The 144,179-nt window shown below is 30.5% G+C and overlaps 1 protein-coding gene across 1 annotated transcript; it reads left to right on the top strand.

The window, feature by feature from the left end:
• The first annotated feature begins 43,437 nt into the window (after positions 1–43,437).
• Positions 43,438–120,075, top strand: LOC129234365 (cell adhesion molecule DSCAM-like). Its single transcript, XM_054868358.1, has 30 exons — positions 43,438–43,549; positions 43,661–43,936; positions 45,217–45,333; positions 49,534–49,695; positions 51,814–52,095; positions 54,472–54,588; positions 55,218–55,388; positions 56,291–56,575; positions 57,569–57,688; positions 60,370–60,531; positions 63,669–63,947; positions 66,688–66,804; positions 69,619–69,786; positions 72,068–72,349; positions 74,262–74,381; positions 74,907–75,053; positions 77,014–77,298; positions 79,851–79,970; positions 85,117–85,263; positions 91,939–92,086; positions 93,991–94,139; positions 101,048–101,179; positions 104,351–104,512; positions 109,292–109,362; positions 110,833–111,073; positions 111,673–111,768; positions 114,415–114,597; positions 116,025–116,192; positions 117,036–117,241; positions 119,995–120,075. Exons 1-30 carry the CDS (start codon positions 43,438–43,440, stop codon positions 120,073–120,075), a joined length of 5,106 nt encoding a protein of 1,701 aa, XP_054724333.1.
• Positions 120,076–144,179: the final 24,104 nt, after the last annotated feature.

Raw genomic sequence — 144,179 nt, 5'->3', positions numbered from 1 at the left:
ATTTTACATATTGGCATCTTTCCTGTCTCTATCAAGTTTGCAATAAAATTTTAACGTCAAAAAATATCATGGACGCTTGCCTTACATTTTCCATATTTTCATTTATAATTTTTTAACTATGACGTTCTCAGACGAAGTTTAAAATTGTAATAAGGCAAACATTTCAAAAAAAAATGGTACTAACATGTTTTGGATGCACATGAATTTCCTTGTCCAGTGTTTGCTAATCTAACATCGATTACACATAATTTATGAAGTATATGTACTTAAATTATTTCCAATAAATTTAATCTAAACAGATGTGGCAGAATATAATGCACAACAAATTACTCTGAAGTCATAGTTTACACATATTCAATGCCTTAAGCAGCTAGAATGCAAACAATGACGGGAAAGAATACCATTGCTAAACTATCCATTCTTAGAAAATTTTCCTTTTTTATTGAATATTGAATCCTTATTTATTGACTATTCCTTTTTTATTGATTAAAATGTTTAAATACATTTCTACGGGTATTAAAAAAGAAAAAATTCTTTTCATTTCAGTTTTGCCAGTTCATTCAAATAAATAAATAAATAAATATATAAATAAAATATTTTTGAACTGAAGTTCAACCATAGTTTAAACTTTAAAAAATGATTGACTGTAGAGGTCAAAAAATCATTTTTTTCATATATAAGTTTACGTCTTTCACCGCAAAAAGGGTACCTTGTACCTTCGACACTCGCGGATACAGTCCATTTGCCTTTATTTTTCTTCTAAAATATTGTTTTTTATGCACTTTAGAGGAGCTCGTACAGCAAACAAAATAGTTTTTCAGTTTTTATATATTCAAAATATTTAATTTAAGAGTTCTCAAGTGACACAGAGTTCATGTTGCTATGATTAAAAGTAAATAAATTTAAATATTAATAGCATAATTTCACTTTCACAAACGCGATTTTCACAAACTTTCATTTTAAAAGACTCGTGTTCATCTTTCATTACTTTGTTTTAAAATGTATTATAATTTTTACCAACAAACGTGAGAAGTTTGTATTTTTAATTAGTTTTACGTTTAAAACATGGTTAAAAAAATCTTGGATTACAATGAATGTCAAATGTAAATTTTATTTTTGAGATTTTTTTTAAATGTCTGTGTACTGCTCCTCTACAAAATTTGTTAATCAACATTCTTCAGTTACAATTATGTAACAGTTTTTTTTAAGTAACATATTCTACAGCATTTAAAAAAATGTTAATAATTAAAATCTATTGAAAAAGGTAACTGAATATGTTTTAACGAACAAGGCTTGTCATTGTTTAATCTGAAGAAGAGGTTTGTAAGGGAATGAATCAATTAAAGATGTTATATTTTTGCACTAGTTATACTCTCTCACTACGGGAAACATTTTTAAAAACTAAGGGGTAGAAACCGTCCATTTCTCATTAATGAAAAGTTAACCTTATTTCCGCTACGTGGCGCAACTAGCACTCTTCTGAATAACAGACGCTACAATGTCATTTCATAATGTTTGCGTTTCCTGGTGATGTAAATGTTACCTCACATACTTTTCATGAACTTTTTTTGTTTAATCAAAGTTTAGAGGAAATATAGTAAAAATGCCCAAATCAATCATTGATGCATTGATAATATTTTTAATGCTTTCTATGTCCTATTTTCAAATGATCTCCTCTTCATCCGCAAGTAAGTAAAGTACCATCATATAATTGTAATGATCTCAAATCATCATGGAATAGAAATTATGCATCAGTGTATGTATGTATGTGCAGTTATTCAATTACAATACACGTGCTCTGTCTTTCAACTTTCATTTCGAGTACATGAGTGTGTGTTTGTGCAATCGCTATCGCCAAAAAAGTTTTATAGCAGAGATCTGAAACTGCATTTTGAAAACATTTTCCTTACCGACAACTTTTTAAATTTCCCACTTTTTCCGAAAATACTTTCTTTACAAAATGAAAAAAGAAAAAAAAAGTATGCTATGTGTGTATTTTAGTTTGCACATGTATTATATGAAACGCTGTGCTTAATATAAATATCAATATATGCAGTAAAAATAATAATTAGTTTGTGTATTTAGAAATAAAAGCATAGGTATAAATTAGTAGTACTTCTTATTAATGACTATTTTAATTATAAGCCAATAAAAGCTTTTTCACAGAAATTTATTAATGGAGCAAAAAGTTTCACGGGCAAACAGATCTTTAAAGGTCAATTTTTTGTATATATACCTTACTATTTTTCAATTGGCACATTAGAAAATCACCGTTTAATCACTTCATCTAATACTACTAATAATAGCATTGTAGACCGTAGCGCAATGACCAATCATAGTAATGAAGCTCATCTAAGTAATTGAAAACCTATGAATACAAATTTTATTGCCGCTTCAAAACACCAAGAAAGCAGTGTACAGCCTTACAGTCGCAAACATCTTATTCCTGGTGTTGAGCTCAAACAAATGTTAGTTATAGGGACTTGATGGACTTGATCCTGACATATATGATTGTACTTACACACTTCTTTTTAACGTTTACTAGAGTGATTAATATTGATTCTTAATAACAAATTATGCAAAAGCTAAATATATGTTTCTGATGCACAGTATGTCTAGACAATAAAAGTTGCATTTGTTCTTTAAATACAATATAGAAAATATTCTGTTATTGTTAATTTCAATGCAATAAACAAAAATATGATTTTTTTTGGACATTGAAAACATATTGTTATTATTTACTTAGTTAAATATGTGAAATATCTATAATTTACCTAACTAGAAAATATAAAACTATAAGTTATATCCCATATAAGCATTTAGCAGTTATTTGAGTGGAAAGGAGCAAGATAGCAAGGTTTATGCAAGAAATACTATGCTGCTAGTGGTAATATTAAAAAAATAAAATACATATTTAACTAAATTGAACGAAAATAATTGTAAGTAGAAATAAATGTTTATCTTTCTCACCTCAGTAGATCAAATGGTTAAGGAAAGAATGATAAACTACGAGCTATTTTTAAAAGCTGAAAAATTTGAATAAAAAATACTATCAGTTTCGAAGTGGTAGCTTGAAGATGAATATATTTCAAATTCATTTGAAACCAAAAGTGCATCTAGAAGTGAACAACTATACAGTAAAAATCGCGGATAAACCGCAAAAAGGCTAAAATGAGGGACAAATAAGGTAAATATTGTCGTTCCTCAAAAATTAGCTGTATTGATGACACGTTCCTCGAACAGTGAAAATATATACAGTATAGCAAATGTTCTGTATTTTTGTGCATCAAAACTTAACATCAGTAGAGAACAAGTGTAAGAACGATGAAGAAATCTTAAGAAATAAATAAAATAAAAAGAGAGATTAAATTTGTAATGTTTCGACCAGGGAAAAAACAGCAATTAGTGTTCTATTTTTTCTGCAATGATTCGTTTCCTGATTGTTGATTGACTCACGGATAATCGACCCGTATATTATCGAGAGTTTACAGTATGTCCAATTCGATTGTCTTAGTCGATATGATAAAATATATAATTAATTTCGTCTTTTTGTGGGTTAATTATTCAAAATTAACCTTTTTTTTTAAAGCCTTGCTTTCTTTTTTTAAAAAAAACTGTTCGAAATGTAGGAAAAATCAAATCGGCATTTTTAAGATAAAAAAATAATGTTGCTGAACCTTATAAAAAGAAAGAAAAAAAAACCGGCCTTTTTCATTTCCAAAGAAATTAGAACTTAATCATTGTTAAGCTAAAACAATAATGTTGTTTTGTAGGTGAGCCACCAAAAATACAGCCTTTTCAATTTCCACCCAAATTAGAAATTAATGAGAAAACAAGTGCCGTATGCACGTTGAGAAGAGGCGAACCACCTTATGTTTTCCAATGGTATAAAGATGGACAAGAAATCAGTAAAGGGAAAGGCATTTCCATTCAAACTAGTAGTCATGTGTCAGTTTTGATGGTAGATCCTGTATCCCAAGCAGTGGCTGGTAATTACACATGTGTTGTCAGCAGTTCAGATGGAATGGATTCATACTCTTCTGTATTGACAGTCACAGGTAAGTAAAAATGTTATACTTAAAAGATATAGTGGTTCACGGACTGAAAGGGAACATAATTGTGCTTTTCTCTAATGTTTATGTATAATAAATGAATACGAAAAAAACACCTATGGATTTACTTATTTAGAACTACTTAAGATAATGGTGAGTTGAACGTTGTCATGAAAAAAGATCATTTAAAAAAAAAATTCCCAGAACGTAATCGCGTTTGAAAAACCACCTCGGGCAATTGGGGGGCGGGGAATTACTAGGGGGATAAGACAATTTGAGGGAGTAAAGTATTTTTTTTTATCAAAGCAGCATCCAAGAATGAACTACAAAAAAAAGCAATTTGTGAAGAAAATAATCTTTAGATAAGTTCCAAAAAAAAGTAATAAATTTTTTAACTGATATTTACATTTTATGAGAGTGGCGCATTATCTTATTGTTTGGTAAGAGTATCGTGAAGTTTAGAAAATTCCTTGATAGGAGATTAAATGTATTGTAAGGCGTTAAGTATTTATGTGAACGTGTTTAACAAGAATAACTCAACTTTAGTTATTTCTTTAAATCGCTATATTTCTATGTTTATACTTTTTAATGATATTTAGTTGGATTTTTACTCCATTAATTTTAAAAGCTTTTTTCATCTGTAAATGGAACATGTTTTTTTTCCTACGAAGAATCATTTATTAAATTGAAATTTTGATATTTTAAGCGTTATTCAGAGCTCTCATATCATCCACACTTAACATAGCAGCAGAAGAGCATTTGACCCTGTCTATGACCCTGTCATAGCTGGTAAAGAATCACAACTGGAAAACTGGAAAATGTCGAAATTTTAAGTGATTTTTATGTATAGTCAAGTTTGAACGACAACAGGGGGGGGGGGCGTGGACCGAAAAAGAGATCTGTCGAATGCTTAAACTCCGGTTTTAGTTCTATTAAGATTAACAACTGGAGGTCCAATGGAGGTCAAAAGGAGAGCAGCCTGACTGAATTTTTTAAAAAAGGCCAAGGTCACAAGCGGTTGTTGTTCACAAGCGCTATGATGATGAAACAGTTGCAATTGCAAAATAAAATTTATCTGAATACTCATTCATTGCGTTATTATTTAAATACTCTTAATGTTATTTATAAACTTACCTCATGTTTGCGGTATTTTAGTTCAGACTTAATTCGACAGATAGGCATAATTAACACTAACTTAACATTTTTTTTATTTGGTATTCCTGCATATAAGCCTTAGTATTTATAACAATTCTCTGGAAAAAAATGATGGGATACCTCAATGTTTTCAAAGTAGGCTAATAAAAAACATTCTATGAAAAAATTTGAAAAGCTAAAGCGTTAGTTAAAAAGAACTTTAACTTACTCATCAAATAAAAATCTTTACATTGCATGCCACATTAATATATTATTTATGTTATTCAATAATCGCTCAACGAATCCTTGAATCAACTACAGTTTTTCTTCTGAAAATTTGACTCAGTATTAAATCTGTAAGGACAAATAGTATAATCTTACTGCCTGATCAATATTTTATTGTGGAAAAAAATCGACCATTTTAATGCATTATTTTCTTATATTGCATAAATACCTATTTCATACAAGTAAAATCATAATCATTTTCACAGCATCTCCTGTGTGGATCTTAGAACCAGCTGATGTGGAAACAATTGTAGGTAAAAAAATATCCATTGGCTGCGCTGCATCTGGATATCCTCATCCAAAAGTACAGTGGAAGAAACTAGGTAATTTTTTTCTCATCAATTCAAATACTTTTCTTACCCTCTCTTCTTTATCCTAAAAAAATAAATTCAAGTGAAACATATAATTTAACAATATTTCTTAAATTCGTGCAACACTTTCTGTTTAGTTATGAATTTTTGGCTTAGTTATAATTACTATTTTATAGTTATACCCTAGAAGAACTACCAATACAAGAAAAAAATATTAACGGCTCGGTCTGTTTTGAATAGTGATTTTTAAAATTAGAAGTCTTAAGCCGTGTGTGGTTCTAATTTCTAACAATAATGATGCTTCGCTTTTGAAATGTTATTTGTTGATTTTTTTGGCTTTGAAAACATGTGTTGAATTTCAGAGTCCCCTTTTCGATGAACAATTCAGTTTTTTAGTTTCATATACATTAAAATGACATTTCTCTGCAGAAAATATAATATTACTTAAAAAACCGATTAGTTTGTCTATGATTTTAAAATTTTTTTATCACAAATTAAGAAGAATTAAAATGTAAAACAGAGTAGAAAAAAAGAAAAAAATGTACTCTTAAAATTCCTCTCCTTTTCCTTTTCTTTCGCTATTTCCATACATTTACTTTCTGTATAAAAAGTACACAACCTACTATTACAAACAAAGAATTATATTTAAAAAAAAAAGATTCTGTTTTTGAAAAACGGTTTTGAAAAGCAATGCATAAATTAACACTTGAGAAACCTGTCTTTGTACCCTTCAAAAAATTTCATGATCTTATTTTAACACTGAAAATCTGAATTTATAGCAATAAGTAAACATCTATAAAATAATATATTAAAACTTATAACGAACATAAGTAAGCTTAATAGTCGCAAGGTATCCGGAAAAGGACATGTCTGCACGCCCCTTGGCGAGTTTTCCCCGTTTTGTATTAATTTTCTGTGATAGATGTAGATGCATATGTGCATCAATGAATGACTTGCAGAAGTGGCAAATACAACAGTTAAATTTATGGCATTATGATTTTTATGCACTAGATAACTATGTTAACAAAACATTACTTATAATAATTATAATAGAAAATACAGACAAATAAACCCCATTAGCTTTGAAGTTTTAAGCGAAAACCTCTAACCTTTAACTTCAGAGTTGAAATTAAGTTGATTTATGGCAAAAAATAAGAAAAGTGATTTACAGTTTTTTAAATAATGGATTTATCTATTTTAGGAGATAGTGTTGTTCCTGATTTCAAATCGTTGGATTACACTCGGAACAACACGTTAACATTCAACGCTATTACAGAATTTCATGATGGCAAATACTCATGCATTGCACACAACGGCATAGGAGAAAGTTTGGAGAAGGAAATTACGATTTTAGTACATGGTAAGACACAAGCATTGTAAGAAATATTACTGGCTCTTTTTTCTCTACATAATTCTTACAATTACTCTCTAACTCTTAAAACTATGGCTAATGCTTTTAATGTTGTTTGATTTCGTTTTATCAAATATTTTTTTGCAATTAAGTAAGCAAATCTATAAACATATTTTCAAATTCCTCTAAACTCCCTTCCTTCCTATAAACATATTTCAATATTATCTTTGCTGTATATGTTGCACTGGGGTGAAATACTGTTTGGAGTAATGTGACGCGATTTTTTTACGTTAGCAGTTTGATCGAAAGATAACTTTAAGAAATTAAGTGAGGGAGACGTCATATTAATCAAGATTAGTTCAAAAGAAATAATCTTGGAAATTTTACTTCAAATGTGCTTATAATGAAACAATATCTAACAAAAGCAGTCATACTCAACTATTTTTATCCATACAGCGTACAATTACGAATACACCTTCCATGCTGTATCATATTCAGATTTATTATCGAAGTAAAACCTTTTACGTTAAAGCCGTTGAATAGAACAGTTGTTTTTACAAAAAAATAGAAGTACTGACACAGTATTCATTACATTTCCATTTAAAAGAGTCTTTCTTTCAGTAAAATTTTGGTGTACGTTTGATTTGATGTAAAATTAGCTGTGCGTCTACTGATATACGTACTTAATAAAGAATACTTGCTAATTTAATTATTAGTGTGCTAAAAATTAAACTTACGTGTGAACCAAGTTAAAGATTTTTATGTTTTAAAGACTAAGCTGAAGTCAACAAAAGAACTGGTATCGACTTTATTCACTCATCAAGTTCAATAGTCGTATTTAAACCGCAAAAAAGGTGGTTTTTCTCTATAGACATAGTTTCGTTTCGCTATGCCCTAAAACTTTAATGTTTTCAGTGTAAGTTTTTTTTTTACTGTTCAGGTAAGAAGAAACTGGAATTGGTTTTGGCTCTTTTTAAATAAAGTGAACTAAAGATGAACTATAAGCAGAAAAAAGTGATAAGTGCGTGCATCTGAGCAGAAGAACATCATTTGTTGGGGCCGTCTCTCATTAGATTACACTAGCTATATTTTTTGGGGATGAAATACACGAGATTCTGCAACCGTCGTATTTCGTGGTGACAAACTTCATTTATTGTTTCCTTAGACTTATATCCGACATATGCTCTGATTTAAATCAGTTTAATTTCAAAAATACTATTTTTGGTGGCTTATCTTGAGAAAATGATAGATTTCTCAAACTTAAATTCTTTTGATCAGTAGAGTAGATGAAAAATTAACAATTAACAAATTATATATAAATATTACCGAAAAAAATATTTTATGCAGATAACTAGTAATGCTATGCGAATAAAATGTAAAAATAAATGCAGCATTTAAAAATGATTTGTAATTTTATGATAAACAGAAAAGGTAATTGTTCTCTATAAAGGTAAATGAACTCTATAACAATGGAAACTAGTTCTATAATTTACATTGATTAGCTTTTTAGCAAAATTACAGCCGTTTACTGTAATACGTGTGATATACGTTTCATAAATGTTACCAATGTAACACCAAACGCTGTTTCGTGTTTAGCTCTACGTATTATGCTAAATATTTCACTTTAGTCATGTTGCAAGAACATCTTGTTACACTATTTAAAATAGTTATCTATGCTATGATTTCTGAAATACGTTATTTTGTTGCAGATTTATCGATATAGAAAACAGCTTTTTTGTGTGTATTTTAAACAAACACAATCAAATTAATTTCTCAGTCCGCAACATACTCTAAGACGAACCGAAGCAGTGTTGATAATAAAAAATGGGATTTATCAGTATTCTTAAAGTTTTTAAAGTGAGAACTAGTTAGTTTCAATAATTAGCTTAGTTTCATGAACTGTAATTTCTACGCTTTTCAAGTAACTCCTTTTACCTATTATTACAGGACTGATTCCATTTGTCGCCTATATGTGGCGCTACTGGTTATGCCAACCTTGAATGGTGTTTTGTCGTCTGTTTTTTTTCCTGTGTGTACTAAACTCTGTCTTTGTGTTTTAGTGATAACTTGACTTTAAAACTGGTACAGTGAAAATAATCACGTAAATGTATCTTACATAAAGCATAACTTTCTATTTGAGCTGAGTAAAATGTATTAAAATAAGAATAATTGTCAAAGCAACGCAAAAGGAAAGACGCTATGCTGATTCGTTTGTGGAACTACAAGGGGAAGTACACGGATATTTCGCATTTTTATTTTAAAAGCGGATTGATCCTTCTGTTCATCGAAGCGGTTTATTGCAATGGTAAGTAAATGCTTTATAATTTGTCAGTAATTATTTTGTGATAAATTAAAGTATTTTCAAAAGTTATGTATCCTTCTGTGATTGGTAAAACATTGCTTTTACATAAAAACTGATAAAAATTTCAATTAGAGAAAATATCCGACTATCTAACAAGTTCACATATAATCTAAAAAAAACTATTTTCATAACTTATCGAGCTTCTAATTTTAAGCTTGTAATTAAAACTGAAACCGTTCGTATTTGATGCAGTGTTAAGAGATTAATGTAAAAAATTCAAATATGTTTTTTATTACTTTTATTATAATTAGATCGTATGAGGTAAGCCCTTCTAGAAAATAAAAATAATTTCCTTACATCTGAATCACAAGGTTTTTAAAATTCTTCCTGCATTACTGCAGTTTTTCCTCCGCTGATCTTTTTAAAAAATCAAACGTGACCGTTAATGTAACTTTTGCAGTCATACTTACACTTTTTTTTCTTTTTGAGAAGAAAAATAAAAGCACAGAACATTAAAAGCTTATGATTATATTACGAGTATTATTTCCATATTTTTTTGTTAGGTCTAAGTTAGTTAGAGCTGCATTTAATTTAAGTAAGCAATTTAAATTTGGACGTTATAAGGTTATTTTTCTTAACTGAAGCGATTTACTGAAACAATTGATGCGTTAAAGTAAACTGCTTTTTTGGAGTTGTAACAGAATTAAAAACCATACTTTTATAAACAGCTTCTCCACAACTGCGCAATGCTTTCCCAAACGAAAATTTACACTAAATGTTTAGAATATAATTTTTTAGCTATCTTAACTAGTAAAAGGTTTTTTTAATAAGTCCTACTTAGCGTCGTTATGCAATAATTTAATATGCCACATTTTCATATATTTTAGAAGGTCCAAAAATACAACCTGTTCAAGTTACTCAAATGGTAAAAATTGGCGACAAAATCAACATTCCTTGCATGGTTACAAGAGGCCAGTCTCCTTTCAAGTTTAAGTGGCACAGAAATTCGGAGGTGCTTAAAAGCGGAAGAAATATAGAAATAATTGAAAGCAACGATTTTTCCAGGCTAATCATAAATCCTGTCACAGACAAATCTTCTGGAAATTATACTTGCACTGTGAGCAGCAAACATGGATTTGATAGTTTTTCAGCGTTTCTGACTGTGAAAGGTAATATGCTTTTTCTGATAAAGTTTTTTGTTTTAAGAAATTAAAATGATCATTCAAAAAAAATTAAATATGTTAAGCTAAAAGAATTATATCAACTTCAGTAAACTGCATAAAAGCACATTTATTACCAAAAACATTAGCGAATTCAATTGCAAAGCTTTACTTAGTTTTGCGTGATATGTTGCATTAAAAAAAGGCAACATTTTGTGGCTATATTCCACGTGAAAATTCTGACATTGTTAGAATAACTTGTTTAAATCTGTTAGATCTTAAATTAATAATGTTTGAAAAAAACTAAAACTAAAATAAAAGGGTAAATTTTTATTAAAGAAATCATGTAACCAAATAACTGCCTTTTATGATTAATGAACTTAGTGTAGTGACAGAAAAGTCTTCAAGTCAATGTTAGAATTTAAAATTTGATCTGAAGAGTGCTTATTACAATATGAAGGGTACAGGGGAAAAACCGCGTCAGTCAGCTTTTACAAGAAAACGAAATAATAATGCCGTCTAATGGTTTCTAAAGTGTAATTTTTTCATAGTATATGTTCGAAAACAGGTGGTACTGGGGGGAAAAGACCATCAGTCAAACATTAAAATGAGTTTTTCACGTAATTACCTTTTTTTTTGACTGTCGGGGTTTCCCACCTGTACCCTTCATATGATGTTACTTATATGAAAGAGAACTAAAATTTCTTTCAGGTAAAATCAATTAATGATTTTTAGCTTAATCGTTTTAATAAAAGACGATTAAGCTAATTAGGATTAATAAAACTATCAATGAAAACATTGATCCAACTAAAATCTTGTTCAGATTGTTTCTTAAAAGTTCTCAAGTCAATGAGAGCAAAAACTTATAAGTCTTGTGAACAAAAACTTAAAGAGAACCTAAAAGTCTTATGCACACAATCATTCAATTGCTTTCTTACCACAGTGTTGGCATTCATTTAAGAAACATCATAAACTTATAATTGGGAGTCTTATAATGGGAAATAAATATTTCATTGTTTTTTATGATTAATTGTTGGTAACTAAAAGCACCATATTTTGACAAAACAAAATACGTGAGCATTTTTGACTAACCAAAAGTATTTTCTTTTTTTTTTAATTAACGCTGAGATTTAAGAAAAAATATTTTTATCTATTCATCAGAACAACTTCTCTAATATTTTTATTCCCAATTAAAACTCATAAAGAAAAAGAATATTAATTTAGAAATGTGTGGTCGAAGGCTAGCTTATATTTTTATATAGTACTTTATTTTTAGTGTCTCAGAATTGGAAAATACAATCAGTAATGTTTTGTTCCAAACAAAAACTTTCAATTTTGAACTAGTTTAGAGGCAATATGAAGAAATATTATGATTGAACTATAAAATGATTGAATTTAATCGTGTTTGCTCGTTACAATAATTTTTTTTTCAAGTTAATAAACTAAATTAACCTTTTCTATAAAAGAAAAAAAAATCGCTAATTTGAAACCTACGTCCAATAATTTTAATTATCATTTACAGATTAACCCGGTAGAACTCGCATCGGGTCTCTGAGGCCTGGTCATTACAAAACTACGCTGCCAAAAATCACCTCTTCAACGGAAATGAATGAGATTCACAGTAGCTGCGTTCAAGGTGACCTACATAATGACCACATGCTTTTCAGGAATGTACATTCCCCCTTTCCTTCAGAAAATTCCGGTTCGGTCCTCAGAGGCTCGGAGCGAGCGCTCTCGCTTTTCATTTCAGATTGTGAATGTAAAGAAGAGATTGTGAAATGCATCGCTATTTAAGCTACAAAGAGGAAATGAAGAAGTTGCAGTCCTTGTTAGTTGAGGTTTCAACTTATGAGGTTTCAACTTAATTACCTCCCTTAATGAAGATGATGAAGAAGAAATTGACACAGAACAGTATAGCCATCATCAGTCATGCTCAGAAGAAGATTTATATTCATGCATCTTAAAACTTTCTTAAACCTTAGCATATTTTAGAGGCTACTTATCTATTTATAATTCAATGTTGAAAACACAATTTTTTTTCTATTTTGCAAACTCAATTTACTGGAACAACCACTCCGGGCCTACGGATCCCCCCGCGAGCTTTCGTGTGACGAAAAGTACCGCGAGTTCTCCCGGGTTAATACCCTAACTCTAAGTACTTTTGAGACAAAATTATTACTAGGGGATGCAATACCGGACCAAAAATGCAATACCGGTATTCGGTATTTTTAAAACGTGATACCGGAAGACTGGTATTAATACCGGTATTAGAAATTTTTTAGAAAAAGGAAATTTATCAAAAAACATATTGTTTCGTTGCTAAATTTCATAGTTTTGTGTAAAAAGTGCATTAATTATGAAAATTTATTGTGAACAAATAAATATAAAATACAGGAACAACAATTATAATAAAAAATCAATATTGGTAAGAAACAAGGCATCTTTTTTAATTTTCACAAGGAATGAAACTCACTTAGTCTACAAATTTCCTACAGTTGAAAAACTCGGAATTCACGCTGGTAGGTAGTACTGTTAATAATGTGTGATACATCGTTTCTCAAAGTCCTTCATTTTCTAATAATTCGGTCTCTTGAGTGCTGATTCAGAATACGTGATTTTTTTTTTGTGTGTGTTTTTCTTTTGTAGTGTGTGTAGTATTATTTTCTTTTTAAATTTATATCTAGTTGTAATTTCTCTTCGACAGGCGGTTCTTTTTAAATCTTAACATTAACTTCAACGATTTCCTCTTGATTAGGTGCTCGCTAATAAGTAGGGTTCGTGGTTTGCTATTACCTTTTTAGTAGGAATTTTATGATGAATTCAACTAAATTTGGTTATTTTGTTAGTTTTTTTTAATTCGTTTATGTTTTCTTTACAAAATTCTTTCAAATATGTCAATCTCTGAACTTATTTTCCAGTTCACTATGCTATTATAGCCATTTTGAAGGCACTATGTAATTGCCAAATATTATCTCGCCAAGTTTTATACAACTAAATAGTAAGACTGCAGTACACCAACACCAAGGACAACAAATTACAATTTGTTATACATACAAGAAAAGATTTTTCTCGAAATTTAGTACAGTTGAGGTAAATAATTAAAAAATGTATCATAAAATATTGCTGCAATTTACTATCCGTTGAATAAATTATTCATAGAGCACAAATACATTTGTACTTAAACTTGAAATTAACTTTTGAAAACAGGCAATCAGTTTTGATTATTTTGTTAGAGAAACAAGTGAATGATCGAAGAAGCGGTAAAAATAAGAATTTGGCATTGTCACCAATATAGGGGGCAAGTGGGGACTCAAGCCCTTCCCCCTTTAGATCTTAGAACTTCCTTGCTTTTAGTGTTTTTTCCCCTGCAAAAATGTAAAACCAGTTCTTTTCCAGCCTTTAATGATGAAGTTATTAAAAATGTCAAATTTTTAAACTCTAATCTGTTCTGAAATCGGTTTCCATGTGGAAAAAATCCTGATAAGCCATGGGGAAGATCTCTGAGCGCCCCCTAAAATTTTGCTTATGGGCGCCCATGAAATGTGGTGCACATAAACGCACAAAAATACGATTCACCCTTCCGTCTATTGATGAAAATATATCATTATATACTCATTCCGCTACTTTTGTTTACAGATCGGCGATGAGTTTGTGCTATTAAAACTAGTGATGTGCCGGATCGTTAAAAAAGTAGATCCGTGGATACGGATACGGATCCGGATCATTAGTGTCAAGATCCACGAATACGGATACGGATCTCAAATAATAATTTTTTTTACCCAATTTAACTATCTAAGTGTAAAATTTGTTACGGAAGGTATTCCCGTCAGAATAATAGCAGTTTCTTCAAAAAATATCAACTGCGGCAAAAATTTAATCAAGACTATGATTTACTCTTTAACGAAATCTCCGTTAAAAATGAGGGAGTTGGAAGGAATGGGTCACCGCTGCATTAATGCTTAGATGGAATGTGAAAAATTATTTCTAGCTTACTCGGTAGATGTACGATACAGGAGCAAGAGTAAAGCTGCTACTGGACAGGCTAGAAATAAATTTTCCCATTTTATTTCAGCATAAATGCAGCGCTGACCCATTCCACCGAACTTCTCCGACCGACGAAATACACAGCCGGGAACACCTTTACAAACAGTAAATAGAGAATCTATTCTCACTTTTTTAAAGGATGCCGAGAAAAACAAAAATGAAGAATAACAAATCCCAAATCAATAACAAAAACTTATATTAAATTAAAAATTAAAAAAACAAAACATGTCCCAGAGAGCTGCCCTCATATTAAGATGAATTTCGCGGGTCAGAACACACATTTATTAACAAATATGAACTGACATCAGGTAAAATTTGTAAATTATTGAGCTTTTTCTCCTTATCTTCCGACTATGGCTCCTACTGTATACAGAGTGCGGAGAAAGTTCCCACAATTTTATTAGATATTTCAATAGGCTGTAACTAACACATAATTCAACAAATCAACAAGTCAAAGCAATAAAAACTCTTTATTGAAACAATACTAATAACATTAAACAAAAAATTTTAACAATTGTTCAAAATTGGCTCCTTGGGCTTCAATACATTTACGGAGTCGCAGTCTGAAATTGCCGACGATGCTCGCGCACTCATCCACCGTTATCTGATTCCAGTTACGCCTCAGAGCCGTTTTGAGCATGTCGACCGAGGTGTATCGTTTTCCCGAGATTTTTTCCTCCGATTGACCACACCGAATAATCTAGCGGATTGAGATCCGGTGATTTAGGGGGCCAAACATTCGTGCCCCAAAAACCTGGAAACAGATCTTCGTAGATGGCAATCGTCGATCTGGCCGAATACGCAGGAGCCCAGTCTTGTCGGAGTCTGAATCCATCTTGGCCAAAGTGTTTTGTTGCCCATGGCCTCAGTACATCGCATTGAACCCGAAACTGATAGCTCGCAGCATTAATTTTGACGTTTCTGTCAATGAAAACAAGCGGCGTCTTCCCAGTGGCACTTATGCCAGCCCAGTCCATTACGGAGCCTGGAAAGTGACTGTGTCCAATGATTTTTGCAGCAGTGGTCTTCTTCTAACCCTTCTTAAGCAGAAGGCGATGATTTTGACGGTTATGTGTGGGCTCGATGGTGAAGATCTTCTCATCGGTAAACAGAAACCTTCAAAAGGCGAGCACCAGCGGTCAAGCGAAGCATCCGTCGAGCTTTTATATATCTTTTCTACTTCATTGTGTCATTGAGGAAGTGGAGGCGATTGATCTTGTAAGAATGAAGTCCCAACTTGTTTTTCACAATGGTTCGGACGCTTTTTTCGCTGATCTCCAGTTCTTTGGCCATCTTTCGCATTGAGCGCTCTGGATTGCGGCGGATGCGACAGCGGATCTTCTGCACATTCGCTGGAGTCGTTGCAGTTTTTGGACGACCACTCCGTGGACGGTCGGCAGTCCCTCCAGTCTCCTTGTAGCATTTCACAGCGTCATAGACTGTTTTACTCTTGAATCCAGTCGTTCGAATAATTTCGGTTGTTTTCATACCCTTCTTGTGTAATCCAACGAGAGTAACACGCACATTTTCACGATTCATAGCTCACTAACTCAATGAACTAACAAAGAACAAATGATTAAACCTCAAATACTTTTAATGCCAATATACAATATGTGCCAAATAAATCGCCAACATACGATTTTAACGCAAAAAAAACCGTTTTAAACAAAATTGTGGGAACTTTCTCCGCACCCTGCATAAGTTGGAAGTTTCAAATAAATATCAAACGCAGAAAATTTCGTTCTTTCATTTAGGTCCAACATTTTTAACGTACGGGTAAATTTTTACTACCATAATTGTGAAAAACGTTAAATCGGTTTTAATCAATACCTCCGGTAATTAAAGTTCTACAAAAACGAGGTCAAGCTAAGAACACTTTTGATCCAGTCACCTTTTGAACAAAAAATGAACTATCAAAATCGGTTCATCTGTTTAGGAGCTACGATGGCGCAAAAAGACACACTGATACACACTTTTAAAACTTATATTCCCTTCCTTTTTGCAATGGGGGGGGGAGGGTACAAATTGGCTTCTGAAATGATACCTTATAATTTAAATACTGAATAAAACCTAAATTAAACGGAATTTAAGAGTCTTTTATTTAAATCTTTAAAATTTTTTAGAATGGAAATGATCCGTATAAGATCCGTTAAAAAAGTAACGGATACGGATACGGATACAGATCTTTATTTTTCCCTCGGATATCTGCGGATACGGATACGGATATCCGGAACATCACTAATTAAAACATCATTTTTACAGCGCTAGATTGAGTTTGGTACTGATTGATTTTAGTCGAAAAACAAATGTGTATGCCAATTAGCAGTAGATACGTAATAAACTAAAAACTCATTTATTAAAAAATTTCATTATTTTCAGCTAATACCGGTACTTTACCTCAGCAAATACCGGTATTTCGAAATTGAAAAATAGCTCAAAATACTGGTATTCGGTATACCAGTATTGCAATCACTAGTTATTACTAATTGATTTCAGGGAAGTATATTAGTGGTATTGTACCAAATAGGCATATGCTTATTTTCTTGGACTTCAGATGCAAAAATTATTTACTTACTTGTGCATATTTTGTGCAAGTTGAAAAGAATTATTGCTTTCAGCTCCACCTTCGTGGGTAAAGGAACCAACAGACATTGACACAATCGAAGGAAAAATGGCAACATTGCATTGTTCAGCAGAAGGATCTCCGGCGCCTAAAATACAATGGAAACGAATAGGTATTAATACGTTAGCTTTTAATACTTTTGTTTCATGAGTGATTCCAAATTTACATGCTGATTTTATGCCCTGAAGAGGTTATTTTGCCTTTCAAATTATTTGATGCATAGGTGCTACTTTTAACGTATACCTTATTATGTATTACAAATACTTTAAGTTTTAAGCAGAACTTTTATTCTTTGCTTTAAAAAATTAGAAATCCCTACTTGTCCTTTCTACACTTCAAGGACCAATTAACTTAAAACACACTGTTAAGTAACACACCATTCTAATTTTAATGTGCAAATAGTTATGATATTAATAAAAACATTGAAAATGCATCACTAAATAAATGGAATCTACTGTTAGTGTTTTTTCAGCTAAATTTTTCCTGAAAACATTGTGTGTCCCAGGTTTGTGTAAGCTCTTTTAGGATTACATGTACAAACTTTCAATTATAGTCAATAGAAGGAACTAAGATAGCATTAAAAGTTAACCAGTGATTCAGTTACACGAGTCACTTAAAACGCCCGTAAGTAATGAGATTAAATGAGATGAATTGCATGTTGAATTGCATGTTTTTAAAGGGAGATTTTGTTTTCTGTAACCTCTGTTAGAAATAGTTGATCGCTCTCTCATAACATTTTTGAAAAGTTAATAATAAATTAAGTGATGTCTGTACTGCGTTTTAAAATCTTAAATCAAAGATGCATGTTCTCCGAATTTGCTTGTTTTTTACTTAAAATATTAAATTACTTCACGTTAACATAAGATTCATAGAGGTTACAATGTGTAACATATCTAATAGAAATTATTTAAGATTTGACCAAAAAGAATGAACAAAAAAGAAAACTCAATGTCCAAAAGGGACATTATTATATCCTTTAGTTGGGGCAAATCTAACCTGGCAGCATTGAGTTGGCTACGCACATCCTTATCACATCATTAGGACGCTTACAGTTTATCCCAAATATAGAGTACTCTTTTCAAAATTATGAATCACATAATCAATTTTTCACCTTACAATGTTGTAAGAAATATTTAATCCTACTTTTGGCAAATAACATTTAAGAGTTTAAAACTTACAACGGCTTTGTATTCAAGATCACCTAATATTTAGTAAGCTTTTGAATTGTAAGCATTATGGTGGGGTTTATATTAAAATTAAATTTTTACTTTCTTAATCTTGAAGATTAAAAAAAAAAGCTTAAAATTTCAAAAGAATTAACCTTGAATAGGAGTACCTCGTGAAATCTTAACCAATTATTTTACTTAATTCCCTTCATAGCATGATTTTGCTAGAAATTACTTTTCCATGCGTATAATTAAAAATAGTTGATTTTCTTGTAGGTGAGACAAGACAAAATAACTTAATGTCTACAGTAAATGGAACATTAGTTTTCAATCCAGCCAACAAGCAGGATGAAGGATCTTATGTATGTGAAGCTACAAATGATGTTTCCGCTTCTATTGAAAAAGCTGTCATAGTAATAGTCCATGGTATGAATATTAAAGCTCTGGTTTTTAAAACCAAACATATTATGCATAATAAATTGAATTCCTCCTATTTTACGTTAAAGTCATATGAATACAAATGGGGAAAATGCAGTGATAAATGCAAACAAACATTTACAAGAAAATATAAAGGATATTTGTTTATTTCTTGTTTCGGATAACGTTGTACATATTTGCCGCACTTTCATTTAAAAAGCACTCGAGATAATTTTACGTGACTTTTCTTTCATAAAAAAAGGATAGAAATCAATTACTAATGTACAGATTACTACACGGAAGATGCATTACTTCTAGCATCTTTCTCAAGAACATAAAATTATCCATGTTATATAAGTAGTATATATTTTAAGTGCATGTTTCTTACAATCATTAAAAATGTTTTCACAAATATTCTTCTTAACCAAAAATTTGCTTTGTCTTTTTTCTTTGTATTTTTACTCTCCGTAATTTAAAATAGAAAATAATCGGTTATTTTTGAAAGCGTAACGAAAATGTTAGTGCATTTGATAAATAATAATACATAGACTACTCTGTAATGTATGTAAAATATGCTGTTGTTGTTGTTGTTGTCGCGTCTAATGACGTGCAGACAGCGAAAGGTTTAGATGTCTCCAAAAGTCTTGATAACAAGATCTGCTAATTCTGGAGCCCGATGGCTGCACAGGATTTCAATTGGTGGTACTCCAAGTTGGAGGAGGGAGCGAATAATGGCCTGACAATTAAAAACATGATCCGGGGTGAGTTGTAAATGGGGACAGTGCTTGCAGATGGGATAGGATTTATTATTAGTTGGTAATATCTTCATGTCCTTGAAATATCCAGTGCGTAGCCTAGCAGTTGTAGAAGAGAGGTTTCTTGGGCAGTGAAGGTCGGGGATTGTTGCCTTGCTGAAAAGCTGATCGTAGATCCTTCGCCTGGCAACAGCATACACGTCTGTAAGTAATATGCTGTGAAACACTGATTTGACTTTATAAAAGCACTTGTAACAACGGATCATACAATTGCTATAAAGCACTGAAATAAATTCCTAGTGCTTCAAAAATTATTACGTACTTGCGTTTGTTCATCGAAAAATTTACGAAAAGATTGCGATATTTTTCTGCTTATATTTTTCAATGAAAATAACCTTTACCGTCAGAAATTTAAAAACGAAATAATGAGATTGTTACTGAAATTGTATACGAAATTATAAAGTTATATGAAACATTATGTATTTTCATGTATGAAAAATTAATGTAGTGTGTTTTTTGTGTACTGGAATATTTTAGCCTGAAGGGTTTTTTTTGTCGTATGAAAAATTCCCGACATTGAAAGTTTATTTATTACGACATAAAACGGATTACCAACAATTTCTGTAACTTAAAAAATGTAACAATTTGATGTAAGTATTTTTGAGTTTTTACTATAATAGTGTTTTGTGATTTATGACGACAGAGATTTTTAGTTATTAATATTTACTAAACGTTAAGAATTTTGTGTTTCAACGGTACTCATTCATTTGTTGTTAGTGTAAATTTTGCATCAGTTGTAAGTTACTTACAGATAATGATAAAACTTGATCTAAAAATTAACTTATGATCTTCATGTCTTCATTTTGTACAAACATCCCTTGTAATAAAATATTTTGTATTTTATTTTAGCAGTTTATTCTACCCTTTTGTATAGTTTTAGTGTCAAATATAGAAAATATTTTCAAGAAAAAATACTTACAAAACCACTGGAATGACGTACAACAATAACTTCTTTCACTGCTCTGATTTTTAAAATGTTTTTTCTTTTAAGCAATACATTTTTTACTTATTATTTCTGTTTGGTAAAACTGATTGCTGACCAAATTATACTTAGAAAAAGCTTCTTTCGAAAGTCCAAAGAAAGCTTCATAATTGTACCAATGTGTGGCGCTGGTAGTTCACCGCTGTACTGCTAACCTGAACCGTGTTTAAATCCCAATAATACATTAAGTCGCGCGTCACATAGATTCTGGTATGTTTTTACAGCACTATGTAAACGTCATAGCTCATTTAAAAGTTATGACGAAGAATTTGATTTTATTGTATTAGATTTCGAGATCTTAATTTGTATATGTTAAGATATTTTTACGTGTTATAAAAAATATTTCAGTTTATTTGGATCAACATGCTTTTCGCTTGTATGACCATGATCATCTTCACCCTTTCTGCTGCGAATGGTAAGTGATCCTGTTAAACTGTTTTTTTTTTCTAAAATCATGAACTAATTCATTGTGCATTACCGTAAACAGGTCGTTATGCAGTGCTTTGGATGAGGCACCAAAAAATAGTTATTACTGACTTTTTATAAATTACGTAGCGTATCTAATATTGAAGTATGTTTGAACTATTGGGTTAAATTTCAAAGTGATTTTTTCTGAAAAACATTATTGAGTACGTTTCTATGATTCGCTTTCCTGGAATTTTATCAACTATTTTTTATGTGCCGTTATAAATAAGTAGCACTTTGTATGAATTTTGTAATAATGTATAAACAAGACAAGATTAAATAGAGACTAGAGTTTGATTGTAAGATATTTTCTCGAAAGTTATTTTGCATATCATTCAAAATTGCAGTTCTTTAATGCACCATACCTTTATGTATTCATTAGTAGATAAAGAATAACACCTTACTTCCAAATTCACGCAGCCTCTAAACACTATATGATGTATTTTAAAAAGACGGAAGATCATTTCAGGCTATAGTATTTTAACTATCATATTTTGATTTTTAAAAATGAGCTGATTAGTCAGTAAACATAATCATTTTCATGTTAAATATATTAATTACCTTATTCCACAAATATTCATTGACCAAGGCAAAAAAAAAAAAGGTTTTGTGTTATATATTCATGCATAATAAAGAATATTTCTCAGAAAAATTGCTCTGAGAAATTTTTGGGAATCAAAATTTTCAAACTGCTTCTACGCTATTGAAATGAATGAATTTTATAAAGCAATAAATGAAGCAGACATTAGCCATTACATTAATGAATATATCTCTGATGTATGCATAAGCTCTCTTCTGAATACTAACAGCTATGTATATTCCTTTTTAGAGTCACCAAAAATTCAACCTTTTCAATTCCCACAAAACATTCAAATAGGTGATAAAACTATTATAACATGCACGATAATGCGAGGTGGATCTCCAATATCATATAAGTGGTACAGGAATGGTAACCTCTTGAAAAGTAGCAGTACAGTGACCATCAAAATGGACGATAAGTTCTCCAACATAGATTTTGATCCAGTAACAGAATCATCAGTTGGGAACTATACTTGTGTTGCAAGTGGACCGAATGGAATGGACAGCTTTTCAGCTGTTTTAACAGTCAAAGGTAACACTCTTATCCTTTCCAACTGAATCATTATTAATTAGTTCTATCAATATATTTTCCTTCGTTTTAAAACATTCCTTCTGGCTAAGTATCAGTATGCAAAAAATGTATGTAATCCCGATTATGAGAACTGAAATTATTTTTAGAGTATATGTTTTAAAAAGTAAAGTATATTAGAAGCATTTATAAATTTATATTAATATTAAGACATTTGTAGCCTTTTCATACTCTTAAACTATTATAAGAATACACATTTTATTATGCATTTCTGAATGATCATGACTGGTGTTGCACTACTGCAAAAGTTTTCAAACATTAGATTTAGTTCAAATGTGTATTTGTTCATATAAGTAAGCATAGCTTAATTTACGCGGTAGGCCAAACATGCGTTAAACTTGAAACGTATCTGTACTGCTAATTTGAGGACTACTAGTTTAATGAATTTGGTAACATTTGAACGTTGCATATATCCTAATATTCATATACCGCATATCTTTTCGGGTGACTTTTTTGTATGTGGGTGACTGTAGATAATGGTTTTTCAAAGAGCGTTTTCTAAGCTACCTAATCTGTCCTAATATCTGCCGATTCTGCTTTTTGATTGTTAATTTTGTTTTTAATGTTTACAAACTAATTCAAGGCTGTATTAAAGCAAGCATAGGATTTTGTATTTTGGACATTTGAAAATTTTCAAACAAAAAAGGTTTTTGAATCTTTCGTTGATTCAAGTCATGTCATGAGTTTAAAATGTCTTTTTTAAAGTGTTTTTCCTTTACATACTTGTTCAAAACCGTTTTTAAACAATCACACAAACTAGAAATATTCAGATCATATTAGCGATAAATAAGCGATAAGCTATTTTATCTCTTGGGCAATGTTTTTATGATACAAATTATATTAAAACTAGTATAACCAATAAATAAATATGCGCAATCATATTAAAACGAGAATGAATTCGGCTTTTTAAAATAAAAGTAGATAGCGGGTAATTACATTTTAAACTTCAAAAAGTTTTCCTTAAATAAATTTGAAAATGTTAAAACTTTGAAACAAAACATAAACAATATTTTTTAATTCTAAAGATTATTTCTATGAGCTAGGCTCAGAATTTGCAGATATTTCTAAAATCTTTCGGCTTTGGTTAGTTCTAAAGCTGCTAATTAAATTCAAATTAAAAACTTGAGAGCTAAATTGTCAAAAAGCTTTATTCGAATAGCTTTTATTATACTGCCAATATTTCATCTTCTCTTTTAAACCAGAAATCATACACTTATTTTATCCATTTTTAGGGTGCCAAGATTATATAAATAATATTTTTTAAAAGTATTAGTATTTAAAAAAACGTACACACAGCATAATAAATTTGGAGAATTAAATTTCTAAATATTAATTTGAAAATTACAAAGGAAAATAGTAAAAAGAAATACATGTAGATATTCATTACGTTATTTCTATTAAAATTCAAAACAAAGTTCTGAGACTAATTAATGCAATATAAGCTATAGCTTCAAGGTAATTGTGTACTTACCATAAAAACGATTTTAGGAATTTGGTTTCGCGAAAAATTTCAGCATTTTCACTAGTTCACAGGTAAGGATATAATTTTTGCTACATTTTTAATATTGTTAAAAAAATAGGTTCCAAATAATTCATAACTATTGTCTCCATCAGACTTTAGAATTTTGTTTATGAGAAATGCAATTTCACAAAATTTCTTCTTATTTATACTGCACCATGTCTAGGGATTTTAAAGTCATTGAGAAGCTATCGCCTTGATTATAAGTTCCTACATGTGTTGGTTAGACGCAGAAGGTAGTACAGAAGCATTTGTTTGTTTTTTGCTTATTTATACGTATTTAAAACTTCTTCTGAAAACTGATACTTTTACTAACTTTGAAATCTGAGCTATGTTCCAAATAAAGAAGAAGCCCAGAAAGGGATCAAATTTAATTCTAAGATTCAGGGATTGGTATTTGGGTCATTCCATATGAAATGAGAAAAATAGCAAAAGGGGTGGCCACGTGGTAACAGATTTTTTATAAAATTTGATGTAAAGACTCATTTTATGCACATATGAAAGTATCTAAAATATTTTAGCTAAATATTTTTTATTTTAGTAGTTACATGCAATTGAAAACTGCCCAAATTGAATTACATTCACTCAAACGCTAAATGACGCATTTTTAAAGCCTTGTATTTTATTAACTAAATGTAAACATAAAAGTTATACTTTGTTGTAATCTATGGAGTAGGGCAATTCTTCTGTTTGTAGTAACTTGTTAAAAGTTATGATAGTTAACTTTTACCGAGCTTTAAAAACTGAAAATATATTTTAGTTTTCTCAAAGTTAAACATTTTATTTTTTAATCTCAAGCTTTAAGAAACGCCTTAAAATAGCTATTTGCTTTATTTTCTTGAGATTTTGTGCTTTCCTTACGTCGTTTTTTCACTTTAATCATATTGTAGCACAAAGCTCATTTGATCATCTTTCATTAAACTTAAAATCTGGTTAGCGTCAGGATGATGGCTTTAGGTTGGAAGGGGAGAGTTTAAAGTTGGGAAAATGATTTACAGTTAACACTCGATAACTCGAAGTTCAAGGAGACCGGCTAAACCGCTCGACTTATTGGTAGTTCAAGCAATGAGAAGTTTCCACAACTGCGTCAAGGGTTTGGGACCCGATGAAAAGTTCGAGATAAAAAATATTCTGGTTATAATCTTCGAGTTATCGAGATTTGACTGATGATTGATGAGTAACTTAGTAATAATTGAATTAATTATGTTGAAAAGAGATTAAAGTATTTTTTCATATAAAAATAGTTAAGGATAGTTAAGTGCATTCGGTCTCCTCATATTTAAACGGTACTGATGGAAAAAGTTACCTTGTATTTGTAAAAATTGTGAATGCATTGTGAAAGCAGAAATGTGATAAATGAATTAGCCGGTAGGTGTAAGCACCTATCAATAAACCTTTCAATGTCATCGGCAAAAGATCGAATATTTTCGCTGAATTTCCGGTGAAAATCTATGTTCTCCAATATTAGTACTTCACGAATACGTATATATGGTCACAGAAATATTCAGAATAAAATTACATAAGTCAGCTGTCATGTTAAGAAACTCAATTATAAGCAAAAAATTATTAGGAACAAGTTTTGCTAGTAGAGATTTCTCTGCAGAAATATTTATTTTAAAATTAATGAAATTCGTTATATGTATTATTGCATTTCAGTCAAGTATTCTTGTTTTTGATATTCAATAAAACTTTTTTTATTTCTAAAAAATTGACAATTGAAGATTTCTAAACTTATACAATTCTAATAACTAAACTTTCAGCTCCACCATCATGGGTAAAAGAACCCCACGATATTGAAGCGATAGAAGGAGAAAGTGTTCGAATTATTTGCACAGCTACGGGAACACCAAACCCCAAGATAACATTCAGAAGACTAGGTATTTTAATTTTTTGCGTTTATGTTTTAATTCAAAAGAGAAAACTGAAGCAATAATATACCTAATATTTCTATGCAATGCTTTTAGATTATTCTTTTATTTTAAATTTTGTTTATTTTATTTTATTAAAATTCCTAAGGGTTACTCATATTAGCGTTACATGTTCAGCCTTGATTGGCTTCCCTAAGGTAAGGTATACTTCTAAAAATATTCAAAGTATTCAATGCAGCTCAAAGAATTAAAGAATAATACTCAATTATACAGTTTTGAATTTATTTCTAAAACATATTTTTAGAAGTTATAATGACAATTTTTCAATATTTTATTTTGAAATCAATGAACTTGATCAAGGAGAGAAATTTTTAATTAATTAAAAACTTTTGGTTGTGCTTCCACGTTTTTCGCTTTTTACCTCTAATATCTGATACTTAATTTTTACAATATTACGCATAGATGAAAAATAGATAGTAGAAAACACAAGCGTAAATAAGGACAAGTGCACTGCAAAAAATAATTGTTGTTTTTAAAGTAATATACTGTATTTTCCTACAGTTTAATACTGCTTTGCTAAATAACAGAGAAAAACTGTAAAACTGTTTTAAATTGCGCAAAACGATGCGCAAAAAGTGTTTCCTTTCATACGGGAAGATAAACGAATGAATTCCAGCTATCGATAGCCATGTTAGTAAATTTTCGGGGGTGTGCTGAGACAGGACTGATCAGCTGTAATTCAAGTTAAAGGTAAGTAATAGTTATATTATTCATTCCCTTTTCCTCAAAATGTAGTTTTCTTTATCATCGATAATGTATGTAAAATAATAGTGTGTATTTTGAAATCATAATTCGTATTCCAATATTCGTTGATGTTGACTTTGCAGTTTCTTTTAGTTGCTAAGTTGTAGCGATTGCTTTATAGCAAAAATCCGAGTAGTTGTTGTGATCTTGAATATTTTACTGCACGTATGATAGTTTTAGACTTTGTTTACGATTATATTTTGTGTTATATAGGATGTGAGTACTTAAAATTTAAATTCTTATGTTTTCTAGTAAATTTTTAGCGTATCGCGATTGACTTCTTTTTTTTTTCTTTTTCTTTCTTATGTTCAGTTTTAAATTCTTTAACAGTTTGCATTTAAATAATTTACTGATAAACTTTACGCTATAGCATAAATAGCTTTTATATCCTGTACATAATTCGATGAATAAAATGTAAATAAATAAAAAAACAACGTAACCGAGAGACATGCAAACAGTATCAAGTTTACTGATATTTTTTGTTGAAGAATTTGCCCCTCTGGAAATACAATACTCTGATGTCTGAACGACTCAAAATTCTCTGAAATCTCGAGCCAGTTTTCACACTTATCAAACAAAACTAAAATAACAATAATTAAAAAAATCATCAATGAAGCACTCAAAAAAAAAAAAATAATAAATAAATAAATAAATAAATAATAATAAAAATAAGCATTTTTAGATACAAACACGAAACCCTTGTGTTTTAAAAGTTTTATATTTGCGTCAGTAGGAAATTAAAATTTTACTTCAGGAAAAATGCACTTGTATCATTGAAACTTGTGAACCTAAAAATAATTTTAGAAACTAGATTCAAAGACACTTGATGGGAGGTCACGGGAAGTCTCTATGACCTCCCCAAAAATTGCCATATTGGGAAAATTTTGTCTTGCGATTCGGCAAATTTGGGGACAATTGTAATGTTGCAATTTTTGAATTCTCGAATGTCCAAAATTTATTAGATATTGTACTTAATTCTGCGTACTTAATGTGTGCATGCACCAGTATTTTATTAATCGGCAAGCATGTAAGTTCCGTTCGACAAATTGAGATTATACGCCTTCCAATATATTTCAGTTCAGGCCGTGCCTGGCTATATTTTATAACTTTCAGCTTTTCATTTCTGATCTGGCAGTGTTGCGTTCTCGTCAAAATTACAGTTTTTCAATTTAAAGTAGAAAATTTACATTATTATGCATTGTTTGTCATAGTTTGACATCATCTACTTTTCTGAATGATCATGAAGGACATGATCATTCAGAAAAGTAGATTCTCGAGAACTACAGTAGAATTTGAAACTCTTGTAACCTTGAACTCGTCAGTTTCCTTACATTTTAACTTTAAGAACCCTTTGAGTCTTAAAGTTTGGCGTCAACGTGTTTATGCTGAAGAAAAAAACTATATTATAAAGACTGAAAAGTGTGATTCTGTACTTCACTGTCTTTCACTCTATATAAAAAGTAAAAATATGTCAGAGTGTTATCCGTGTAAAATGGAAAAATCGGGGAATTTCGTTTAAACCTGTAACGGAGATTCAAACCAAAAGCCGGGTAAGATCTTTCGCATTTAAATGCGATGGGTTCCTTAGCAATTGAGTTCTTTAGGGGGAAGGGGATTATTTTCACAATAATAGACAATTTTTCAAAAAAGTGAGGTTTTCGAATATTTTGTCAGGTTTCAAAAAAAAGAACAGAGATTTGCGGGAAAGATCCGATTACGGAAAGGAAATTCTGAACTCCCGGTTTCAAATTTACCTTAGCGACCAAAGCATAAGAATCGAAAAATACAACAAATCCTCCAGTTAACAAAGTAGCGTCATAGAACACTATAACTCAACATTAATGAATGGAATTAGGACACTTTCAAATTAATCGGGTTTGCTTAAGCAGTTTTTAGCCGAAGCAGCTAGTTGCTTCCACTACTTACGGACTAGAGCGGTTTTAAAAAGAAAAACCAAAACCTTTTTTGAGCTATTTGAGGGAAGAAAGCCATCTATTAAACACTCTCGTGTTTTTTGACTGTATTTCGTATATTTTAATTCCAAAACAGAAAATAAACAAATTGGATATGGAAGCTAAACAGGTAGTCATGGTAGGATATGCGTTTCATACGAAAGGTTATAGAATTTGGGATCCCGAAAATAGCGAAGTGACAGAAACTCTGAATGTTTAATTCGATGAAAATAAATTCTGGTCGGGGGGGGGGGGGGGGAACGGGAAACAGAGATATACAGTTTTATTTCACTTCTGAGTAAATCTGAAGTAGAAGATGAATATCCTGAAAATCATAAAATAGCATTTTGTGAGAATTAAATGGGTTAAAGAAATACCAAGGCAAAGTATATAATGACATGACGATTCTAAAGTCCGAATCGCGAAGTCGAGGTTTATTGTTCTGAAAATAACATTGAATATGACCCAAAATATTTTGATTACACTTGTGATGATAATTCAAGAAAAGTATCAGATTCTGATGAAGATAGGGGGGATAATTCACGTAAGCTAGAAGCTAACATTTCCGAAGATGTAATTCTTTCAAATTTGAAACAAAGTTTGAGAACGCCAGAAAGTGAAGATTGGCAAAACGCAACGGAACAGATGAGAAGAACGAAATAATGCGCTTCAGGGCTTGACTGGTAATTTTAGGTAACTACCAGCTATGGGGGGGGGGATACTTTTCTCAAGTGTTCTCTCCAGTAATTTCTTTTCCTTTGGTTGAGGCTTTCTTTTCAATTTTTGTGTAGAAGCTACATTGGGTCCATTTCCAAGCAGATGTTTGCAATGCGTATCTATATGCGGATTTAAAGGAGGAGATTTGTGAGACAACCGAAGGGTTTGACGATCCCTGAAATCTAAATTTTGTCTGTAAATTGAATAAATCATTGTTATTCTGATACAGATTACGCCTCAAATCACGACGACTGGATTCCAATGCCGGGGGGGGGGGGCGCTTGAAGTGTTTTTGGATAGGGTACGAATAATATGGTGTACATTCAAACAAAAATGCGTAGCACTGTCAACGATGGAAGCGGAGTATATTTCCATTAGTGAACAATCTATGGAAGTTATGTGGATCAAAAAAATTTTTAATGAATTAATTGGCCACAAAAAGAGTTCAGAATTTTAGATTGATTAATAGTACTTTGCACTGTGACAATCTAGTTGCGATCGATTTTTCCAGTTCTGCAATAGAGAATTGCAGAACTAAGCAGATTAATGTGGGGTACCATTTCCTAAGGAATTCGGTTGACAAAAATGAATTTGAAATAAAATTTGTTGAGAAACTAAAAATAATTTAGCTGATTGTTTCACAAAACCTTCTGTAGGGAAAATTTACGTAAAGCTTGAATTGCAATGACATATTTTTCTAGATTTTTTTTTTCTGAAATGTTTCAATTATTCCATTATGTTTAAGCTTTAATTTGTGCACACAATCGGATAGCCTATAATATATTTTTTATTCATTTCTTGTAGGATTTCATTTTTTGCGTGTGCTGGCTTGCCAAGAAGGGGGGTATTTGCTAGCGAATATTTTGTTCCTGTCACTCCAGCGCACGGAAAAAAAATGTAGTTGATTTCATTTTGAATTTATGCCCGGTGATATGGTTGCGGTTTGGTATTTCGGAAAAATTTAAACTATAAATTTCATTCTAGCCGCCTGAATTTACTTCATTTAAATTTATTCACTAATGCAATATCATTTCTTTCAGTTTAGTGGTGTGCAAATGTAAAGAACTATGTAACTTGTGACCAGAACTGAATGGCAGTCCTTATCAAGATGGCAGTTCGCATTTGTATTCCGCTTGGAATTTCAAAGAAGCCTTTAGTCTGAACGATGTTGCTATGATTCACTTTGTGATATGAATGCCGGCAACGGAAAACGGAAGTTTTTAAATATGTCTTTTCATTTATATTTTTGTGTTTTCGGATGTAATTTGTAATCACCAATGCTTTTGAGTTTTTAGAGCGTTCTTAGCCACTAAAGCCTATCCTACATTCTGCGTGCCGTATTGGGCCCCTGAAACTGATTTTTGTGGCCCGTTGCCAGGTTCTATGTTACAATCAAGAACTATATATTGGAACAAGATAAACTAAATTTTATTTTGTTTTGATTGAAATGTGATCGGTCATACAATTCATTTAAGGCTGAATTTTTTTAGTTTGTAATTTAATATTAGATTTTACGGGTAGTTGAATATTATCACTTCAAGAATCACCGGAATACAGAAATTTCTGTGGCAAGAGCTAAATTAGACGTACATTTCTTTCATTATTTTTTTAAAATTTTCCAGTAAATTTTGAAACACTGATTCTTTGTTTTTACATGTTATTAAAATCGAAGGAACCAAAACAGCATGCTAAAAGTACGATGTATTACAGCGTATGAAACTTTCTTCGTATATTCGGACTTGTGACACTTATCAAACAAAATTATAGATTATTTTTATTGTAATGTAAATAAAAAGCAGTTATTTTGCAAATGTGAGCATATTTAAATTTACAGTTAAAAGAGATGCGGTCTTCTGGCAAGCATTTCCAAGAAGGGTAGCATTGTTTACAGCAAGGACGGCGGGCCAAATGTGGACTTACAATTTCTTAATGATTAGAACTGGCAGTATCAGATTTAATCTTTTTTTTGACATGTTTGTCGATTTATTCTTTTGTTAAAAACTTTCAACTTTTCTGATCCATTTTCATTTTTTACTGAATTGACTTTAACTAAGTCATCTTGATTTTGGGAATATAGAATTGTTTCTTCCGAGTTTCAGGTAAATTCTGAAAAACTTAAAGATAAATTGTCTAAATCCTATCAAAAGAAGTAGCACTTAAAAAAAAAAGCCGCTGGCGGATTAAATGGGGATATCGATAGCTGTTAAAAACGGGGGGGGGGGGGCGTCCACATTTTAAAAGACATAAAATATAAATGAAACATCTTAAATTATGCTTAAATATTAAGACAGATATAAGATAGAATGCTCTTACGGTATTATTTTATTTCAACTCAAATGATTTTTTTATGCAGTTCCTTAGTACTTAGAAAAAAAGCTCCAAAAAATTTAATTTAAACAATATAATAACACAATTGTGGAATAAAATATATGAAAAAAAAATATTTTAAAAAATTACAAGTAAAATATTTCATATTAAGTACAGAAATCTAAATTATTTTACATCACACATTGTTTCATATTCAGATTTCTAATAATGGGCAGCTGTCGAAGAAAAAGAATATGAAGCTGGTATCAGTTGAACATAGCTCGAGCTGTTAACAAGTGTTGGAATGGAATATGAGTTAAAGAAAAAGAAAGAAAAAACATCTACGGTTTTCAGTGCTACTATAGCAACTCGGGGAGGGGGGGGGGGGCTAAAAGAGGCTAGATGCAGTATTCATTGTTTTAAATGAATACCTCAATATTTCCCAATTGGTTGTCCTAAACGTCGACCTTGCTCCATTTTCTAAAAAAATAATTCTCTACCGCATCCTAATTATTGCTTTGAAGTAAACATATTGCAATCCAATAATCTGGAGCCTATTACAAGAAGAAACTAGTTTCAAGTTTTATTATGCTTAAGATATATATTCTCCCGATCACCAATCACTTCAGTTATCCGATCGAAAAAAATAAATATTACTCTTAATCAACGGTCTCCTATGTATTACAAAATCCTTCAAAACTACCGAAAGTTAGAAGGATTTTTTTTAAATTGTATTTCAGAAACCAGTATAAGTGCATTTCTTGACATGGAAGATAAAATGTAAGATTATGTTCTTTCTTTTTTCTTTTTTGAGTTCTTATGTAAAGTATTCAGATTAGGTCTATTTCAATTAGACACTAATAAACCACCGTTTCAATTGCGTAGTTTCCAAATTGCTGCACAGCATTTTTTTTTCTCCTTAAAACAACATATTTAACGCTTAACTGGTTCCTGAAATAAACGATTCAATTACAATTTAGGTATATGTTAAGCGGTTTCAAGATAAAAGCAACTCCCAAGGCAATCTTAATTTCAGATCATTCATAGTCATAATTTTAATTATTTTAGGGCGTATTTTTATACCTACGTAATTTGATTTTTCCATGAATGTTTTTTGGTGTCCACAAGTTTTATGAGATTCTAACAATTTTTATTTTGACAGATGCTTTCATGATATAAGGCCTAATGATGGCTCCTAAGTCGGCAAAGATGTCACAAAGAAGAATCAAGTTTGTATTGTAAAAATATTGGCCTTGAAAAAATTAGCATTCGGTTTTAAATGAATTTCTGCAATTTCACTGTAAAAACTACTAATCGATATTTATAGGTGATGTATACGAAATAAAATAATTTGGCAATTTTTAATGGTGTGAATGTTTCATTTTTTCTCATAGAAACCGTATGACATAATATAAAGTTATATAATTTTTGGAGTAGTAAAACCAATTTTTAACTTTAATACTAGTACTCATAAACCTGCAGATTTTATTATACCGAGTGAAAAATTGTTTCTGTTTAATAGCTCTGGAATTGTAAATCGTCACATATTTATAGTTTTCATCTATGTATATTTTAAAAGGTTAATAGGATAAAGTATTATCTAATCTATAATAATCAGTTTAGAATAAAAACCATTCTGTGCAGTCTAAATGCTGTATACTGCACATATGGTGTGAAATAAAATTAGTTTGTTACTAGTATTTCTCAAATAAAGTAGATCCAAATGCAACTTATAACATTAAAAAAAGAAGAAAACTATGAAAATATTCTGTTTTACCATAAAAGAAAAATAAATGCATATAATTGCATGCATCAAGTTGAAATAAACTTAAAGGTTTAATGGATTGCATATTGCAAAACATTTCTCACGTTATGCTGCACATTTTAGCATTACAATAATGCTGGAAGTGAAAAAAAGTACTTTTAGTGAAGATACGATTTTAGTATTTTCAGTTATATATAAAAAACCTTTCTCATTTTTACTACCTCCATGGATCAAAAAGTTTTGTATTATGAAAAAGCTATAACTTCTTAAAATAAAGCTTCAGACCATATTTTGCAATTTCCTTCAATTTGTAAATTTTTAAGTCTGCAATAGAGCTGAAAGTTTTTTGTAGAAATGAAAATGCACCACTTTTTCTTCTTTAACATGTGTTTATAAAATATTGAGATGGGGCATTGATTTATTTTGTGTACAGGGAAATTAATATCAATAAAATATATATTTAGCAGCAGTTAACTATTTTTATGTAAAAGTGTTTTATATTTCTTTATTTGTCGCTTTTCATAGCCTAAAACATTATTTTTGTTGTTGAAAAACTTAAGAAAAGGAACAGATTTCGTATGTAGGCTGATTTATACAACGTACATATTGACTCAATTGCTTTACTTTTCGATATTGTTCTTCAGCTGTAAAAGCAGTGATTTCGGCTATGAAAAAAAACGATAGGGTGAAAAAACCCTTTTGCATAAAAATTGATAACTTCATTTTATGGTTTACTGCTGTTAATTTTACTGTACAAATCATTTATAAAACCGTATACTACTGCTGCTTTTATGGCACAATTCAGTTGATTCCGCAGCATAATACTGCGAACTTTACAGTTTGATACTGTTAATTTTGCAGGGCAATTCCGTTACAAAACAGTATATAACTGTTAATTTTACATATTATCTCTGTTAAATTTACAGTTCAAGTCATTCCTAAAACAGTATATTACTGCTGATTTTACAGTTTGATACTGTAAGTTTTACAGGGCAGTTTTATTAAAAAGCAGTATATTACTGATAATTTTACAGTTTGATACTGTAAGTTTTACAGGGCAGTTCTATTAAAAAGCAGTATATTACTGCTAATTTTACAGTTTATCGCTGTAAATTTCACAGTAAAAGTCAGTTATAAAACAGTATATTACTGCAAATTTTACAGTTTAGAATTGTAATTTTTGCAGTTTTTCTTTGGAATGCGAGCTGCCAGTATTTTACTGTAAAAACAACAGCTTTTTTTTTGCAGTGTGCTTATAAAAATATAATCAAGATTATATGAGTGAAAAGTATTAAGTGATTGTTTCTACAATTCCCATTTTAGTGCATACGTTTCTACATAATTTATTTTTCTTGTTTTGATGTTAACTCTAAGTTATATTTTTTTTAGATCAAAAAGATATAATAGTTCAGGAAGTTGAGAATGGCACGATGCATCTGAAACTCACCCAAAAGCAGCAGGAAGGAAAATATATTTGTTTAGCGGACAATGGCATTGGCATATCCATCCAGAAGATATTCAATATAGTTGTTTTTGGTAACTTTTTAACATGTTTAGATATTTATATAATTAGCTAGACATTTTTTAAAACAACTATTATATCTGCATGTGTGTCCCCATTGTAGTCTATGGTATAACACAATGTCGTACAGTATACCACGATAGTCGGAATGTGTGTAGCGAGGTACCTGTTTAAAATGTTATGTACTATTAACAACAATTTTTGTATCTCGTAATGTTGGCATATTAATTCCTTACTGCGAACTGTATTTATTGTGTAACTAGTTAAATATTACAATTAATTAAAAACCCCTGCACTTAAAAAGAATGCCTTTTTTGTGAAGAAATGAATGGTTACCTTACACTTTCTGTATCTCACTATTTTAAAGTCTCTTATTGTAATCCCGTTAAATATAGCTTTCGATAGTGTAGTAAGATCCGTCTAAGGGAAACACGATAAGGAGAAAACGCCGTATATAAGGAAAGGAAAATAAGAACATTCGATTAACAATTGTTCTTTGCAGTCGTCATGTTTTACAAACGCTGGTTGTGTGAACCAGAAAATGTAAACAAGCTTTACTAATGATTTTCTCGAGTTCGTCTGTCACTTTATCTTTTACGCTCTTCAACTATGAATGGTTTATGTTTGAATAACAATTTTTGTCCAAAATTTAATCTTTGTTCCCCTTGAGTCACGTTTTGTCTAAAAGAAGTAGACGTAAGAATTAGCGAAAATAATTAATTACTTGAAAACTGATTTAAACTTTTATTTTAAAGTAAATTGATTTTACGTATCTTAAACAACATTACATCTTAAAAAATGCATGATGTCAATATTTTTTTACTGTATCTGCAATTCAGTATATTTTTTTTTTATATAGCAAAAACTGAAAACCCTTAGTACGACTCATGTGTCCCGTTTTATGACGCATTTTCTGACTGATATTTGCTTAATTTAAAGCATAAAGCTTTCAGAATGTAGTGAAAACGTAATTAAACTACATACGTAGCAACTATGAGTATAATGAACGGATCATTTGTTTGTCTTGTGTTTTGTCATTGAAATTTTGTTATTGACCGAAATCACGCTCAGTTATTTATTAGTAATACAAAATTATTTAAATACGTGTAATACAAACACTAACGAACTCATAATTACTCATGATTAACGAACTCATAATAATTAAAGAACTCAGTAAATTATATTTTTCAGGTAATCTATGTACTCCTGTCTTGCGGCTCTCCCTTAAACGTATTTGTTTAGTATTTGGAAACGACAGAATTTCGAACATTGTAATAAAAAAATATCTGTATTAAAACATTTTTGCACCACAAGAAGAAAAGCTCGTATCTTGATGGCTTTCGTCGTCACGCCAAAGATATTTTATTTTTATAGGGTCTTTTAGTGCATTTATTAAACATTGCTGCACTGAACCATTTCAGAAGTAAAACAGTCTATTTTGCTTATTATTTAGTAATATTGGAAATTTCAGCGTAAATCATAATAATCTACGTACATAACAAGTGTAAGTTATCTGCTTAGTTGTTTCTGTAACTGAATAATTGACTTATTCAGTATTTATCAACTTTGTTGTATCAGGATATAACAAGGGTCAAAAGGAAATGACGTAGCTATCATAACAATGCAAATGTCTACAGCCTACAACATTTCTCCAAAATTTTCGCGTAGATTCTTACACGACAAACGGTTTGTCGTATTTATTTCAACGGAATTGTATTGAGGCATTTTCTTTCTTTTTAGTTTTTTACTTGCACAAAAAGAATTTACCTCGAAACTTTTACGAAAAAAACACTTCAAATAAGTGGTTAAGAAAAACAATAAAATACATACAAAGAGATAAATGTCAAAACGAATAAAATTTTACAATAACATTGATTAACACCGTATTTTTCTTTTTACATTATTTTTAAATATTATCTATTAACTACCTTTTGAGTACGAAAACTTGGGAACACCCGGTTGCGTTATAACGAGTATGAATTAAAAGATAGTACTTTGAATTTTCGTGTTTTACATTTTTTTTTTTTTGCATTCATTATCATCAGAGTATATGTATTTTCTTCAGGAATGTAACCTAAACTTGATACAATGTTACGAAAAGTAAGGTGACTCATTTAGCCGCAACTGCGATAAAAAATGTACTTTATGTTCTACAATAGATTTTTAGGATTAATTTGTTTCATATTTTGTCCCAAGCGTGGCGCTAGTTGTTCATCTCTTATTGTGCTATGTATCTGACTGTTAGCGTTACGCGTATGCAATATGCACTGTACGAGTGTACATACCTTGAGAATCTTGAACATTATTTCTGCTATTTACTGATTTAGTAGGATAAGCTTAAGACTATTCAACACGCAGCAGAATAGCTTACAGATATATCAATGATATGAAGAAGATGCACTTGTGGCAATACCTTTCAGTAAGACTCTTCCTGTTTATTTACGTGCAATTTCCCACAGTTGCTTCAAACGGTAAGTTTTGATTCAAACTTCTAATAATTTAAGCTCTTTTTATTTCATGAGCTAAAATACATCTATGTAGATATATTTTGTAATGCCTTACATTTTGCGTTTCAATAAAACTACAAATTTGATCATTCTCTTTTTAATTTCGTTGCATATCTGCAATCTATTATGTTGGTATTTCCCCATATACAGTTTTAGTTAATACTTCGTTGCTCAAAAACAAAGTGCATTTTAGTAACTATGTGCTAAAGGTTTGATTGTAGAAAAAAAAATATCGTTGCTTGTTTGAGCACTGTTTTAAATTGGATACCGTTCTTAACTACAAGGAATTTTTTGGTGGAATTCAACTATATAGTAGCATCGTTCTGGAAATTTCTATCAAAATAGAAAAATTTATTTTTTTTAAAATAAACTGAATAAAATATGGATACCTTTTTTGTAAATTTCCTAATGTCTTGTATTAAAGTGTAACATGTTTGTGTATTCAACGTTTGTTTATACTTTATCTTAGAATCCTCCCTCGTGATAAATCGTAGATTCTTAAAAAAAATAAATTAATTAATAACTAAAAAAAATATTTCCCAAACACGATTTGAACGTCTCAAACGTTCCAAAAATCAACAAGGCATCAAATGAAAAAATATGGAATATATTTCAAAATTTAATCGTCATCTTTAAGACAATATTTAGGTCACCCTGTATTGTTGACGTTTGTCTGCTTTCATTGCACACGCAGAAATACACACAAACACTTTGTTTAATATTACATGCATATTTTTTGACTGAAAAGTTTTTCTATAGAAAAATTTGTACAAATATTTTTAAAAAAAAATATTTTCTTTTTCTTTTGACTCAAATTTATTTGTCTATTCGTGCCTGTTAAAATGTTTTTATTAGAACTTAAGAATGCAAGCAAATGTTAATTTAGTATCTTTTTTCTTTTATTTTTTATTTTTTTTTTAAGATTAGGTTTCTGTGTTTTAAGACTAGTCAGTAACGTAAAAATCAATTTCTGCATTTTCATCTTTAACTTAAAAAAATCCTTTTGTGCAGTTTTATTTTTACTCATCGAGATTATTGTCACTAGTCATATATTTTGCAGATTCGCCAAAGATTCAACCGTTTCAGTTCCCTCCTCAACTAAAAGTAGAAGACATGGCAAGTATCACATGCGCTGTAACAAGGGGAAAACCACCTCTGAGATTTATTTGGCTAAAGGATGGAATTTCTTTAAAAAAAGGTTCCTCAATCAATATCATTTCAAATAAAATGCTCTCCAATTTAGTGATTGATTATGTTGACGAAACATCTGTTGGCAATTACACATGTTTAGTAAGCAACAACAGCGGTGAAGACAACTACACAGCGTATTTAAGCGTAAAAAGTAAGCAACTTTTTTTCCTTTAAAAGCTCATGGGTTCGTACTCTTTTCTTTATCATCCAAAATTTGCATAAAAGTGGTCTAAAATTTAGAGGGCAAACTGCTCCACAGTACTTTGCATGAATTATTAATCTAGAAAATAATCCATGTAAAGTTTCTGAAAGTTATAACACGGTTTTAGTTGTAATTAGCCTCAAGACCCATCTATTTTTTGTCAGCTTGTTGTAACTGCTTCTTTCTCTCCAGAGTGAAATACATATTTTTATCAATGATTTTTTTATATATTTAGTCGAATCGTCTTTTTACTATTTTGACGAATTTTCTTCAAAGTGTCTTCCATATTGTAGATTTATTTAAATTGACTATTAACAAACCAGAGCATTCACTCGTTCTATTTTATGCATGAATTTAGAAAGGTTAGCCTCTCTGCAAGAAACTTTCCTGTTTTTTTCCAGATGCATTACGGACAAAAATAAGGCAAATTAGCTGCCCATTATTTTAATGGAACGTTTCTGATTTTTTAAAGAGAGTGCAATATAAATGGGCCTAAAGAGAAGAGTGTCTGAAGAGGAGTATCCGTGTTTGAGGAAGTAAATATTGGCAAATTTTTACTCTATTTGACTTCTAAGCTTTGACGCAAAAATTGCTCTCCAACTTGGCTATTTTTCGCCTAATTGCACACACTATGTGACATATTTTCCGTTTAAAGTATGAAAAAATCTACTTGAGATAAACATTAATTTGTTCAGAAAAAACGAGCGAAAATCAATTTATAGCATTCATTTACAATTAAGAAACAATATACATCTCCTACAAATGAAATTTTAACCTTCTACAGATAATCGTTTTCAATTAAACGAGATACACTATACTCAAATACAAACTCATTATAACAGACTCCGGGATGGACATATATGTGCGGGAGGCTCATCCTACAATATATTCCGGAGTTTATACGTGCATTTGTAAATACGAACGTGGCAGAAAAAAAATAATCAAACTTTCATCATGGAAAGAGAAAAACACTTCAAGGATCCATCCTTTTTTTGAAAACTTTGTACTAGGAAGTAAAAAATTGAAGATACAATTACCATTGAACTTTCCCTGTATATGAATCTTTGAGCAATGTTCGAGGTTTTGGCTTTACACTAGATTGACCAGCAGGTACTTGAATTATTTAATATCAGTTTGTTCTTATTGGCAACATTTAATTTTAATTTAGCTTAGTACTTTCTCATCGCAATTTTGTAAATTAATACACATAAATAAATTTTATTTTTTCTTAGATTTTAGTATATTTTTTTCAGCTCCACCAACATGGGTTCAAGAACCTCATGACTCAGAGGTTGTGGCGGGAAGCAAAGTCTCGCTATTTTGCTCAGCAAGTGGATCTCCAACTCCAACTATACAGTGGAAGAAAAAAGGTAGTGGTTACTATTTTTCAATTACTACTATTAGTTGACACTCTGCCGATACATATAATGTATCTTATTCAACTTTTCAATCGTTAATGAAACAGCTTTTATTAATCCCCTCAAGCTAAAATACATTTTTTAAACTTGTAGTGGATGACACTTAATGTTAATGCAATTTTTTCAAATATTAATTCGTTAATTAAATTGAATTATTTAATTTTAGGTAGGTATTGACTTTTTCTTGCAAAGCTATTTGGGGGGGGGGAATACGTTGAGTATTTTTGTCTGTTTACTTCTTCCATTTAGCATAAAAAGTGTTCAAAAAAAAAAAAAAAAAAACTATCTATCTGCAGAAAAACTAAAAAAAAAAAAAATTAAAAAAATGATAAATCATCGCATGCCAAATAAAAGAAGACAAAGATAATCAAAGGGCGGGGCCACTGGAAAAACGGTCAAAGTTCAACCTTCGAACTAAATAAAAATGGAAATTAGCGTACCAATCAAATGACAGATTCAAATTAAAATAAATTTTTGAAAAAAAAAAAGAAATATTTAATCAGTTAAAGCTAACATTTATGTATGAAATTATTGAGCAAAACAAAAAACAAAGATTTTATCAAATGGTGGACATGGATCATATTTCCAGTAAACACTTCAAATGTTGTCAGAGCAACCTAAAATAATTCAGGGTATCACGTCCCATCTAAACCAAAACTTAAGCCTGACAAGTTAAGCCCTTTTTAATAATATGAGAATGAAAAATAAAGGTTATACCTCCTGCCTCTTTTCACGTTGGTCTAGATACTGTCTAAAATCATGACCAGAAACTACAAATTAAGTTTTATTTATTGCAAGAAGACAAAACAGCTTTGGAGGCATTTACCTTAACAGTATTAGGGCAGTTCGACTTACTCTAACTGGTTAAAGGTCTCACTTGAGGTAACTGTCACCTAACTTGTTACTTCACAACATCAATTCATTCACAATACAACTACTCTAAAACAGCCAGTACCTGCTTTTATTGTTTAAGAGACATTTCAATTTTTTTTCTTTTTTTTGTTTTTTTGTTTTTGTGTTCAATCTTCGAAATTGCAGTAAGTGCTATATATTTTCAAGGGAATATTGAGAGTTTTAATTTTCTAAAATAGGAAACATCAATAAATCTAAGCCAAGTATAAGCATTTTTAATTAATAAAGTAACACTATAAAAGCTAATTTACAAAAATATTCCAGATACATATTTCAGTTTTGTACTTCCCTTAAAAGTAGCAGGCTCAATGAACTTTTGGACGTGATACGTTTCGAAATGATTTTCAAACAACACATATTTTTTAATATTATGTATGCACAAACGCAAAATGTATACTTCTTACAAATATTTAACCTTATTAAGGTAAATAACTAGTTATGAGCATGGTTAAGAGGTTTTTTTTATAATTTAAATTGCTGTTGAACTGCTGAGAAGCATGCATCAACTTTGATACACGCATTGATTGTATTTACTAACTCCAAATTGCACGAATATTTGTAAACATGTTTCTGTGTGCGTATTTTAGCTAATAAAAATCGTTGTAGTAAGAGAAAGTTATTGGAAAAATAATAATATACTAAATTTAGAAAGTTTCAGACTTATTAAACTATTTTTTTTCAACAGCTCTAAATCCGGAATTTCCTCTTGCATAAGATGTAAAAAAGTTTTTGTACGACATTTTTCTGTTTTAAAATTATGTACGTGATTTTTTTTATAATTACATAACTCATCGTTAGAGAAAGTTATAAAAAATAAAGAAAACATATTTAAAGAAACATGCTTTATCAAAGTTTATCTCGACTGATTAGTTGGGTTTTAAAAGTAAAATGATAACAAACATTTTGCTGCATATTTTAAAATTAACTTTAGAATTTCTACGCAAGAAATAGTCACTGAAAACAAATGATGAAAACAAATGATAAAACAACAATGATTGAACAAATGATGAAATCAAACCTGATATCAGCCTACAATTTAAATTGAAAAAGTGATATGATTAAAAAAAAAACATATACATGGTAAAAGTTACTGTTTATATAAAAAGTATAATTTTTATCTTTTAATTTCAGGGAACGAAGCACATGCAAAAGAACATATCCTAATTAACTCTCTTCAAAACGGAACTCTACATTTTAACTCAGCTTCACCATCTGATGATGGTTCCTATCTTTGTGAAGTTTCTAATGGAATTGGAAATGTTTTGCAAAAAAGTGCTGTTCTAATCGTACATGGTAGGCTTGTTGTGTTCTCTCTGTTAACAAAAATTATGTTATAATATGTATGGTAATATAAGCTCTATCTAGAAAACATTAAATGTGCCCATAATAAGGTCGTTATCAATAAATTGGAATTATTCAAAACATTGCTATTACTAAACAAATTATTGCATCTGTATCACACAATCAACGTTTTTTTCATAGCTATTGCTATAGTGTATGCTTTATTTAAAAGCTTTCTGTATTGCTAAATGCTTTTTTTAATTAGCATACAATTTTTATATTTGAACAAGACTGTTTATTGAATTATAAAAGTAATGTGGTTTTAAGTCAAATATAATTTTTTTGCTTACGCACAGTTTCAGTGCAAAATGCTGATTTAACATTTCAAAGTAGCTGCGAGTATTTTTTTTCCCTTAAATTGTGAGACGACTTTTCATTGATAGTCTACTGGTTCCCGTCTTATGAATATTATATTCCATTTTAAAAATTTATTTCAGGGTTTTTTCTTTTTTTTTTTTTGTTCACTGATTTTATTTTATCAACTCATTTAAATAAGTGCATTAATCTAATTAAAAACTATCCGCTGGAATGCTTTTATTTACATTTTTCAGGTGTTTTCAATTGACTTGTCGTTGAAATACTAAATGGAACCATTTGTAGCTAGTACATTCAGAACAAATTGTCTTCATAGCATACATATTTACATTAGTAATAAAAAAATAGTGTTAATTTTCATTGTGCATTTTATTTTTTATACTTTAAATTACTGCATTAAGTTATTTAAGAACTTTGTAAAATTAAATATTTTATAAAAATATTTTACTCGCTTTCACAATATTGCGTGGTAATCAAAAAAAAAAAAAAAAAAAAAAATTAGAAGAGAATGCACCCATATGCAGACTGATTTTTGTAAACATTTCAATTTTCAAATTCAAATCTAGATAGGTTCTAACAACTATTAAATCATTGTTACTTTGATGAAAAATTACAGTTGTTTTCGATATTATCCAGCATGTGGCGCTAGTTGCTCGTACATTGGCGTACTGATCTGAAACGCTCATAGCAAGCAAACGGACGCCGCGGTGATTATCTTTATTTTAACGGTGTTAGTGTTCCCGTCGATTGACACGACTCAATCTGCACCACCGGCAGTCAATCTACGCTACCATCTCAGTTGTGTAGCTTAATTAAACATCTATGTGTGCTAATGCATATATTGAATTATCTGATATTATTAAGAAACTTGTAATGAAAACCTATGTTATTCCACTGCTAATGACATTCCACATGCAAGTGACCGATACGAAAGGTAAGCAGTTTTCTGTTTTGTGTATTTCTTAAAGATTTGTTGCATTTTTTATCAACTTAAATTATTCTTCAAAAATGTGACTCCTTTATTTTTGGTATCTTATCTTTTCAGAGGCACCGATAATACAGCCTTTTAGCTTTCCCGAGAATGTTAGAATTGGCCACACTTTAAGCATAGCCTGTACAGTAATGAAAGGCAAGCCTCCATTTGAGTTTTCTTGGCAGAAAAATAACAAAATATTAAAGAGAAGTGTTAGCATTAATACGCAGGAAAAAGTTTCAACTTTATTGATAGATCCAGTCACCAAGGAATCTACAGGGAATTATACGTGCATAGTCAGCAATGTATTCGGAAAAAATTCGTTTTCTTCATACTTAAGTGTAAGAGGTAAGCAAAGTACATCCTTATTTTCAAAAAGCAGATCGAAATAATATTCAAAAGAAAATTGTTTATTTTAATATTGTTTGAAATAAATTGCAGTAAGATTTTTCCATTTCGAAAAAAAAAAACGTATTTATTCAATGCATATAAAATCATTTTGCATAACAAAGTTTAGATACAAATATGAGACAGAAAATATGTTATCGGATATATTTCTGAATATCATCATCACAAATAATTTTACTTTTGATGAATATTTACAATTAGTGTATTTGAAGCGTTTAACAAAAAAAAAATCTTTTATTGATCATGATGGAGTATTTTTCATGTTTTGTATGCTGAGCTATGTTTAAAAAGTAATTGCTGAAAATTAAATGACCCATTCCGTGTAATTAATAATAAATAGTGATATCTTTCGCTTAGGCAATAGTGTTAGTAAAAGTTTTTGTTGCTTATTTATAACGTTTATTATATTACACAAATATAACTCCTGTTGGTTGTAATATTTAGTAAAATTACTTATTTATTAATTTTTTTTTCATTCAACTAATTTTGACCCTTTATGAATTGCCCGTTTTTTTTTTTTTTTTTTGAATGTATTTTTTACTTTTTTAAAAGCAGAATAGCATTGATTTTTTTATTACGAAAATTCTGTTAAAAGCTCACAACAGCATTTTGGAGGTCACTTGCCTAATCATCAGTTAAATATTTATGCATATTGATTAGCTAAGACAACACGCGATATTAAGTCTTGAATTGGGATACAACAAATTTTTTAGAAATTAGAAGAAGAAGTTAGATGAAGAAAAAAAAAAACATTGCAGCTCCGATATTTGTTGATATTTCATTCATAGATATGAAGTTTTAGTTTTATAAGTTTTCTTCCTTTTGAACACTTTTTCTGCTTTATTGAAATGTATAACGTAAAGTCAATATAAAATGTGTTGTGTACCTTTGAGTAATTTGCATTTTTTAAAAATGTCAAATTACAGGGGAATTAATGATAAAAAATATTTGCATAAGACATGATACTGAACACATGTTTTATTTTTTAACAATCCGTAAATGCTTTTTATATCCTCTTTGCACTTTTTGAACACCGTATTTTCGCTGTGTTGAATTGTGTAGATGATGAATTCAGAAGTTTAATTATTGAGGTAGGCGAATTACTTGAACTAGTCCGAAGGCATACACGTAAAAACTTCTATCAAAAGAACTATATAAAAGTAACACATTTAAAAGAAGAATTTCTAACAAATATTCAATTATTCTTGTTTTTTTCCAAGCTCCACCTTCTTGGATAACAGAACCGAATGATAGAGATACAGTGGAAGGTTTGAAGATTTCGTTTGAATGCAAAGCATCAGGATTTCCATTTCCGAAGATAACGTGGAGAAGAATTGGTAAGAATTTAAAAATATTATAGTTTAGTAGGAAAAATATAGAAATCGTACGTATGAAGAAAACCATATGAATAATAACTAAACTTTTAATTAAAATCACATATGAGGCAGTGAGAAGCAAAAGGGTGTAAGTGGACATTTTCAAGTTTTGATTAACATACGATTAAAGATAGGTAGGCTTTCATTGAAATTTTTTCTAAATCATGCTGTATAACAGAACTTATCAAGGTTACTTGTACTATCTCTTGCCCGCAGACAGAGGAGAGGTAGACCTACCATTTTTACTGCTTATCTCCAAATTTTTAATTTTGCCACTTAAACCCCTTTGCTTCTCACTACCTTATATTCAAACATATCCAGTGTTAAGAAATATTTGTACCAAAAAAAAATAAATAATATTAATGAAAACTTTTCACTAAAAAAGATGTTATCTAAATTATTAAACACAAGAAATTTGATGCTTGTTCAAGTAAAAATAGATAAATAAATGAATGAAAACTTCTCAAAACACATTAAAACTTTATAAAATTTAGCTAAACACTCTCAAACAATCAGTTCTGTAAAGGTATTTACGGTTCGCAGTATGGAAGAAAATGCTCTCAGCATTAAAAAAATCTAATATCTAAACATAATTTTTATTATAATTTTTAATTTTTATTTATCACTCGATTTTTTTAAACGTATTAATTTTTGCAACCTAAAATCTTAGAGGTTAGTAATCATTGTACCGTTTCAGTGAAAATGGTATGTGTATTTTTATGCTTGTTAAAATGCGAAAAAAATGGTAAATTTGGCGAAGCATAACTACCGGTTTGAAATTATTTTAAGTTTATTTTTCTCTAAGCCTTACTGGTTTTTTACGCCTTTATTTCAGTTTTCTTTGTAATAATGATTTAACAATGTTTTTTTCAAAGCTGCATGTATGCATAAACATAAATGTGTTCTAGTCTACCGTAAGAATTTAAAGCGCAGTATCTGCAGAAATGAGCTTTTGAGATATTTGATGAAAAGCGGTTTTAATTATACGCTATCAAATAAGAAATGTATGAATTTGACCTTTTATTACCAAATACGTAAGATTGTCTAATAAAGCTAAAGTACAATAAATGACAAAAATGCCAAAAAAATTAAGTAAATAGATAAATAAATAAACTACAAATTCGCAGTTTCTGCGCTTTACCTTCCCACGAGAGTATTATTATCATTATTGAAATAACTGTCCGAATTTGATTAGCTTTCGTGTTATAGAACGTTTTATACGATTTTTTCTCAAATTTTTTCCCTTCTGATGCATTTAATTACACCATCAATATATATATATATATATATATACTAGCTGTACCCGCATGGCGATGCCAGTGCTAAGAATTTAAAGGAAACCCATTGAATAAAAAAAATCCACGCCCCTCCCTCCTGTTTTTATGCCAAGTTCGACGCCTCCTGCAGCTGTTTAAATAAATCTGGCAACAGTATTAATTGATCAATATCTATCTTTTTCGTATTTTCTATACCTGTTTCCAGTTGCGTTTTGTGTCATTCACCTTTTTACGCCAAAATTGCCGTACTCAAGTATGTAACATAAAATATATACAGCGACCACGCTACAGTTTCGAGCGAAACGAACTCTGACCGATAAGCAATTACGATTAAAAAGCACGGTACATCTAGGACAAAAAGGAAATCCTGCACCCCGTATGAAAAATTAAATTATAGAAAAGCTAACGTTTGAAAAAAAGGGGAAAGAACTCTAGAATTAAAAAAAATGTCTCCCCCCTTTTTTTCATGTCAAACAATCAGTAATTATATTTTTTTAACTAAAATGCTTGAACACCCTTAAAAACCTAAATGCGAAATAAACAAATAATTCGCAGTTCTATTGTTTATCGCCAAATTCGCCAAGCGACTTTCAAATTAAAAAGAAAATCAATTAACATTCGCATATGGAATTTAACAAAATTGACAACAGCGCAATAACCAAATCAAGAATCCACCGGTTCTACTATTCGAACGCAACCGTATACCGAAGATATCCGTGTACCGAAGATGACGTCACTGCAGAAAAAAATTCAAGTTTAGCCTTGAAAATTGTTTGAATTAGGATCGCAATTAGAATCGCTTATATCTCCTGTTTTATTTGATTGCGAGAAATGGAACAAACATCATCTTGTTCGGAAAGGAAATTTCTTTCCAACTACATATAATGATAGGGGTGGGGGAATGTTTTACGCCCTAATTAGGCAAAAAACGTGAAATTTCAGCTTAATTAGTTAATTGTGAAAAAAACTAATTAGAAATTTAGAATTCGGGCATCCGAAGTTCAGACTCCCAGCGTACGTTCGAATTTTGTGTCAAGGTTTAGGGCTGTAGGTGCTATGGGGTCTTCTGGTTATCGGGTACAAACAAACAAAGAAACACTGTCACCTTTATATATATATATATATATATATATAGATAGATAGATAGATATATACATGATGTATACAGTTTGTCTATCTATACATTCATGATTTCATAAAGATGTACATCAAACAATTTATATAAGCTTGAATTATATTTTTGCATGCTTTTTACTTGTAAGTGAAGATAGTTCAGTTGGAAATGCGACTTTTGGTATATGATTTTTTTAAAAATATTTTACAAGAATATAGTCAATGAAATAGCAACTCACACAATCAAAAACTAAATAACGTAATTGTGTTAAAGTAAAATGTGGCAGCGATCCAACAAAGTAGTGTCCTATCGTACTCATATACATTAAGGGAAGATTGCCGTCAATGAACCACACAACACTTGATCTTTTTTAGGAAGTAGTTCTATATTGACAATAGGAATAATCACTCAGTATGTTTCTCCTTCAAAAAAATATTCGCTTTTATGATAACTGTATTCTATAAAGAATAAAAATTAAGAAGAAATGTTTTAGCATGTGATTCATGGGAACCAGTTGCTAGGGATGGACCACTGAATTTCCACCGATGGACCACATTCTCAAATAAGAAAACCAAACCGTAAAATATAAATAGTGATTACAGTCGATAAACAAACACTAGTTTTTTAAAAATTATTTTTTTTATCACAGGAGAAACATTACCTCCTCCCCCCCAGGACTCACACAACACAGCTGTTTTCACCACACCCCGCTCACCACTTGATATTTTTTTAACACGTGACTTACTACTCTTAGCTAAAATTTCACGGAACCTCTTTTGAACAAATGGGAGTTCTGTTTCATTCAAGCTCAAAAATTTTGATCCACAAAGATTTTACTTGACTAAAAGGAGTTTGCTACAGCACGTCTCATGCCCTAGTAATCCACTGGCTTTATTTCAGTTATTTTGTTTTTTTCTCAAATAACAAACGTACGTAACACTGTATCAAAATTTACTTTAACAAATATTGAATCGACCACAGTTTTGAAGTTGAAAATATAATAACTGAGGGGTTGGGGTTCCAAAACTTATTTTAAAAGTATTTTTTTCATCATTATCACACTTATTTAAAAAGATTGATCAGCTGAAACTTTAATAATATTTGTAAGATTCCATGACTGAACCACTTTCTTAGCTGGTTCATTTATAGAAATACCTAGCGGTTCAACGATAGCAACTACGTTATTTTGCATGTTCTCATAGTTTCACTGCTGTGAAGATTAATTATGAAATTTGAGGGAGGAGGGGTAATATATATATGGGGTATTGTACTTGAAAATGCACTCTTTCAAGTCAATGTTCACATTTAGTTGTTTAGTAATATTCATAGCATGTAAAAACAAAATATAAATGTCAGTAATTAGTAAGTGAACAGTTGAAATCTTATTTGGACACTTAAACATTATGATGTATTGATTCAAGCTCCTTGGCGATTCTGCATTCTACTTTTTTGAGACAAAAGAAGGCACCAAAACTGATTTCGAGCCTGAGACTCTGTTGTGAGAAATATCTTCGTGATCCAGTCATGGAACCGGTCCATTGATAGCAGCCTTCTCCTATACTAAGTGAATGCGCTTAAATTAAGTCAATGTTTTTTTCCTACTTTAACATAGAAGAGAGTAATGTCTAATTCCAACACTGTTTTTGAAGAATTGCATTGCCTTCTCATACCATTATCATTGTTTTTGCATATTCCTTCTCTGAGATTCATTTTAGAAAAGTGTTTGTAAAGTTTTGAGCACTAATTAAAAAAGTTATTTTTTATTTCTAGGTAGTATGGATAAAGAAAATGACATAAGTATAGTACAAGGTCATATGAATGGAACTCTAACATTTGCCCCAACTTTTAAAGGCCATGAAGGAAAGTACATGTGCGAAATAGATAATGGTGCTGGAGAACCGCTTAGTAAAGTAGTTTCTCTCACTGTACATGGTATGAACTGTTTTATGGTGTGCTCAAGACACAATATTTTTTTACTAAACATTGCTGTTTTAGCAAATTATTCTGTGATGACAAAGCACCGTATGTTAAAAAAATATTCTCTCATATTCCAGTATCGAAGTTATATTGTACAACACGTATATATAAACGTATGGGTATCTCAACATTTAAGGGGCGAATATCTAACTGGAGGAAGCTAAAATTTTATGCGGTTTTACACACATTGAAATCGATACTTTGTTTTTTTTTTTTTTAAACTTCATATTTTTCATTCTGAGTAACATAATTATTTTCTCATCATCAAATACCTTATTTACAGAAAACTAAAATGTTCTTACGTCTAAAGAAACTTATTCGATTATTTCTTATTGCAATTTACTTAAAAACTATAAAACTTCCCAATTTTTTTTGGGCTTTTGTTAACCTTGTTCGTTGTATTTTTTACCTAACCAATCTGTTTCTTGAGGGAATTGGACTTATCGTGTATATTTTTTCAAATGCATTTCGCTCCATTTTTCAGTAAATATTCTTTATTTGTTTACTTAAGCTAGTCACTTAATCAAATGTTTAACATATTATTCACTAAGATGTACACCAGTGCATTTTAATAAAATTGTTGTTTGAAATTTTGTCAACACCCATGAAATTAGATATTTTAAGTAAGTTTTAGTTACTTTTTTCTCCTGCACGCGGCGCTAGTTGTTTGTAATGACACGTTCTGTTATTAAACGCCATTTCTGTGCATATTCTCTAGCTGTATGTGCCAACTGAACTGCTCGAGTGAAAAGTAAATGATATTTCTGTGCCAGCTTCAATCTTATCGTATTTTTCAAAAGACATCTAACATCATAAATAACCATGTTTAACATACACTAAGCACACACAATCATGAAAAGATATTACAAGAAAGAAATTTTAAACGTTTGCTTTTGGATTTCTCTTGGAAACATTTTTCAATCTGGACTCAGTGAAGGTAAGTTCTGTTTAATGATGTTTTTGAAACAATTCTATTAGTGTTTTTATCGCATGCCAAAAACTTAAATATTTTGACATAAATTGTACCGATTTCTTCATAACTGACTAAAATATATTTTGTCATTTTCATGCTAATATAGCTTTTAAGTATTTATGCTAACACGATTATTATATTTCCCTAAGTGCTAGAAATGTTATGTGCGAACTAAAGCGAATTGGTATTATTTCAATTTGATTTTTATGGTATTTGTTTATTATTCCTGTATTGATGGTTATAATTGACACATTAAATGAAAGTTTTTCCCTATAACCGTTCAATGCTCATTGTGCTTTTTTGCGCTTTAACGTACAGTAAAATCTGTCTACAACGATACTGTTGGGACCGAAAAATATCGTTATAAACAGCATCGTTATACACAGGTTTCACTGTATACTAAATTGTAGTATTTTAGTAAAGATAAACACCGCTATTTGAATATATATATCTTCTCTATTTTCCTCAAGCATTAAAATAAAAAAATAGTAAAATATAAATTAATATATTTATAAGTACATAAATACAAATAATATTTGTAAAGTATTGAAAATTCATGTATACATTTTTCATTCAGATTAAGCTTTAAAACGAAACTCATGTGAAATATTTCTATTATTTTTATCGCATTGAAAATATTCAGAAAATAACATCACATATTACAAGCCAAAAATATGTAGGATTTTTGCTTTTTTGAAACTGTTCATTCGTATACATAACATTAAGACCATGAAACGAATTTTTGAAAATCAAAATCCTTTAAATTTCAAAAGGAAAAGGAAAATTAGTTAATTCATAAATACGATGTGTTGGAGGAACAGGAAAGTAACCAAAAACCAACAGAGGCAGAGACAAAATAGGAATAATCTAGATTTGTTTAAAAATTACACAAGTAAGAAATACTATTTATGTGTCAACTTTCCATCGGCATAAAATATTTTTTAATGTCAAAAACACACAATAAAACAGCTAATTTAGTAAATAATTTTTTTTTCCAAAACCTCTATTGATTTACGTTGTTAAATAAAACAAGTATGTTATTCGAAATTATGTGTAATGTTTAATTCATTTTGTACAGTGTACCTATTATAATGTTACAGATCTACCAAAAATTCAACCATTTCAATTTCCGCAAAATGTCAAGCTCGGAGAAAAAACTAGCATCACCTGCATCGTGAAGACAGATCACTCAAGTCTTACTTATGAGTGGCAGAAAGATGGGAATCCTTTAAAACCCTCTAGAAACATCAACATTGAGTCCAGTAAGCTGCACTCCACCCTAATAATTAACCCCGTAGAAGATGGTTCTGTTGGTAATTACACTTGCATAGCTAAGAGCAAAAGTGGGAAAGACATATATTCAACTTTCTTGCTTGTTAAAGGTATTTTTCTAATTTAATTATTTTTACAACTGCTTTAATGAATTACTCGTAAAATTATTACATCCGTTATTATCATTTAATTAAAAAACACACATTTTTTAAATTCAAATAATTTTTAAATAATGCATTTTAAAATTCATTATTAATAAAATCATTGTAGAAACCTGAAATAGTTTGGTATAGACATTTTTGAAGTCTTGTAAGATCATTAATATTTACGAAAATTATGAATTATTTTTAAGAAGTTAATCCTAAGCATATCTATCAGGAAATCTTTAATACATTTTTTTTCACTTTAAGAATGAGTTTTCCTTAGTTTACTGCAAAGTTTTTTATTTAGTCGCAAAACTAGCAATGAAAGACAACGTCAGCTATAAAGCAGCTTAAAATTTATTTTGTCAACAAATATTTTATTGACTAGTATTTAAAATATTTAAAATATTTATTTTGAATATTTTATTGACTGCATTTGACATAAAGTATGAGTATAATAGAATCCTACTTCTTAGAAAAATATTCTACACCATTCTTTGTGCGAGACTAAGTGCAAACAATAGCAATAAATTATCCGTATTCCGCATGGTTCAGCATGTAAGAAAGCAAATATTGTACACAAAATGTGATCTTTTTATCCATCATATATATTTTATATTACATTTTATCTAAAAACCAGAAAACTTTAAACTTCAGACGTTCTGTAAATGCCATTTACGAAACTTATTTTTCGAGTGTTACTTTCAGTCCTTGATATGCAAATTTTGAACTTAGGATTGTAAAATTATGTTCAAAGGTTAAAAGCAACAGTTTGGAGGGACAAAATCTTATTAAGTTTTTAATGCCGTGGCATTATATGCACAGAAGTACGAGATAATTCTGTTTAGTAAAAGTATATTTCATAAATGCTAAAAAAAAAACAGAATATTTTTCGAAAAAAAAATACTTCGTCTTCTTTTTCCTAAAAAACAAAAATCGCACTAAATGCATTTTTTTTAAATAATTTTTTTACTGGAGATTTCTGTTTTAAAAACTTTGAAATTAAATAAAGAACTTATATACTTTTTTTTTCAGTGTATTTGGCACATAAATAAAAATAATTTGTTTAATTCTTAAGAATTTTTTTCATGTTCATTTTAAAACATAACAGAAAAATTACTTAACTACTAAAATGTTGATTAAAAGTTTCATTGGTCTTTAACTTTTTTCTTAAAAAATGTATTAAACTATTTATTTATCCATTTTTTAAAATCTTTTCTAAGATTTTTTTTACTGAATGTTATACGAAATTTTTAAATATTGTCGTCGAACAAAATCGTATCTATGTCATATATATATATATATATATATATATATATATATATATATATATATATATATATATATATATATATATATATATATATATATATATATATATATATATATATATATATATATATATATATGTACACATACATACATATGCATGAATATCTGTATACGTAGAGGGCTGGCATAAATGATGGACCCGATTTCAAAAACAATATATTTTCGAAACTACTGCATATATCAAAAAGCGCGATGCAACAATTTAGAGAAAAACATACCGTCATAAATCCAAATAAGTGTAATTGCACAGTTGTGCATTTGTGTGTATTTTAGCAAATTGCAAAATATCTTACATAATTAATTCTATTATAAATTTTGAGTGTTGGAGCCTTTTTTACACCACACTATCTAACCGGTAACTGATTTCGTTCCACCTACAACAAACAATCACACACTGATAACATCACATTGTGAATGGTTTTTAATGCTGGAAAAGTGCGTTCTTAATGTGTTTGTAGCTTTTTTATGTTGGGATCACACGGCTTGTGAACGAGGTAGAATTCAGATTAGTTGTTTCTATTGTAACGAAATAGGCTCCCACATTTAGCATTTGTACCTCAAAAAAAAAAGGAAAATTCCTCTTTACATTCATGTAGCACTTTTGGTAATGAATGTAGTAGTTTCGAAAATTTTTAGAAATCGAGTCGATCATTTGTGCGCACCCTGTACGTATACAGGGGTGATGGTGGACTCAAGCAAAACTTTCTAAAGACAAAATGAAATTTTCGGAAACTATGAGGAAGTTCAACCCCCACTTAAACAACTATTCAAGTATAAATCCAAAAATCATTGAAAAAAAACTGTTTTATACTTTTTTTCAAAGAATAATTCTTTATTTTAAAATGTGTTGTCAGCTTAAAATTTTCGGAAACGGCAACCCAAAACTTGTGGAAGATTCGGATAACAAACATCCTTGGTGTATATAGTCGTGTGTCTGAGCATGACTAAAATTAATATGTGTAATAACATTACTAAATTATAAAAAAATAACACCTACAACGGATTTTTTAGCTCCTCCAACATGGATAAAAGAGCCAGAGAGTATTGAAGTAGTAGAAGGCCAGATTATAAGAATAACTTGTGCTGCAAATGGATACCCTATGCCAAAAATGGCCATAATAAAAGAAGGTAATTTTATTTTTTTAAATAAATATAACTAAAAGAATAAATAAGAAGCGAATAATTTTTAACTTTGTTTGCATTACGTCTAGTTTAAAAGAAACAATATTAAATGCTGCATTTATTTCTTGCATAAATATATGATAATTTTTGTATTTTTCAAAAAACTCAAACTACTTAAAAGAACATATCAGCAATGTAGCTAAATGTTTTAAGAAAGTTTGTTCAAAGTCTCATTTTAGAGTTTTTAAAACACATAACTCATCTTTCAACGAATACAATATAGAGACAATGGATATAAAACTCATACCTGAATTAAATTGCGAGCAAATTTCCAAGTAAGAAATTTACTATGCTGACTGATTACAATGAAGAAACGACGAATAAATAAAACTCAATGAAGGTTGCAAGTTTTAATTCAAACTTTTTTTAATTTTCATTTATTTATTTACTTATTATTATTTTTATTGTTGCTGTTGTAATTGGCATAAAATATGGATCAAAAAAAGGCTTTTTTAGTAGATGCATTTTCATTTATATTTTAGTAAAAATTTTATATGCAAAGATGCATACATACATATATATGCAAAAACTTATAACTTTGTTTAATGATATTGTTATTTTCTATTAATTTTTAGATACTATGAACGACATCTCCTTAAGTACGACAAAAGTACTCTACAAAGAAAATGGAAATATAACCTTGAATTTTGAACCTGTTCAAAAATTAGACGACGGGAAATATTTATGTCGAGCAAAAAATGATGTTGGAGATCCAATTGAACGAAAATTTGCAATATTGGTTAATGGTAGTGTAGATAATGTATTGTTAAATTCGTTCATTACAATTTTTATTGGTTATTTTGATAATTATTTCTGAAACATCATCTTAAAGTTAACCTTATTTTTTAAACAATTGTATTCTTAGATACATATAATAATTGAAAGACAAATGCTTAAATTCACAACAAATAATTCAAAATGTTTCCTTTTCCATCCTGCATGTGGCGCTAGTTGTACAATAGACTCAAATAAACATCTCGCCATTGTGCATTACTGATACAGACATTAATCCTAGACTCATAAGCAGTTGTTACAAGATGTTATGATGTTTTTTCAACACATGTATTTTAATCATAATTCCTTCAGAAAGTGTGCTTTTATATTTTTAGTGCGTTTTTCTTTATGATACAGAAATCCTGTCTTTGTGGTAATTAATAGTGTTGGATAATGCTTTTCGCTTCACCGTTCGGTCTTGTGATCTGCCAAGTTCTAATGTGGAGAGCAAGCGGTAAGTTAAAATAGTTCTTTCTCAATAATATTATGCAATATATATTTTTTTACAAATTTACTTTAGAAATGATTAAAATGCAATTGCAAATTTACACTCAGTATCGTCACGAGTGTAACTTTCTTTAAAAATGTTTCTAAACAATTAATTTTGAACAATATTTTTTGTGAGGATTATTTTTCCCCTCAGTATATGACTATATCATTTTCACTTATCTTTAACTTTTAAGCATCGCAAGTAAAAACTGAAAAAAAAGATTTTTGGTTAAATTTCATTTTATTATTGGTTATATAAAATGAATCTATTTGTGCACATTTAATTCATTTTATTGACTCAAAAGTTCTAATGACTATTTTAAGCTGCATGTTACATGAATAAGGATTAACTGAATAACTACTTACGACTGATTTTTTTTTCCAGCTACCAATTATAAAATCCAACCGTTCATTTTTCCAACGACGGTTCGCGAAGGCGAATCAACCAAAGTTATGTGTTCCGTTACAACTGAGGAGAAACCATTAGCTTTTAAATGGTTCAAAAACCAATTACAGATCAAATCAAGTGACAGACGTGAAATTTCTCATCATTCCGACTATTCGCTACTGAAGATCAAAACCATTTCATCCGAAGATTCTGGAAATTATACTTGTGTAGTTCGCACAACGCATGGTACTTTAAACTATACTGCTGAGCTCTTGGTTGAAGGTAATATATATGTTTTCAACTATTAGTTAATTTCTTTCACTAGTAGAATAATAGCTATTAGAATTTTCAACACATCAAAATAAGAATATGTAATTAAAACATTAAGTAGTTGGAATTTTTATTATGAAAAAATATATATTTATTTGTAAAATTACTTATTTATAAACTGTTTTGAAATATTTAACAAATTTGTGATATTATATGGCAGCGTGTATTAATGTAAAAACTCTCTGTATTGTGTTCAATATTCTCTATAAAACTACTGATCTCATTTAAAAAATATATTATCGATAAAACTTGCAGAAAGACTGAAATCTTAAGCATAATTAAAGAGTTAAATGCTGAAAAATAAATTAAGCTGAAACGATCTGAAAAATAAAATCTATATGTATCGTATTCTGAAATTAAAGTAAATATTAGGATTGAATGTGTGTTTTTAGATATTTCTTACTCGAATAGATGTGTATGTTTACTGTAATAAATTGAGTTAATTTATTTATTGCGAAATGCAAAGTTTAAAATTCGAACAAGAAATTGCCTTACCTCCATGATTCAGTTAAATCATTTAGACGAAAATGCAATTTGTATTCACTGAAAAATAGTAAATACGAATTTTTGTAAAAACTATTTCTAGTAGTTAAAAATATAAAAATAATCCTATCTAACGCAAATGGTGTTTTATAAATAACTTCAATGTAATGAACCCATTGTTTTTTAATTAGTATATTTTATGATGCCTTTGTCTCATGAAGTTCAACAGTTAGTTAACCGATAATTTAAGAAAAATCTAATTAAAATTGATATAAAGAAAATACAATATATATATATATATATATATATATATATATATATATATATATATATATATATATATATATATATATATATATATATATATATATATATATATATATATTAATTCTTTAAATATTTCTTGTTTCATATATGTTTTAAATAGTATTTTGATACTAAATTTAAGAAGATCTTTTTCAGCTCCAGTGCAATGGTTATCAGAACCAGTTGATCAAGAAATTAAATTAGGAGAAAGTGTTAAATTTTCTTGCTCTGCAAAAGGATTTCCGACACCTAGAATTCAATGGTTGAAATTGTCAGGTACAAAACTATTTTTAATATTTATTTTAAATTTAATATTTTATTATAGTAAAATAATAATTTATTATATGAAAAATGAGTGCATTTTATTTTATTATTTCCATTTCAAATGTTTTTCTCTATTTTTCTTGGTTACTTTTAAATAACCATTACTTTTGTGCTAATTTTTTTCTTACACATACATCTTGAAACACATTCGTTCTTTTAAACATTGTTAAGGGTAGCAAGTATTGATAATATTTATTTCGATGCAATTCAGTGTGAATTACAAATATAGCTTTTTTGCATGTTATTAAATAATTATAAAAGGGAATTGCAGTTACTTTTATTTCTTTCTATAAGTATGTTTACGCACGAGCTTCGAGGTACTTGGAAAAAAAAAAGTTAACGTACTCTTGGTAAATAGCATCACGATATTTTTTTTGCATTTTTTCAATTCTCATTAGATAATTCACCCCCCCCCCTTCCACAAAGAGAAAAGTAATTTGTGCTACTGCAGTTTTTTTCTGTCACAGTGTGGTATAATTTATTTTTTATTAACTTTTATTATTAATAGTTAAACGTAAATATATTTTTTGGATCGGGTATTGCTAGAAACTTTTAGGCTTGCTTTTATCCCTAATTTCTCCCCCTTCCAAAAAAACCTCCAATAACACTCTAATTTTAATACTGTTATTGCATCTATTAACTTATAACTGAAAGGCATATTCCTGAAATTCTATTTGCATAGTTATTCAAAATTAATAAGCACTGAAAATAAAAGCTTGTTTAAATAAATCACGCTAAAAGTAATGCTGATGATCTGCGTAACTTTTAACCATGTGAGAAATCTACTGTAAAAATACTATTTAGATGAAAAATAAGGCAATTTTAACCAGAAAAATATACTTTACAAGTGTTGACAAGCTGTGATTTTTTATGGCATCACAATATTTTATTAATCAATTATACGTCATAAGATATTACGACATAAAGCAAGATATGTTCGTATCAGCATACAAGAAACAGCTTCCAAACGTTAACTATACAAATAATAGACTACATGATTAGTTGTGTATAGTGTTGTCAACGTATATTGTAAAATAAAGAGGAGAAAACTGACGTGCTAACCATGACAGCAGAATGCATCATTCTTCCTTCTACAGACGAATATAGTCTGAAAAATATAAAATAGTGCTAGGTTCCACATGGTTCAAAGTTACGACAAAAAACTATACATATTTTAGTTCTTGTTATCTATTTTATGTATTCTTTTGTCACTCATATAAGTTTTTAAAATAAGCGTAAAAGTTTCTCTTAACGATTAGATTTTGATACATATAAAAGGGTATTAAAATATATGTAAAAACGCAGTAGGGGTCTTACTTATTATTTCAGAATAATTTATTTTTGCAGATGAAATAATATTTTTGTCTTATTGTAATTGTTAGGCTGTAGTTTTTTCCCGGTTTCTTGAATATTATTTATTTTAAATCAATTCTATAGTTGATTTAAATGTCTTACTTTGAATGATTATTTTTCTTCTCTGCTTGTTTTTTTTTTTTTTTTTTAACTTTTGCTGTATGTGTAATTTTTTGAGGGCAAAAAAACTCTCTATTTTCTCTTTGCTTTGACTCCTGGAATCTTCGAATCATAGCTATTTAAAAACATGATAATAAAATAAATGTTTAAGTTTTCGTCATGCTTGTAGTCCATTTACGTTGATGATTCGCTGGAATTACGAAGGTTTAAATTTGTTTAGGACGTTTAGTATTTTATGTTTGGGTCAGCATTGCTTGAATGACTGCATATTTTATTTTGCGTCAAAGTTCATCAGAATGTTTGCTCGTAAATAAAATGTGATCCTCTTTGTTATTTCATAATTCAGAGATATTTTTACTTTAGATACTTATTTTTACTTTAGATACTTTGAGGACTTATTTATTTATTTAATTTGCTTTGTAAACAAATAGTTTGCTTCAATACACAGGCGATCCTACTGTTTGGCGCAAACTGATAGTAAATACATATTTCTTGTTGAAGCACTGTTAAAAATGGGTATTCAAAAATAATGAAAAATTACTCATTTTTGAATACTTTCATTACTCAATATAGCTCCGAATCAATAAGGTTCAATTTTGAGAAACACATGTACTCATTTCATGACTCGTATTTCTCGTATGTTTGTATTTGATGCCACATTTACTCATTTTTGAATCAATTGTATTAAAAAAAATGAATACATTCAGAGTTTCATTTTTGAATACATTTTTTTTAACAGTGAGTGTCCATTTCGGGAGAGGAGAGGGTCAGAAAATTTGTATTACTTTATAAAAACGTAATACTTTTATTATGTGTTTTAAATCTAGATCTACTATACCGTGATTAATAAACGATGTATTTGTCCTAAAATATTATAAAAATTAAAACGAATAAGGTTTATACAAACATTTCAAATAATTGACTTCGTTCGTATAAGTACACTGAAAGGGTAATTCTTCTCACCGTGAGTATACTTTAGAGACAACCAATATGTATACTTGTACCTAAATGTATACTTGTGCAAGGAGATTGTTGCGCGTAATTTTATTCTTTTAGAGATTAAATTTCTACAAATAATAATTTTTATTATATAATAAAATATTTCATTAGTTTAAGTACATTTTAACAAACTAAATAGTCGACTTTCTTTTTTGTTTCAGATAATAATAGAGTTAATATCATTACGCACAGTCGGATCAAAATAGAACATGGTTCACTTCATTTATCCGACATAAAAATTGACGACAGTGGGGTGTATGTTTGCTCAGCTAACAATGGAGTTGGTGAAACACTTGAAAAAGAAGTCTTATTATCAGTAATTGGTGAGATTGTAACACAAAATTTTGTAAATAACTAAAAGTTGTTTGTCTTGAAATTACTGTAGGAAATTTTATTTTTCAATGTCTTCCTTACCGATGTATGTTATGACCTGAGTAAATGACCAATAGTATTAAATGATTTGTTTACTTTCTATTAGTATTTAATGTTTTAAAATCAATGTGCACCCAAAGCAAAATTGAACAAAAATTGTGTAGTATATATAAATTAACGGTTTTGTGAGCGAAAGCTGTTTTTAAAATTTAAACACTCTTAATTTAAGGTCTAGCAACTCTAGCCTTAACACTTTAATATTTATGCATAAGTAATAACTACAGTACAAGAACGTTATGTATATCAAAAATTGCGTACAATTTTACAAAAAATATCACAAAATTCGCTGTTGATATTTTACTCATTTTCAATTTCACATAACCATTTTATGCTTATATTATTCTGCCATATGTGTAATGGAAACTCTTGAAAATATTACTGATTTTTATGATACTTTATTGAACTTGATCTTAATGTGTAACCTGTATCTCTTTACTATGAACCAACAATAGTTTTCAAAAAACGATTATTTCGTTTTTTCAACAAACTGGTTTATTAATGCAAAGAGTACTTGTGATTCTATTTTTTGTCATTAAAAATGCAATGTGTATTGCATAAGTTAGCGGAAAATGTTTATCTGGTTAAACTGTTTTAGATTGCTTACTCTGTTATCAGAATATTTTGCATAAACTACGCCCTTGAAAATAATTTACTTCATACGAGATTATTTTTATTTTGCAACAATTATTGCTAATTCTGCCTGTGAAGTATCTAATTTCTCCTGTGATACGTTATTAAAGGATAAATATGCGTAGGAATTTTATCCTATTCGCGAAAAATTCAAATAATTTTAATTGTTTTTTCTGCCAATCGACATGAAATTTTAGTATTTAAATTTATGTGCCACGCCAGCATTTCATTTAATATATAATTATACTTCATACAGAGAGCAACCAAAATAGTTGTAAAAATTATTGGCAGTCACAAAACCTTTCAAGAAAAACAATATACTCTCTCAGCATTTAATTGAATAAATATAATGATAAATCTTCTACAAAGTTACCGTTTACTAGTTCATATAAGCTTTTGCCAAGAAAAAATAATAATTCAACTTTCAGCCCACACGTGGCGCTAGTTGTTCAAGTTTGTGATATGCATTATAGTTAGCAGTTCACGCCGCTGCATAAACGCCATTATCGGGACCGTACTGTAAGTTTTTGGAGTTAATCGAGATTTTTTTGCAGGAAATGTTATGATTGTTTATAATTTGTAATGATTGAAACGAATTAAGACTGCATATACCGTTATTTAACAACACTGTTTGACTAAATCAAGAATTCTCATTGTTGGTACATTGGTTATCGGCTTTTAACAACTTGTCATCATGCGAGAAATCTTAATTCAGTTCGCAGGAATAATTTTGGCCTCATCAACAAATCTAGTTTACTGTAACGGTAAGTTTCTTTTTACTTAATATTATTTAATTGTACGTTCATTCACTATTCGCTTTAATCTGTTGTTTCATGTTATTTTTTGCAATAATAATCCAACAATTTTAATTACATTTCATGTTATTATTTCTAAACATGTGCTTATAATAGATAAATAGGTACTCTGGAATTTTTAATAAATATTCATGCTTCAAAAGTACGCATAAAAAATAGTTGCGTAAAAAATCCAAACTCCTAGATATGATCCAAATTTAGTGAGATAAGGGTAAAATTAACTAAAAATAAAAGTTACAAAGCACTGATTTTAAGTTCCTCTTTTTCCTATTGTTGCAAACTATATTTCATATACAGTTAGCACATCATCATTCACACTCAAATTACTATTTCAACTTTTAGCAAATATTTTCTCTCTTGACATTATAGAATAACAACATAATAAAAAAGATTGTTAAGTGACCCTTTTTATCTTTGATTTAGTTTACTTGTTAAAAAGCTATACTGCATTAAACCATAAATAGTCGGTTTCAGTTCGTATGTTTATAATGCCTTAATTAATGAAATTGTAATTTTAATTTTCAGTAAATCAAAGCTCTTTTTTTTTTTGGAAAATACAATGAACTTACGTACATATTTCGTAGCCATAACTTATTTGTTTTAATTATTTTTTTTTTTTTTAAATCTTTAGTCCAGTGCGATTTCTTCCAGTATATTTAAAAAAGCACAATACATTAACTTTACTTTAATGAATTAAAGGGAGTAAACGGCAGGGGTAACCTTAAATTACCACTGATCCTTAAAAAAGGGAAGGAATTATTTTTGCCTTTATGGGTAAAAATGTTACTCTTATTAATTTAGTACCCAAGAAATTAAAGAAACAATTGTTTATGAAACAAAAATGGGTCTTCGTTACCTTAATAAGGCATTATGTTTTTTTTCTCATTAAACTTCAAAAATTTTTCAATTCAGTCATTGAATTTGGAGAAACATAGTTATCGTAGTATCCAGTGAACGCAGAACTCTCTTCATAATGTATTTTAATGCTGTTTGTAAATTATCAAACAATTTTAAGTACTAATATAGTATAAATCGCCAAAAAACTAATCTAAGGATAAAAATGAATTGAAATCCTATAATATTGTGTTAGTATATACTTAATATTTATATTAATTAATTAAAACCGTTATTTGAAAATAATGCGCTGTATCTGCGCAACTTTATCTGCAAACTGTACACTTTTCTTTGTTTTGCATTTTTATCATTTATTGTAGTTTAGCTTTATTGTATAAGCTTGTTTACTTGGATTGCGCTAAAAAGTAAAGCAAAAAAAAAAAAAAAAATCAGAAGCGTAAAATTCCAACATTTTCTTATTGTTAGTAATTAATTCAAAACGATTTTCTTCAAACATCTCAAAACCTCATTTCTGCATATATTGCACTTTACCTCCTCCATGGTAGCGCTCTGCAGAGTAGTAAATACCGGGTAAATAATTTAATTCGAATTTAGCTTATCTTTTCTCAACGTAAAATGTGATGAATTATTCAAAATCTTAAATATAAGTCATATACGTAAATTTAATGACGCGAATCTAAAAAATCATAATAAAAATATTTAATAAATTAAAATTTTTTTGTTTTCAGATGCCCCAGAGATAAACCCATTTCATTTGTCGCCAAAATTGAAAATAGGAGATATTGCAAGTCTACACTGTTCAGTTATACGAGGACAAACACCATTAAGATTTGAATGGTATAAAAATGGGAATTTGATAAAATACCCTTCCAATCAAATTCAGATGAACGATAAGTTTTCTAATTTGGTTATTGATCCAATAAAAGGATCTTCTGCAGGAAATTATACTTGTGCTGTCAAAAATGACTTTGGAACAACTAGTTACTCTGTATTTCTTGTTGTACGAGGTAAGTTTAATTTTTAGTGCATTACATTATTTTATGCAATAATGCATCATTTTATGTAAGGATTTTGAATTTGTATAAAGCACAATCTATGTGTATGTATTTGATTCGAAGTGAACCGAAATAAAATGAAGTTTCAGTGTACAATCAGCCATACACAATACAGAACCTCTACCCTCTCCCTTAGGTACCTCTTAGTTCTATAGGGGAAAGTGGGGTGAAACCCGGATCCTGAGGTTTGCAGGCTTCCAGAAATCAGTTTTTACCATAAAGGAACAACATTTTGCAAAAGTATGCACTACTTATCTGTTAATGCAACCACAGTTTCAAAACCATAAGTGTTTTTGGTTTTAATTTTTATTGATGTTTTTGCTTAAAAAAAGTCATTTTACCCGGTTTTGCCCCACTAGTGGGATAAAACCGGGTAGACAGGTTATTGCTATGGGAAAATAATTTTTTTTTTAAGTTTCCACAAAGTTCTAGTTTTATTTAGTGACAAATGTTAACTATTGTCATAACATACTAGAATGAGTATAAAATGACGCATATTGATGAGTTGACAGTAAATTTAATTGTCTTTACCTGTAATGTTTTGCTACAATATAAGGCGTATTGACACCAGTCGCAAGTAAAATAGTTATCTTCCTCTTCGGCCCCAGAGCAGCTTTCATGGACCCAACGACGACATTGGAAGCATTGGATCCATCCCTCACCACCCTTGGAGGGCGAATAAAGCTCACTGCAGTAAATGCAGGCAGCATTGTCATCCTCTCACCTTGGACTCATCCCTCATTTGCTCCTTCGGTTTTTCTTTTTTTGGTCGCTTTTTATTTTCTGTCTGTTCCTTTTTGGCATCTTTATAATGTTGCTTTTCCTTTGATTCTCGTTTATCTTTCTTTCAGGTTTTCTTTTACTCCGTCCATGTTGGGTCTTCTATTATTTTTCTTTTTCTTTTCTTCTAATGCTGCCCTTAAGATGAAGATTGTATTGGAAGATCGTCAAAATGACAGTATTTCCATTTCACTTGTCCTCCTTCGGCTGTGTCTTTCCTTCAGTACATGAGGGGGGGGGGGGTAGTGCCCGGTTTCGCCCCTCGGTTAGTACCCGGTTTTGCTCACACGTACAACTTTCATAAAAAATGCCGTCATATGACTATACAGAACGCTACAGGCAATTACTTAGAATGATAAAGAACGTATCTAAATGTTGTACAAAGAGATCTACACGCCTTTACTGTTGCAGAAACAGGAACATAATATAATTAATCTAGTTTTGTTCAAAAATTTTAAGCAAAAACCACTCAAACAGAATATTTTTCACAGGGACGAAAGAAGCGAATCTATTAGGTTATAATTAAATGGCCGCTGCTTTTTCATCAAGGTGGAATGTAGTTCCTCTCTTGTCCACGCGATTGCAGCGCTTACAGGGACTTGAAGGTGGTAGCCGGTTTGCTCCCGGCTTCCCGGTTTTACCCCACTTTCCCCTACTTCCTATTTCACTAATAAAATCTGCATTACTTGATTTCTGTAACTATTTGCAGTCAGAAATACGGCTGTAAACTATGTAAGTTCCATATTTTTTGAATGTAACTTTTTTAAGCAACAATTTTTAGTTACAATTTTTCTAATATATTTGCTACTTTATTTTTATGAATACTTCTAAGTCGCTTAACATGGGAAATTCTGCCAAGAAATTGCTTTTATTATTTTTTCTTCCTTGCATGTTTTAAAACGAATGGTTCTCAACCGCTAGTCGGTGGAAAAAAGAATAGTCCTCAAAGGTTTTTATATGTCCCCGTAAAAAAATTGCATAAATAAAATAAAAATTAAATTAATCAAAAAATAATAATGAAGTAAATAAAAATAAAATAAGATAATTAAATAAATAAATAAATATTAATAATAATAATATTTTATACCATATCTCATGCGTTGATATTTTAATTAATGTATCTAATTTTGCTGGGGTTTTTTAAAATTAATTTGCTTATGCCAAATTAAAGAACTGATTTCTCATCCATGCGTTTAAATATTATTGTAAGTAAATTATGATAAAAGCATAAAGTGTATATATATATATATATATATATATATATATATTTGCTAAAAAAAGAAAAAGAAGAAGAATTTTCAGTTAATAATTAACCTTTTTAGTCCCATGTGTTCTATCCATATGTATACAACAGATTTCCTTTATCTATTCTTACTGATCAACTTTTAATGCGTTTATGACTGTGTAGTAAGTCTAGCAAGATAACCTTTTAAATGAACACGATATTTTGAAGAAATTATTGAGATACATCCTTCTTGCTGAAAAAAACAGCAAATCTTAAAAATATTACTATTTTTTGCCCTGAACCATTTTCAAGAATACTCCTTTCAGCATAAATAGTAATACCCGCTGAAAAATGCTACAGTAACATGGATTCTCTCAAGGGGATGATGCGGCGTAATGAACTAATTTATTATAGTTTTAGAATACATAAAGCCCCCAATGACTTTTTTTGTAAACATATCGTTACAGCTAATTAACTATCAATTTCAAACTTTTTTGTACAAATTGAGGAGCATCAATTTTATTTGTTTTTTTTTAGGTTTTTATTTACCTTGAAACATTCATTTAGAACTGCACTAATTATTAGAGCAGTATGTTAAATTTTTTAAAAGTTTCAGTTTATTCTGACACCATTTATATTAAAAAAAGGCTAATATTTACTTTTCTGACTTTTTTGCTTTCGCTGAAGCTCCACCATTTTGGATCCAAGAACCAGAAAATAAAGAAACAACAGAAGGGTCGGCTGTATCACTATCATGCTATGCTGGAGGAATGCCGTCCCCAGAAATTACTTGGAAAAAAATTGGTAAGAAGCTAAATATCCTTTAAAGCAGTTTGTTTATATAATTCACTGCAAAATATAATTTTGCATAAATTAATTTGATTTCCAATCAATCTGAATGAACATTGCTTATTAAATTACAATAGCATTTTTGAAAAATGCAATTTCCGTACAAACTTTTAGAAAAGTAAAAGAAAGTGATTGAGAGAGAGAGTACAACTAATGGGGTAGTTTCCTTCGGTCAAAAGTACTACCTTTAGTCACTGAAATTGATAGAATAGCAAAAAAATAATAATAATAATAATAATAATAATAAATAAATAAATAAAATAAACAAAATAACATGGACATAGAAAGTACTTTTATCTCCCCAACATTTTTTAATTAATTTTTTAAAAAGTCCGATTTTTCAAACAAAGTGTAGTCTTGATGACATCACAATTGATGCACTTTTGCGCATCTTTCGACCGCGTTTACACGTTATGATAATCAAGAAGCGTATTCAATAATTTCGCTCTGCGCTTGCTATCAACTATATCGCTGCTAATACACGTCAATAAAGATGCAGATTAAATATTTTGCTGTGTTATTGGCAACACTAAATGGCATTTCATCATTTGTGAAGTCATCGGCAGAAGCGTAAATAATGAAAGCGCACGAATTTAAGTAATTTTTTAAAAATATTAAACTTAAACAAATTATTTAACAAATGGTCAGATCCTATGTTTTTAAACATGCTCTTTCATAAAAAAATACTTTTAAAATTATGGAAACGACTCCATTGGCTACTAAATACGTACTAAAAATTAAAAATAACCCAATAACAAACAAGATATATTGGGTTTTGATCTGAATATTTGAGATAAAAACAATTTTGAGAACAAAATATCTTATTTACGCAACAGTTGAAATTCCAACAGACCACGAAAAGAGGAAGGTCAAGTTAAAATTTGACTGAATAACACTTTTTTATGTAACAGCTAATAGAAAAAGAGAAGATAATGTCTGTTTTAACTGTAAAATATTCGTGCCTTAAGGATCAGTGCAGATTCTTCCGTCTTTATAGATTTCAAGTATCAATATTTACACTGCTATGAAGGTTATGACTAAATCTTTAAATAGGCCTTTAAATACGGTCATACTATGAAAAGTCAGAAAGCTACATTATGATCAGTTTTTTATAAAACGATTTATTTAACAACAAAACACGACTGGGCCTACGCCTACATGCGTCCAATTGTCTTTCTAGTTCTGTTCTAGTATTAAACTGAATAATATCATTGTGTAATTTAAGCTTTCGCGAGTTTATAAACATTGAAAATTTCTCATGTTTTTCAAAATTTACTTTTTACGACAGCTGAATGTTTTACGTTTTAGCTTACTTTGCATTTTAAAACACTTCTTGCATTAGGTTTTTCTGTAGTATTAAAGCATTAAAATTTTATTTCATTTCTGTTGTTTTAATTTTATGATAATTTTAAAAAATAAAGAATTCAAATTTCAAAACGCGAAAGTTTAGCCTTTTTCATAAATTTAACGCGGATAAACTCAATAGAATTTTTACTTTTTAAAGAAACATCTCTTAGTATCGGTAATATGTCAATATTACCGAAATGACTGACTTCCTTTTTAGCTGCGCTAAAATACTTCGTCAAAAGTTTCCAATCATTTTGCACTTCATGCTCGCTTACTTTAAGGAGCATCTTAATTCAGGAAATCTTTAATCAAAAGAGGAAAGGAAGAAATAAATAAAGGAAATTTACGTTTTGCATATCTACAGTGGTTTTTAAAATTGGTTTTCATTTTCTACAAAGGGGGATGGTTAGTTAATACAACTATATTAGCTCATATCATCAAAAGCAACTAAAGAAAAAATTAATTATGAACGAATGCGGTTCTCAAACACTATACCGCTAAATAAGATTTTAAAGACTGCAGATCTGAATATTCAAATAACTGTTGTGATTATTCAGCAAGTCCCCTTGAATTGACAAATATTTACTTCGCATTGATTATCCTTAGTTTATATGTAATGAAGTATATTTTCGAGCAAATTTATTGCTACAAGAAAGATGTAGTATAATCAAAATAATCAGCCATTGTTAGATTCGTGGAACTAAATTCTCGCGCTTGAGATGAGAAACAGTCCCATTCTCCCACTTTTAATTATTTGCCAATTCTGCCCTATACGTGAAAGTTTTTTACTTTATACGTTTATTTTGTTTTATTTTTAAAAATGTATGTTCGAGAATGTTTGGAGCCGTTAGATATATGAGAAAATAAATACCATAAATTTTATTGACTAATTTTTTATTTCTGCTTAATAAAATGTTTTTTTTTTTTTTAAATAAATTCGCCTAGTTTGTGCAAAACTATTTTTCAACCAACTATTAACAATATTTTCGCGCAGAATTCTTTTCAACGAAGTTAAAAAAAGTTTACACAAAATGTTTTAAGTATTTAAACAGATAAAACATCCGAAGTATAAAAGCAACAAACATAAATTTAGGAAAAGAGCACTGATTATTTGAAAATAGCTTGTTTCGAAAAACGTTGAAGAAAAAGATAATAGGTATCTTTTCATTTGTGATAAATAACGCTCTTAAGTATATTTGTGAAACTTGAAACGTTACTTTTCTAAATAGTTTTGTACCAGATTTATTACTTAACGAAATGATTCACATTGAACAATTTATACGTAACTGAAAGCCAGTAACTGTATTATTCATGCTTAAAGGCAAAACATACAAAGCAATAGTATAATATTTTATGTTCGTTTAATTTTTTTATGAACAAAAAAAGTCTATTGTATTAAAAAAAAACGTCTTTATCTTTTAGGTTCTGCTCAAAAACAGGAAGTATCATTTATGCACAAAAATAAAGAAAATATTAACGGTTCTCTTTTACTGAATCCTGTTTTGAAGGAACATGAAGGAACTTACTTATGTGAAGTAAATAATGAAGTTGGGGAAACACTGCAGAAATCAGCATCTCTGGTTGTTTACGGTAAAATGACAAAATAAATATGTTTTTAAACATGTTTACCAATTTATGCTTTTATGCATTGATTTATTTCTGTTTCAATTGTAGTTGCTTTGTTCCACTATCCTGACATAAGTTTTTTTTTTAACCAATTTAAAAATCACTACTCTTGTATTATTATTATCATTTGTAGACAAAATTCTTTCGTCTATTTTATGTGCATAAAGGTCAGAGTTAAAGGTCATGTTCAAGAGATGCGATTGCACTATACTAATTTTTAACAGGATTATAATTAGTAAAATCATAATACGACTGGGAAAAAATACTTTATGCATTTTATAAATTTAATTTTATTGCATTGTAAAACATATTTCTTGAAGACATTTTTGCATTAAATTGCCGCCAAATAGTGAATATTAGAGAATATTGTTCTTTGAAAAAATAACTTGTTTTTAGCATATGATTTTAACTATAAAGCAGTATACAAAAATATGGCAGATGTTTGAACAAAGATGTTTGATCCTTGAATGACAGATGTTTGATCCTTCAAGTCCACAAATTTTAAAATACAAAAGAATATCATTGGTTGCGTTTCAAAGCAATGATAGTCTGCGGATTGATTAATTTTTCCCGAAAAGCTAAATGACCTGCAGAAAACATCCTGGTTGTCAACTAAAAATGACAAATTTAAATGTTATGTGCTATATTGGGAACGTATATTTTGCTGACATACATGTATTTCATAATGATAATCGTTCAATATCATTAAACTTCATAAAATCCTATTCGCATCAACATCGAATAGTGATCCTATGGTTGTCTAATACCCCCTCCAGAGGGGTATTATTCTTGCGGGATATACAGACTTCAACACATTTTGTGAGCTTTCAGCCTCACGTTACTCTTGCATTTTTATAGTAGAAACGCTTTTACTGCTTATGTGAATACTTGCTTGCTCTGGTTCTTTATTTCTTGAAAAATACTGGAAATGTAGTATAAATTCCATCTAGTTTTTCTTTTTGAAAAATACCCAACACAAGTTTTCATTAAGTTTAGCTTTTAAAATCTGACGCAATTGCTAAATATAAAAATTTCTCAATTCTCTAATTTGTATTGTGTTCATTAAAACACAAAATTTATGTAAGTATGAATGAAAACAATTGTACTAGTAATGATTACACTTTTAGGTATAGCTCTTACGTTTACTTTTAAGCCTTCTGTAGTTTCATTAAATTATATTTTTTACAAATTGTTTCTCGTATTGCCGTGATGTGGCGCTACGATTCGACGCTTCGGTCCTCGCAAAGTTGACTAACAACGTAAACTCCTCTTGACGCCATGGTACTAAAGTGCGTTGGTCTGATTAAAGAATTAATCTCAGAGAATTTTTTCAAAGTATTCTTTAACCTATTTTAGAAGCATCAAGCTTTTCCGAAAAAAGAATGCAACCTGTGTTTCAGAAACTATTCAAGCTCACTTTACTCATGTGGATCGTAGAACATTGCTTTGGCTCTGGTAAGTAAACACATTTTATCTTTTTGGTTAATCTGTAAAGTATTTATATTTGCTCGAGTTCTTTATGTAAAATATATGAATGAGGATTATTCCATGCACCTTTGATAGCAAAATTTATGAAAACAATCTTTAAACACTTTATTGAATTACGTAATTTTAATATATTTTTTCACTTCTTTCTCTCACTTTTCATTAAATATTGAAGAGAAAGGGGCATAGAAAATATGAAAACTCTGAACTGATAATACTGTGATTAAAAAATTTTATTTCTCAAATCCCAACTGAAATCTTTTAACAGTGTAGCACAGTCAATATCTTGTTTATGCCTTAAATCTAATAAAATACCGTCACAAATAACTAAATTATAGTTTCTTGTTTAACTCTTAAATAAAGTATTAAATAACATATTTTTATGCATACCAATTTACTAAATTTTTACTATTATTATAATAACATTCACTGAAAAATGACACAATAAAAGCAAAATATTGACAAGAAATAAATTAATTTCATTTTGTCTTATTATCACAGATGAAGTGCATTTATAACCCAGAAATACGTAAATGAACTAATATGTAAATGTATGAGTTTTTCCCTTGGTTGCTAACTAAAAACGTTCGCATATAATGTATCAACAATAATAAATAAAAATTTCAAAAGATAAAATTTCTCGTTAATCGGGAAGCCAATTCAAGATTTTTTAAATGCTTTTATGCTTTGAAAAGTTTATAGTGCTGCTTTAGAATACATTTTAAATGCTTGTGTATATAAGTATATTATCTGTTTTTAGATGCTCCTAAAATTTCACCATTTGCCTTTCCGCCAATGGTCCAAATTCAAGAAAAAACGTCCATCGCTTGCTTTCTAAAACAAGGAACACTACCATTAACGTTCAGATGGTCTAAGGATAATAGAATTTTGTCAGAAACTGGAAATATTAAAATAAAAACATTAGATGATATGTCAGCTTTAACAATAGACCCGGTTTCTCCGAAAGATTCTGGAAACTACTCATGCTTGGTATCTAATCCGTTTGGAAAAAATATTCATTCTGCTGTACTAAAAGTGGAAGGTAAGAGCTGAAGTATGCCTACGGCTATAATTCTATCTTTTATGCACCACATGTTGTTTATTTTTCTGATTGTCTAAAATATTATCATCCAGCTTTTATACAATTTAATCAATCAGCAATCATGTAGAAATAAAACAAACATAAATGAAAACATTCTTAAATTATGAATTATTTTAAATAAAATTTGAAAATTAATTTGCATAAAACGTAAATATATCTGTGCGGCATTTTTTAAAGAAATACTTTTCAAGTGATTAAAATTTTGTTTTAAAAACCTTTCTTCCTAAAACATTGCTTTCAACCTTTTTAAAATCAAATTTGCCACTATAATTATATTTATCCTTCATTTTTGGATCCCTAAATGTTGAAAAATGAGCAAAACTCGCTGTGTTTCTACATACTAGGATTTTCAACATACTTTTTAATGAAACTTCAATCATACTTAGAAATCTAATTGAAATAACTATGAACAGATTTTTTTCCTCAGAAAATGTTCTTTCCTAAGATGTGTTCGTTATTATTTACAGAGTGATAATAAAATGGTTGGATCAGTACTTTCGTTTAGAATATGCAAAATGTGATGCACGAATTCAGTAGGGATTTAGTGCTGGATAAAAGTATTATTATTATGACCTTTGTTTTTCAACTTTTAAAATATTTTTTACGCACAAATTTAAAAAAAGGTTATTGAATATGATTGTATGCTTTGGACAAAGGTCTGAAAAACAGTACGAAAACCAGTTTTTTTCTCGCAAATTGCGAACACGACATTTTATGTTGCGCACTTATTTATGAATGATTTAAAGGAATTCTATGAGAAAATACCAAATTAAAATTAACGTTGTTTGGTTTTGCATTATTTAATTACTATTTTCATTATAATGATTCAGAATTTTAGATATGAGTAGTTAAACCTTGCGTTGATCAACTTCATCAGAGGCGAATTAAATTATTTTTTCGTTACACTGCAAATGTCATTAATTTAACGCTAAGTTCTGAAGTTAATGTTTTGTTGCTTTAATGAGATTCGTGAGCGTTTTTAAAAAATGGGATACTTATGAATAAGAAGGCTAGTGTCTAACTCTAGTCAATAACAAATAATTTTTACTTTTAGGTATTCTTAAGGTTTAAGACACAAATATTTAGATTTTTTAAACATAATTATTAACTTAAAATAAACTTTGTTAATAATTTTCATCTAAACCAACAAACAAGCTAAACAGAGACTTTCAGCATAATTCCGCTCAACTTTACCGTACCAATCTTTCATATTCAGTATTAATAAAATGAAATACATTAGAAATACATAATTCATAGTCTCTGTTGCTCAATTTAACATTTATTTTGTTATTGCACAGTTTAAAGGAAGTATTTGAGTTCGCTAGATGTATCTTAACTGCTGCAAGAAGCGTATGGGAACATCAAAACATGCCAAATAAGAATTGCGAGGTAATTTTAGAAGGGAAATGGCAATTTCTAAATTGTATAACATTCCATTTCATAATAATAATCATAAGTTTCGTTAAAATGCTAATCCCTCGAGCTTTTCAAAGTTGCCGCATTTTTCTTTTCTATACAAAATTACATCCACTCCAAAATATGTCTTCAAATACCTTGAAAGAATTTGATGTAGGGTAGGAAATACAATTTAAAAATAAATAAATAAAAAAAAATCAAGTGCTAATAAACACATCTGAAATAGTGACACAATGTATTAGCGTTATTATATAATAAATAATTACTGCTCATGCTGGACACTACCGTTTATTAATGTCTTGACTCAATAAATGAGTTTGTAATCGATATGAGTTTGCTTTAAAAATGTATTTTTAAAATAAATGCAAAAAATCTTCCTAGAAAACAAATTCACTTTTAATTTAGTTAGTTAAAATGTAAATATTCTTTTCATTAGCTCCACCTCACTGGAGGATTGAACCAAAAGATATTGAAGCAATGGAAGGAGATGAAATTTTCTTATTTTGTCAAGCAGATGGTCTACCATTGCCAAAATACACATGGACCAAAATAAATGGTAAAATAAGTTTATTTATTATATTATTTTGAAACTATCTAGAATGCGATACACTGTCCCCCCTACTACCCTACTATTGAATAATAATTTTGATTTGACACAAACAAATAGATGATTGCATTGCTTTGTCAACGTCTTATTAAATGACTTTTTTTTTTTGTGGTGGAGGTAATGTTTTTTGAGGGGATACATCCCTATACCATGGAAGTTGGTATACTTCAACTGATAGAATATAGGTTCTTGGTATTTTTGGTCAAGTCCTATCTACACCCATTCCGGAGCTCATATTGCTCACGAGACAAAAATATGTAGGTACTGTTAAGAAAATTATAATGCTCTCTGCAAGTTATTAAGAAACTGAAAAAGGTCCAGGATTTTGTGTTGTAACACAATTAATTGGTGGTAATAATTCTATTTTCTGTATCTTTTTTCTTTTGTTATGTTCCTCTATTTTCTAATTTATATCGTTAATGTGAAGTATGATATCTTTTTTACTTATTTAAATGCTTTATATCATGTTTCTAGGGAGAGAAACAACAGTTCTTAAGCAAGCTGTCAATGGCAATTTCACAATTCAACGTGTGAATACACAGCATGCAGGAGAGTATGTTTGTAATGTAGAAAACGGCATAGGTGAAATTTTAAGAAAATCTTCTAAATTAGTAATTCATGGTAAGCATGTATTGTTGTGCGTATATTTTACAAAATGAGACCAAGTGAAATATAAACAGGAAATGGTTAATGAATTAAAACAATATATTCGCATTGTGTCATGTATCCCTTTTAATTGTTAATTGAACTTTCTACAAGCACCTTAATATCAGATGTCATAAACGGAAAATATTGTGTGTATGAATTGACAACAACAACAAGTAATTTTTATCCAACACTTAAAATTTCTGCTTTCTGGAATCGTTAGGAAATCCAATATTGCATCAAAGGTTGTATTTTAAAAATGTTTTAGTATTATTACTTACTTCGGCAAGTAAATATTTCTACAATATTGTAATTTTGTGTTTAAAGAGTCTAATAGTAGCTCATACCACTTAAAAGCATTACAGTTGGTCATGTTTAATACAAATTGGCTATTAGTTGTGTTGAAATATAACCTAAAATAGTATACCTTTTTGTCGATATGTGGCGCTAGTTACCTACGAGCTCGAATAAAGCGATTAAGCGATATAAACGAGACGTGTAAACCTAAATGTATAGAGCAGCTCCCGGTATAAGTTGCGATTTACAATGCATGTATTAAATTGTATCCAGGTTCAAAGAGATAATCCATGTAATGTAACAATTTTCATACTTACTTTTAATGCTTAAAAAGCATCAGAATGTTTGAGAACATTCGTTTGTACCTCATGGTGATCTGCTTCCTTCTTCTGACTCCTTCAGCATCAAGTACAAAAGGTATGTGATTTTTCAATAATAAATAATTATATTTCAACTAATTTTGTATTTTTTGCATTTTTCTGGCATATGACTTTGAAACTGCATTTGTGCTTTCTTTACCTACTTTTTTATCGCATAAAATTTTAAACACGTTGATGTTTATAATTTAAACTTTGAGTCAACTACTAAGCGGAGAGCTTACCGTATTTTTCAATCATTAATTCAACACGAAATAAAAAGAAATATAGATCAGTTTGTATTATTTATAGCTTCAAGCACTTTTTTCTTATAACGATTATAGTTAAACATTAACTTAAAACATACATACGTATTTCGTAATTCATTATGTCTAATGTAATCTTCCTAATTCCTCATTGATTTTACGCATATTTATATTTTAATTCTATGTTGGGAATAGATAGCTACTTCAAGCATTGAAGAATATCAGTATGTAGTTTTATATTACGTGGGTTAAGAAGTACCTCTTAAGTAAAATAACTCCTCCTCAGTGTTAAAAAAAGTGAAAGTTAAAAATAATGCAATTTTTTGCGCAAAGTCATTTTTTAAGTAAGTAAACATAATAAATATTCATTCAGACGCTTGATGTTATTTCTTAAAAAAATAAAAAAATGTTTAATTCAAAATAAATGCATTGTAATTAATAATCGAATAAGAGTATTTTACAAACAATGACTCTCATTTGAATGCTTCTTTTATATCATCTAAAGTATTGCCGTAGTTAAAGTTTTTGAGTTTTTTTTTTTTTTTTTTGATTTTTTTTTGTGAAACATCTTCATTTTGAATGGAATGAAAAGTACAAGATATTATGTTCTTATCGTCAAATATTATCAAATAATTTACTAAAGAAATATCTTTTTAAATACAGTGTAAGGCAATTTTTTTTTTCTTTTTCTACTGTGAAATATATCTGCACGTGATCCTAAAATGAAAAGACTGCTCGCTTCGAAATTTCTTAGCTACTATCTATTACGACTCCAAATGAACTAGTAATCCGCTTTTAATGCAAAAGTTATGTTTTTTTTAAACACAAAGAATAGTTAAAATGTTCAATAAAATCTGGCCCTTAACACCCATTTTTTAAAGTGCAATATGTGGTTTCGGGAACTGAATACGGTGAACAGTATTGTTCATTCTTATTTAATAAGTTCTTTTGTGCACTGTAGATAATGTTATTTTAATGTACACGGAGGCAGTATCTAATTCAATCATTCTGCTTTAGAGAAATCTCCCAAAATCCAACCGTTCAGTATCCCTGAGAAACTTACAGAAGGAGAAGAAGTAAAACTTGGATGCTTAGTAAGAAAAGGTAGTAAACCATTCCACTTTAAATGGTTTAAAGGAAAGTCAGAACTGAAAAACAGTGTAGAATACGAAATTATTAGCAAAGATGAAGTGTCATTCCTCACTGTGAAAAAACTAACAGGATACAGCAGCGGAAATTTTACTTGCCGTGTTTCCAATTCCTTTGGAGATGACAGCTACGCGGTTTCACTTGTAGTAACGGGTAAGTTAACGGGTTTTCCCTAGAATTTATTTCATCGTGATTGTTTTTCCCTTCTAATGTAGCTGTTTAAAGGGCCTATTGTGTTTGCCTGAAAAGGCAGACAGTCTTATATGTGTCACCATAAAAATGCGGATGTCAATAACATAAATAATTTTGACACTCCGTTTCCCAACGTGCACGCAAACTGCTTTTTGCATCTGTAATTTACTTGGCAGAAAAATAATTACTTTTGATCTTCTCATAAATGTATTTTTTTTTTAATGAAATTTCAAGATGCATTGCATTTAATATTGCAATGAACTACAAGGCAGTATCAGAGTGTATTAGATGTCGCTAATATAATCAATAATACTTTTCATATTTCATAAAACATATACATTTTGTTTTTACATAACTGTTTTAATCATTCAAACAGTATTTTGAGATACTTTTTGGCCTAAGTCATATGAAAGAGTGGGAAATAACTGTTTCTAAAAAAACAAGTTTTATTTATTTGAAAATAGGATTGTTTAGTTAAGTAAAAACTTCTTAAAGTGTTGCCAACAGAAAATAAAATACTTATGAAAATGGCTATAAGCAGGGCTAATAGTACTTAAATTAAGAAACCATTTTTGAAATTACCCTTTAAAAACAGCTGCAATGCTCTTTTTTTATGCATCAAATCTGCTACAAATATGTTTAAAGATAAATTAGGGGAATAGGAGAAGAAGAAAAAAAGAAGTTATTTCAAATTGCCATGATTTTATACTCTTATTCTATTTCACCAGTTCAAACATTCTTTTTCTTATATCATTGAGTATACAAAAATGAACCAAAGAAATGGTCTCAGTTTAAATTACGTTTCAATTTCCACCACTCATTGATTTTTTTTTTCTATCTTAATAATATTGGACTTTATGGGGTATCTTTTTCTTGGCAATGTATACTTACTTTTTAAAGAAAGGTATAGAAATTATCATTTTTGGATTGCTTATATTAAGATTATCATTAAAAAAAAACTCTGTAATTGTCCCACTGATATTACTCACTAAGTTACTATGTTACTCACTAAGCATTAAATATAATAAAATCCAACTTCATTCTTTGAAGCATTCATTGCAGTAAACGTTAATGTAACACCTGGATTTACTGTAAAAGAAATTGTAACTTTGGAATCAGTTAGGTGAATATACTAAAATATTTGTACTTGACAGTTACGATCATGAATGGTTATCATTTAAGTCAAACATTAAAGTACTTTTGCTGTAATTTTGCATTCAGCTGTAATTACTTTCGTTTATGTTACTTTTTTTTTCTATTGAAGTCGAATGTACTTTAAATTTATACCTGCATTTAAAGTTTACATGAAATGAACTGCATTAACGAAATTATCTGTCGAAGCATCGAGTTTCGCGACTAGATTTTAAACCTAATATATGCTAAAGTTCCCTGTTACTAAATCTATTTCAGTTTGTAAAAAAAAAAGATTCCTTTTATATTCCACCTACGCGAATTTTCTTTTAAATTAATTAGCTAATACGATTAAGTCGTCATTCTGAAGTAAAATTAAGTAATTTATTACAAGTTTATTACTTTTCAAATACATTTATAAACGTAACATTTGAGTACTTAAACAAAATCACTTTTAGTAAATTTAAAAAAAAAAATTCTACGTAGGAAGAAATGTATTTTTTATTTCAGTAAAAGATGCGTCAAAAATACTTCAAAGTTATTATTTTTTTTTGGTATTTTTTGTAATAAAGTTCCACATTGTACTACATTAATAAAGAAGTATTACAGGGTACAGCAGAGTGCCCTGTTGCATAAACATTTATATTACGTTAAACCGTACGTTCAAAGTGTAATAAATCAAATACATTCGTTTTTGCTTTTATTTATATTTTCGTTCAGAAAGGTTCTATCTTGATAAACAAAAAATTGCCGTCAATAACTGCTTCTCAGAAGAATAAAAGTTAATATTATTTTTCATTAGAACAAGTTATCGCATTTGAAGATACTTCAATGAAAATAACAACTATTTCGAGGCATCAAGAGTTGATTCTCCAGAAGCGCGGATCCAGACTGATTAATCGATCTCGGTACAGGCTAAAACTGCATTTTGGGGACAATTTGATATCTAAAATTGATGTTTATTGGGCAATTGTAAATAACAATTTCATATTTATTCTGTGAATGTTCGCGAGTTCATCTTAAAGGCACATTTTAATGAGTTCCATTTTACAGGTTATGAAATGCTACTCGAATCAATTATGTTTAAAATCATAGAGAAAATTCCCTTTGTGACGAAGTGTCAGACCAAACCCAATTAAAAGGCATCTAACACTCATCTTCACGACCATTTTTCGGCAAAAAAAAGCATTTTAAAAGTGAATTTTTTAAAAACATTTAGGCGAGGAGTTTAATATTTGTAAAACTTCCGACGGAAAAATTTATTTTTTATTATTGTTTATTTAACATCTTCAAAGCGTAGAGTTTTAATTGAAGTTATCTTTTTGTATGTCCAAAAGCATTTGTTTTACATTACTGGTACATTTTCTTATCATACATTTCAGCTCCCCCTCAATGGGTTACAGAGCCATTTGGAGTGGAAGGACTATTAGCCAGCAAAGTAACTTTAGAATGTTTTGCTGCTGGTTACCCTCTTCCTGAGATAACATGGAGTTATTTGAAGGGTAAATTATTTTATATACTCAAAGTACATATACAGGGTGCTCCTGTTTAATCTGCAAGACCTATATTTTAGCAATAGTTAGTTTTAGATGCCTACTTTCATTTTCAAAAATGTTCAAAGTCAGTTGTAGAGTTAAGACATTGAAAGTTTGAAGCAAGAAATAAAATGAGTCATAAAATACAAAACTTAACTTTTTATACGGGCCCTAGGTTCCCTAACTTATGTTTAGGGAAATTATCTGCATTGAAAAATAATTCCAACATAAAAGTTTCCTAATAGTACGATCAATATTCACCGAGATATGATACGCAGCGTTTTGTGACTTACACCACTTTACACTCGCCACAAATAACACCTTTTGAGGGGAAATATAGATATCTCATCAAAAACAACCCTGTTGTAAAAATTTCCCCGCCAAGAAAACCTTTAACTTTTCCGCACAAAAAAGAAAACCTGCATCCTAAACCCAAAAACCCTCAGCCATAAAAAGTTATATCTAGTTTGCCCGCCAAGTATCTGCCAAACTATCATCCTCCCTCTTCTCCTTTTCCATCACAGCTACTTCCATTAGAACCTCCTCCCACCTTCAACTCCTTAGAAATATGGATAGATCTTTTAAATTGTTTATATTGTTTGCGGGAAGCTTTTTGCTCACCAAGCAACCACTTCACTTTGACAAGAAGAAAACTTCTTGGATAATAAAATACTATATTTTAAATTATATTGTTTTCAAGTATTTTACAACTTCGCAATAAATTCTACTACGGTTTCTTCATTTGACAGATTATTCAACATTTTCATGAAGGTTTCTTTAAATGTGTTACAGTTTGAGGGCTATTTTAATCTAGCTTTTCACTTTCTTGTTTAATTACATTTTTTCTTAAATCGTGGATTATTTTACGTTTTATGGGATAATTTTAATTGTTTGGTGATTTACCTTTTTCTTGATAGAAGTCTTTGTCTTGTTTAATACCTAGTTTTGTTTAAAAGTTCATTTAAAAAACGAAATAACGCATGTTATCACCAAGCAAAAGAAAAACTAAGCCCTTAAATATTTTAAATTTGAATGTGTCAGAAGATCTATACAACTTTACTCGATGTCAAATCGCGGATATCCAAAATTTGCCATAGCGAAAGCGCATGTTGCGCGCGGACTAAGCTCATTGAAAGTCTTGCTTAAATTAATTGTAAAAAAATTTTCAGCTAACAAATTACTGCAAAGCACGGATATCCACACACGTATTTCATTCTCAATTCATTATGTGTTGTTTGTGAAAAATCCATTAATTTAGGAAAAAAGCAAACCAATAAAAAAGTGCTATTTTTCGCTTTCAATTAAAGAGTTATATGTGCCGTATTCATATGCGTACAGTTTCATATAATTTGTCACGTAAAATATTGTAATGGTTTAACCCCAGTTTCGCGCCGACATTTAAAATTTCTTCCCTCCATAAATATATAAAAACTAAAAAACAGGGGGAAGGAAATTTCGTATCGGCAAAACTTTGGGGAGGGGGGGGGACAGCATTCTAATCTCATTCATTAATTTGTTTCTCTGCTTAAGTATAAACAAATAACAGAGAATCTGAAAAACAGAAAGTCCAATGAGCTAAGTCTGCGCGCATGCGCAGTCGCTGTGGCAAATTTGTGATATCCGCGATTTAACGTCTAGTTGCAACTGTTGGATATGTTTTAGTCTTGATTGAATTTCATTTCCTAAGACAACTTTGGAATAACTGTTAGATCTGTTAGATCTGTTCTAACGTTGCAATTGCAGTCCGAGATAAACAAACCCTATGAGCTGAAAGTAAGTACATGATAATTTAGGGAGAATTAGTGATTTTCAAACTTCAGTTACTCCGGCCCATGATCTCCCTGGGGGTTGAATTTTTGTATATGTACTCAATGGCCCCCCAAGAATATGTATACAAAAAATCATTACCGTAGCACCCCGGTGGGCTGTGATAGAAACCCGGGAAGGTACAATTTGGGGGGTAAAAACGAGAGGGGAAGGGGAGGGGGGTCAAATGGCACAAAAGGCACATCAGTAGGGCACAAGGAATGTGTGTTCGAAATTTCAGCTTGATTCCTTTTTTCGTCTGGACTGTAGTCCCTTCAAAGAAGGCGAAAACTTTTTTGAACAGCGATTTTATAACTTTAATACCTCCTCCCCATGATGGTGCAGGGGATTGTATTTTGGTTTACGGCGTCAGGGGCTACTAGAGATTGAGTGTACCAAAAATCAACTCCGGGGGTCTTCATGGGGCTGAGATACGGAGGGCTGAAAAACCCAAAAAACCCGAACTTGTTCTGTCGTGTAATCTTGGTCTTGGTCGCTTTTATTTCCTTTCGTCTTTGGCGGTGGATTTGCTTCTGTTGGCTGCTGCTGGCGGGGCGGGGTGCTCCCGCGCCCCGTAATGATAACAAGGGTTTAATTTATGTGAGTGCAAAGAGAGGGTTTTTTCAAATTGTTCATGCTATTTCAGTGTGTTTTCCTCGTATCATGGCATAATATTTGCATTTATTTTTGAATAGGAATGAAAATTTTAAATACTTTTCCCCTTTTTTTTTCTATTACTTCGAGAACCTGTCATTCTTCTAAAAGGACGATAAGTTACGAACTGATTTTGTGCATGGTTCCTTAAAAATTTGAATTCAAATATGTCCTTGAGTTTTGCTCTGCAAATGTCAATTGTTTTGTGTTAGTAATATTTTGTGTTAATAAGAGTTTTTTTTCTTTAAATATAAGTTGGACTCTTTTCTTTTTTTGCTTTAAACTATCAATATCTCAACTCTGCATCTGACTTTGACCATTTTTGCAGTTGGAAGTATGCATCTAGGACTAACGGTTGTGAAAATAGAGATTTTAAACGGGAACGCCCTGTATATTACCGTCAATGTATAAAGCTAACCATATTCTGTATAAACTTTTTCTTGAACAAAAAGCGTTTTATAGAATGTCAGATACCATACATTGTGGATAATTCATTAAAAATAAACAGGGTCAGTTAGGGCATGGTCAAGAAACAAAACTACAATGTTTTACCTTTAGATCCTTTGCCTTCTTTTGGATGAATTCAGACATAAAACTTTGTGCATTGTGCCCAAAACTTAACACTCTCTGAGAATAACTGGGTTAGTAAAGGGTTTCTCTATGACTGTTAGCAAATAAAATTATTTTTACATTCACTTTAGAGTCATTTTTTTACCCCGAGACTAAGAATTAATGGAAAACTTCATTTTACCCTATGTCGTTAATGAAGATAGATAATAGTACACAACCAATTTTGAAAATTAAGAACTTAGAAACCAACAGTACGCAACCTGCGGTGTGGGCCGTAGGTTGAATGCTACCCGCTAATTATATCAAATGTAATTTGAAAATATTTTAAGAGAAAAAATCATACCTTAACAACGTTTACTCCGTTTGGAAATAATAAGGAAGGGTAACTGTCATTGAGTTGAGTTTGATTACATACCTAGTAGTTTTGCGAAATTATTCCAACTCAAACCCACACAAGTGATATGTTTTTTTTTTCACTGGACCCTCTTAAACAAGTAAACAGTTTCAAAGTCTCTCCTTTATTTATCAGAGCTACACTATACGAAGATTTAGCAGAAACGTTTTGCTTATCAGCAGCAATTTGTCACATTTTCTCTTGGGGGGGGGGGGGGGTACGTGTGTGTGTTTGAAGACGATGGTGATTTTCCAATTTTAGACCTTTGTTTGTAAATTATCGCTACTTATTAATTTATTTTCTTGCATCCGATACCTTTTTTTGGGCGTATTTTTAAATTTTTAAACGTGAATGTTTTATTTATTGTTTTACACTTTTGGTCATTTTTGCTCACATCTATCTTAGAATCATACAGTTTTACACAAAATTCGACAGAGCTATGGGATTGTAAACCACACTATCACTTCTTAAAAAAATTATTTTATTTAAAGCGAAAATAGCATAAAAATTTTAACACTAATCGAAATTATATTTTTAATCTGAGATAGTATTTGCTCAAAACTTATAAACCAAATAGAACGGCTAAAAACAATGCATTAAAATATTGAAAATAAAAAGTAAATATTATTAAATTTTAATTAAAAGGTAAGTTTTTCAATATGCACGCGGTCTATCTCATTTATACACATACCCATGTGGGATTCCAAGGTACTTTTTGCGCTTCAAAATAAAAAATTAAGATCATGAGAAATAAATGAATACCTTTGTGCTGAGAAATAACAGGAAATATCCAACGTCATTTAGCAAATAAACGGATTACTGAATACACGTTAGTATTGCTTAACACTGCTGGAACTCCAATCACTACTTTGATTTCAACTCTTACAAAATTATCCAGAACTGCCCGAATTCGTCAGATTTTTATTTTTGGAAGTCTTTTCACATTCTAAAGAATCGTTCTAATCCACTTAACGATCTTAAAGCCATTTCGTATTTTTCTGCAGTTTGGCATCCATTCATTTAATTGGTTTATTTTCACCCTCATCTTTGAACTCCAATGGTTTTTTGTGTTTCAGGTGTTTATGTTATGTTTTTCTAAATAATTTTTCCCCCGTCTTTACGCTTCCATTTTTGGTTTTAATTTGCACATGTTTTCCTTTTTTGCTGTTTTCCCGCATTCCTGTATTTTTTTCTTCCTTTATGTAAATGTGACAACTGGTTTGTCGCAAATTGTTTTCTAACATGAAATCTATTGCTATACGTTTACTTAAATGAAATAACGATATAAACTAGTTATTTCATTTGAGCAGCAAAATGTTTACGGGATTTTTAAATAAATTTGTTATTTAACGGTGTTTTCTAAAAGGAATCATTTAATAAATTTCGACTCTGAGTGTCATTTTGTCTTGCTTGTTTTTGTATTTTGGGGGTTTTGCTATTTAAACAGCCTGCTGTTCATTTTCATTGCTTTTACCGGATGTCTTTACATCCAAAAGCTCACAACTTTGAATTAAAGAAGCTGTTCCTGGAAACCCCAGAACAAGTGTATTCAGTTTTGTTTACTTGTGCTGAACAACGTTGGATATTTGCTGTTAGTTAAAATCATGTTTGCGTTACTGTTCGATCAATGCATTTAAATTCTTTTTCGATTAAAGAATATCTATGTTTAATCAAAAATTTTAATTTTAGGAAGTGGAGAAAAAATGCCTTTGATATCTAAAAATGGATCACTTGTATTTGAGTCACTTAAAGCAGACGACGAAGGAGAATATGAGTGTAAGGCATTTAACAATGTAGGTGCAAGTTTAGAAAAAGTAATATCGCTTTCAGTTATTGGTGAGTATTGAAAAGCTGTTTTACTGTTTGCTAATGTAAAATTCTCAAACCGGTTGTAAGAAAAAATAATGCTTAGAACATGTACAAATGCTTTATCTATAAATAAACTTTTAAATTGTATAACCATGTAAGTTAACTATTTTTTTTTAATAATTGTTTGTTTTTGTTTCACACAAGTAAAATTTTCTGAGCATGGAGTCAAATTTCATTTTAATATTACTGGTGCGCACAATTACTTTGTATCTTACTGTCATAACTCCCCCATTTACTAAAAACAAGCATTAAAAGTATTCGATGGCATTAACGACATGTATGTTTCTTCGTCCCTATTTTTTGAATGCAAATGATTAACTTGGTATTGTAGAAGACAGTGCGTTTTTCATTATTTTTTAAGAAGCAGTTGCATTTGAATATTAGTTTTTGGTTAGTCTTTTTATAATATTTTGCTCATTTCGGGTGATTTTATTTACAAGTAAATCCAAAATGTCTTTAATTTGCTTTAAAATGTTCTCTGTTATTCAGGACTCACGTCAGAATAATAAAAAAAAGGTGAAATGCACAGTAATGCTCGTCAACTTAGAAGTTGTTTTCAGTGTTACTTTATGAACGTTTTCAATTTTGCTTTTATGTTCCATTAACAATTTACAGAATTCTCCCATATATTTATAGTTTGGAGAAACCTCTTCGATTGCCCATTGTTATTCTAAGAAAACGGACGTGTGACTTTTTTGCCCATTAGTATGCATGTGAGAAAAATGTGTGTGAGTGAACGCGTTTGGTTTTCTAATTGTAGTGTATTCATGTATCCTTTGTTCAACTTTCTTCGTATTTATTGCTTCTTCTGTGAATGATTTTATTTTAAATTATATTGCGATAAAAAAACCCTGAACATATTCTTCGCCATTTTCTGTTGCAATTTTGTATGCCAATATATATGGTAAAAGCAATTTTAAAATAAAAAACAGCAAATGTTTTGTAATAAGAAATATGTACTATAATTGTAAATTATAAAGGAAAATCAAATAAAATCATTCTCAAAACATGTTTTTATGAATGCACTTACGGAAAATATTAATTGTGCACTATTTTACTTTGATTGTTGTATTCATATATCGAACATATTCGTGTACTTGATCTCACTAGTTTATATTACTTAGTCTGTTTATTCTACTTTTATTAAGCAATTGCTTTTCGTGTTAGCTATATTTGTATACTATATCGTTTTAGAATGCAGCATCATTTTAAATAAATAATGCGACAAAATATTTTGAGACCGTTTAAGTAATACGATGCGTTAAAAGCTATAACATTTAGTATCATTTTCTGACACTGTATGGCGCCTGTTGTTGAAGCCAATGAAAACGAAAAATTTGTCTCGATCGTATCCAAGAAGAATTCTTCAACGACATCCTATTTGCCTACTTTGCCCGCAATGGAAGAAGCGTTATGATACACTTTTTTCCATCTTGTAATTATTTTTTTTTCAGAGATGTTGAAATTTTTATCATGCACAATTTTATATTTTTGGCGAGAAATACTTTTCAGGGTCAATAGCCTACTCTGTGTAACATTAGTTCTCTTGTGGCTGCGAGAAAACTCCTATGTATTAGGAGAAAATGGTAAGTAGTGAATTTTTAACTTCGTTAGTGCTGCTTTACTTAACCACCTTTATGTCAATTGAAGTTAAAATTGTTCAGAAACATTCCTCCTTTCTAACAAATTTTAAAACATCTGAAACATTAATGATATACTATGTATACTGAAACATAAGCATTGAATTAGAAAAACGTATTTCATGTTTTCATACTGTATGAAAATGTTTTCATTTGTTATTTATTTTATTTAATTTCCCATGTAAGATGTTTTTCATTTTTAAGAATTCGCATTATTTGTTTTTACGACATGCATTTTTCATTTTCTCAAAATAATATGTTTCTTAAAGACCTTTCACTTAAACCAAAAATTCTCAAATAGTAGCGATTTCGCATTCTTTTGTTAAATGAGGATTTAAAATATATAAAGCTTACACGTTATATAGTACAAAGAGTACAGTCATATAAAATATAAATTCTTTGAGTGTTAATCTGAATAATCTTTGACAAAGAAAGTTTTCTGCATCAAAATATGAAAGTGAAGGCTGAAGCGTTTTTAAAGTCAAAAGAAAAAAAAAGAAAAACCAAATATTATTGTTTTTATAAATTACAATGTTAACTATCAAGTTGACAAATATAAACTAATTATTTCATCTACTTTTATGTTCTTTCTACTTTGAGGTGTTTAACTCAATGAATCTGGGATTTGATTTTTTTTTTAAATTCACCCTCAAAAAGGAGAAGAAAAGAAGAAAAAAGTTATATTAACGTTTTACTTGGAAGTTTTGATTCCTAAAGATTCAATGTTAGCATTACGCCACAAAACAGTAATAAAATGAAATTACATTTAACCAGTTCTCAATAAAGAATTCCATGAAAAAAAAATCAATTTGATGACTTACAACTTTTCTTACAACTCGATCTTACAACCTTTTTTCTGTATTGGAAGGAGAAAATAGGCTTCAATTTATCAATTAATGAATAACTAAATATATATTCTCCTGTTTCTGTTTTCTGAATAGTAAAAAAGAAAAATGTTGTAAGAGTGCCAGTATTTTGTATTTTTAAATAAATTTAATAAAAAATAAATACGTTTTAGACATACACTTTTTTACGTTAGGTAAATTTTGCTACAACTGGATATAGATACTGTTTTCTTTTCTTTGAAAGAGTGTTTTTAACAGCTTCAGATAATAGTTATAATTTATTCAGACGCGTTAATCTTCAGGAGTAACTCTGATATATCCGGTACAAATATTTTATAAAATTTAAATTGAGCTATCTTTTAACGCATACACATAAAGAAAATGAAGCATTATCTCCTTTCTCAATAAATTTTGAATGTTCCTTCAAAGTTGATCGTATTTCAAAGCAATATGTGTCATTACTCTTGAAAAGATGCTTATGTATTACCGTAGAAACACTTTATACATTTGCATGCTTATTTAGTGAGCTTTATCTCTGAAAAGCTATTTTCGCTTAATTTGCTAACTTTAGAAGTTTATGTTTGTAATTGTTGCAAATCATAACTAAAATTTATTAACAAATAGTTTTTATGACAGGTGAACCTGAAATTCAATCTTTTACGTTACCATCAAGGCTTGCTGAAGGTTCAAGTGCGAAAGTGTTATGTAATGTGGTTCACGGGAAAAAACCGCTGGAATTTCAGTGGTTCAAAAACGGAAAAACTTTGAGAACCACGGCAAAAAATATGCAGATATCTGTTCAAGATGACTTTTCCATGCTTTTTATTAGTAATATAAAACCGAAAGATGCCGGTAACTACACGTGCATGGTCAAGAATTCAGTTGGGTCTTCTAGTCACTCTGCTCAGCTAATTATTCAAGGTAAGTAATTAGATCTTTTTTATTTTGATCGAACACTTGCTTTAAATGTCTTTAAAAAATGTATTAGTCACTATTCCTGCTAAGTCATATGAAAGTGACCGACTCCGGCTCGGCAAGCACTGTTGAGTTTCAGACTTAAAAGGAAATGACCGACTCTGACTCTATGAATTATAAACCTTTGACTCCCGACCTTGACTCATTTACCTCGAAATGAGCCCTGACTCCGACTTTGCAGTCATGTTAATCGCGACAAGTTACTTATTTTTTTGTATGGTTTTGAAAGACTAATTACTTTTTGTTCTAAAATTATTCATGTCGTTATTATTTATTATCTGGAAGAATATTTATTCGTTCACTTATTTTAAACTTAAATAAAACTTAAAAATAGGTGAAATTGGAAGGTATAACATAACAATAGATTCAAAACATAAAATAATTTTAGTTTTACATGTAGGTTTCAAGGTCATAACTGCTAGAAAATCTATTTTAATACGTTGATACCTATCCAGTTGCTAATTTACTTCCAATTCTTTAAGCATAAAATAAATTTGTAAAAATTAATTACAAAAAAGGCATTTATGAATGAATTTTGAGCCACTAATTACGTTTTCATAGCTGCTATTTCTGTGGTTTGACTTCTAAAAATGGTATCTTTTAATCCGTTTAAACTAAAAAGATCGAAACTATCTTAATTTCTTATGTTGTAAATTCTTTGTACGAAATTGTAAAGAACAAGAATAGAAAATTTTCTGGTCGTCTGTCGAGTAGGAGAAAACTCGCCTAATTTCTTTCTAACCAGCACTTTTTATAAACTCAAAAAAGGAACTAAACAATAAATCAGCTTTAAAATCGCTACTAAAACATAAATGATCAGTTAAAACAAAGGTAAATTAAACTAATCAATGGCATTTAATGATAATACGAGTGGGGTTGGGGAAATTGGTGATCAGGTGGCGAATAACGCTAATACATCCTGTCCCCAGCTTTTTTTATTTAATCACCCCGTGGCAAGCGGTGACCACTAATTTTGATCTTTAATAAATTGCAAATTATTTTTATTTTGTGTAAGCACCGATAGGTATGTGAAAAATAGCTCTTTATCGGGAATTCTCAACTGCTGGTCCAGCACCCTTTCATAGAAAAACTTTCTCAGTTCTCAGATACTTTTTCTTGTCCAAGTTGAAGTTTTTCCTTCAATTTGTGATTTTCATAATTGTCTTCGATTTTTCTTTATTTTTTTTAATTATCAAAAGCTACAATTGTTAGTAATCGTTACATTCATTCTCGTAATAATTTCGTAACTTCTGGTAACATGTCTTCCATACCACGTTTTTTCTCCTTAATTTTAAAAAACTCTCACTGCGGTTCGAGATTCTTTTCATAAATTTTTACCTCTCCGAAATTCTAAAATAGTTGAGAAACTCTGTTTAAAATAATATCATTAACCAATTCAATAATGTATTTACATTTTTTAGGAAACATCTTGTAACAATATACATTATATATGTAAAATTAAAATATGAAGACCAAAATGTGCGTACTTCTTTTAAACATACCCTTTTAAATGCAAACGGATGTGATATTATGGATGTAGAGGCATCCGACAAATTCTTTTGCTGAACGTCTTTAAAGCTAAATCTTTTTCCATTAAAGTGGTTTTCCTTAGAGCCCTAAAACACGTGCATACAATTTTTATTTTATATTATCTTTTGCAATTTTTCTACATTTTTATCTATAATTTTATCTAGGTCCAAAGGTATTCTGTCACTTTTTACGTTTATAAATTATTTCTTTTTCTTTGTATTCTTTGCATTTTAGGACATCTTTATTCTTGCTGTTTTTGTAAATGGAAATAGTTGTATTTTAAACAGTTAACATTTTACTTCATAAAATACTTGAGAATTTGGAAGTGCTTAAATACATAAATATTTCGAATAAATTCACCGAAAGATTTTCGCTAGTACATAAATAAAAGCTATTTTTGCAACCGGATCATTTTTACTCGCAGCACACAATTATTTTATTATAAAATCATTGCGTTTCTTTAACGTATCTCTTGACTGATTTTTCAACATATGAACACATTGTGTATTCATTTTTTCAGCTCCTCCATCATGGCTTCAACACCCAACTGATTCTACAGGCGTGTACGGATCGTTCTTGTCGCTTCCCTGCACAGCTGCTGGTCTCCCTAAACCGCGAGTCACGTGGTTCAAGGGTGCTGACGTCATCCAGCGGGAGGCCGGTCGTGTTGTTGCCCTTGGCAACGGCACTCTCACCATCAACATCCTGAATGAAGAGGACGAAGGCTTGTACAGATGTACGGCGCGTAACGGAGTAGGAGACGGACTAATGAAAGAAATAAATATTATTGTCAATGGTAAAACAGTGGGAGTTGTTTTTTTTCCCTCAAGTACGTTATGGGACAAATTGAACATCGTGCAAAGTGTACCTATGTTAACTTATTCGGATTATTATTCATGATCATTTTGCATTGTTCAGATCATTACTTTTTCTTGCTTGATAATGAAAATAGCAAAGTCAAACAATATTTTACTTTGAACGATTGTAAACTGTATTCAGAAAATGGATTCGAACTATACATACAATAAAAAAAATTCCCCGATATATTTCTTCCGCGTGTCACAATTTTATAAATATAATTTTCAAACCCACCAAAAAACATCAAATGTAACTTTTCAAATATATAAAAATGTATGCAAATCTGTTTTGACACAAAAATATAATTCAATAATATATATATATATATATATTTTCGTACGTGCAAAGTATTATATTTTCAGGAAAATGCTTACAAATAAGCTAAAAATATTATTTTTGCTTTTCATAACTATTCTTGCACCGTAAAATAAAAACTGAATCATTTGATTTAACTTGTGTATCCTAATTAGATTTTGTTTATTTTACAGGTTAATAACCAATGAAAATTCAAGGATATTTATTCTTTCTTTCTTTCTTTATTTATTTATTTAATTATTTATTTTTTGATTCACAGCTGTATTTTTTCCTAGTTTGTTAAAAATATCTGTTACGAGCTTGTAAATCCATCTAGGTTAAAACTGATTAACAATCCGTTTCTTATTAATTTGATATTTTTATCCTATTTCCCATTTAACGTTCCTAAGGAACATCCCTACAGTTTTTTCATATTTATTTTGAATTCTTATAGTTCAATTTTTTTTTCTTAAATTGACTATGAATTTTTCTACTTTCAGTTCCAGCACGATTTGATGATAAATTCACAGTAATAACGGTCAAGAAAGGTGATAGTGCTAGTCTTAGGTGTGAAGCTGTGGGAGACCAACCTCTTTCTGTTAATTGGAAAAGGGATGGAAATGAATTGAGAAAAATCAATGGTGGGCGGTAAGTCAAAACAGCTTCTTCTTCTTTCCATTAAGTGAAATGTATTGTAATTGTTTCAGAAATTCAATTTCTTCAAATACAAACTCAGTCCTTTTAAAAATGTATTATAGTTAAATACTTCCTCTTTTTTTCTTCGGAAAAAATAAAGTTGAGATGAATTTTCTCGCACTGCAAGATAAACTTAAATACGATTTATAAACAAAATTAGCCCCTGATAAGTATTTTCGATGTACGTTTTTCTTTTCTAGGTGTCATACTCCTGAATGAAACATTATTACGTTATCTATACCCTTTTCACACAGTAAATTATAAAAATTATAAAAACTCTTTATACATGAACAGGAAGAATCAGCACAACTATAACCAAAGGCAAGCAATAAAACTGTAGACATGGACTTCAGGAACACGTGGGACCTTTATATCTATCCATGAAATTAACTTTTTCGCACATGATATTTAAAGTGTCAAGTACCACAATAAAGGTTCAATGTAACTTTGAAACCTGCGTTTGCAATTTTGTTGTCTATTTGTACTTTTAATGATGCGCATTAATTATTACTAGAAAATCGAACGGCAAGTTATGACGGGTGAAAATTGCTCCTATATTTGAGCGAAGCAATTGCCTATTTGCTGATATTTTGACAGTTGAAATTTTGACCCTAACTCCAGTAGAATCAACCCTAAACTCCAGTAGATAGCGTTCATTGTTGAAAACGTTTGTTTCTTCATTCCCATGAAATGACAGGCTCAGAAGTAAAACAGTTAAGTTACCGGATCCAGTTCAGCCTCATCAAAATAAAGCATTTGCATACATGTCAAACATTACCAAAAATTACTATTATATCATTCTGCCGTGCATAATTAATGTCATTATCGCACAATGTATTTATCTTATTTCATAATTTAAAACCTGAAACAGTGAATTACTAAAAATGTTCTCTTAGGCTCTATGCTTGTTTCCTTGATTATATAAGAGGTTATTTCAATTTGATCCTTGTTTCATTTTTGTCATCTTGATTAAGCCATGACCGTGCTAAGCGCAAACTTTGTATCTGCATCTGAGTTCAAAATGAGTAATTGCCGTTTAAAGTTGTGTGCCTTGTGTGTACTTGATACAGAAACAACTTATTCAGAATTTTTAAAACAATATTTCCCATTCACAAATGACCACAAACACTATTTAGGTAAAATAGTGTAACAAAGAATTACTTGGTGATCTTAACTCAATTTTGATAAAAAGTGCAGATACGACTTTTGTGCTTAGCACGGGAGTATAGGGATTGGTCATGTGTAATATTTAAAGTTAATATTTGTAAGAACATTTAATGTCGTAAACAGTTCATATGAAATGGCCAAAGCGGGGTGAAATACAAGCCGCACATCAAAGCGTCCTTTTAGTAAACGGTTACATATATATGATTTGAAAACATATTATGGGTTCAAGATTAATTTATCAAAAAAAAAAAAAAAAAGTACTTTCGAAATATAGAAGAATTTTCTGTATTTATTAATGAGCTAGTTTCAAATATTATGCAGAATATACTTGAAAACGCACTATCAAGGTTTAATGAGGTATTTGAAACCAAAGAAATGTCCTTACTCTGAGCTCTGCTATAAAAATGTCAATTAAGTGACTAAAATGTTTTGTTACTAATTAAAACTTAATTAAGCGCTTCACAATAAGAATAAAATTTTTGTGAAAATATGTCTTGGCTTTGGAGTTATTAAATATTTTTTTTTTTAACTTTCAGTAGTTATTCTCACTGGATTTTATAAGTTTTTTTAAGGCTCTGAAATATTCAAGTAGTTGTAAATAAAATAATGTCGGAAATAAACCACAGCTTTAAAAATATTTTTTATTTATCTGCAAAATAAGTTAATGAAGTACATGCGTCTCTCAACAGATATGAAATATTTGAAACCCTCACACCAAAAGGCTTGAAATCAGAGTTGGTTTTACGTGAGGCTGATCGAGTAGATGGACAGTTGTATACATGCCTAACAGAAAACCCGTACGGAAAAGATGAGAGAAATATTAAACTTTTGGTCATGGGTAAGTAAGCTATTTAAGTTGACAGCATATATTTACATAAAAAAGAAAGAAAAAATACACTAACATGAAATACTGCCGTTAAATCAAACAAATAGTTTAAAAATCGCGGTCAGATACATTTACCTCGTTTTAAAAGAGATCTATCCGTGATACAAAATCATGGATCAAAGTATGATAACTTTTGATGATTAATTTATCTCTTCCCGTTCTGTAGGATAATGTGGAAAAAGTGAAATAGAGAGAGAGAGGAGCAAAAATTAAACGGTAAAACATTGCAATGTTGGTCGGAAAACCTAACTCGCAATTTTGTTTATTTTACGATACATGTTTTAGATTTTAAGCTAAAAATAGCTACCACTGAAGATAAATAAATGTACTTGATATTACAAGCCAATTTCAAAATTAGATCCTGGGCAATTCCACGGTGTCGGACGTAGAATTTGTACGAAATTTACCAATAAAGGTTCATATTTTTCAGAGTTAAAATGGATGAACTAAGCGATTTTTTTTTTCAATACTTATATATGTAGGAACAGTATAAAAACTTATGGAATTTCTGGAAAAAAAATCAAACTATAAATATTAAAAATAAAAAACCTCATGGTGTCGGACGTAGATGAAAGGGGAACTGAAAATTGACTTACGTTGAAAAAACCCAAGTTTCAGCTCAATGAACTGTTTTCAGATTTTTTGACTACTTGAATGTTAAAAAGCAAAGCTGAAATATGAATAATTTTTCCTTTTTCACCAAATTAATTCACGAATAAATAGCACAAAAAAATTTTCCCCTTGGTGTCGGACGTAGAATAGTTGGTGTCGGACGTAGAATGTGCAAAGCAGACAACGTCCGACATGAAATGAACATCTTAAAAAGCTGTTTAACTCTTAATTTGTTTATATAATTATATATTATGGTATTTTAAAGCATAAAAAAGGGGAAAATATGCATAACAGGGATGTGTGCAGAATTTTTCCCATGGTTCCATTTTTTGTGAAAAATCAAATAATTTTGTTAAAATTGAAATAATTAGAAACTCCAAATTTTATTCAAAAAGAATGTAGGGAGGGGGGGGGGGTCATGGCGCAAGTTATGTCATAGAACTTGATTACAGGGAATGTTTTTCAAGACATTTCTTTGTTTTTCTGACAAAATATTCTTCTTCTGGGTGTTCTTGAGGAATTTGGGTGGGAGGGGGGCAGGGGGGATCCCATTGCTTTTGGGGAGATGGACACCCCTAATGTATCGATATCTGTATACCATTCCAGGAAATTTGTATTTTAAGGTTTCACTCATAAAATAAGGAAAATTCTATAACAAGAACAAGAGAGATTAGACGCATTTTGTCAAGGTTTTTTTTTTCTTTTTGCAATCTCTATGTGGAAAACAAAAAAACTCAATCTTTAGGGTGAAAAAGAAATGAAGATTGATTTATAGAATTTTAATGAAGAAAAATCTAACTTCAAAAAATAATAAGAAATTTGGATGTTGGTTACAAATTGCTGAAAACAAAACTGAGCATTTTGAGGCACAAGCAGGGGGTGTTATGAGTTCACCAAAAATACCTGAGAGTTTTTAAGTGAAAACTGGGGAAGGGAGGAGTGTTATTTTTGAACTAAGACCCCTAATGCTTCTTACATATTCATAATTTTATACATAACTACGTTAATCGCTATTGATAAACATATGAGACTCATTTCTTATCTTCAGATATTTTCTCCAGTCAAAATATTGTGTATATGTTCTTTAAATTTATGTTATGTAAAATACAAATATAACTAAATAGTTAGGCATGCATAGCATGTGTGAATTATTTACATAACCAGGAATTTTCGTATACTTATGAACCTAGTTTCAGTTAGGAAAATATTGGTGTCGGACGTAGAAATTTTTCTGACCATTTATTTAAGCATAACTAGTTTTTTGAAATTTAATTTAAATGATTATTTTTAATTGCATATAAAATCTTTATTTGCAGACAAAATATTTTGTAAAAATCTCCACTCAGTTTTACATAATATAAACTTCCAGCCAATTTGGTGTCGGACGTAGAATTACAAAAATGCCTAATATAAAAAAATCCCTAAAAATTAAGTTTTGCAGCTAAAGTGCAATTTTTTTGTATACAATTCTTCTAGAGAGTTCCAAGAAGCATATTTTAGAGAGAGTATTTGAAAAATGCTACAATGTAAGTATAAAACAGCCATTCTTAAGTCATATAAAAAAAGTTACTCGTAAGCACATGCTCATAACAAACTGATTTGAAGCCTCAGAACTCTAATTAATTTTGCTTTTGCTGCATATTTTTGTTATTTCTATACACTTCAGATAATTACTTTTCCATTGATACCAAATTTGTGAGGAAAAGATTATTTTAAAATTCTGCCACTTTTTCCCCTTTCTTGTGGAATCGCCCTCCTGATAATGTAATTTTTTTAATATAAGAGAAAGAATTTCTGTTGATAAAAAAATTATCAAGTTTTATTTATTATCTCGTAAAAATTAGATTTGATTCCTATTGGTGTTTAGGGCAGCATTCATTTATTAATTACAAAGCAAATTTTGATTAAAAATGTGTAGTACAATTTCACAAAATCACGCAAGGCAATTCAATTGTGTACCCTAAAATGGTTTAGTTCCATTAAACCATTTAATTCATTCATTTATCTTAACTCATCCAAATATTCATCATTCACTGATCCATTTACAAATCCATTAATTTATTTATTCGTTATTCATTAAACTGATAACTCATTTGTTTAATCATTCAATTAGTATTTTCTTATTTCATTTAATTACTCATTTATTCATGGAAGGATATTATTAATAATCAAATAGAAAATAGATTATCAGAAAAATATTTGAATTAATACAGTATCCAATGTGGGGCTTAATTTCTTCCAAAACACACGTAAGAGCTTTAAAGTCATAAATGGCGAGCTTCAATCCTACGAAAGACAAAGTTTGTTTTTGTGTACCATTTTATTCAAAAACGAACAGTTTTATAATTTCGAAATATTTTTCAAATTTAATCAATGACTGGGGATTATAACTAACGGGTGATTTTCAAAACGACTGATAGTTTGGTGTCCTGACTTTATCCGTTCATTTTTATGTTGTCAAAACTATTTTTTGGCATTGAAAAAGCATGTAGTAACGCATTGTTTTGCCCTTTTTTCGTTGCATTCAGTGCTTTTTTTCATGATCGTAGATTAGTAAGCATTTTACACTGCTTTAGTAAGCTAGTAACGGAAATTTCCTTGTCCTGACTAGAAAACTCACATTTCCTTTTTTTTTCTTTTTGTACGCTTTCAAGCAGCTTTTTTACTTTTGTGCATTGAAGAAGAAAGTAATATTTGTTAGTTACACACAGCTCAAATAGATTTTACTAAAGTGCTTATCTAACAGTTTAAAATTTCAAAGCAGTTTGTATCTTTAAGTACAATTCATGTGTTACCCCAGGGAATTAAATTGTTTTTATATACAAAATATATCTTTACACCAGAGTTAGAAATAGTGTTAAGTTAGCCATATTTGTTTCTTCTTAGAATTTGTAAGTCTAGAAAGGGATATATTTATTCCTTACATGTTGTGTATTGAAATGGACAATTCAACGTGAAGAGTATTTTAATCATCTCTCATGAGTGTTAACCATTTATTTTGTAATATTTTTTTAAGAATAGAAACATACACTTAAGCAGTAATGTTTTTTTTTATTTTTTTATTTTGTTTTTTAAGAAAACAACGTTTTATTTAAATATTCAAAAACATCGATAGAATTTATTCCAACAAAGAATTCTTCTATAAATCTCATGAGTGTTACTTTTAACAGGTAACATTTATGAAAAGGGAGTAATACTCATATAAAAGAGACCCAAATAATTAGTAGATCCATGGTTATAGGTATTGTATTATCTTTAACTCACATATCTTTATCAAAGAGATACATTTTTTCACACATTTACATAAAATAAATTCACTTTGTTAAAAATTGAAGAGTGAACACTGACACAAAGCTGATGTTTGCAGAAATGAAATTTGTGTGCGCTGTTTAGGAAATACTCTAATTCCCAATACATGGTATTCAAATAACTAAATATCTATCTGAGAAGAGTAACCGCCAAAACTCTACAATAAATAATATAATGAAACCATCTCTCATGAGGGTCATTCTTCAAAAAGTAAATTTTCTGCCACACGTCTTTTACAGAAAAAAACTTTAAGTAACAATTCATTTAACAATGATTTTTAATTTCATCAAAAATATATCTATTTGAACCTGCCAACATTTTTTTAAGAATAATTTTTATTTTAGTATATTTTTGTTTCACAACATGTGATTTCTCACCTCTGTGGCATGTCACACACCTTGTGTGACTGTTTAAGTGCTTAAAAACTTGTTTAATTAAAATTATATACTTATTTATTTATTTGTCCTTGCACAAGTGTCTCAAATACTAATTGTTTAAGCATATTCATTTTTTTTAAAAAATTGTTTTTACTTAGTTTTAGTTGAACAAGGAATCATGTCACACAATAAATTCTCACCTCCGTTACCGTAACACAAAATGTAATTCCTCATTAACACGTGGCAGTAATGACATCAAATTTTATTTTCCGTGATACAAGGGAGCCTTGTATTGATTTTTGTTTATTTTCAGCCATAGTTGAAGCTGTGAGATTTTTGTCGAAAAACAAAAAGATAGATTTTCTTTCAAAAACTTAGTATGGTTATTCTGACTTCTCACCTCCGTGAACTTGAATTTCAGGGATGTAAATTAATGTAAAAAAAAAGAAGTAAAACATGTTTTCATATGCTTAACACGTGCAGATGGTAGCAACGAAGAAAAAAAAAAATCTATTAGGCCTATATTGATGGAACATTCCTCACCTTCGTGAATATCCTCTCCGTGACAGACCCTTATCAATGTCATTATTTCTGAGGTTAAAATAAATGATGGAGGAGAAATACATTAATAATAGGCATTCTTCCAAAATTATAAATTGCCAGTATATCCTCAAATTTACTAAATACTATTTTTAACATACATTTCAAACTACTAATTAAGTCGTACTTTAATTAAGAGAGCTTAGTTAAAGTAATCCCACTAATCATTAAAATAGCTGATTGTTTGTACAATTAACGAAATTACTACTTTAATAGTAAGTTGGTCTCAATTTTTAAATGTTAAAAGTTTGTTTTATTTTTATTTTATTTATTTATTTATTTATTTATTTATTTATTTTTGTTTCTATTAACAAGGTTTTTTTTTAATGAGTAAAAGAATTGGAACTTAGCTGGGCGGTTGTTTATGGTTACTTCTACTAGGTAATACTTTCATGTAAGAACGAAAAAAAAAAGAAAACAAAAGGTTTCAAAATTTAAAAACATTTGCGTTCAAAAGTTACGTTTTCTGGAGAATGACCAATGAATGTTGTCGTTTTTCATGTTACTATAGCTAAAATTTAGAATGTGTTAATAAACTTTTTCTTGAATCTTTAAAAATTGGTTTCAATATAGAAAATTTTTAGCTATCTATTCATGATAATTACAATGAAAACCTTTAATTTTATATTTAATGTGTTTTTATCGTAAATTTAATCCTTCATTTAGGAAACAAAGTAACACTCATGAGAAAAACAGTTCTAGAATACTTAAAATTTCTTAAATAAATATTTGTACCATTTTGAAATAAAACTGAGTATTTAATATAGTTTAATCAAAATTTGTTAGATATTTTACTTTTAGAAAGAAAATTACAGAACGGTTTATAAAGGTAATACTCGTGAGAAAATCAGTGACTTGCCAAGATGTTGTTCGGAATTTCTAGAATCTAAGTAAAATAACTGACAAATAATTACCTGGTAAGAAAGCTACATATTGTAAGGAATTTATACCTATAAAAGTATTAATGTTTATAAAATCAAAAATAAATTTTCTAAAACAAAAAGGTGCAAATATTTTTTTTAAAAAAATAAATTGTAGTCAAAATGTAACTAAACGAATAATCTTTGTTCGTTTGTACATTAATTTATTCGAGTAAGAGAAGTGGGAAGAAATACATTTTTATCCGCATGAACGTTTGCTTAAACGATTTAAAGTTGTACTTAATTTATGTAGCATATCTCATTCTGGAAATGAGTCTGTATCTCGCACACTTTAGTGGTTACATAAAGCTAAACTATGAGGAAAGGATACCAAGAAATAAAATACATGAAATACACCGCCAGCTCAGTCATTCCTCCGAGGACTGCAGTTTCCTGCTTATTAGCACTCATCAACCCGGAATAGAAAGTGCCTGAGCTGGAGGTGGAAAACCTCTTAAGGAAGCCTAGAGTGCCAAGCAAACTGGTAGCTAATGTAGAAATAGCACTGACTACACGAGTGACAGAAGCAAAGGTTCGGTTCAGCTCGAAGCAAGGCATGTTATTTTCAGTAAATTATCGACTTATAGCCAGGGCTAAGGCAGAAATGCATGAAATACACCGCCAGCTCACTCATTCTATCCGAGGACTTCAGTTTCCGAAACACTGCTTCAGTCACTTGTCTGGTCAGTGCTAATTCTATATTAGCTGCCAGTTTGATTGGCACTCTTGGCTTCCTTAAGAGGTTTCCCACCTCCAGCTCAGGCACTTCCTATTCCGGGCTGATAAGTGCTAATAAGCATGAAACTGCAGTCCTCTGATTTAATGACTGAGCTGGCGGTGTATTTCAAGAATTTCTGCCATAGCCCTAGCTATAGGTCGATAACTTACTGAAAATATAAGATATCAAATGCCTAAGATTTGGGATCGTCATGAGAGAATAACCAAAACCTTTCTTCTTGAGTAATTTGTGTTATTTTATGATAATCAACTCTTTTATAATATTTGTATCTTTACCTAAAATTGTAAAACTTTTTTTTTTCAGAGGTTCCTGCTACACCGCTTGACCTAAAAGTGCAAGAAGTGTGGAGCAGAAGTGTTAGTGTGTCTTGGTCACCTCCGTACACAGGAAATAGTCCTATAACGAAATACGTGCTACAGTACTGGAGAGATGCTGGTATATTTGTCTTGAATTTGTTCTGCTTTCTCTACATAAAGTGTATCCACGATGCCACCTATACCAATTTATTTAATTGGCCCCAACATTTGCACAATTTCTAATAAAATATTTACAAATTTGTCTTTCTCAATATAGCGTTTTTGTTCATAAGTTATACGAGTAAGAATTTACCAAACATAACTGAAATTATTAACTGATTGTTGAAATAAATGGCACAAGTAAAGTAATATAGAATATTCTACTTACCCAGCAGTGGAATCTAAGCTTGTCAAGTAACCTATTTTTTCTCAAAGAATATTTCTGACCGCATTTCCATCATGTACAGAATATTTAGTTCATTTCTAGAAAAATATTTGTCATAATAAGAATTTTTATTTTATTAATATTTATTTTTACTAGGTTTTACACATTATAATTAAGACTAACAATCTTAATGATAATGGCAAAATGTTTTTTATTCCTCTTTTATCTCCATTACTTACCCACCCCATTTTAAACTGTCGTTGCTATTTTTTTTTATTCATGCTCTGTATTTTAATTCATATATTATGCTTGAATGTCATAAAAAAATTCAAGAACGTTTTAGTTCATCGCAGTCTTATTCTTTACAGTTCTATAAATAATTAAACATTTTTAACAATGGAAATATAGCACTCAAGTTATGTTTCATAATAATTAGATATTGTTATTATGAACGTGTTAATATGCTTTTTTGTACTTTCAGACAGTAGTAGAAAAAAGTGTAAAATCGAAATGTCACAGTTACGAGTGTTTAAAAACGATCTAAAACGATCTTTAAATTGAATAAATAGACCATCTAAAGACACATTATTACAGACAAAAATCAAAATTTCATGAAACTAAATGGTTTTAATTTGGCTGAAAATATGATAAATTAATAAATTTGAAATGTAATTTTCAGTAACAAATAATGACACCCTCACTGCAAACTTAACTAGTAGGTTTAAGGCTAAAGCTGAAAGAGTAGGAATTTGAATTGAATTTCTACACTTTCTTATTCAAAATACTTATCTGGTTTTGCAACACATTTGGGAATAAAATTTACTATTTTATATATATATATATATATATATATATATATATATATATATATATATATATATATATATATATATATATATATATATATATCCATTCTTTATTCAATTTAGAACGAGATTTTTTTCGTAAAGGACAAATAGTATTTCAAGCTCATTTTTTCATGCTTATCTGAAAATTTATTTATATAGGAAAAAATATGTTCTTTCTAATGGTATGAACGAAAAGTAGATATAAGGTGACAAACTTGAGCTACAATGTATAGAAAATTGGCTTTTTTTCATGTGAATGATTTTGATAGCCAGTTTGGTTGGCAATATCTATTAGAAAATCAATATTTACGCCCTGCAACTGTTAGCCATCAAAACATGTATATTAACAATAAAATTATTAAGTATGAGCTTTTGAATTATTTATGTTCAAAATTAATGACATTCCAAAATCCAGGAAAAAATTTCTCCACTGCGTTTTGTCAAGACTTTGGATGCTGGCAACACAAAAGTCAATTAACTCAAACTCACAAAAATACTACGACGTATTGACAGCTAAAAGTACTTTAAGTTCCTACAATTTCAGACTTCCAGTGTGATAAAATTTTCCACAACCTGACCTTAAACGTGTCAAATCGTTACGATAGACAGAATTTAAAGCTCATTTATTTCCCTTATTCGAAAGAACATCGTCGAAGAAAAAACTTATTTTGATAGGAAAAAATGTGTTCTTTCTAATGGTATAAAAGAAAAGAAGATGCGAGTTGACACACTTGAGCTATAGCGCTTTGAAAACAGGCTATTTTTTACCTGAACGGTTTTGATAGCCACTTCTGATGGTAATATCTTTTCGAAAATAGATGTTTAATCTGTGCAACAGTAACCTATTAAACACAAGTGTTTTTACAATATAATCACGAAGTACGAACCTTAGTTTTTTTTTTTTTTTTTTTTTCAGATTTTATGACAGCCTTAAGTCCAGGAAAAGATTTCCCCACTGTGCTTTTTCTCGAGTTTACAAGCGTGTTATAAAAAATATAATGAGCTCAAATTTACAAAAATAAATGAGTGTATTAACAGCCAATTATACTTTAAGCTCCAAAAAGTTCAGGGTTCCAGGGTGATAAACTTTTCTGCAAACTTTGGCTAAAGATGGCAATTTGTCACAAAAACCTCATCCGCCATTTCGAGTTTTTTTTTTTTTTTTGTTTTTTTTTTGTTTTTTTTTTTTTTGGAGATCCTAGATCTTTAGGATTTGGATCTCGGAAGCTGAAAATTTGCGTAAATTAGTTTCAAAGTCATCTCTACACCTCTATAAAATTTCATCTAATTCGGAGATGGACGATTTGAAATGTTAAGTCAGTTGAAGTGGAATGACTACTATAAAATAATAAAGGTTTTGTTATTAACATTTTAAACATTGATTGAGATATCCTAATATTCAATGCACCATTAATTTAGTTAATATTAAGCTTGTTTGCATTTTAAATAAATTGTACAATTAGTCAAACACATGCGGGGAAAAGTGTATGGGGCAAAGTGAAATTGTTTGCTTCATTTACTCACTCAATCATTTAATATGAATCATTTACGTTTTCATTTATTAATTCATTTACATTCCTTCATTTATTAATTCACTTATGGATTCATTTATTCACTTATTTTCTTATTAATTTATTTATTAATCCAATTGTTCATTTATTGCTTCATTTAACATTTTATTTACTCATTCTTTTGAAAAAAAAATGTGTTTTATAATCAAATAGAAAATATTTCATAAGAAAAATATTTTATTTTTCACTTTGCCCCATGAAAAAAAAAGAGTGAAAAATTTCCTTTTTTTTTAAGAATCAAATTTACTGCCAAAAATGAAAAATATATTTCCAACGCAAGTTTTATTACCAAATGCACTGTTCTTTCATTATGTACTGTAATTTTCAAAACAAATTTCCGATTTGTTCATTTTGAAAAAACTCAGTCATCTTAACCAGTTCACTTTGCCCCACATTTCAATATTACAAATAAATTTATCAAATAAGGATAGAAATATATACTCGAGTCTAATTTAACTTTAGTAAACTCCTTGCTTAAAATTATTTTATATTTCCAGCATCTGGAGGGCGTCATCGATTAGAAGAGAAGGTAGTTTCAAGTGCTCAGACATCAGCACTAATTAAAGATCTTCACCCTGGTATCAATTATGGTCTCGCTATCGTGGCTGAAAACACTGTTGGGCGAGGTGAACCCTCTGACACAATCTCATTTTCTACCGGAGAAGAAGGTAATATTTAAGTAACTCCAATTCGAATATTTCTTTAAAATTATTTTCACTTTTTCAGAGTTTCAAAAGGTGAGGTTTTTATAACAAGTCAAGGGCACCTCTTGGTACAGTTAAAGTAAAGTTGTATGAATTTATATACAGCATAAATTTTTATTTAAACTGGATTATTTTATTAGTTGTTAAAGTACTTTTTCTTTCATTTCAGTGCTCAAGGTATAAAAAAATAATAAACTAAAGTAGCTAATATTAAAAATCAAAAGTTTAAAAAAGAAAAATATTCTTCACTTTAATATCGCTTTTTCAATTAAATTTTGGGAGGCATTTAATGGAACGTTGATTTTCAGTTTATTTAGTTTAATTCAATATTTTACTTAAGAACAAAATTAGGAGTGGTTGTGAAAAGAATGGGATTTTTAGGGAATCAATTTATCTTAAAAATATTAAAAATAAAAACAGCATGAGTAAGATCATACGGTGTGTAGTAAGAAAGCAACCGTAACTAGCAAAATAAATAACTTCACAAACAGGATCTTAGTATACTCTTAAGTCATATCCCACGTAGATGCAAAACGAAGAAACTAACACTACGAAAACGTCTTTGTTCGTAGCACGTGGTTACTCTTTGGTAAAAAAGACAACTTACATATAAAAGGATAGGTTTTATGCTTGGTAAAGTAACAAACGCTTCAGAATGGGAAAAATTAAGTTCTACTTGTATTTGTTGTATGTTTATGAGCTCGGTAAGCAAATCAACATTCAGGAAATGAATCCAACTTATCGAGCGTTTATGTTTGGTTACAGGGTGATTTTTTTCCCTTTTCTTTCTTTTAGTATCGCAGTAACTTTTCTTCAAAAAATTTAATTTCCGAAAATGCTCACAATTTTAACTTTTATAATATTTTATAAGAGTTTCGCTAAGTGAACTTGTGTTCTTGATAACACATTTAAATTTTTTTTTCATAGAAAGTCAAGAAAATCATGAGACTTATTCGGTATTGCAAGTAGCACGCAAGCCTTTAAGTATAGTATATTCAAAGGACTTCTTAGAAGAATTTAATTCTAAGCATAAATATTAACTACATTAAATAATACATTTTGCTTGTACTAGTAAGTTTTTTTCTTGGTAAACAGAAATGAAATGAGGAAATATATAAGAAATTTAACCTCGTGTAGTTTAATTTATTAAATGTCAGAGTTGCGTGAATATTTGATAATGTGGAACGTAAGTGTTTAAGTGCATTGCAGATAAAAAAATATATGCTATACCGTAAAGTGGGGCTACTTGGACCAGAAATTTCATACTTTTTGCGAGTTTTATAATACTGAATGCTTTGTTAAATTCATAATGTGAACTGATAACCTTGTTTTCAACATTTTTCAAACGTTCTGCTACCACTTAAATCTTATTTTAAACAACTTTTTTTTCTTTATATTTTTTTTCTATTTTTAAAAAATTGGGTTCAAGTAGCCCCGCGCTGGGGCGACTCGGCAAATCCATTAGAAAAAGCTGTAAAACAGGTGGTGGTATCAAGAAGGAACAATGATTTTGAAAAATAAAAAAGTACATTCTAGTGAGCAAATTATTTATATAAATTGCAAATTATGTATAAAACTCAATGGAAAACCAACGTATGCATAAAAACATATTTTTAGGCAAACATGATTTCACAAATAGAAACATAATCTAACTACAGCTAAAATCAATTGAAATGCTCATTAGGGGTCTGGTGGGGGAAAGTGGTCATACGTCAAAGAAAGGGCTATAGCTTGGAAATAAATGTTCGAATGAATCTGAAAATTTTATTTTAGAGCAAGGGGGTTGGAAACTACATTTTGAATACAAAATTTTACACCTGGAAAAATGTTATGTGGTTAAAAAAAAATATTTTGAGTGAATATGAAAAATTTTAAAATCTAAACACCTCTTTTAACTTCCTCGGGAAATTTTGTTTGTTAGAATTATGAACAGATGGACTGCCCAGGAAGCTTCCTACATGTCTCAAGAACTGTTATTCGTTAGAAGTTAGCTGAATCTATTTTAAATATTTTTTTATAACACATTAAGTAAGATGGGGTAAAGTGGTCATAATATTAGGCTTAACGAATATTGTTCTTCTAAAGTCACTTAATATTTAAGTATAAGGCAGATATAAATTAAATATTAATTTCACTTCATATGTATTGTTTTTACAGTAAACAGGGTTAAATATGCGTGTATATGCGAATGCATACGCATATACTCGTGTAGGCACGTATATATACGTATTCACGTAAATGCACCAATAAATACGTATATGGGTATTTGCAAGAACTTTTCCTGCAGATATACATTCGACTATACCCGCTTATCCTCGTATATATAAGAACACTTATATATTCAGGTAGACACGCATATACGCGTACGACAATACAATTACAGTAGACAATTACATACAAGCTTATGATATACATGTATACAGGGTGACTTTAAACTCTAGGGCAAATTATTAATAGGTGTTAGAGGGGAGGATAAGAAGCAAGAATCATAGGGAAAATATGGTCACTAACACAACGTGGACGCGCTACATGCACGCAAAGCCAGAAGCTGATGGATGCAAAACAGGTCACAAATTCATTTCACAAAGACAATTTTACACAACATTTAAGGTCTTAAGAAAGTTTTAAAGGGATTAATGAAGTTTGCGGAATGTAGCTGTAATATAGGCGTCGCAATCACAAAACACGCTCTGTTGCAATAACGAGACTTATGAAAATCTTTCATCAGTCGCTGTGCCTTTGTTGCGATGCACGTATTAGAGCTGCTATAGGCCATAACTTTTAACAACTCCTCTAAATATTTCTTAAACTAAAATGTTGGGTAAAATACTCTTTTTGCAACAAATCTGTGACCTGTTTTACATTAATAAGTTTTTGACTTTGTGTGCATGTAACGCGTCAGCAACCATAAGTTTCTCATAATTCTTTGCTTCTTATCCTGCCCTCTCACACCCCTTAGATTTTCGCTCAAGAGTTTGGATTCACTCTGTAGGCATGCACGTATATAAGCGCTCATACTCGTGTATTCATACATGTACTGGTGTATTCAAGTAAATGTACGTATATGCGTCTTATAATCTTGTTTATACATATACATACGTATATAATCGTGCTTCCATATATATACGAGTATATGCGTCATGTACAAACACTTACTTGATGTATCCACGAGTTAACTCGTGTATACGTGTTCATGTATGTATGCACACTTTTATATGCGTATATATGTCTACTATACACGTATATACTCAGGTATGCACGCATATACTCGAGATACAATTGCATACACTCATATGATGTTCGTTTACACGTGTATATACTCGTATATGCACGTGACACATGTATACACGTGACACGTATATACTCGTGAAGACACGTATACACTCTTGTAAGTTATCCTGTAAAAGTTCTTATATACTCGTGTATACACGTATATGCTTGAGTAGGCACGTGCATGCATGTATCCGATGTATACATGTATCTATTTATATATAGGACCGTGTTAACTCATGTTCACAAAACACGTATATACTCGTATATGAACGCATATACTTGTGCATATACTTGTAACTATAAAAATAACTGAACTATACAAATATTAGGGTTATTTATAACGGTTTTGCAGCTATTTTTAACTATGACCACTTTACCCCATGCTATGACCACTTTCCCTCACCCCATGGAGTAAAGTGGTCATAAATACATGAAGAAAAGAAAATGTTATAAAACTACTTAAATCAATATTTTTTTCCCTGAAATTCAATGTGTCGTGTTTTTTAATATTGCAATGTAAAATAACAACGAAAAAAGTTGAAGTTTTTAAAGAAATTATAGTATTTTTTGTCCACCTGATTTGAAAACCTACGATTTTATGACCACTTTACCCCATCAGACCCTAAACATTAGAAAGAATGAAAACCTCTTAATTTAATGGCTTTTGTGGATTTTTTTCTCTGATATTCTTTAACACCTGCTCTTCCTAGCTACTAAATTCTACAGGATGCCTAGGCTTGTTTTGTTAACGATCTTTTAATTTCCTTTTTAGAGTTGATATACTTAAGTCAAAATGGGCTGACGGCACTCTCTAAGACATTTCTCTGGAATTAGTTGAATCTGTACACAATTGTAATTTTTCCTCTTAATAATCCGCATTATTTCCTACTTCAAGGGGTTCTCTTTTACATTCGGACCCTTTTTATCCCCAAATCTGCAAAAAACGAGTATAAATAGTAACTAACCTCTTCATTTTAAAAGATTAAAAATCTTACTTAACATAATTTAGTGATGAAATATGTTTTGGGACTGTGTGAAAGCTGAGTTCAAGTAGCCCCATTTTAAGGCAATCAGTGCACTTTTACTAATTTATATTAGTTACTGTGCTAGTTATATAGCTATAACCTTAAAACACTGTTATTTTATTAAGAAATAGAACGCAAACATAAAACTCTCTTGACCTTGATAATATCAGATGTTTCCTTGAACTTACATGTGAAAGTTTGCAGACACTAAAAACAACTGCAATCATAACCTTAATCAGAAAAAGGCGGGAATAGCAGAATTTTGCTTCATGCTCCAGCCTTTACCTAGTACGCTGCCTGTCATGGAGAAAGTTTAGTCTATCATTGAGTTATATAGGACAAGAACGAATTTTAAGCACTTTTTTCTCATGGGTTCAAGTAGCTCCACTTTACGGTACATTAATAAATTAGCTGGCATCAAGTTCTAATTTATTTATAATTTCAGAGCCCTCTGGATCACCTATGGATGTTAATGTGGATGTGAAAGGCACTGCTTCTCTTCTTGTAACTTGGAAGGTATGTATGAATTTTCTTACATAATACAACAAATTGGTAGGCAAATATTCTGCGCTAAACCCCCCCCCCCCCCAGGAAAAAAGAGAAAATCGGAAGCTGGTAGAATTATGAATTAAGCAGTAGTTTCCTTTCTAATTCATTTTACAGCAGAAATACCTAAGAATGGTTGTATTGGAAGAAATTTTTTGAATGAGTTACAAATTTTAGGAGTAGCACGCATCACTAAAAGAAACCACTTCTAGATGCAGTTTTTTGTATGGAAAACTAGATTTTCTGAAAATGTAAAGCATCTTGTTGAAGTAAAAGTGTCTCTTAAAGTGGAAATCTTGAAAACAGAGAACTGCAGAAATTAATCCAATGTATTTCTCTTCAAATCGGAGGAGACAAGTTATATCCTTTATTGTATTTTTTATTGCGCATTTATTTTAAATTTGTCTTCCAAGTTGTAAGCTTAGTCTAGATTATCCATTCCTGACAAAAATGCATTTTTTTTTGAAAGTCGAAGTAGGATGAAGATAATTGTAACCTAAAAGGTTCATAAGCAGTAATATTACATTTTTAACTTAATATAAGTGTATTATAGCTTAATATAAGTACATTGTTTAATAAATTTTTCATTTTTACATTACTGTTATTTCCAAAGTTGAGCTAAACATACCTTATCCTTCCTTAATAGGGTGGTTCGAAAAATCGATTTTTTTTTTTTTTTAGATTTCGGAATTGCGTTACCTCTTAAAAGCTGTTGTTTAGTATAATCAGTTGGGTAAAAAAAAAATTCTAAGTTGACATCTTCAGTTCGCGCATGAGGCTGAAAGTTTGAAAACATATGTTAAAAAATGGATTTTTCAAAAAGTAATAAAATTAGTTTTTCTATATGTATGTAAGACCACATCCATAATTTTTCAGTATATAGTGTAGTTTGATTAAAAAAAAATAGTTTATAGCTTTTACATTAGATCTTTCGTTTAAATTGGGCTAAAATTTAAGGCGTAGGCGCGAGCTAAAGATTTTATGTAAAGCTCGAAAATATTTTTTAGGTTCAAACAACAGTATATACTGACAATTTATGACTTTTGCGTTTTGAAAAAATACAAAGAATTAATTTAATTATTTTCTGAAAATTTCAGTTTTAAACATTTTCAAATCAACCAATGAACAGGGGTGTGCACAAAAGTTTTGGGGTTCGTCACAAATGACTTTTTCAGGCCCACATTCATAATGTTTACTTTACCCCTATATTTCACGCCTAGGTTTAAAAATATTGGGCGCCCTACAGACTCAAGCCAACAAGTGTCCCTTCTCCTTCCCCCCCCCCCCGGTAAGCACGTCCCTGCCAGTGAACGACTGAAATTGTAAACTGAAAGCATAATACGCTTAAATCTCAAAAACTTCACCCTACTATAATCTAATTTTTATCTTAATTTGCCTTCCAAAGCCAACCTTCTTGATAAAAATACATTTCTTTTCAAGAACCCACCAAAGAGCGAATGGAATGGTAAACTTAAAGGATACTACGTTGGGTACAAGATAATACATGACTCCAGCCACCCATACTCCTTCAAGACCGTGGATTACGTTCCAGGGGGAGTTCAGGAGCATATGATTACGAGTCTTCGAAAAGACACCGAGTACAGCATCATCGTAAAAGCTTTTAATACAGCAGGAAGTGGACCACCTTCACAAGAAGTGGTTGTGAGAACACTTGGTGGCGGTAAGCTCAAACATTTAAACTTTTGTGATCTCATTCGTATAGATCAATTAATTCGTACTAAAACCAGCAATGAATAAGGTAATGAAGTAACGTACATTGTCAGTAAAAATTTGCTTAAATCCATATTTACAGGCATCAGAGTTATGGTTTATAGACGTGTGAGGATAAGCTTATAAGATTTCAATGTTTTTTTTAAATCCAAAATAGCAGGTAAACATATATATATACATATACATATATTAAAAAACTATATATATTTAAAAAAATTAAAGTTTAAATTCACATTAAAGTTTAATGCTATCATTAATTACACAAGAATTTCAAATTTTACAATTTCATTTAATAAGAAGAATGGGCATGTAAAAATCAAAGTTGCTCAAAAGCGGAAGAAACAAAAACCGGTCTGAATAGATGTTAGAACATCTTGATCTTGTCAAAGACATGTCTGGCAGAGATATCACATTCTTATTTTATGTAAGTGGGCTGAAATTCAAGGTTTTGAATTACCTTTTACTTAAAATAAAAAAGAAATTCTAAAATATGTAAACTAGTTTCTTTGATATAATTTAATCTAGTAATTCTTTTTTCTTCATTTTTAGATCTTCCGCAAGCTCCAATTGTATTTGTCGTAGCTACTTCAGAAACGTCTATCAAAATACAATGGAGAACAGTTGATAACAAAATGCCTGTATCAGGTCAGTGAAACAGTAAATAAAACTTACATTGAAATATTACTTTTCATTTTTGACAGTAAATATGTAACGAAACGAGCGGATGTGTGCATCACATGACTTCCTTTTACTCCAATTTTAATTTCATTTTCCCATTATTGGGAATTTTAATATGATTCAATAGTTTACTCTCTAAATATCACCTCCAATAACCAAATTGAAACACGATTTAAAAAAAAAAAATTGACAAGTTGGCGACAAAACTTAGCCACCAAAAAACTGGCGATATATCGCCAAGTGTCCACCAAATTATAACACCACTTATACATCGAAATTAACAATGATTTCCCACAAAAAAGGGGACAAAAGACCCCTTTAGAAACTCCCGAATGCAACCAAAAGGAGAGGTGCACAACAAGACCCCACTAGGAGTCTACGTACCAAATTTCAAATTTCTAGGATTTACCGTTCTTGAGTTATGCGACATACATACGCAACATACATACGTACATACGGACGTCACGAGAAAAGTCGTTGTAATTAACTTGGGGAATGTCAAAATGGATATTTCGGTGTTTATACGTTCTTAAGCACTTATCCGCGTGTCGTCGGGTTAAAAAAAAAAAAACTCAATATTAATTCGAGGGTAAGCAAAATGGAAATGAAGGCCGAATTTTGCGTGAAAGTATTGTATTTGCGAAAAAAAAATCACTCAGAAATCGGCCTTAATTTCCATTTTGCTCGCCCGTGAATGAATATTGAGTTTTTTTTTTTTTTTCAACTCTACCGCACGTGGATATATACCTAGGAACTTATAGACACCCGAAGTGTCCATTTTGACGATCCCCGAGTTAGTTACAACGAGTTTTCTCGTGACGTCAGTATGTACGTATGTATGTTGTGCGTATGTGCGTGTGTATGTCGCATAACCCAAGAACGGTATGTCCTAGAAAGCTGAAATTTGTTACATAGACTCCTAGTGGGGTCTAGTTGTGCACTTCTCCTTTCGGTTGCATTCGGATGTTCCAAAAGGGTTCTTTTACATCTTTTTGGGGTAAAATCATTGTTAACTTCAATGCAAAATCAACTGGTGTTATAATTTGGCAAACACTATCGCCAAGTTTTTAGTCGCCAAGTTTTGTCACCAACTTGGCTACAAATTTGGCGTTTTTTTTTCTGGTTTCAATTTGCCCATATTTCGGGAGTTAACCATTGAATCACATTAAAACTGCCAATATTGGGAAAATTTATCTCATAAAACGTTTCCTTTTCTTTGGTTCGCAGCAAACATGGGGTAAATATATTTAAAAGATTTCTTTGCTCACTCCGAGGCACAATCATCATTGAATTGGAGTAAAAGGAAGTCATGTGATGCACACAACAGCTCGTTTAATAAAAAATAAGTTTGATCAAATGAATGAGTAAATAAAATAGTGAATAAATAAACAATGGAGAAATAGATAAATAAATAACTTATATGTGAGCATAAATAAATGAGTAAATAAATAGGAAAAATAGAGACTAAGTGAATAAAAAAGTGAAAGAATGTAAATGAATTATTAATGAATGAATTTATAGGTGATTTAATAAATGAATGCATAAGTAAGAGACATCAACTATTTCACATTCCCCCAATTTCTTTGCCCGAGTGCACCTGACAAATTGTAAAGTCCAAAAATCTGTAATATTACCTAAAAGAGTATTGCACTGGACGTCAGTACATATTAATTCAAACTTAAAATGTAAATTAAAAAATCTGCATTATTTTGTTATTAAAAATATTTTTGATAACCCACAATATGTGTGTATAATTTTGAAATTTTTTTGTATGTACCTTGATCTTTAGACCTATTTATTTTTTGACCGAAATTAACTACATATTTAAGATTATAGATAAATATTGCTCAATTAGTGGTACTGCAAACTAAAAATATTTTAACATTTGACTTTTCGTCACCAGTTCACTTTACCCAACATTCCCCTACCTTACTTTGTTCAACCAAAAATATAAAAAACACCGAGTTATATCGAAGCAGAAAATTGTTAATTTGTATTAATTTTAAAAATGGAAAATGCACCAATCATGCAAAAGTAATTTCGAATCAGAAAAAAGCTTTGTTAATTTTTTTGTAAATAACAGTTAAGATACATTTTTTAAGACTGTTTTGTCTCTAATTTTTATAAGCAAAAAATATTGCGTATGGTTTCCCTATGCTGTTAGTTCCTTTTATTTACTTTTTGAATGGTGAATAGCAAATTACTTAACCTATTGCCATTGTCTGAAAAATAAATTTTGTGAAACTTAAGTTGAAAAAAAAATATCGTCCGATTTTTTTCACTTGCAAATGCAAAGATAGTGTTTTCTTTCTTAATAGAGGGGATTTTCTTTCTTTCTTCTTTTTATTTTTCTGGCATTTTTTCCGATCAAATACTTTAACTTGTCATATTTGAGCACATTTTTAAAAATATATAATTTATTTTAACGTATATCTGGTTTCAATGGATGATTATTTCTTGAATTTCATACAATTTAAGTAACTTTTAAACTCTTATAGTAAATTTATTAAATGAATTAGAATAAGAAAAGGAGAAAAAACAAATGCGAATAAGACAATCCAAATGCTCTTTCAGTTGTGTTCTGATTGTAACTCTCATTGTTTCATTTTGTAGGCCACGCCATTCATTACCGGAAGAAAGGGGAGGCTTGGCAACGCGTCGCTTTGACGTCATCAAATGAGAACTCGTACTCCCTGTCAGGATTACAGTCAGGGGCTCTCTACCAGCTCTACGTAACTGCCACCAGTGACTATGGAGAGGGGGATCCCAGTGATGTTGTCACAGTTAAAACTTATGGTATTGCATTGATATTATTGTAACCTTAATTCTTATTAAAAACTGAATGATGGTAACAAGTATAGTTAAAAAAATTCATATTGAAATTAAAAACTGCTGGACATTAATCATTCTCTTTTTTTCATTAAAGATAATTTATTTCAAAAATAAACAAATAATTTTCAGATGAGTAATTTTAAATATTATGTAAAATGAAAAAATAAAAATGAGAGACACATTAACACATGTATAAAACACACTTAAGGGTGGATGGACTTTATAAAAACATTGTTTATCTACTTCCTACGTGCTTTCATACATTCACACTCTATAAGATGCAACAATTACATGACCCAAAAAAATGTTCACTAAAAGTGAGAAATTTAGATTTGTGACGTACATGAGACGAGTAAGCTATGCGTGCTGAGTTCATGATTTTTGAATTCCGCATGTTCAATCCACAGACCTTTCGGTTGCCAATGCAATGTTTTACCACTGTGTCAAAAGGTTCCTAAGACTTGGATTCAAAATTTAACTACATGCACTCTGAGCGCAACGCACAAATTTTTTCTAAAATTATTTATTGTAGTCATTAACCGCAAATCAAATAAACTATTTTATGATCAGAAGTAGCAATTGTTTGATAGAAGTAAAATCTCGTTAAGCAATCAAAAAAAAAATAATGTCAAAAAATGCAAATTTATTAGTTTGCAGTCATGCTGTCAATGAACTTGCCGATTATCACTATATGAGGAACTATTCTCATTATTTTTTGAAGCACGACTTGCTCAAAACATGTAATCAGATGAAATGAATATTATACGTAGTTGGGCTTGTTGGAGAAATCATCTGCGTTGCCTCAAAGTGGCAGCTACGCTATCATTTAGATTTACTATACCTACGTTTAGGCCTAGGAATAAACTACCTAAGCTACTTCATATGCTTACTCCATATACATCATAAAAGTAATTTAAAATGCTCCACACACACACATTCAGAAGATTTCATGAATATTCTGACTTTAAAAAATATGTGGAAGAAAAAATCTTTTCTTACATTATTTTTTATCTGCACCACTTTTGAAAACCTTTTTCTACAGAAATTTAAAGCAATATCAATTGTTAATAATTTGTACACGAAATATTTACACTTGTCACGATCATCAATTGTTAGAGTAATTTTTCACGATAACTGTAGTTTCATACATGACCATGTTTTTTTTTTTCTTTTTCTTTTTGATAACTTTCTCATTCAAATCTAAAACGTCGTCATCGAAAAAAAAATCGATGTTTTGAAAACATTGCCATCGCTGTTGTACCCTCAGTTCAAATATTAGTGACATTATTGGAACGTTAAACATATATGTAATGTCTATATGTATGATATGATGTTTTGAAATAATTCAGTTTTGAACAACTACTCTAAAGTTAACATTAATATTTTAACAGCTGGCCACGACAATATTGTTCTTTTTCCTGGCACCCAAGAGCCTCAAATGATGATGGATATGTCTCTGTTGATACCAGTTGGCGCATCTTTGTTAGCCGTCATTGTGGTCATTATTGCTGTATGCGTGTGGGTCCTCAAAGCAAAATCCAGACGAAATTTGGAAAGAGGTAACTAGCTCTGAGCCTCATTTTTTAGACTTTAAAGTGTACTTTACTTTTGAAAAATTTTTAGAAGACAATTATACGCAAAATATACATATTGTTAACTATCATATTTTACAAATATTACAAACATTAAGTACCTAGAAAATCGCCCGTCAAGGTACGACGAGTGAAAATTACTTTTACATTTGAATGAAGCAAGTGCCTGTTTGGTGATGTTTTGATAGTTGAAATTATAACCCTAACTCCAGTGTAACCCTAACTCCACTTTAAACTCCCAGTATAAAGCGTTCATTGTTGACTTGGTCGTTTTTTCAGTCTCTTAAAATGACAGTCTGACCAGTAAAATCATTGAGTTATCGGATCCAGTTCAGCCTCGTCAAAATAAAGCATTTCTCTGCGTGTTAAAAATTGCCAAAAAATATTATCAAATTATCATGCTATGGCGCGAGTTTCATTGTTGATGACGTCAGGGATGTTATTCGATCAGTGAATGGCTATTATATTTATGATTATTATCATCATTAATGTTATGGAAAAGTTAACAAAATGTAAAACCTGTATTTCCTTAAACTTTCCGAAGTCGAACGGAATGGCATAGCTCTTAAAGCAATTTAACAGACTTGCTTTCAAGTAAGCAACGTAGTAGCGTGAAATAAAAATTTTACTTTAATAATTTTATTGATCTTCACTTTTCTTTTTCAAAAAATCTGTAAAAGTCTTCCAAACACGACGAATTAATTGCTACAATTAAAGCATAACTTATGTAACTTTTTATAACAACTTACACTACAATTTTAATCTCATTTATTTCTTTTTTGATTAAAACATTACGTTTACTATTTTCAGCAATACAAGAAGACAAGAGATACATCTATGCAGCTGCTACTCAGCGGTATGTAGACATAGACAAAACCAGGTCCCTACCAGCGTATCACGACCCAGCGCTCATTCATTTCCCGACACCCTATGCCACCGTGCCCATGGGAGACGACATTTCAGAAGGAGGGGGAAATAATGACCCCAACCAAGAAATGAAAGCATTCATATCACAGGTAACTCTTTAAGTCATATCATTAGATCTATTTCGAGTTTTGATATTTTTGTAATTGCCACTTCTGAAACAGTTTGCCAGCCTGAACTTATTAATTAACTATAGTGAATTCAATTTTCCACGGGATTGAGTGGTACAAATGCCGCGGATAATAAAAATTGAGGATAAACCACGCGAAAGCAAATTGAAAGATTAATAATGCAAAAATTGTTGTTCCTTAAAAATTCGAGTCTACTGATGCATAATATTTTCTACAAACTGAAAATATTATACAGTACAGTAAATTACATTTTTACACAACAGAACTTATCAATAAAGAACAATTGTGTGTACGATTGAGAAAGCGCAATAAATACATAAATGAATGAACAAAAACAATTAAGTTCAAATGTACAGTTTTTCGCAAAAAAAAAAAAAACATTGCTGTTTCCTTTTTGCTATGAAAATACATGTTCCTGATTAATAAATGCCTAGCGGATAATAAACTTGCGGATATTCTGCAGTTTTACTGTACTTATGAACGAATTTAATTTACGCAACCACCAACTCACACGATTCTTTCGGGAGACTCTTAAATTTTTATGCCTTCTCCCAAACTCCGCAATCTGGTCTCCTTTATCTGGACTAACTCTGACCAAATAATTTCCGGTAAAACAAAAATTCGGGTAATCAGAGTGAAAAGTAAAACACCTTTTTAAAGAACTTTTACTGCAGCAAAAATAGATAAATAAATAAATAAATAAATAAATAAATACATAAATAAATAAATAAATAAATAAATAATAATAATAATAATAACATATTTTGTAACAGAAGTACATATTACCGTTTCTAGCAAATACTTTGTCATTCATAGTTCAGCTGCCGTGGGGAAGGACTGACACTCCAAGCACGCCTTATTGTTTGTTAAATTTGTTTAATACTTTATTTTACGTTCTATGCAGGTATGCAGGAGTTGTATGTTTACAAAAACAAAAACCAAATATTTGGCGTATTTATAGTTCCTTTCTTGCAATAATAATTTAAAATTATGATTTAAAGAAATATTTTTTTTTAACTCTACAAATTTGATCTAGATTAACATTAGATCCGGATAAACGGGGTTCTACTGACTCTCCCAAATTTTCATGAAATCCAAAAAATGCTTTAAAAGAGGATTTTTCAGTGATTAGAATTAGGAGGGAAATCCCTACAGAAAAGCCCCCCAATCACGATCGCAAAAACAACGCCCTTTTCTAAAACTGTATGAAAATTGATGTCTGATTAGGTTTGAAATAAACTCTTTTTTTTTCCTTCTTTTCAAAATTTTCATTCTCGAAAAAAATTATGAAAAGGGCAACTCTACGGGAAACTGACTGATATTTTTAAAGCAAAACGGCATGTATTTTGAAATATTGAACGCAAAATATACGTTGGGCAAACAATCTTTTCCTCTAGAGTATTGTGTTTTTGAAGCTGAGTTTAACGGTATAATTGAATTCCCGGAATACATTTCGGGTGGTTTTTAAACAAATCTTAAAATTATTGTGACATACTGATATTTAAAAAAATAGGGTTAGTCACCTGCTTTTAAAATGTATTTTTAAATAATCTAAAATGTGTGCTTTTAGAATTCAGTTATACAATTTAATTCATCTTTAAAAATGCAATAATCTATTTTTAAAGATGAATTATGTATTTTAATATATTAAAATGTATATTTAAATAATTTAAAATGTGTGCTTTTAGAATTCAGCTATACAATTTAATTCATCTTTAAAAATGCAATAGTCTATGGGGGAAAAAATCCTTTATACAACATATATTTAGCGTTGAGTATTAAAGGGTTACATTACCTAAAAATGACTAAAAAAATCAGGTATGTTTTTATTGCTTATTAGAAATCTAAAAATTATTCCAAACTTAGGAGAAAAGTTTCATGGCATTAGTTCAACTATTTAAAATGTTATGAGTAGTTTAGGTCATGTTCGCTTTGTGTCTTATGCAAAAGAAAAACTGAGTTGCTTTTTCTCGATGTTTTTTTTTTCCCTTGATGCTGGAAGCCGTAAGGATTTTTTATAGAATAATTTAAAAACGTGCATAGAAAAAGCATTTTTTTAATACCAAACTGTTTAGAGCATGTTATACCTTTAAAAACAAAATTTGTCATGGCATTTTTACACATTGTACATATTTCATCACGTACGTTTTTTAAATAAGTATATAAGCAATAAATGCACATACTTTCAGAGATAATTATTTTGATCGTTAGCAAAAGACATTTTGGAAATAAATACAAAAACAAAAAAGCCTCAGGAATTTCAAAAATGTGGAATGTTCTTATATTTTTTGAATTTGAAAAAGGGGGGGGGGCACAATTTGTAATCTTTGAAAATACATTATTGATTGATAAATATGTATGGATGCAAATGTTTCAAAAAATTGCATAATTTACTTAAGTTTAAAATAATATTTTGAAAGTAATGTGACCCTTTAATGAATGCTTTTAAAAATATTGTTTTACCTCAATGTTATTATTTGTTTTCAATTTCTACTGAGCATTTCTTCTTCATTATACATCGGGAAGGGCACGCATATTTACAGTGACAACATACGTAATGGTACAATATGATAGAGTTAAAAATCAATAAACTATTTTGATTCTTATGCTCAAAGACTATTATATTGATTTGTACGCTTGTCATAATTTAGTATATAAAAGTAAAATACACATCAAAGTGTTACGTTAAACTCAACTCTTATTTCTCGTTTCAGAATATGAAAGACAGACCATTACCAAAACCTGGGACGTTGAAAAAACAAAGAGATTCTCACATCTACGATAGTCCGCAGTGAGACTATTCACTTATTAGTTAATTTAAAATACCGGTGCTGCATTCCCGGCTGAACAATCGGAAAGAACAATCAGAACAAGTTCAGTGACTGCAGTTAGGACTGTATATTCCTATTCAAAGAGTGCTGAGAAAGACGATCACGTCGCTGCTTCAAGAATTGCCTTGGAACTAACTCTTTGTACTGTGAGTGCGTAATTGCTGAACGCCTAGCTGTGCTAAACCGGCCAAATCAATACATCTTATGGTTATGATTTTTTGTAAATAGATTAATTGTTGATTTTATGTTTCAATACGTGTCCCAACTTGTCCGGTAGTTTTGTAGAATAGCTTCATGCACGGAATTGATGAGTAATCCCCCACGAAGAAAATGTATGAAAATATTATACCATGACTGAACTTGAAAATTTAATTTAACTCTTCATTCAGATAACCTAACTACACAGTTGAAAGAAAACAATGTTGTTGGAAAATAATGTACAGCTAATTTCCCTTATTTATTCCAGGAACATATCTGGTAAAAATAAAAATAAATAAAAAGTAGTTTCCCGCTAAAATTCTATAACTTTCTTGAAATTAACACTTTACCTTTTTAGATAATTCAGAAACCTCTCGAGTAAAAAGTCAGTCACCAGGCCCCGATCTATGAAGCCGAAGACCCTACTGCTCGCGGGAGGAGCACACCACTAAGGGGCCAGTGGCCCTTATTATTCAGTTGAAAGTTAGGGGCCCTGCTGGTTTTTTGCAGGAGGGCCCAAAATTTATAGATCTGGGTCTGGCAGTCACGTCTTTGGAAGAAATCAGAAACGCTCCAAGAAATCTTACGTATGTTTTTGTAACAGCTTGGCACCATCTTGACTTAAACAGAAACCTCCAAACGGTATTTAGCAAATATGGTCAAAGCTAACGCAGAATTGCAAGCAAATATCGAACGCCTTACTTTCCTGCAATTTTTGCACAGCTATAAACTATAGAGATCGAATTTCGCCCAGATTTGGGGTTCAGTTAATATGGAAGGGCCATAATTGAAGTGATGGCACTTAATAAAAAACGCGATGTGTATTGACACTGGTACCTAAAAACATTTTTCACAACAGTGAAAAGTCTGCATTTCTATAACATTTTTTGTAATTCAGGAAACTTTTTTTTTTCAAAGATACTTAATTTTCAAAAGAAACTGGTGGAAATCCGTAAAATCATAAAACGTTGCCATGTGATATTCCGTGACGGTTCATTTTTTCTTTTTTTACACTGTATAAATAATTTGTTTTAAGTTGAAACTTAATGACTTATTTTTTGCCTTCTTTAATAACTACGTATGCAACAAATAAATCCTTATAAGACTTTTGTGATACGATGCTAAGATACCTTTGTTGTATGTTAATGAAAAAAAGCTTGCATCACAAATGTGCTCAACAATCGAGTAGAAAGTGCGCCGCAATTGACGAGATGTTTTTTCTAAGTTTAAAGAGTAACTTATGCTTCAATTCTATTGCTGCCCTTGCCGATTAATTTACTGTTTCGTATGCCGAACCCCATTTGTTGTTAAATGGTTTAATTATTCTACTAAACTACTAGACAGGTTGAGACCAGGCTTTTGACTGAAAATGTGTGTTCTTCATTTTCAGTATTTATTCAAATTATTTATTTTCTAAAATTTAAGATATGAAATAAAAACTGATCAGAAGTTTTACAGAACAGTTTTGTTCTGATTTTTATTTGTTAAAGATTTGTCAACAATAGTTTGTTTGAATGATATTGCAGAAAGTATGTGCGGCTGAAGTTAAATGAAATAGAAAACAGATGTTTCTATCTTCAAATCAAGACAAATAATTTGTGCATTTTAATTAAATGTTTATTGTATATTTTATTCAACTGTGTTGCTTGTATGTTTTGAAATATGCAGTTACTGTGCTCTGCACCAAGATCAGTCCAGTGAAAGTAAACTTTTTTAATTATAATTTCAAATAAATTCTTAATTTATTTGGTGAAAAACATATTTTAGAGTAATAATTAAGTGAGAGGTACTTCAAAGTTTTTATTTCAAAACTGTGCCACCGGCTAATGCTTTTCAATCATAGTAACGTAAGAAAAAAACTCCTATTTTAAGTAAAAAGTGAATGAATACCTTTGTGCAACAAAGTAATTGTATGAAAGACATTATAAAATGACACATTGACAATTAATAGCAGATACGTGTTTCGTGGCTTCAAGTAACCACAACTTCAATTCTGCAAAGTGCAAAATTTTCAAAGTAAAGTCATTCAATAAAAACTAAAATCATCCGACAAACGTTTACATTCAAAACCTCGCAGTTTTGGCATTGAAGCAGCGGTTCCTTGAAGCCTCGAAACGCGTATTGGCAATTTTTTGCAAATTTGTGCATTGATATCATTGTTTTTCTACTATTACCGTTTTGAATGTCTTCGCGTACATTTGAATTAAATGGTTTTTCTAATAATGTGTCTATACAATTTTCTGAAGTACCTACAACCGTTTGTGAGGCCTACTTCTTATAACTGATATGTGTTTTTTTATACGAAACATTAGCATGACTTATTTTATTTCATGTTTAAATGTTGATAGACAGAAGTAGACATTTCGTGCATGCTCTTGGAGGTAGAAATAACTTTGTATGGCGCCCACTTAAAGAATAAGAAATAGAAAATGTTTGACTTATTTTTTAAACGCTTCTGTTGTATGTTTTGCTTCATCGCAGTATTTTTTTAAAGTAATCAGCTGTTTTTAACTGTATTCATTGCATTTGAATTTCAATTTGAATAATTCGTAAAATATTCTGTAAAAGTGATTAATTTATTCCCATGTCAGTCATATTAAGGACGTTTTTAACTATAAAACGAGAAAATGTTATCGTTTCAATACGAAATACATTGGTGGAAATAGTAAGAACACATTTTATGAAGCAACAAGATAAAAAACAAAAAATTTTTATTCATCGGAATATATTTTGCAACGAAATCCATCGTTACATAGGATTGAACAATCAATTTAAAAAAAAAAGAAGAAAGAAAAAAAAACATTCAATTGTTTTTGAAGTAATATCTTCTTATGAGAGGGTAAACCGATGTGTGACATAACGCGTAACGTCGCACCTCTCGTCTGGTATTCCTTTCGTTCGCGTTTTAAGGATTAAATGCTGTTATGAATATATATTGTTTACAATGATATTGGTATTATATTGCATTGTTAAACTCACTTTCCGTTAGGAGGTTGCGTTATGTTGCGACGATCATCCATCTTCTGTTAGTTTCATCACTTTTTCTACTATCACTTAATGCTTAAAGCTGACCCAAAGAGTAAAGATACAGAATTTCCCCGTGCATGCGCGCTTCTGTCGTATGTGTGAACGAAAGGAGTGCCAGACGAGAGTCGTGCCGTTACGCGTTATGTCACAAATCGGTTTACCCTCCCATAAGAAGTTATCACTTCAAAAAAAAAAGTTCAACATTTGAATCAAAGTTATCACTAATAATATAATAGTCTAATGTGAAGCCGAACTGAGTATCAGAAATTTTTATACTAATTTAATAAATCTTTACTCTAATTTCTAAATTTTTAAAATAGGAAACTTATTTGCAAGTACTTCTATGTTAAGTGTTTGAAATGAAGTTCATAATGAATACTACTATAAACAATCTTGTTTTCACGGGTACTTAAAAATAATAAGGACTTTTTGGATGCATGTGATTTTACTTCCCTAGCTCAAGATGAAGTAAATTTAGATAATGGTCAACTAACGTAATTAGATGATTACTTTGCTTAACATCTCAATTCTAGATTTTTATTAAAAAAACTTTTTTTTTCCTAGACGGCGGAGTTCTTTTACTACAATTAATATTGTAAAACCATTTCATCATATACCGTGCAAATGTAACACACTGATAGTACAAATTACTGTAACATGTTTTAATTTTATAATTACAAGTACGCATATACATACAATCAAGTCCTTTCACTCCTATATTTTATTTGTAAAACATATCAGCAAAGCATTTTAGGTGCTTCAAAGTATGCTCAATTGCTTGAATTTGTTTCTATTTTGCGCCAATTGGAGTAGGTGCACTTAACCCTCCAGAGCTTGTAATAAGTATGATATGTTTTACATAATAAACAATTTTTTCTCACTTGTTTTTTATTGTTGCTTTTTACAAAGTTTATTTCATTTTTTTATAAAAACAATAAAATTTAGTGGATCCAAAAAAAAGAGAATCAATTAAAAAAGTAGAAGTTATTTCTTTTTTTTCTTTTTTTGCGTAAAAAATTACCTGAATTCTTATTTCAAAGAAACAATGGGGGGGGGGGATGTTTAGAGAATACACTTAACTGCTTTAAGGAAAATAAAAATAACATAGTTCTCCAGTAGGGTGGTCCTTATAAGAGGTTAAAAAATAAAATGTAAATTTTCAACGGTTCACCCCCTAGTTTTGATCCAGTATATAAAAAAGAATTACTGCAATTTTTTTGAGACTTTTAAGACAAATTTTAAAAGTCCCTACCGCAGCTGAAACTTTTGAATTTTTAGAAGAAATTCGAAACTTCGCATTTTTAGTAAAAACAACAGTATTTAGTAAACATTGCTTACAATTTATAATTAAGCACATCTATTAAGATTTTAACTAACCCTTTTAATTAACATAACTTTAAAACCTAATCACAGTATATTATCTTTTAAAACAATAAGGTGCATTTTTTTAAAGTCTGGATATTTGCTTCTGAACTGTTTCATAAACAGCAACATGTACAGCTTCTGTTCTTCGTCCTTTGTAAGAAGTTCATTGTATTCTTCCATTAGTGCCACTCCGCGTTCCCCTACATTATATCTACAACTTTTGATGAACTAATAATTTCTTTACTTGACTTGTAGGATTCGTCTTCTTGCCACTCTGTCACATCTTTTTGTAAAAATTCTAAAGATATACTCATGGTTTTAAAAAACCGCATGATGTTGCTCAATGCAATATCATTCTGGATCTGCATCTGATTCCGCAGACTGCATCTGGATCCATTCGGGCTCTCTTTAAGGGTTCAGTATCTCCTTTTCTTTTTAAAGCGTCCACCATCTTCCCTTTCATTTTTTGAGGAACACAATCGTCACAGAGCGACCAGCTCCTCTGAAATATACCACAAATGGCGAAATAACTTGTTCATTGCACACTTTGAAACCTCATAGTTAATTTTCATACCTTTTTAGGTTTTTTAAGAAAAATCATTTTTTGAGGCGAAACAAGCAGTTGCTGCTTGAAACCAACTGTTTACATAGCTATTTACTACGGACGAGCATATGTCTCGAATGTCAGCTTTTTTTTGTTCGGAAAGTTCAAATTGATCTCTAAATGAATTAATTTTAAGAGAGTAAATTGCAAAAAGTTCTTTGTAGTCATATCGAGGTTGGAACTGGTCAAGTCAATTCTTGGCAAACTCAACGATATCTGGTGCATTTTGGACTACTTTCTGGTGGATAAAATCATCAGATATGACAGTTTGAAAATTACTGTGATTGATGGAGCTCCAAAAAAGTTTAAATCATTTGAATATCAGTATTTCAGGCCCTTTTGATGATCCAATGGATTTAACCACGACAGCCTCAAGCATTACTTCAAGAAAATGATAGCGACAAGGCATCCAGAGCAATTCTCCGTTCAGTTTTTTCTCATTGAGGACACTTGCTTCTTTTTGTGATCCTGTGTCTGTCAAAGGTGTATCAAAACACAGACATTTGACTTGGTCACTGATTTCTCAGGATTCTAGGGTTTTGCAAACAACTGAAGCTACTGCTTTTCCTGTTTCCGATTGGAGTTTCGGTGCCGAAAGTAATTGCTCAATAGCTTTTCCTGAAATAATGATTGGTATTCAGTCAACAGTTTCAACGCCTCCAATAGCATCTAAAAGTTTTTCATCAAAGTGAACGGTTAAAGGAACGTCAACTGAGAATTTACTTTTTAAATATTGGACAGCGTTCTTTCTGCTTTTCTTTCTGAAACGCCGAATAGAGGATTTGTTTAGGTTGTATTCTAATGGAACACAAACCTATAGGTTCTAATCCATCGGTTGTGATACCTCCTATAGGTTGTGATCTTTTGCAAGGCGGTAAATTGCACGATAAATATTGATCTGCTTTAAAGAACAGCTGTAACTTTCAAGCAAGTCACATATATCTTCATTTTCCTCCAAAGAAATTCGTACTCTTTCAAACAGGCAATCTTGTATTTTCTTCTTCACGTTGCTTCATTTTTTCAAAACTAATCCTTTTTTAATGAGCATTGCTTCTTTCTTCAACAATTTTGCATCTACTTTACCCATTTTACCAGGTCGTCCTTTTTGTCTTTCAGAAATCAGAAAACATTTATCTTCTTTGATATGGATCATATTAAGAGCGTTAGCATAAGCAGTAAAGACAGTCTCCATTTGTCGTCTTTCTGTTTCAAACCTTATGAACTCTTGGATTTAACCTTTTTGTTCTTTTGGAACTTTTGCCATTCTTTAAAAAGCCCTTCAATTTTATCTACAACATGATATTTTTTCTAGTGGAAATCATAGCATTTTTCAAACAAGAAGTACATCACTAGCTGCACAATGAATCTAGAGTAGGGGATACCGGGGTTAGTTGTTACAATTTTTTTCAATATATTTTTTTACGCTAAACTATTTCAATTATTTACACGCGTGAAACTTTAAAATGCATCTAGATTATTTAACATTCATAACATTTTTCTTAAAAAATGATTAGAAGTCACTACTTTAAAATATTTTAAGTTTTTTGAATAGATGTAGATTGTAACACCTTACCCCAGAACGGGGCATATTGATACAGTATATGGGGTTAGTTGTTACATGAGATATATTTTAACTATGAAATAAATTTTACACATTTTCTAAATTTTAAAAATTCTTAACCACGGTTAAAAATCAAAAACTTTTTGGCTTTACAAATTTACTCTACTAAAGACTTTTTCTAATAAACTATCATCATCATTATCATTGTTGGAATTACACTTTTCACAAGCATATTATTTATCAAACTTAACACATCGGTCATGTGCCCATTTGTCAAAATTACAACATTGAAGCCGTTTCGTTGGTTTTTTGGATTCTGAGTACGGGTTAGAGCACTCTATGCAAAACCAGTCTTCATCATCTTCATCCGAAGGACGCATTGTTTGGACGCATCTTTTTGCTTTTTTTTTCTTTTTTTGCCTTTGTGTTTGTTAATTTCTTCTCTGTTAGACACAATTTCCTTTTCACAGATTTTTGTTTCCCAGTTTCGGCTTGCAAAACATTTTTTACTGGTGTATCTATTAAAGTGGCGCTGACCTATGGTTTCCGCTTGCAAACAGTCTTCACTTCTGCACTCCTGTAACGTTGGAGAAAGACATACATTTTGATAATACATTATTTATTATTATTATCATTGTTGTAATTATTATTATTATCTATTCAACCTTACATATTAACAATAAATTAAATCATGCAATAAAATAGATCAGAAATACTACTTACCACCACCAGCATTTTTCATCTTACTGCAAAATCTCTCTAGTATCATGAAATTCATCGACTGCCTTTCGTAATGAACTACCTGCAAATACTTCTTTTAGCCACATCCAAGTATGTTTCTTAAGGTGTTTTGCCCCTGTCCGTCTTGTTTTTATAGTCCCCCGCCATATCACATTTAAAAAGAAAACATAATATTGAATTAAAACTTGCATGGGGCAAGTTGTTACTTGTAACAACTAACCCCAACAAAATTGTAACAACTTGCTCCATACGACGACACTTTAGTTCCTGGCACATATTACTGGTATTATATCTTTGTACAAAACTTTTAAATATGTTAGCACTTACCTAAAAATGTAGACTTTCACGTGGTACAGAAATAAATGTGTTATCTTCAACGGCTTCGTCCCAAATATAAAAATAACAGCGGAAAGAAAAACTACTTCCAGGCTCAAAAACAGTTTTCCTTGAGCACTCTCCATGCTAGTGACTGCAAGCCCTCCAGTGATCGTCAGGGAATGTAGATGGGTGAGTGCTATCATCTACTGCAAAGAAAGTCGGTTTCTCCTGGCGGTTATTTTTAAATTCGACAGCAACAACTTACCCCGTGTAACAACTAGCCCCGGTCTTCCCGTCTTAGATTTAAGGCAGTTTTATAATGGAAAAAAAACGCTGAGAACTTCTCTTTTAGATGGCAGTTTTGTTTGGCACAGTGATGCTGACATTTGACCAACAAGTGAAATATCTGTAGGTTTTCTTGTTGAAACTAGCGTTTTGCTATTTGATGCCATTAAAAACAGTGTCAATTCCTGTATGCTAAAACACTGGTATTATTTTTATAATAAAATTTTAAACCTTTTGACTAACAATTTTGAAACAACCTTTGATTACGTCTACACTAAATTAAAAATGAAATATTAGCAATCCACTTTCAGAGAAATATATTCAACTCCGTACTGTAGCAGACTGCAGTCTAATATATTCATCTGTGTGAGTCAATTTCAAAACACATTGCTTTTGTTACGTTATTTTTCGCACAAATACAAAAAATAAAAAGGAAAAGAAATAAGAAAGAAAAAAAAAACAAAAATAATGGCGTTTGATAGATATAGCATTGTAATCGTTTTTGCTTTTCGTACAGTCAACTGGTTCCAGTCTGAAAAAAAAAAAAAAACATTGGCGACATTATTAGTATTATTCCTCAATGAAAGAAAAGAAAATTCACCAGTCTTGCTCTCTAAACATATGGTTGTAAAATCTCATACCAAAGCATTAACCTTGAATTTGACTCATTGTACAAGGATGAGGTAGACTTCCTGTATAAAAGTGGTATTGGATTTTATTTATGCATTTTTTAAAATTTACAGTAAAGTTCGTTTGAATTTTGGGAAAAAATGCTGAATTTTCACAACTTTGAAACTTGGTAGCGACCCCCAAAATACATTTTTTGCTCTGAAATTGTTTTATGTCGAAAACAAAAATGAGAGGCTGGCCCATTGAACTTTCAAAAGTTCATTTTTAAGGACCACTCTACTGTCCAGTCTTTATTCAACTCCCTTTATAAAAAGTAAGAATTTCATTCAAATGTAAAATTAAACTATAAGGAGCAAAATTATCAATAGAAATGTTGCCAGACGGATGATACTAGAGGAATTGATAACGCCTAACTAATGAACAAAAAATGGGTATTGCTCAAAAAAGATCGTTTGCAGCAAACACTAGCTTCCAAAAAATTCAGATTTTTGAATTTTAAATTAAAACAATTGTTAACTAAATAAAACATTAATAAAACAGCTCCATAATTTTATCGCCAATCTCACCCATCGGCTACGTTGCCGCAACTTTGCCAATTTGTATTTCAACAGTTACGTGGAATACGTGATAGCGATCGTTTTTCGGAGTCGCCGCCTTTACTAACACTTGCTGCATTAAACGGTAAATGATACTGAATTTGGGCAACTTTTACTAAGAGATTTCAAACATTTTAAAATCAGTGCCTTCAACTGGGTATCATATATCATCTAATGAGCTGGCGTAGGAAAGCGAATAAGTCACAAATGCCAAAATATTTTGGAGATAAAGAGCTGCTAAAAGCTTTCCAACCATAAAATGTTTGTTGCTGACAAAATACAATAAAAAATTTCATAAGTAAGGTTCAAATTTGTCAGAGTGTAATTCTCATGCATTTGAAGAGTTATATACATGTTCTACTTAAAAGACTTTTCGCCTCATTCTCCTTTCTATGTCAAAGGTTTACTTTATTTAAAATAGCTTTCTGTTGTTTATACGTGTTGCCGATCTTTGGAATATTTCAACAGCTGAAACTTAAACCAATTTTCCAATTTACGCCAATGTTTTAGGTGCGTCAGAATAAATACATTACTGCCCTACTTCGGCGACCGCTTCAAAATCTCTATTATCAAAGCATTACTTCCATGTATTAATATGTCTTTTTTGTGTGTGTGGTCTTGTAACTTTTATTGCTTCAGCAAGACTCAAAACATATAACGGTGTCAGTAATAAAATCACCAATTTTGTCAGCAATGGAAATCTTTTTAAATATAGTAATGATACTCTTACTGAGATGAGTATCGTGTCACATATTATACTGGAAAAAACTATCAACTTAAATGAAAAATTTGAGAAATGTAAAAAACAGTTTATCTTACAATTTTAGCAAAACCACGTAAATTGAGTAAACGTTGTGTATTATCTTACATTATTGTCGTTATTTCTTAAAATATGTATACAAGGGCGCAGGAGCTTTGAGTTGGTTTAGATAAGGTAGAAATTTAACTTTTGAAAAATGATTACAACACGATAACCAATCCATTATCTCTATATACCGGGTGGTTATAAAATAAGTATCTCTATTTGGAGCTGTATGTAGCTTGAAGGAGAAACCGAATGAAGCAAAGACTTGTGCCCTTAAAAATTAGAAAAAGGAGAAGAAGAATAGAACAATAAAAAATTAGTTGTAACTTTCACCGACAGGTGGCGTTTTTGAGCATGTAATGAGCAGTGCAAGAACAGAGAATTAAAACGCAAAACTAGATGGAACACCTAGTTTATTGAAAAACTTCACAGATGGATTCGACACTTGAGCATGGCGATGCCCAGTCCATCAAGCTGGAGGACACAATCAAGGCTATGCGCATCTTTCTCATTTGCGGAATGTAATGCATCAGAAAAGATGTTTTGCACGTGTTGGGGCTATGGGATCTTTTAGATCATCATATGGGATCGTCGATTCACATTTAAATTAAATATACTCATAGCCAAAATCGCATAGCGTCCAATTAGGGGTTCGAGGAGGTCACATCATATGGAAATAACGGTTTATTATCCTATCATTAGTAACATGCTGATTTGACAAGTCTTGTACTGTCCCAGGAAAGCGTGAGGTTCCATTTTGTACGTAAAGTTACATAAGTGCACCCTTTTTCCTACAGCTAAGGAAGTACGTATGTTTGCTACAGGTGTAGGTACCGTTGTGAAGTAACCAAATATTTACAGATACATGTTATCCTTAATTCGTCAAAAAATAAGAATCAAGCGGATATGACAGCTGCTTAAATTTTTATTCTAGATTAATAGTGGACTTATAGCGCTGTCCTTTGAAGACTGCAGAGCCACCTGTTGGTAATTGTAGGAAGTGTTTTTATATTATTGTTCCATTTTTCTTACCCCTTCATGATTAGTAAATACACTTTTCTTTCCATTCAGATTATTCCTTCAAGCTAATATAAGTAGCTAGTCCTGACTTACCTATTAACGAACAGCAACAATTGCTAAGTTTAGAAAGCTGAAGTTTAGAGCATAGGCATCTTGTAATGTAAGCGCTCATTACGAAAGCAATTTGGGAAGTGTCAATATTGAAACTTTGAACAACGGCAACCCTATGATTGGAACATTTTTGCTTAGGCAGCCCTGCACAGTTTGTTTTGTAATAATTTTGCTTACATTTCTTTATATGACATATGTGTAAACTCTATGAGGGTAAATTACTCATTTCTTGGGTACCTTTCAGCTCCTGAGAACCCTGGTTAGGGAGTTGAAAGAGATAAGCAGCCTTACTTTAACGTTTTCTTTACAGCTTTTACTCTTTATTTATCACAACAAATTTCTGAAAACTCGATGAGGGTAAATTATTCATTTTTGGGCACCTTTTAGCCTCTGGCATCCTTGATTAGTTCACACGCAACAGGTTGGAAACCTTACTTTAATGTTTTCTTTACAGCTTTTAATCTTCATTTACGACTACAATTTTTGGAAATTTGATGAGGGTAAATAACTCGTTTTTGGGGACTTTTTAGCCTCTGGCAAGCCTGCTTAAGGACCGGAAAAAGGTAGACAACCTTACTTTGGCGTTTTATTTACTGCTTTTGCTCTTCATTTATGACAATAATCTCCGGAAACTCCGGCAGGCTTGATTAGTTCACGTGAAAGAGGTAGAAATTCTTACTTTCACGTTTTATTTACAACTTTTACTCCTTATCTATGGTAACAATTTTAAGAAATTCGATGACGGTAGGTCAAGCCTAGTAGAATCTCACCCAATTAGAGCGAACGTAGCCTAGTTGCGTCATTATGCTGTGATTGGGATGTACATAGCCTTCTCAACGTTGCCAAGTTCGATTTTCCTCAACTATAGAAATAAAATTACAGAGATTTATTGCAAATATAACAGGCGTTTTTAGGTCAATAGTTGGATGTATCAAAATTTATCGAAACATGCTACTGGAAGTGGGTCACTTAGGAAAATGTGACAGAAAGCACATCATCAACGCTCGTACCGGCCACAGATAGTGATATCTTCCTCAAAAATCGCGAACGGACAATAGTCCTTCTTACTATTGAATGAACAGGCCGTTGAAGTTTCCACCATTACTGTCTTGAAGCGATGGGTCGAAGAGTAAAAAAAACCGCTCCGCATCGAGGATGAGAAAAAGCTTATACAGTGGGCAAAACAACCAAAAAAAAAAAAAAAAAAGACTGTTGAGGACTGGAATCGTAACAAGTACAATTTGTAAGTAGTGCTATTAACAAATAATGTTATTATTTTGATTAGTTTAATGTTTTATAGGCACGTTTCTCCGACGACTCCGCTTTTAGCATTTTGGTCGAAAAAAAGTTTCTTTTACCAGTGCCCTCAAGCCGCGTGCGACTCCAGATGGGGGAGTTGTTCCATCAAGAATGTTTTTCAGAGAGTGGTAAATAGCTGAAAAGCAAATATCTCTGATTCTACGGCTCGATACAAGGAGCAGTAATGCGTTTTCTGTCACATTTGTCTACGCGATCTTCTTTCAGTGACTTGTTTTGGTCAATTTTGAGCTTTTGATGTGTTCAAATACTGACTTAGAAACACCTGTTAAATTTGCAATAGCTTTCTAGAAACGTAAGGATGGGAGTAGTAATGCTTTTATTTCCCTACATTTTCTAGGGAATGTGCCTGAAGCCTTGCCCAATCTTAAAAAAAAACGATTTTGGCACTGTCAAACAGTAGTATAAATCAAAAATTAAAATTTAATAGTAAAATGTAGCAACATTGTTTTATTAATAAGTGTTACTTACATATTAACTATAGCAGACAACATAACTTTCGAAGAAATAATTCTTGAATACTTTATATAACCTCTCGACAACACAGCAGTTTTTTCTCACTAGAGACTAAAACTGGAATAACCACAAATATTTGTAAACTGACATAAACATAATTAACTATTATGTTCATGGTTTCATGAACATAATAGTTATTTAACTTCGTATAATAGAATTCTGTATATGTTTTACGCTTTCTCTCTCGTATATATCTACTTTAGAGACACACTAACGCGTCCAAAAATTGCTGTTTTCATGTTATTACTGCATTGCATGTAGAATCCTATTCCGCAATGAGCCATAACGACGTTAATTATATTCATAAAAAATATTAACCTTTTGAATTTATTTACCAATGTTTTAAGAGCACTAGTTCCGACCTTCGTGTACTGTAAACAACCGTTTTTATGCTCTCCTGCAAAGTAGTGAAAATTTACCTTAGGTTAGTCTGGTTTTGAGGTCTAGATTTTTTTTTTTTTGTAACGCGTCAAGTTTGACTGCCAAACTCTTTGATTAAAAGGCAAATTGCGCCCCTCATACCATGACGAATTACTTTCTAGTTTTTAATAATTATCCCTTTGATTACGTTTTCCTAGTTTTTATTTTTGTATTTGCTTTTGGGAGACCCGTAGTCAATTATTGTTTTTAGGTTTAATTGTGTTAGACCAGATGCCTTCAATATAATTAAGATTTCTACAGGTATTTTTAGGTCTATTTTTGAATATTGATCACGGTGATAAGGATTTTGCGAGACTGATGTCCTAAATTAATTGGCGAGACGATGTCCTTTTTTTATTACTTTAATTTTATTATTTTATGGATGTTAGTGTGACATATCTGATCACTATTTTCGAAACTGGTCCAGACGAGGGTTTTTAGAGGACCATACGAGGTTATTTGAAACTTTTACCCTTATTGCATCAGGGATTTTCAGACAGTGATGTTCTTATTCTAATTCTAATGACAATTTCAGTATTTTTTTCTTTTCTAATTTAGAATTTGAATACTATTAAAATGGCTACTCAATTAGGGAGGTTATGATGCGAAGCGACACTCAAATGAAAATTTATCGACCACAATTGCTTTCTTGTCAAAAAGTTCATTCTTTTCTCCTTAAAAAAATCATTTTTTAAAGGCGTTAGACTGCTTATAAATATTAATAACTATAAATTATGATTTCATTTATGTGGGAAGGTAAAAGGCAGTATTTGCAGAAGTAAAAGTTTGAGATATTGAGAAACGTGAACACTAGAGAAACGTTGGGATTTGACTCTTTTTTGTGCTTTTTTTCAGCGGAAGCCAAATAAGCCAGCTTTTATACTAAAGTTAAAGAACAACAGATAACAAAAAAAAAAGCATGAAAGAAAAATTAAATATTTGCTGATACTGCCTTTTACCTCCTCACGACAGTATATATTTCTAAGGAACTACTTTGATATACCCCGCCAAATCGGAAAATTGGCGACTTTTTTTTCTCGCCAAGCAAAATACCTGTGGCCGCTAGTATTTCTTTACATAATATAAAAACTTAATACGCAAAAAAAACAAAGTCAACTTTTGCATTACAACACTTTTATTCTATTCCCAGCGGCTGCCATTTTTATGGAAAAACGTCTACAACCATTTTCAATAACTCGCATTTTTTTTATTGAATGTTGCCACTCACATTGTAACAAAAAGTGTTATGTCCCCTACATCACTCCCCTACCAGTAACAGAGTTACGTTTCTCTGAAAACATGGGAGAAAAATTTCATATATATCTATATATATACAAATAACAGTGATACAATATATACAAATTCAAACTATGTACACAAAATAAACACACTAAAATAAAATTTTTGAGTAAACATGAAAGTGAATTTCAAGAAAATTTGACATTGTCCTTGAAACGAACAGGAAGTTTCACTTCTCTTCCACAGCGTGTTGTATTTTTAGGCTGTAGTTGCTGGTTTGTCACAGATGTTTGCTGAGTTGGCACAGATGTAGACTTAGTTGGCATAGATATGGGCTTATTTGGCACAATTGTGGGTTCCGTTGGCACAGATGCATGATAACTTTCTGAAGTTGGTGTTAGAATTTCATCAGGTTGTAACACATACGCTGGTTTTAATCTATCCACGGAGATATTGACTTGGTTGTTTTTAATTGATAGAAGAAAATATTTTGGTGTTCTTTGCAGTACCAAAAAGGGTCCTTCATATGGGGGCTCCAATGGTTTTTTAACTCTGTCTACCCGCAGAAACACATGCGAGCATGTGTACAAATCTTTGGGGATGAATATTTTCTGTTTGCATTTGGATTTGGTTTCGTAGGGCTTTAGGAGAGACATCTGGTTACGGAGATTGCTTACAAAATCATCATCATTAGGTATTGGTAAGTTTGAGTCTTCAAAAAATTCTCCAGGTAATTTGATTGTTTTCCCATAGACCATTTCAGCTATAGTAAATTGACAGTCCTCATGCAGAGCAGCTCGCAAACCCATAAGAACTGTTGGTATGGTTTCTGTCCAACGAAGAGAGTTATGACATCTAATAACCGTTTTTAAAGTGCGGTGTAAGCGTTCAATTTTCCCGTTGCTTTGCGGATGGTATGGAGTTGTACGTTTTAATTTCACACCACATAGGGAAGCCAAATTTTTAAATAATTCTGAAGTAAATTGCCGACCTTTGTCCGTAGTAACGCGGGAAGGTACACCAAAACGGGTAATCCAATTCTCATAGAAAGCTCTTGCTATACTTTCTGCTGTGATAGATGATAAAGGGACAACTTCCATCCAAGAGGTAAACCTATCAATGCATGTTAAACAGTATGTGTATCCGTTGGAAGGTGAATAAGGTCCAATTAAGTCTATGTGAACGACGCTAAATCTTTCGTCTGGAGCTTGAAATTTTGAATATTCTGTTTTGGTATGTTTAATTACTTTATTTTTCTGGCACTCAATACAATTTTGAGCCCATTGTTTGATATCTTTATTTATACCTTGCCAAACGAACCTTTTAGTAATTTCCTTTACAGTGCTGCGAATTCCAGGGTGCGTTAAGCCATGAATTATGTTGAAAATTTTTATCCGGAAGATTTTAGGTATGAATGGTCTGATATCAGATGTAGAAGTATCGCAATACAAAAACTTCCCTGATGGCAATTGATGTTGTTTAAAATGCAGTGATTTAGAGTGTAACTTCAAATGTTGCAGTTCTTCATCATTGATTTGGGCATCTGCTATTTGGTCGAAATCAAGTACAGTGGAATCGATGCTCTCAATTCTAGATAGCCTGTCTGCTACCACGTTGTCTTGACTATGTATATGTTGTATATCTGTAGAGAATTGTGAGATGTACTGCAACTGTCTTAGTTGTCTGGGAGAGGCTTTGTTATTGTTTTGTTTAAAAGCAAATGTTAAAGGCTTGTGGTCCGTATAGATCGTAAACACTCTACCTTCTAACATGTATTTAAATTGCTTGATACACGCTTAAGAGTTCCCTATCATAAGTACTGTAAACTTTTTGCGCTTCGTTTAATTTTTTGGAGTAAAAGGCTATTGGTTTCCAATTTCCGTCTACGTACTGCTGCAAAACAGACCCAACTGCAAAATCAGAGGCATCTGCATGTACAGCTAATGGTAGATCGGGATTGGGATAGGATAGTAAGGCAGCATTGGCTAAATCTTGCTTACATTTTTCAAAAGACTTCTTTGCTTCCTCTGTCCATTCAATTTTCCTTCGATCCTTCTTCGTAGAGCATTTCAAATATTCATTTAATGGAACTTGAGTTTTAGCTGCATCTTTTAAATATCTTCTATAGAAGTTAATCATTCCCAAAAATTGACGAAGTTCGTGAATAGTTTCAGGAAGTTTATAATTTGTGATGACTTGCACTTTTTCTGGAAGAGGTTTTGAACCACTTGGTGTTATCAAGTATCCTAAAAATTCGAGTTTGTTGACTCCCATAACCGATTTGGATAGATTTATGCGTAAACCATATTCTTGAAGTCTCTTAAATACTTCCATAAGATGTTTCTTATGCTGATCTTCAGATTCAGACGCTATCAGTATGTCATCCAAATATGGAAAAGTAAAATTTAGTCCAAAGAAAACTTCATTAATAAATCTTTGAAAGGTGGAAGGACAATTGCGCAAACCGAAACTCATAACGTTAAATTCGAAAAGTCCAAATGGTGTTATTATTGCTGTTTTTTGTTTATCTTCTTCTGCAATTGGAATTTGGTAATAGGCCTTAAGTAAATCAAGTTTTGAAAACATCTTTTTGTCCTTTAAAATGTGCTGAAAATCTTCAATTCTAGGCAAAGGGTAACGATCCGGTACTGTAATATCATTTAGGCGGCGATAATCTCCGCATGGTCTCAAAGTACCGTCCGTTTTGGTAACTAAATGAAGTGGACTAGCCCACGGTGATTTTGAAGGTCTTATAATATTATTTTCAAGCATAAAGTTAAATTCCTGCTTTGCTATTTCCAATCTTTTCGGATCCAACTGTCTTGCTTTTGAATAAACCGGCCTGCCATTCGTAATTATATGGTGTTCAACATTGTGCTTTGTATTACATGTTAGTAGATTAGGTTTTGTAATTTCCGGAAATTGCGCCAAGATTTCAGAAAAAATATTATTTTTGTTTAAAGTGCTTACATTTGATTCATCAACGGACGACGTAATTTCACCAATAATGCTTAGTTTAGTTACACCATCAACTAGTTTTTTGTTTTTAATATCAATCAATAAATTAAACCTGTTCAAAAAATCTGCACCTAAAATACCTTTACTAACTTTGGCAATGATGAACGGCCATTGGAAATCACGGCGAAGACATAATCTAGTGTTAAAATCTTGTGTCCGAAACATGGAATTTCAGTACCATTCGCGGCATAAAGTTTAAAGTCACTACTTACTTTGTCACTAGACGTCGCTGGAAGCAGACTGACATCCGCTCCACTGTCGACAAGAAATTTTAAACCAGTTCTTTTATCAATTACAAAAAGTCTATAAGTGAATTCACGGCAGTTTCCAAAATCTTCAGCAGCAGAATTGGCCGTTAATTCTGATTCTGCTGCGCATGGGAGTTTTCCTGGTTTTTCCAGTTACATGGTGGTTTACATTTTTCCAGAAAGCATCTTGATCCAAAAGTAAAGTGATAGTAGCACAATTTTCCTTTTGGGTTATAACGCTTCCGACTTCTACTTCTGTCTCTTGAAAATGATCGGTTATTTCTTTCTGTACTACGGCTTCTTTCATTTGCTTGGCGATGAAAATGCAACTCTTCAATCCGCCGTTATAACAGAGATACCTTTTCTAATAATAGCGAAACAGTATTTGGCGACGCGCCAGAGTCCTTATTTTCACTTGAATGGGCTTCGTATAATTCAGTCTGTGGATGAATGTCAATAATCTTATCAGCCATAATCGCCAATTTATCGATATTTTCATCACTAACCGCCAATATATGCTTAATATGATGCGGAAGTTTTTCCATCCATAATGTTTTCATTACAGTCTCAGAAATGTCATTAGTCGCCAAAGATTTCATTTTATGCAACAGATGACTTGGTTTTAAGTCACCGATTTCCACGCCAGCAAAAAGACGTTTCAATCGTTTGCTTTCGCTTTCTTTGAATAAATTTAATAAACGTTCTTTTGTAAGTGAATATTTATTCTCGGATTTATCAGCGATAATGTCCCATATAGTTTCTAAATATTTCGGCTCTATCTGCGAAACGATGTAATTAAATTTAGTTGCTTCATTTGTTATATTATTAATTTGGAACTGCGCTTCTATTTGAAAAAACCAAATTTCAGGTTTTTCAGTCCAAAATGGGGGAATTTTTATGCTCACCTTCATAGCTTCGGAAGACTTACCGCTATCTGACTGGCTTTCAGTCTTCGAGTTTTCATTTTTTTCAGAACTTGACATCATATTAAAAGAAAGTCCGGGTCACCAAAAAATGTGGCCGCTAGTATTTCTTTACATAATATAAAAACTTAATACGCAAAAAAAACAAAGTCAACTTTTGCATTACAACACTTTTATTCTATTCCCAGCGGCTGCCATTTTTATGGAAAAACGTCTACAACCATTTTCAATAACTCGCATTTTTTTTTTATTGAATGTTGCCACTCACATTGTAACAAAAAGTGTTATGTCCCCTACATACCTGTTACATTTCTTACACACTGCAGCCTTCAACAATCCAACCTCCATCAAAAAATCAATTAACATCTGCATATCCTAACCCAAATGATGCACAAATAAACAATTAACAATACCTGGCCTTCCAACTGTCGGCCTACCCGACAAAAATGAAGAATAAGTATAAATTTTCCGGCTCAAAATTCCCCGAAACTTTTCAACAACACTATATACAGTAGGCATATTGAAAACTAAAAGATAAAAATAAGAAAAAAAAAATATTGGAAAATACAACCAGATTTGCAGCAAAATACATCAAGTCAGAAATCTGCTTGATCACTTCACAAAGAAATGGCGAAAGAATGAAATGGCGCTAAAACATATATGAAATCCAAAAATTAAATGCCACAAACATTAAAAAAAAAAAAAAAAACTCAAAAAATGGTACAAAATACGGGAAAATACTAAATTTGGCAACAGCAAAAACTTAAAAGCAGAAAAAACCTAAATTGGCAACACTAAAATAAGAAACAGCAACCCTAAAAAGTCCGTAGGGAGTGCCAGATTTGGCGCATATTTTTTTTTTTGGGGGGGGGGGGTATCGTTTTAGTGTTTTTTTCCTCTAAACGAATCTCTCAATTTTTTTCCTTCATCTTTATACATAAAGGACTACTTCTGTCCGGATGTCCGGGGTAATCTTCAAAGCTACTGGACGGATTTTACCCATTTTTTCACCATAGATAGCTACATTATCAGGGAACAACTCAGGCTATAATTTATTGCTTAAAAACTTAGTTTAAAAACGTCGTGATCGAAAACAGTAAATGTCATGTAATTTCCACATCAAATGATTAAAGATTAAACCCATTATTTCGAAAATTCGTTGCCTTACAACAGCAATATTAAAAGTAATCATAATGTAAATTTTGAATCAAGGCCTCTCTGGAGCAAGCATGACATTTATTGCTTTCTTAGGAATTGCATCTTCATCTTTATACCTAAAGGGCTACTTCTGTCCGGATGTCCGGGGTAAACTTGAAAACTACTGGACGGATTTTAACCATTTTTTTCACCATAGATAGCTACATTATCAGGGAACAACTTAGGCTATAATTTATTAATTAAAAACTTAGTTTAAAAACGTTAGCGGGGTTATGATAACGTGATCGCTTCGCGAGTATATAGTTTTCACCAATCTCGCAAAGAGACCGTATAAAGTAGCTGGCGGATTGGTTTGCATTTTAATTCATGTTTTAATGCAATTTCAAAAACGTGCTTCATAAACTTGCAACAATATCTAAGTTTAAATTAACAACCAATTGAGATTCAGTAATGGAATGTTTTGAATCAAGATGTATCTTAAAATACTTAGCAAGAAGCTAAGGATCTTGGAATACAGCGGTGCAACTTCCGGCTTCAATTTCTTAGTATAGCAGAGCCTCTCTATGTAATTTCTTAATTCTATGTGATTAAATGTAAAACCCAGTGTTACAAAAATTCGTTACCTAACAACAGCAATATTAAAAGTAATCATAATGAAAATTTTGAATCAAGGCTTCTCCGGAGCAAACATGAGTTTAAAGTCATTTAAACATTTGGAAACTCTACTTTTCGCACCCTGAGGGAAACATATATAGACCTTTTTTTTCTTTTTGTGTGTGTGTGTACTATTTCATTAAATGAAGCAAGCGCACGGTTTTTTTAGTGATCTTTGTTTCTGTTAGTTCATATTTTGGAAATTTTTCAAATTTTTATATGCTTAAATTCGTGCTTTCGTTTCTAAATGAATATTCGTTGGTTCTTTATAAGTATTGCTATTTTACTTTTATGGGTAAGGAAGAAGCTCGATTTTTAATCACGTCAAAGCGGTGTGTTTTGAGTTCTTTCACTTGAAACAGAAAACGAAAGAAAGTAGCGATTGTTTCTTACAATTATTACTGACCCAGACAACGCCGGGTATTTTTGCTAGTTTAAAGATAAAGTAAACAAAAATAGTTTTCGATTTTTTCATGAGATTATTAGGAACGTGCTTCTTCTTCATTGAAATTTTGTAAACAGAAGGAGTTTTATCTTTCAAAAGAGAAAATTGAATTTAAAAAGCAGAATTATCGAATTAGTTTTTACTAAAAATCAAATATTCTTCGTAACATTTTCATTACATTTGAAAAGTTCATGGGGTAAAAATACATATTCAAAGGCGAGTGCAGTTGAACTCGCTATTAGCAAGCGCGAAGGGACCTTGATATTTTCTCGCTTTAACCAAATGCTCGTGAAAAACGATTCTGTGAAAAAATTATAAAAATTCAAACATACTGTCTGACCACGGATTGTATGGAAAGACAAACATCCATTTTACAGCCGAAAATTGACGAATCTATGATTTTTTTTTACCGACATCATCTTTTACAGAAGCAGAGTCATTTAAATGAGCGGAATACGCGCATCAAATTTTTACTTTTTCCCCTTATTCACATAGATTTGTCTTAGCTGGACCTTTGAAAATCCCATGCAATCCGTGGTTGGACAGTATGTGCTTTCTCAGTTTTTTCATTTGTGTAATTCACCAAATAATTTGGTTTTTAATAGTAAGTAACCGCCCCTTAAGCCAGATCCAGAACTATAAGCAATATACCAGACAGTCCGGTTATCACATCCTGAGACTGCTGTTTCGTACTTTTTGAACTCGTCAGTCAAGAATTGTGATTAATCGAACCGGAGACAGATGTCATCTCTTTGAAGCTGAGAGTGCCAACAAACTGGTAGATAAAATAAATTTAGCTACAACCGTGCCATGATGCGGACACTCGGTGGTGAGATAAGCTCACTTTATCTATCAGTTCTTCGTTAAAACCTAGTTCTCGTTAAACCAGGGCTTGTTGTAAGCGAGTTCGGCTGTATTTCTCAAATCCTTTTTGTGCCTTAGAAATGTTTCATTGAACATCAAAAATCAAGTTAAGAATCGTACAAATGGTGATTTCTTCTTTTACCTACTCAACAAAATTTAAAATTCCTAAAATTACGAGTTCTTTCATTTTTTCTTTTTTTGAAGACTAATGTTACGCATAATGTATAGGGTAACACCTCCAGTAATTGACAGGTCACCATTGATTGGCACTTCCACCAAAAATGTTCTAAAATAAGATTTGTATCCAATCTTCTAAAGCTAGAAGGCTACATACCAACTGAACGTACAATTTACTTTAAAGATTACAACTTTAATTCATGTTACTAAATGGTAGCAGTGCATAGAAAAGAGAAAAAATAGTCGCTTGTGTCAAATCAGCCATTTTTGTTGTAAAAGCTTCTTCTCTGACTTGAGGGAAGCATGTGCATCAATCCATTAAAATCTGACTTAAAATATATTTTAAATTTTAGTTGCTAAAAGTTTTATTTTGTCGAACGGTGTTACTTTGAGTGGGTAGAATTATATTTTTGTCCCTTTTTGGAATTTTGAAGTAATGATGGATGCCATTTAGTGGTGCTTCACTTTTGCTATTCTCCAATAATTGGTACATGTGCCTGTAAACACTATTGTGTTGTGCCATACGTAACCAGTTTGATTTGTGATACTTTTGTAGCAACTATTTATTAAATGAGTTCTACTATTGATTCGAATCCTACAGAATATACCGTTAAATTTTTAAGCGGAGCAATAAAAAACAAATATAGTTGGCCATCAGTCAGGTATTGCGACAATGAAGAATTATTTTATTTTTTATAGTCCCTTAGAATCATCGGGTTAATGTTTTTTTTTCTGTGAAAAGATTTATAATTCGTAAAATCAAAACTGCATATCAACTAATGAAACAGCAATAATCTCGATATTTTTTCCATGCAACACTCAAAATTTATTTTTATTTTGCTAAAATACTTTTTGAACATCAAGATGATGCTTTAACATTAATTTATATAAAAAATACCTAATTTAAATTAACATTAATTATGTTTCTTTAAATGATAAACTTTGTATGTAATTTAAAAGCGAAAAAAAAATAAGTAAATTTTCCAGCTCTATTAACATGTGCCAAATACTGGTGAATTTGGTAACTTTATATATATATATATATATATATATATATATATATATATATATATATATATATATATAATATGTGTTATATATATATGTTAATGTATTATATATATATGTTAATGTTTTTTTTTCTGTGAAAAGATTTATAATTCGTAAAATCAAAACTGCATATCAACTAATGAAACAGCAATAATCTCGATATTTTTTCCATGCAACACTCAAAATTTATTTTTATTTTGCTAAAATACTTTTTGAACATCAAGATGATGCTTTAACATTAATTTATATAAAAAATACCTAATTTAAATTAACATTAATTATGTTTCTTTAAATGATAAACTTTGTATGTAATTTAAAAGCGAAAAAAAAATAAGTAAATTTTCCAGCTCTATTAACATGTGCCAAATACTGGTGAATTTGGTAACTTTATATATATATATATATATATATATATATATATATATATATATATATATATATATATATATATATATATATATATATATATATATATATATATATATATTCATAAAAGTATCAAATCAAATATTTTTCCTTTTAGTGTACTAAATAGATGCAGAGATGTGCATTCTTTGATAAAAAAAATGTTTGCAAGTGAATATGTTTTTTCAAAGTATAGAAAACAGAGGTAAATTTAAGGACAAACTCTTATAGTGAAAATTACTGGGGTCGTTACCCAATATTTTTTTATTTAAAAGGGAAAAATTAAATGGGAAACGATAACAATACGTAATTCTTGCTAAGCTAAAAAACGTACTTCCGTTACAAATAATATCAATACAACAAAATAACCCTT

This window comes from Uloborus diversus, chromosome 1, assembly GCF_026930045.1.
Source record: "Uloborus diversus isolate 005 chromosome 1, Udiv.v.3.1, whole genome shotgun sequence".
NCBI classification, from domain to species: domain Eukaryota; kingdom Metazoa; phylum Arthropoda; class Arachnida; order Araneae; family Uloboridae; genus Uloborus; species Uloborus diversus.
This window is presented reverse-complemented; position numbering and strand designations above follow the sequence as displayed.

What these genes read in the sequence shown, in the direction of transcription:
- LOC129234365 (XM_054868358.1), top strand. Translation starts at nt 43,438, where the DNA reads ATGTGTGCTAATGCATATATTGAATTATCTGATATTATTAAGAAACTT. An exon ending in GGTTTCACTTGTAGTAACGG is followed by an intron (nt 77,299 to 79,850) that starts GTAAGTTAACGG and finishes CATACATTTCAG; the next exon opens with CTCCCCCTCAATGGGTTACA. An exon ending in ATTTTCTACCGGAGAAGAAG is followed by an intron (nt 104,513 to 109,291) that starts GTAATATTTAAG and finishes TTATAATTTCAG; the next exon opens with AGCCCTCTGGATCACCTATG.